The sequence below is a fragment of the Sturnira hondurensis genome, unplaced genomic scaffold (assembly GCF_014824575.4).
Source record: "Sturnira hondurensis isolate 20B ecotype Veracruz unplaced genomic scaffold, ASM1482457v3 Scaffold0004271, whole genome shotgun sequence".
NCBI lineage: Eukaryota > Metazoa > Chordata > Mammalia > Chiroptera > Phyllostomidae > Sturnira > Sturnira hondurensis.
In genome coordinates this window covers 7,503,115-7,619,645 of record NW_028076902.1, presented here as the reverse complement: position 1 = coordinate 7,619,645, position 116,531 = coordinate 7,503,115, and the positions used below count along the sequence as shown (strand labels likewise).

Here is a 116,531-nt window from a genome sequence, read left to right as displayed (position 1 = left end):
AAAAATGAAACTAGACCACTTTTCACACCACACACAAGAATAAATTTAAAATGAATCAAAGACTTAAGTGTTAGATCTGAAACCATAAAAATGCCAAAGGAAAACATAGACAGCAAAATCTGGGGCATAGTTCATAGCACTATTTTGTCATATATATCTCCCAGACAAGGGAAACAAAAGACAAAATAAACAAATGGAACTCTGTTAAACTAGAAAGTTCAGATTTTCCTTTGCACAGCAAAGGAAATCATCAACAAAATAATAGGACAACTCACAGAATGGGAGAACATTTGCCAATAGATCTGATAAGGGGTTAATATCCAAAATCATTAAAAAACTTAACACAACTCAACACACTCTCTCACACACACACACACACACACAACCAACCCAAATAAATAATGGGCAAAGGATCTGAATAGATATTTCTCCAGGAGTACTGATGGCTGATAGACATATTAAAAGATGCTTAAGACTTCCGCCAAGATGGAGGCATAGGTGGAAACACTGTGCCTTCTCCCACAACCAAGTTTGAATACAACAAAGGTTTGGAGAAACAAAGACACAACCAAAGGACAGAAAATTGAATTATACGGAAGTCCGACTACATCTAACAGTTCAACGGGGATGGGAAGAGGGGTGGAGCCAGCAGCGAGCAGGGTCGGGCAGGACAGGGCCCCCGACCCAGGCGCGCAGGCAGACGGGAACCAGTTGGGGTGCGGGGCAGACCGCGGGCGCATATTCGCGCACAGTGAGACAGACCATGCAGGCCCCAGGGGGCGAGGGCTGACGGCGGTGGCACACTCGCGTGCAGTGGGACAAAACGCGTGGGCCCGGTGACGGCAGCAACTGCGGCACCGGTGAGGGCCGTGGCGGCAGGCGGCAGACAGGACGCCAGAGTCCCTCTTTGACCCCGCCCCCACATACAACGTCACAACCCAGCGACTGAGTTGCCCTGTTCTAGTGAACACTTTAGGGCTCTGATCCTGCTATGGAACAGGCACAAACAACCAGAAAGATGGCACAAGAAAAACTCAAAGTCCCAGAGCCAATAACTCTAAGCGACCGAGAAATTGCCAGCCTCTCAGAAGCACAATTCAGGACACTATTTATCAGGATGCTCACAGAACTGGTTGATTATAGTCACAAATTAGAGGAACAAAGTCACAAATTAGAGGAACATATGAAGGCTAAACTAATTGAAATGAAGGGAGATGCACAGGAAACCAATAGTGATGGAAAGGAAACGGGGACACAAATCAATGGAATGGACCAGAAGGAAGAACAAAACATCCCACCAGAAAGGAATGAAGAAATGAGAATTCAAAAAAATGAGGAGAGGCTTAGGAACCTCCAGGACATCTTTAAACGTTCCAACATCCGAATTATAGGGGTACCAGAAGGGGGAAAGAAACAGCCACGAGTGGAAAACGTATTTGAACAAATAATAAAGGAGAACTTCCCCAGTCTGGCAAAGGAAATAGACTTCCAGGAAATCCAGGAAGCTCAGAGAGTGCCAAAGAAGTTGGACCCAAGAAGGAACACACCAAGGCACATCATAATTACATTAGCCAAGACCAAAATGAAGGAGAGAATCCTAGAAGCATCAAGGGATAAGGGGACAGTCACCTACAAAGGAGTACCCATCAGACTGTCAGCGGATTTCTCAAAAGAGACCTTACAGGCAAGAAGGGGCTGGAAAGAAGTATTCCAAGTCATGAAATCCAAAGACCTACAGCCAAGATTGCTTTATCCAGCAAAGCTTTCATTTAGAATGGAAGGGCAGATAAAGTGCTTCTCAGATAAGGGCAAGTTCAAGGAGTTCATCATCACCAAGCCCTTATTATATGAAATGCTAAAGGGACTTATATAAGAAAAAGAAGATGAAAAAGATGAACAGTGAAAGGCTAGCAAACACACAGTTATTAACAACCACACCTAAAACAAAAGCAAACCAAGAAGACAGCTAGATCAGGAGTGGAACCATGGAAATGAAGAACACATGGAGGGTTAGAAACAGGGGGGTGGGAGGGGGAGAAGAGGGGAGAAGGCACAGAAAATAGCATAGATGGTAGGCAGAAAATAGATAGGGGGGAGGGCGAGAATAGTGGGGGAAATATAGAATCCAAAGAACTTGGGACACGTGGTTGTAAACTAAGGGGGGGAGAATGGTGGGGGAGGGAGGGTGTGGGTGGAGGGGATTGAAGGGGGGGAATAGAACAACTGTAATGATATAGTCAATAAAATATATTAAAAAATAAAAAATAAAAAAAATAAAAGATGCTTAATATCACTAATCATCGGAGAAATGCAAATTAAAACCACAATGAGATAACAACTCACACCTGTCAGAATATTTCAATAAATCAACAAACAATAAGTTCTCGTGAGGATGTGGAGAAAGGGGGACACTTTTGCACTATTGCTAAGAATGCAGATTGGTGCAGCCACTGTGGAAAGCAGTATGAAGATGCCTCAAAAAATTTTTAAATGGATCTGCCCTTTGACATAGCAATCCCACTTCTGGGAATATATCTGTAGGAATCGGAAACATTAATTCAAAAGAACATAGGCACCCCTATGTTTATTTCAGCATTATTTACAATTGCCGAAAGATATGGAAGCAACCCAAGTGCCCAACAGTAGATGAGTGGATAAAAAAAATATGGGACATTTACACAATGGAGTACTGCTTGAATATAAAAAAGACAATATGGGTGGACCTGGAGAACATTATGCTAAGTGAAATAAGCCAGTCAGAGAAAGACAAATACCATATTATCTCACTTATGTGTGGAATCTAATGAACAAAGTGAACTAACATGCAAAATAGAGAAAGACTTGTAGACAGAGAGCAGGATGACAGATAAAATTGGTGTGTAGGGGGCGAGGGGTGGAAGAATTGAGCAAAAGGGAAAAAGGACTCATGGACATGGACAACAGTGCAGTGATTGTGGGAGCAAAAGGGTGTAAGGAGCCTGAATGGTAATGTAAAACCATACAATAAAAATAAAATAAAATGAAAATAAAAATATAATAAAATAGTATTGCAAATTTATGTCAATATAAGAATATTACAGAACAGACCCAGGGTGGTGGTGAACGATATCTTTTGTGCTCCAGGGGTCCCCCATCCCGTACTAGATTTTCCTTGCCTGCTGCCAGGGAAAGATGTCTCTCAATGCCAGAGAATGGTAAAAAGGAAAAGGATTATTTATTTAAAGATTTACATAAATTTAAGAGTAATAACTTAACGTCTTCATTGAGATCCCAAAGTCCTTTAGAATACCCGCAAACACACAGTCCTTCCTTCCCCCTTTGCCCATTCAGAGGTGCCCTATCTCAGAAAAAGAAATAGAAATCTGTGGTTCTCTCTGCCCAAGCCACGTGGTCCCCAAAAGAACCCATGTGGCTGCCACGCCTGGGTTTAAATCCCAGCACCAACCTTCCTCAGCCACACCATTTCTGACTCTTTCCACAATTCGCCACAGCTGCCAGCATTCCCGTATTTTTCTAGCTTTACCCAGCTGCCATAGTAAGTCCGGGCTGGTGCCACACTGGTGGTGTCCAGCCAATCATCTGCAAGCTCTTACACAGGCTCTGTAACCAGGGGGAATTGCCTCCCAGTTACACCCTGGGTTGAAGTCACTCCCATCCCTCTGGCTCAAAGCATGGCCACAGCTGTTTAACATATCTATGAAACCAGTTAAAGGTTATAGATGTGTTTAATGACTGTTCTAGAGGTTAGCTGCAAAACTGTTGCTGTTCAAAAACAACTTCCAATGGCCCTGCCCCATGCATCCCATCCCCCACTCAGCTCAGACTTGTGGGGGTGAGGACATCCTATATATATATATTTTCTAATATTTTCTGGACACTGAGTCCTGGACTCCATTACAAATCCTTATTTGGGGCCCTCCCCCTGGTTGCACCCTGTTACAAGAAGACAAAAAAAAATAAGTTAACACTGAGAACAAAAAGTCAGAGAACTGTTCTTTACAGGTAAGTCCCAGAAATGGTGAGATATAACACACTGAGGAACATTTAGAAATTGTGAGAAAGTTTAATGAAGTCCACATACAGGATTAAAATAAATTTTTTTCATTATACTACCAATAGCAAAACAGAAAAAGTCTTTAAAAAACCCATTCCCAATAAGTACAAAGAACTCTGCAAAATAGATGACAGTAAACATAACATGACATGTGCAAGACTTACATAGGAAAAACTCTATTAATGAAGGACATAAAAGAGGACCTGAATATATATATTGACAGCTCACTGTTGCTAAGGCTTAATCAATCAGTATGAATTCTGTGCAAATTCCATCAACATTCCAGCATGAGTTTTTAAAGAATTTAATAAGCTATTTCTAGTATTTGTCTAAAATTAAATGAGCAAAACATAGCCAAGAAAATATTGGGGGAAAAACCCAGTAAGAGATTCTTCATCTTGTCATGTGTCAGAAATCTATAGTAATTTTTGAAGTATGGTTTTGGCAAATGAACAGATCAAAAGATCAATTGAATACTCCAGAAAAGACTTGTAAGTTTATGCGAATTTATAACATGATTGTGTTGGCATTTAAAATCAGTAAGACAAAGATGGTATTGGGTTAATTGTCTTTCCTTAACAGAGTTAAACATTTAGATCTCTACCTGAAATCACATGATAAGTTCTAGACAGTGTGAATGCTAAAAATTATGAAAACCAAAGAAGAAAATGCAAGGGGAAACCCTAAAACCAGAATTTATTTATCAAAAATTGTGTACTTGTTCTTACATGTTTAAACTTAAGTCATCTACAAAGTACTCTTCATTTGATGCAATACACATATTGAGATGTGTTTTCCATGGCTCAAAATAGTTTTTGAACTTGTTGATTTTGATGCCTTTTAGTTCTTCTGCAGTTTTTTGTTTCACTTCTTCCACATCAGCAAAACATTTCTCTTTGAGATTTTTTTCATCCAAGTTTCCCTTGGATGAAATAGAAAAATAACCCTTGGAGTGATATTGCATGAATAGGGAGAGTAGTACACAGGGGTCATGTTGTTTTTGGTAAAAAACTGCTGAATACTCATTGTAGTGTGGGCAGGTGCACTCATAAATCACCCATCATGAAACGGACAAACACGTTGAGTCTTCAAAAAAAGTCACTGAAGTTGAACGCAGCCTTTCACAACAATGTCAGTCAGCTGGTGCACTGATACAGATGGGCTCCTAGAATACTCACCTAGCTGGGGAAGCCCGTACTACCAGGACCCACCCCTCCAGGAACCCATTCAGGACACCGCACTACATTTAGTCATTATATCTCCAGAGCTTTAGTGGAGTGTTTCTCGGGCTTTCCTTGTTTTTGATGACCTGGACAATATTGAGAATACTAGTTGGGTATTCTGTAAAATGCCCCCTAAATGGTTTTGTATAATGTTTTCCTCACGATTACTTTGGATTTTGGGTTTGGAGAGGGAAAACCATAGAGGTAAAGTGTCCTTTTCATCACATCATATCAAGAGAACATACCATACTGTCAATATGATTTACCACAATTGATGATGACCTTGATCACCTGTCAAGTACAATTGACATACAATATTATATTTGTTTCAGGAATACAACCCTCTTATTAGACATTATATAACTTACTAAGAGATCACATTGATAAATCTAGTACCCACCTGGTACCATATATGGTTATATAATATTATTGACTACAATCTCTATGCTTTACATCCTTATGACCATTCTGTAACTACCAATTTTTATTTCTTAATTTCTTCCTTTTTCACCCATTCCCCAAACCACCCCCATTTATAGACTGTCAAAATGTTCTCTGTATTTATGAGTCTGTTTCTGTTCTGCTTGTTCATTTATTTTGTTTTTTAGATTTCACATATAAATGAAATCATATGGCAGGCACACTGAGACAAAGAAATATAGCCCAAATGAAAGAACAGATCAAAACTCCAGAAAAAGAGCTAAGCGACAAGGAGATAGCCAACCTATGAGATGCAGAGTTCAAAACACTGGTGACCAGGATGCTCACAGAAGTGATTGAATTTGGTCACAAAATGAAGGAAAAATTGAAGGCCACCCAAAACAAAATAAAGCAAATTATACAGGAAACTAACAGTGAAGGCAAGGAAACCGGGACTCAAATCAATGATCTGGAACACAAGGAAGAAATAAACATCCAACTGGAACAGAATGAAGAAACAAGAATTCAAGAAAACGAGGAGAGGGTTAGGAACCTATAGGACAACTCTAGATACTCTAACATCAGAATTATAGAGGTACCAGAAGAAGAAGAAGAAGAAGAAGAAGAGCTAGAAGTTGAAAACTTATTTGAACAAATAATGAAGGAGAACTTCCCCAATCTGGCAAAGGAAATAGACTTCCAGGAAGTCCAGGAAGCTCAGACAGTCCCAAAGAAATTGGACCCAAAGAGGAACACACAAAGGCACATCATCATTAAATTACCCAAGATTAATGATAGTGAGAGAATCTTAAAAGCAGCAAGAGGAAAGGAGAGAGTTGCCTACAAAGTAGTGGCCATAAGACTCAGCTGATTTCTCTAAAGAGACCTTGTGGGTAAGAAGGAGCTGAAAAGAAGTTCAGTCATGAAAAGCAAGGACCTACATCCAAGATTACTCTATCCAGCAAAGCTGTCATTTACAATGGAAAGGCAGACAAAGTGCTTCCCAAATAAGGTCAAGTTAAAAGAGTTCATCATTACCAAGTCCTTATTATATGGAAGGTTAAAGAAACTTATCTAAAAAGTAAAAGAAGATCAAAAACTATAAACAGCAAAAGGACAACAAACTCACAACTATCAACAACTGAACCTAAAAAAAGGATAACAAAAACTAAGCAAACCCCTAGAATAGGAATAGAATCACAGAAACAGACATCATAAAGAGGGTTTTCAGTGCAGAGACAGAGAGGAAGAATGGGGGAGAAGATACAGGGAATAAGAAGCATAATTAGTAGGCGTAAAGTAGATGGGTAGAGGTAAAGAATGGCATAGGAAACAGAAGTTAAAGAGCTTATATGTACAACCCATGGACCTGGAGTAAGCAGGGGGGTGGAGGAGGATGCTGGAGGGTTGGGCATTGTAGGGTGGAGGGGTGATAAAAGGGAAAAATTGGGAAAACTGTAATAGCATAATCAATAAAATATACTTTTAACAAAGAGAGAGAGAGAGAAACACTAATGTGAGAAACATCCATTAGTGGCCTTTTGTATCTGCCCCTACTGAAGATAGACTGGGGATTGAACTTGAAACCTAGCTATGTGCCTTGACCAGGGATCAAACCTAAAACCTTTCAGTTTACAGGATAATGCTCCAATCGAGCCCTACTAGCCAAGGATGAGCATATATGTGTATATTTTAAATATTTTTGTAGTTTGAAATATTTTTTGTTTTAGTTTTTAAAATATTTGTTTTAAAAATTGATGCACAAAATTGCCTTTGAGTTATTTTCCTTAGTATTTCTATCATTTTCCATTTGTTTAGTAGATGTAATATTTGTTTAGCAATACATTTGTTTAGCAATATGTGGAAAGAGAAAGTGAGGAAGAAAAGCATTGATGTGAAAAAGAAACATTGATCAGTTGCCTCCTGTACACACTCAGAATGGGGACTGAGCCTGCAACCCAGGCATGTGCCCTGACCAGGAATTGAACCAGTGACCTTTTTACTTTACAGAACAACACCCAAGGAACTGAGCCACACCAGGAAGGTCTTTCCTATCTTTCTCAAAACTCTTCCAAACACTCCAAAAAGGGAAAATCTAATTATTTTTTTAGTGGATGGACATTTTTTAGACATGGGTTTGTGCATGTATAAGTATGCTTATTTATATATTTTTAAATGCTAGGAGAATTATCTTGTAAAACATGCTATACGGTGAATATTAACCAACCGTCAAATAAAAATACACAACAGCCCCAAAGGTGGAAAATAATATATTAATTTATTTCCAAGGAAACAATGTGAAACATTATTGAAATCAAACACAGATTCAGTAGTTTTGGGGCATCTCCACGGGGAGGAGAAACCCACTAGCCCAACACTACACTCTTCCAATGTTAAAGTATTAAAGACACAGGAGGGGTGACCAGCAACAAACATGTAAACATCTATTCCAAAAGATTTCCCATTCTACATGAGAAAGATCCAGTGTAAAACATTTCTTCTTTTCAGGTGGTGTCATTTGAATAAGTTGAAAAGTGACTCTGTCATTAGTTCTCACTGTGTTCCCTCCCCTCAGCCCTTCACCTCCCAATATAGTTCCATCTCTTTAAGCAGCAGGAGCAAAGAAAACTTTATTTCAAAGTCACTCCCTTTAAATATGATTAACTTTCAACAGGTACAATTACAGAATAAAGAGAAAAAAACTGCATTAATTAAATGTATCACTAGTTGTAGTAAATGTTTTTCATCAGAATAAATATTGAGGAACTCAATAGACCAGTGGAATACAAACACAGACTTCACAGTGTTCTGAGGTGATGGGACCTTTTCTCAATTTTAACACTGAGATCATTCTTAAAACCTACCTTCTCTGGTACAGTAAATATGGCTACATTTCACCTTCTCTAATATTCTACCTCAGGAAATGGACTAAATAGGAGAATCCCAACTGTCAGACAGGAACTTATTTCTTAGTTGGAGGCTTTCTTATTTCTTAGAGAGGCTGCTTAGCAACAGCCTCTCTAAGCCTCACTGACCTCATCTGCAACACGGGGATAAATAATGAGGACCTCACAGGAGAGTTGTGAGATTTGAATGGTGAGCTAGCAGAATGCCCTGAACACAATAGGCTCTTTAGCTTCTGTCTCCTCCTCCCGGTCTTTCAAGTAATCTCTGATTTAAACCTCAATTTGTAATTACTGATATCACAATCTACAATCCTATGTGTGAATGTATCAGAATACAACCATTGTTTAAGGTTCTCTATAGAAGTCTTTCCAATGTTAACATTATTACCAAGATTTTTAGAGTGAAAAAGCTTCCATCTTAATTTTCCTGCTTTGTCTCAGCACATGTCTGGTGTATAATAGACACTCAAGAAATATTTATTGACTGGATGCTGAACGAACTGGATGAGTGAATAGATAAGGGATAAATGAGACAGATGCTCAACCACAAATGAAAGCTCTTAAACATCTAGGCATTTTTATCAGTACCAGGCATTGTAAAGCCACTCAGAAAACACTACGGATAGAATTTGGTCTCCATTTTGCAAGCAAGAAAGCTTTGGTGGTGGTGGAGCGGGTGGTGACAAAGAGGAAAGTGATTCATTTTGAGGCATCAGGGCACATTCTGACAAAATCGAGAAATATCCTGTTCTCCTAAGTCCTTTTACTGAAGGACCTGGCAGGGACTGCTGTCTTAAAACACATCCTGTCTCCTAATGACCGTGTATTCTATACAGAACTTCAAACAAGTAAACGGAAAATGCTAGTTTTAAAAGTTAGGAACAGGATCTAGTCCTCAGTTCTAGTAGCTCAAGTTTTAGAGAAGATGAGTTACCCTGAAAGCTGCTTCTATGTCTGTGTGCAGTTGAGCAAAGAGCGGTGTTCATTAATAGGTGACTATAGACCTGTCTTAAAAGACTGCCTCTTTGAAGAAACCCAGTTCCTATTTTCCTAAGTTATATTACCTACAATCCTCCTTTTGATTAGAACCTTTATATATGATGACTATCCGATGCAACGATATGAGGGCACTGACATTGATCCTTGATCAGAACAACAAATGGACATAGAGGTGAGCATCTAGAAACAGCCAGAGCAGCCAAAGTGCCAGGATTGTTCCATGCAGCCTTCCTGTTAATGTATTTCACAGTGTGCAGTGGATATTGTAACATGTAATAGGGCACCCAGCTTCTGAAATCATAACCTTAGTCCTTAAAATGTTAACCAAGGCAAAGTCTTCTCACAAAGGCTCTTCCTCCCAATTGCGATTTCCTTCCACCATGAGTTGCAGTAGATCAAAAATACCAGCTGGATTGTATTGCAGTTTCACTCTGATTTAGGGTTCTTTCTCGAAGTCTCAATTCTAGGCATTCTACAGTAAGTGGGTATGTAGTGAGTTCAAACTTGTTAGCAAAAAGGCTTGGTGAATTAATCAGCCACTTTAAGTCTCCATTTCCATAGATACAAATGCCATGTACATAGTGGCCTGCAAAGGAAAGAACAAGACACAGTCAAAACAGGCTTGCTTTCAAAAGTCAGGGGTAGTAAACTTGCACGGTGGAAGAGTTAGTGCCTGACTACTGAGTACCTAAAACTGGCCAGGTGCTGTGAGATTCTAATGAAACATGATTGTGTCGGTCCAGCCTACAAAGAAGTTCAATTCTTTATAGGAAAACAAGAGGTACAAATACACATTTGAAGAAAATGAGAGTTACACAACACAAAGCAATAACATACTAGGCATCATGAGCCAATTCATGCATTAACAAATTAAGACGCAGGGATGAGAAGTTCCAGAAGTGCACAGATATCCTTATAGGCTTCACTGGTCAGGCTGCTTCCTGGAGCTCCGGCCTAGTCTCTCCAAGTGCCTAGATGAGTCATAAACCCAACCAATACAACACATCAGGACCGCACTCCTTAATCCTGTCCAGGTCTTCCCTGTCGAGATCCACAGCAATTCTATTGTTTGGTGCTTCAAGCACTTCTCCCCTCTTTCACACCCCACGTTCAATCTTACAGCAATTCTGTCAGCTCAACTTTCAAACTACTGAGAATTTGACTACTTTTCTACTACTCCCATCCTATTCTAAGCCATCTCCATCTTCCTGTGTTGAGTTGTTGCAATAATAATTGGTTTCCACTGCCTCCACCTCACCAGTTCATGTATTCTGAGCGTATCAGCCATGTCTCCTCTGCTTCAATGGCTTCTCATCTCAGTGGAATAAAAGCCAAAATCTTAGAATGGCATTTAAGACTTCTCAGAGTCTAGCCCCTCCATAACCTGGACTTACCTCTACCACTTGCTCAATCACTTATAACCCTTAATAACCACTGCTCACCTGTTATGGATGCAATGGCCTCCTTATTGGTCCCAAGCACACCAGGCATGCTCTACTTGAGAATCCCTGTTTGCTCTTCCTCCCCTGCACCGCCCCCTTTCCCCAGACATCCTCAAGGCTCCCTCTCAACACCCCAGACCTCTGCTTCCAGGCCATCTTCTCAGTGAGGGTGTCTGATCTCCTTTCCACCTTCCCTGATTAATTTTCATTTTCTCAGTTTATGTATAAGCAGTGCCATGAAGAAAAATACTACTTTTTTTATTGTCTTCTTTAACAGAGAACTGTTAAGATTGTTTTTCTCCAGATGAGAATATGAGCTCCAGAAGAGCTGGAATTTCAGATTGTTCACTTCTATGTCCCCTGTATCTGGAACAGAGCCAGGCAAATATTAGGTGTTAAATTTATAATTTTTGAATAAAAGGATGCAGAAGGACATCAGGTGGTTACAGGTGGAGAAAAATTCCTCTGAAAAAAATGTCAAGGCAGGAATTTTCTGCTAGAATAGCAAGTTTTATTGGGGAATGGGTTAGAAACAAGAATGGTAGGAAGTTGGAATTTTTTTTCAGAGGTTTTTTGGTAGGTAATAGAACTAATATGGATGACTGACATAAAACAGAATAAAGGCTTGGGCCTTTTTTATCCCATAATTGTTAAGAGTCAAACGATTTTTTAATAGAAGAACCAAATGATGAAACTCGTTTCAGTAAGATTAATTTTGCAGACCTTTGCAGGGTATATTAGAAATTGATCAAGAGACTACAAACTTAATGGAAACCAGAAAGGTCATTCAAAGTTGATGGTTGCCGTGAGTAGGAAAGAAAGGATATTAGAGACAGACACAGAAGGACTGACAGGTCTTGATGATTAATTCAGCACGGTAGGGAGGAAATTCAATAGAGAGTGAAGTCACTGGGGAAAGGAGCCAGAGTGATGAGAAGTTAAAGAATAACTGGGTAAGAAGTTTAAGAATAATTTGGTGGTGAGAGGAACTGAATGCATAGGCAGCATATCCATGCTTAAGAAAATGGAAGTGAACAGGAGAGAATACTTCAGTTTGTATCAGGCAGAGGGTATACAGACAACTTGGTCTTCAGGATAGAGGTGGGACTTGCAGAGCTCATACTACCAGAGAGAAGAAAAAGAATCAGCAGAGGGGAAACACTGAGAATGCAAGAGAGCAAGAATGTAATTTAAGGGGACCCACACCACATAACTGAGACCACAGATGGTGACCTCAGTTATGAGGGTGGGTAACTTTTCCTCTTGAACCAAGAGAGAACAGTAAGAGAATGTACCCAAAATACCCTAAGATGGAGTAAAAGAATGATTTTAAAAAGTAATTGATAAGGGCAATTTGATGAAATGTCTTAAAAGTTCTTCCTAGAGCTGAAATGTTCATTTTTTGATAGAGGAAAGGCTGGTTTAGTATGAGATTGAGAGCTTAAAGTTGAGGGGGGAAGCTAAAATGGTGTATGTGAGAAGGGCACCAGGAAAATAACGAGGTAAATACAAGAATAAGTAGGCAGCCAGGAGCACCTAGCTGGTTAGATGGCAGGTCCCTTATCCATTCTCCAGTGATGTTCTGTTTAGGGAAACACAAGTGGCGAAAAGTGGGTGATGGTAACGATTAAGGGCAGGAATCAGCCTTATAGGGTCAAATGGCAAGGGAACCTAAAAAGTTAGTGAAAACAGCATGGGATGGCTGACAGAGTACACAGACTAGACAAGGAGTCCTTGGAAGGAAACTAGTAAAAGAAGCAAGAAAAGTTGAACCTCTGGAAATCCTAATTTAAAAAAAGCAAATACATTTAAAACAACAACAAAAACAACATATTTTACATAGAGATAAAGCAATGAACACTTTGGTCAAAAATACTAGCCCTCTTGGAGCTTCTATTCTGCTCTTGGGAAAAAGTAAATGCATATGGTATGTAAATTGGTGAAGGAAATTAGTAGGGTAACAAAGAGATGGTAATCAGAGATGAAAGCTCTAAGTTCAAGACCATAGAGCTAAAATGGTGCTCTGTGATTCTAAGTGCTAAGAGGGCTTATAAAGTTTGTGTGCACTCGGGTTTGGAACAAACCCTATTATTTGTTGCCAAGGGGGAAAGGTCCAGACTATATTACTGACTTGCTGATTTGTCATGCAATATTCTACTTCCTTTGGGTTATGATCTTTTCTTTTCCCTCAGTGGAGGTTTGGGGGACAAATAATTTTTACACTCTGAACCTGATAAGACTTGCAGGTGTTCATTGGCATAACGTACCAAAAGAAGAAAAATGAGATATTTGTCTGAGGGGCACTTGGACTACCCAAGCTTTGTACCCAGTATAGGTTCCTGGCCAAGGGCTATGCTCATGGCCACACCTGCCACGTGATCAGTAAATGTTCCTACAAAAATGCAAACATGACTAGCCTATACCCTCTCTGCTGGGATAGGACCTGGATACAGGTGATGACAAGAAGATTAAGGTAAGGCTCAATTTGGGGGGTGGGCATGGCTGCTGTGCAGTGGGAATGGGAGCTTCTGTGGTAGGGGAGGGCTAGAGCTGCAAAGGAATGTGACTTGGGTACCCGTCATGGATGCAGAAGTCCTCAAGTGCTGCAACAGGAGAGAAGATGAAAAAGCAGATAAGAGGATGACTGCCGAGGTCCTAGAAGGAGGATAATGGGGGTTATAGAAGGATGTGGAGAAGACAACAGATCTCAAATATTCAGACTCTGACTGATGGTGATGGTCCATTTTCTAAGAGCAAAGCAATCTCTTCCCCATTCTCCTCCTTCCAATAGACAGGCAGGCCGTAATAAGAATGAAGGCGGGTGGCAAGAACTGAGCCCCAGAGAAAATGTAGGATAATTGAGGTAAAGGTATGAATGTGCTAAAGAATGGATTGAAATTTCTGTACAGTGATGTGAGGACACTGCCACCCACAGTGGGAGAGGACTCAGAAGAATGAGGCTGAGAGGTGTAGAGATGCAGCAGTCTACAGTTAAGTGTAGATGAGATGGACCAGTCAGTGAAGCCATGGATTGAATAGGAGGGTGGAGAAAGAAAAGCCTCATTTTCACAGGGGAAAATTGTCAAACTTCCATATTCTCTCATCCATTCATTCACTTAATCACTCACTCACTGAATACATATTAATTGTGTGCTATTATGGACTGAATTGTGTCCCCTCCCATAAATTCATATGTTGAAGTCCTAACCCCCAATACCTCAGACTATATCGAAAGTAGGTAATTAAGTTAAAATGAGGCTATATGAGTAGGACTGGTATCCTCACTAGAAGAGATTGGGACAAAGACACACACAGAGGGATGATCATGTGAAGACACAGGGAGAAGATGGCCATCTATCAGCCAAGGAGAAAGGCCTCTGAAGAAACCAAACCTGGGGACACCTTGCTCTTGGATTCTAGCTTCCAGGACAGTGAGGAAATAAATTTCCTTTGTGTAAGCCACCTGGTCTGTGGTTGTGTATAAAATGAATTTGTTGTTATCCCTAGCAGACAAATACACATGCCTACCATGTACCAGGCAATAGTTTGAGTGAAATGTATACAGGACTAATAATAACCCCTCTTCATAAGATACTACAGAAATGAAACTACTTAAAATTTCAAGTTCTCATCCATTGGAAGAGAAATCTCTCATTGGTGTCACCTGCCATCGTGCTGGAGCTGCAGCAAACACCTCCCAACCGGAAGCCTGCCTGTGGAGGGAGCAGAGGCTGACAGGATGCGTGGGGCTCCAGCCTGCTCCGTGGTGACGGCATGCCACCACTACGGACCCTGCCCACTTTCCTCTCCTGACTGCTGCACTCTCAAATAGAACAAAAAGAGAAATAAACAGTAATAAGAGAGCAGAAACTAGCAAGAAGAAAGTAGCATTATAATTTGAACCTACCTGGACAAGGTCTGTGAAATGCTTAAATCTACTTTTAAAAGACTGTGTCTTAAAGCCTCTAACTACTCTTCTAATAACCCACAGATAGGTCTAAAGACACCAGCAGTTTTCTCAGCGAGAACCCTGTATTCCACAACTGCCTTCATGCCAGCACCAACCAGCGATATGGCCTCAAAATGTGAAACAAATGCCTCACCATGGCAACCTCCGTGTTTATCTTCCATGTCAATCCACTTGACGGCTCTGAGGTTACCAGTCCATGATGCGTTTGGCATGGAGCCAGGGACACCTGCAATGTTAATAAAAAAGAAAAGCATAAACAAGAACCAAGAGAGAAGGGTGTCAGTTTCATCTGTTGACCCCACAAGTCATTTTCTTTCAGTGTTATCTTTCACATCAGATTTTTCATCATTGTTGCAAGACCCCAAAGGCTTATGACATGAATGGCTGGTAGTTACAAGCCTGGCCTTGCCACCAGTAAAAGCAGTCTACTGATTTTTCATAGTGTATGATCAAGCCTGAAAAGTGGAACTTAAGAAATATTGTAGTGTAAAACCAGAATGTAGAAGAGAAAGTTGGGGAGTTTTGGTGTCTCAATGGCCTTTAACTAAGCTTACTTTAAATGCTAATGTTAATTTTTTTTAGGACTTTCTAGATTGCTTCTAGTGTATAGTGAAGGCCCAGGAAGCAGGCTACTCTAGGTTCTTAGTGCAGATAAGAGAGCAATTCCCTGGTTGCTCTTATACAGAGTTGCAATATTAGGCATACAAAAGGAAGACATCTTGTTCACTATGTTTAGAACCCATAAATAAATCTTTTAACACACTATAGTTTCTTTTTACGTGCTTCTTGAGCATTTGGGATTGACAAACAATGTGCTGAGAACTGGGGACAGAGAGAAACTAGACATGATTCCTGCCTGCCCAATAAAGATGATGAATTTTCTATCCCAAACAATGGGTTTTGAGCTTTGAGTTTTCCCTACGAGATTGGTGTACACTGATCCACTCATCTCCTCTATTTCTTTCTGTTGGTCTTTGACCAAATGCTGTTGCTGGCCTGTTTTAAAACATAAACAATTACCTTTAAAAAGGGGAAGGGAGTTTTACGTTGTCACCTGGCTAAGTGAAGGTTTCTCTCACTTGGCATTATTAATGGACACTTTGGGCTGAATAATCCATTGTTGTAGGCCCCGTCCTGTGCATTGCATGATGTTTAGCAACACTCCTGACCTCTACCCACTAGAGTCTAGTAATACATAGCCTCTGATAGTGATAATAAAAAATGTTCAGACATTGCCCAATATCCCCTGGGGGAGCAAAATTGCCCTGTTTGAGAAACACTGTGCTAAGCTACCTCAAATAACCCTCTTCTTCTCATTAAATTTTGGATAGTTCCCGGAAATCAAAGGGTCAATTTAATCACATGGGGTAGTTGTGCCCCAAGATTTTTATTACTGGGAAAGGAGTATACAGGAATCAATGCAAATGCAACTAGAGAAGGCATATTTTACTTCAAAAGAGCCACAGCAATTTTCACCAGTGAGAAATTTGATCTGAACATAGTTTTGATCTAATGGCATTACACAAGTGATATCTGTATTAAAATTGCAACAGTCCTTTCTTTTTAGACATTAAATGTTGATAAGGCATACTGCAGTAGGCAGAATAATGGCTCCCCTCCCCAAACATACTCATATACTTAAAGAAGTCTGAACTTCCGCCAAGATGGAGGCTAGGTGGAAACACTGTGCCTTCTTGCACAACCAAGTTTAAAAACAACAAAGTTTTAGTAACAAAAACGCAGCCAAACACAGAAAATCAAACTATACAGAAGTCCGACAACAACAAACCATTCACCAGGACCGGTAAGAGGGGCGGAGCCAGCAGTGGAGTGGGGTCGGGCAGGAAAGATCCCCCAACCCAGGTGCACAGGCAGCCGTGGGCAGATCCCAGGTGTGGGGTAGCAACAGGTGGACCCAGTGAGGGTGCAAGGTGGTAGGTTGACCATGGTCACACATTCGCGCACAGATAAACCAGCAAAGGAGCAAGCGGTGAGACAGACCACGCAGGCTCCAGCAGTGGGAAGCAGCAGAGAAAACCGCCATTGCTCCCCTTTGACCCCGCCCCCACGTCACAACCCAGCCACTGAGTTGCCCTGCCCTGGTGAACACCTAGGGCTCCGCTCCTCATACACAACAGGTGCAGACAGACCAAAACATGGCTGAAGAAGAACTCCATGCCCCAGAGCCCATAATTCTAAGTGACCAAGAGATAGCCAACCTTTCAGATGCACAGTTCAAAATACTGGTGATCAGGATGCTCACAGAATTGGTTAATTTTAGTCACAAATTAGAGGAACAAATGAAGGCTAAACTGATTGAAATGAAGGGAAATGCACAGGAAACCAACAGTGATGGAAAGGAAACTGGGACTCAAATCAAAGGAGTGGACAAAAAAAAAAACAACGAAGAAATGACCAAACAGAAAAATATGAAAACAAGAATTCAAAAAAATGAGGAGAGGCTTAGGAACCTCCAGGACATCTTTAAATGCTCCGACATCCGAATTATAGGGGTACCAGGGGGGAAGAGAAAAAGCAAGTGGAAAACTTATTTGAACACCAATAAAGGAGAACTTCCCCAATCTGGCTAAGGCAATAGGCTTCCAGGAAGCCCAGGAAGCCCAGAGAGTCCCAAAGAAGTTGGACCCAAGAAGGAACACACCAAGGCACATCATAATTACATTAGCCGAGATTAAAATGAAGGAGAGAATCCTAGAAGCAGCAAGAGATAAGGGGACAGTCACCTACAAAAGAGTTCCCATCAGACTGTCAGTGGATTTCTCAAAAGAGACCTTACAGGCAAGAAGGGGCTGGAAAGAAGTATACCAAGTCATGAAATCCAAAGACCTACAACCAAGATTGCTCTATCCAGCAAAGCTTTCATTTAGAATGGAAGGACAGATAAAGTGCTTCTCAGATAAGATCAAATTCAAGAAGTTCATCATCACCCATCACCAAGCCCTTATTATATGAAATGTTAAAAGGACTTATATAAGAAAAAGAAGATGAAAAATATGAACAATGAAAGGACAGCAAACTCACAGTTATTAACAACCACACCTAAAACAAAAGCAAACTAAGAGGACAGCTAGATCAGGAGTGGAACCATAGAAATGAAGATCACATGGAGGGTTAGCAACAGGGGTGTGGGAGGAGGAAAAGGGGGGAGAAGGTACAGAGAATAAGTAGCATAGATGTTAGGTAGAAAATAGACAGGGGGAGGGCAAGAATAATATGGGAAATGTAGAATCTAAAGAATTTGTGACACATGGACATAAAGGAAAGGGGGGAATGGTGGGGAAGGGGTGTGCAGGGTGGAGGGGAATGAAGTGGGGGTAGAACAGCTGTAATGGCGTAATCAATAAAATATATATTTTTAAAAAGAAGTCTGTATCCTCACTCCTGAAACTTGAGAATATGTTGTTTTACGTGGTAAAGGGGAATTAAGGTTGCTACTCAGCTGACCTTAAACTGGGAAATAGGGAGAGTATCCTGATTTATCCGGGTGGGCCCAATGTAATCATAGGGACTTTAACAATAAAAGAAGTCAGCAAGAGAATTGATTGCACTGGTGTGTTATGAGGACTCAACTCGTCTTTGCCATTTAAAAACGAAGGAAGGGGCTAAGGAATGCAGGGGTCTCCAGAAGATGGAAAACACAGGAAACAGATCCTGTCCAGACCCCACAGAAAGAAACAGCCCCATCAACACCTGATCTTAGCTTGCTGAGACCAATCTTGGACCTGCAACCTGCCGAACTGCATACATTTATGTTCATTAAGGTGATAAATTTGTGAAAATTGTTATGGTGGCAAATAAAAAACTAAATACATGTTAATGAGAAAAAGTGACCCAAGATGATGCATATTTTTTAACAAGGAAAAAAATTAGACACAACTAACATTTTTTAAAGAAGTTTAATTGGATAGGCATATAAAAATATTTCCTCTTTAAGAATATAAACAAAAACGTGTATTTTCAGAAGAAAAAAAGGTTCTGTACTTTTGCCCTGATGCCACATGATAATCATATGATGATATAAATCCAGAATTGTACAGAAGTTTCCCAACTAAAATTAAATTCTGCACAGCACTTCTGTAAACTAGCACGAGTCTTTATCCCTAAGGACTTTGTACAAGTCAGTATTGTTTTCTGGCTGCCAAACTGGGAAACTTTGCTCATGCATGTCAAATATTTGGGAAAAATGCTATTTATTAAGCAATATTTCTCCCACTGTTTTGCTTTACATTCAATACTTTAAAAATTCATTTACGTGTTTGCCTATCTCCAAAGTAGCTTCTTTGTTTTGTTCTCAGCACACATTTTTAAAAAATTGGAATAAAGCTTGCCTTGGTTAAGATGGGGTGGGGAGAGGGCAGTCTGGAAAACAAAGAGGTAATTTAGTATATTTATTCATGCCAGCAAGATTGGATTAATATTTCAATTAAATAACTACAGCAGAAAAGTGTGAATTCAACAGTGTCATGGTGAAAAGTCCCCTACACTCTTTTCACTGATTACACATTTAAAAGAGCAAGATATTTTTCTTCCTCTGTCATTCTCACTGACATCTATCAACACAAACGGACTCTTCCTTAGAATCACATTCTATTATTCTGGAGAAAAAATAGTGACATTCATAATTAATGACTGGTGTCTTTAAAATAAACACATAACATCTATTAACCTCCTGCTAATAAAATTTCAAACCTCAACTTCTATACTTTTTTATGACAAATCTCAAGTTTGTCTGTTTAAATATTATTCATGTTTGTGCATAAAAAATGACATTTTTTGAAGCAGAAGCAGGAAGGTCAAACACAGATTAAATTGCATTCCAGTTTGTCTCTTTTTACAAATAATACTGAGACACACAAATGTCTCCAGAAATGGACATAAAGCCTTGCCTTTTCAGCGTGGTTCTTGGCTAGGACACATCATCTGGGAACCTGTTAGAAATGCAGAATCTCGGGCCCCATCCAGACCTCCTGCACCAGAATGAACATCTCCACAAGCTCCCCAGAGGATTCCTAGGCATTACCAAGTCTCAAAAGTTCTGGGCAATCATCAGTGCTGTGAAGGGGACACAGATCCTTTTCCTCCTCTCCTTGAAGTCCTCTCAGCCTTCATCAAGTTTCTGAGTTAGGCCCACTCTCTTATTCTCCATCAAATTCTACTGATATGAAGAAAGCTGGTGCTACATGCCTTTACATCCTTCAATTAATGTTACAAACTTGACCAACTTCAGGAATATATCAAATATGTGCATTTTAATCAGCTCTTTGAAGACCATCGGCCCAGCTGTTATAGGGAGAAGCCTTGTTGAGCAGGTCAGTCTTCACAGTGCCCTTCATGTCACAGCATCTGGCCCCCAGGAAACACTGGATCAATGTTAAAGGAATGAATAAATGAGTATGGCACAAAAGGTTGTCCCATCAACTCAGTCTTTAGTGCTGATGGTGAGGACCATTCAGCTTCTGTGTGGGTCAGACAGGCCTGGTTGCTACCTTGGTTTCCCTATAGGCCACCATAATTTATGGTGAAATAATGTTCTACTTCTCAGTACCTAAATGTATTTCTACCCTTTCAGCGAGGGCCAGACTGTGTCAGCTTGCCCTCTGGCAATAGCCTAGGTGAGGCTATTGGGTCATCAATAAGATGACCCATCAATCATCTTACTCCCCACATCTGTCTTGCCTGATACAATGAGCTCAGTGGGAAGAAAAACACTGAAGATTTCTGGTGACAGCTCAATTCAAATAATGTGTGGGCCTCATTTAGTTGTATTTTGAAGAGATAATGGCAAGCAAAAGATTGAATAGCCTAAATATATAGTGTATCCACTATACATTCAGTGAATAATTTAATTTGGCTTGAATGAAAAGATATGTGGAGACCCAAAGCTACTGATCCTGCCACCTGTGCCAACATCCAATTGTTTCCTCTAGTCTATACAAGCATCTACTAAGCCTAACTCTGTTTCCTGTTTTTCTTTGAGAGATTTGCCTCCAGCAAACCCCATGATGTCATAGACACTGGCTGTGGAACTGAGGGATTTGGTTCTCATCGCAGCTTTGTCATTAACCAGCTCTGTATCCTTGTACATCATTTAATGGCACTCAGGCTCACCTTTCGAATGGAGTAGGTAGATTATATCAGTGGTTTGTCAACCTTTCAGACTGCAAACCACCATCATACACTCAAAGCGCAAACAAAAGTTTTACAAAATAATTCTTAGGCTTATTACATGCAATGCACTTGCTTATTTTACATTATTTTCTGGTCTAGCTTCAAGTTAAAAACTCTAGACAAAGTGATTTCTGGATCCACTAATGGTATGCAAATACTATTTTAAAAATACTGGACTAGATGACTGTATTATTGTTGTAGCTGTTATGATTATAATTATTGACCATCAAGATTCTAGGAAGGTAGTTGTGAGGTGTATGGGTAACAGTCTATCCTCAATTCACAGGTATCCTAGGAAAGATCTATTTTTTATTCTTTCTGGGATGTGGCAAAACGGACACACCAACATTTTAAACTTTAAAGTCCAATTCTCCTATTTCCTCTTCATAGGCTTATTTAAACAAAAGATTTGAGATAAAGTTTACAGAGTAACCAGAAAGGTTTTTCTTGGGACTCAGCTTTCATTAGTCAAATAACTGCATTTGTTGAATAAATGAAGATGATTCTTTGAAACATAAGCTTTATTTATATTGACTTGACTTTCTTATCGTTCTTACACAGTGTGGCCCACATTTGCGGAGACCTATTATCTGGTAACAAATTCTAGCAACTGCTAATTATTTAGGCTCAGATATGTACTTTTTGACTTATTAAATAAACACAGAATTTTGCCTTTAAATGTCAAAAGTCAATGCTGATTTCAGTTTATTGAAAGAGATTTTCTCAGAATTAAATGGCAGTGTTGTGAATTGGTACAACTCTGGAGAGTTCTTTTGAAAACAAGGTAGGAAAACCCAACATAATTGTCAATTTCCTTTAACCCTTTAAACCAATAGTTTCATAAAAACGAAAGAAATTATTCCTTTTCTCCTTTTTATTGTATTTACTAGGATGATGCTGGTTTACAAAGTTATATAGGTTGCATGTGAACAATTCTATAACACATCATTTGCATATTGTTGGTGGCAATGCAGGTCAGTGCAGCCACTGCGGAAAGCAGCATGGAGTAACCTCAAAAAATTAAAAATAGAACTGCCTATGACCCAGTGATTCCACTTCTGGGAGTTTATCTGAAGAAACACAAAACACTAACTTGAAAGAATGTATGACACAGCCCAGCCCCAACAGCTGTCATCCTGAGCTCTATCTGTGAGTCTCTATTTTGATTGTTCAGTTTATTCATTAGATTCCACACATGAGTGATATCATATGGTACTTGTCTTGCTCTGACTGGCTTATTTCACTTACCACAATGCTCTCCGGGTGTATCCATTCTGTCACAAAACATAAGTGTCCTTCTGTTTAAGAGATGAGTAGTATTCCCTTGTGTAAATACAGCACAGCTTTTTTATCCACTCACCTACTGATTGGCACTCGGGCTGCTTCCAAATCTTGGTGATTGTGAATAACACTTTAATGAACAGAGGGGTGCATATATACCATCCTCATAAATTTTTTGGAATAGTTTGAGAAGAATTGGTGTTAGTTCTTCTTTGAATGTTTGATAAAGTTTACCTGTAAGCCATTGATGCAGGACTTTTGTTTGTTGGGAGTTTTTAAATCACTACTTCAATTTCAGTAGTTGTCATCTGTCAATTCAGATTCTCTGGGTCTCCCTGATTCAGTTTTGGAAGATTGTATGTTTCTAGATATTATCCATTTTGCCCAGGTCCAATTTGTTGGCATACAGTTGTTTGTAATATTTTCTTACAATTCTTTGTATTTCTTTGGCGTCAGTTATTTCTCTTTCATTCCTGATTTTATTTATTTAGGTCTTCTTTCTTATTTTTCTTGATGAATTTGGGTAAAGGTTTGTCAATTTTGTTTATCTTTTCAAAGAACGAGCTCTTGGTTTCATTCCTCTTTTGTATTTTTTTCAGACTCTGTATCATTTATTTCTGCTCTGATCACCATGATTTCCTTCCTTTTACTCCCTTTGAGCTTTTCTTGTTGTTCTCTTTCCAGTGTAAATTTTGATTATTTATATGAGTTGTTTGTTTGTTTCTTGAGAGAGGCCTGTAACGCTATGAGTTTCCCTATCAGGCTTGCTTTCACTCTGTCCTATAGATTTGGAGTTGTTGTGTTATAGTTTTCATTTGTTTCCAGGTATCTTTTTATTCCTTCCTTGGTCATATTGTTACCCATTCATTGTTTTGTAACATGTTGTTTAGCCTCCACATCTTTGGGTGTTTTTCAGGCCTTTTCTTTGATTGATAACTAGTTTCACACCATCTGGTCAGAGAAGATGCTTGATATGATTTCAATCATCTTAAATATATTGAGACTTGTTTTGTGTCCTAACATATGATCTACCCTAAAAAATATTCCATGTGCACTTGAAAAGAATGTATATTCTGATGATTTGGGGTAAAATGCTCCAAAGATATCAATTAAATCCATTTGATCAAGAGTGTCATTTAAGGCCACTGTCTCTGTTGGTTGTCTGTCTGGAAGATCTATCCATTGAAATCAGTGGTTGTTAAAATCCCTAACTACAACTATATTTCTGTTGATCTCTCCCTTTAGTCCATTAAGATTTGCTTTACATATTTAGTTGCTCATATAGTGGATGAGTAAATGTTTACTAGGGTTATGTTCTCTTGTTGGATTGTTCCCTTCATCATTGTGCAGTGTCCTTCTTTGTCTCTTAGCATAGCCTTCTGGAAATCCTTGGTTATAAGACTTCTTTTCAGCTAGTCTTCAGTTGGCTATTCAAGATGATTTCTGGCCCTGGCTGGTATGGCTCAGTGGTTGGAGCATCAGCCTGTAAACCAGAGGGTCCCCAGTTCAATTCCCAGTTAGTGCACATGCCTGAGTTGCAGGCCAGGTCCCCAGTGGGGAGCATGCAAGAGGCAACCACAAATGGATGTTTCTCTCCCTCTTTCCCCCTTCCTTCCCCTCTCTCTAAAAATAAATTTGTTTAAAAAGATGATTGTTCTATAATTCAGTAATTCCAATTTTGTCCTGGGAGGAGGAGAATGTAGTATCCACCCACTCTGCTGCTGTTGTGAGCGTTGGAAAGCCTGTTGGAAGTTCCAACTGTAATCCCACAGAGAGGTCCGCAGTGAAGATTTAGTATACCTCAACAACTGCTCCATAGAGAGCCCTACCAAGGTCCCAGCACCGCTGCTGGACTCACAGCGTGTCTCTACCCACCAGCAAAAAACAGCTTTTAAATTAAACTGTTTTCAACTTATTAAAAAGAAAACACCTCAGCTTCTAAATATAAGTGGTCTTGCACCCCAATGTTCATAGCAGCACAATTTACAATAGCCAAGAGTTGGAAGCAACCTAGGTGCCCATCAGTAAATGACTGGATCCAAAAACTATGGTACATTTACACAATGGAATTCTATGCAGCAGAAAGAAAGAAGGAGCTCCTACCCTTTGCAACAGCATGGATGGAACTGGAAAGCATTATGCTGAGTGAAATAAGCCAGGCAGCGAAAGACAAATACCATATAATCTCACCTTTAACAGGAAGCTAAACAACAAAACAAACAAGCAAGCAAAATATGACCAAAGACACTGAAATACAGAATAGGGGGACAGTGACCAGAGGGGGGGAGTGAAGGGAATTTCAGGGGAAATAGGGGAAGGATTTAGAGGAACAAATATAAAGGATACATGGACAACAACTAAGAAGGGTGGAAATGGGAGGGAGGGGGGAGCATGGGGGGAGTGGGATGGGTTGGGAGTAATAGACAGAAAACTGTACTTGAAAAATAATTAAATAAATTTAAAAAAAAATAAAAAAAAATAAGTGGTCCACACCACTCAATGTAAGATAAGCTTTTATCTTACATTATTTAAAATATTTACTTAAAATAGGCAGGAAGCAACCCTGCGTCACATTAAATGAAGGAATCAGGAAATAATTCTTAAAGTGTTAAAATCTGTATATGAAAATGTTTATTATGATATTATTTATACATGTTAACAGCACAGGCTTTCAAGTCAAACAGAAGGCATTTCAAATCACTATCTGCTATTACTGCCTGTGTGACCTTCAACAGTTGTGTAATATTCTTGAAACATCATATATTAACCTTCAAAACCACACAAGATTTTGTTTGTGTGCATGTGAGATAATGTGCACGTTGTGCTTAGCATACAGCCTAGCACACATAGCTACTCAATAAATGGTTGATAACATAAACCCTCTATTAAAATCATGGAGACATACAGCTATAAAAGACATTGCTTTTTTTACTGTAAAGCAAGTTTCTCACCCTTGACATTACTGACAGTTGGGCTGTGTAATTTTTTGCACATAATTCTTTGCTGTGGGGGTTGCTCTGGGTACTGTGGATGTTTGGCAGCAGCATCCCTGGCTTTACCTACTAGATGTCAATATCACTGCCTCCCATCCCCCTAGTCCATCCCCAGGTGTGATCATCAAAAATGTTTCCAGATATTGCCAAATGCCCCCAGGAAGGTAAAAGCACCCCAGGTAAAAACATGGAATCTTACATTATTAATAAAACTGGGTATAAATATTTGTATGTGAAATGAAAAATGTTTTAAATTCATAGAACTTTCTTTAATGTTATTATTGTATTGCTCTTATATTTTTACTTGAAAAAAATTTTAATCCTCACCTGAAGATATGTTTTTTATTGCTTTTAGAGAGAGGGGAAGAAGGGAAGAGAGAGAGAGAGAGAGAGAGAGAGACATCAACATGAGAGGGAAACATTGGTTGCTTCCTGTACACGCCTTGCCTGGGTATGAACCCATAACCTAGGTATGTGCTCTAACCAGGGATCAAGACTGCAACCTTTGGTATATGGAATAATGCTTCAATCAACTGAGCCACCTGGCCAGGGCACTTTTATATATTTTTAAAATATTTTATTTATTTATTTTAGAGAGGGGAAAGGAGGGAGAGAGGTGAGAAACACCAATGTGTGTCTGTCTCTCCTGTGCCCCTTTTTGGGGACCTGACCTGCAACCCAGACATGTACCCTGACTGGGAATCGAACTGGTGACCCTTTGATTTGCCTTTGGTTTGCAGGCCAGAGCTCAATCCACTGAACCACACCAGCCAGGGCCACTTTTATATCTGTAAAAGTTTTTACATACATCTGAATATTACTTGCTTTACTGATTTGGTAATTGTGCTTGCAATAGTGTAAGAATAACTCAACACAATATAAAAACACACAATGTTCATTGTTATTAGCTTTCACAATAAAAATGGGAATTAGCTAATAACTGAGAAATACAGTGTTAAATAACATATAGCCTCTTTCTCATTGTTAATATTTAGGAATGAAAAGATACAGTGTTGTTTTCACCTACCAAAGCTTCATTAATTGCTTGGGATTGTTAAAATGTGAAACACGAAGCCCTGGCTGGTGTAGCTCAGTGGATTGAGCGCGGGCCTGAGAACCAGAGGATCACGGTTCAATTCCCAGTCAGGGCACATGCCTGTGTTGTAGTCCAGTTCCCTGCAGGCCAACTCCCAGCAGGGGATGCACAAAAGGCAACCATACATTGATGTTTCTCTCCCTCTCTCCTTCCCCTCTAAAGATAAATAAATTTTTTAAAAAAAGTGAAACACGAGATTGTACTTTGTTTCGTGTGGGTATGTTCTGGAGTTCTCCAGTCCCCGAGATAATAAATGGCCTAACATCCTTAAAATGACAGCGCTTCATTCACCTCTGATAATTACCCACAAACTGACTCTTCTTTAGTTGTAAAAGGAAAAGATGGAATGGAGAAAGGAAGAAAAATCCATAGTTTTGAAAGGAATTTTAGAAGTTTCAGTGTTTTAGTATTTTAATCTTTTCCTCCTCATTTCTAAGCTGTGTAAATTAGAGCCTAGGAAACTTAAGTGAATTGCTCAGGAGTGTGGACATGCTAAAGAACTTCTTGGTTTCATTTCAAGATAATTTGTTCACTTATTCAATGGTTTCTTTTTTGCACTAAATATTTTTTATTTTTGAATCTAGTGATGTGGCATTGGTTAATAAAATTATATAGGTATCAGGTATACAATTCTGTATCATCTGCATATTGTATTGTGCGTTCATTGCCCCAAGTCTTCATCACCGTTATCCCCCCTTGCCCTCTCCTACTTCCCCCACCTCCTTAATGGTTTTTGTGTGCTCCCCATGTTCTAAAATAGATGGTGGGGTAAAGCCATGAATGAGATGTTCTTAGAACTTTCGGCCTACTGTATCCAGAGGGTTTATATTCACTAATATTTTTACTAGCAGCCCAGACACCTCTACTCAAGAGTCTTTCCTGGACAGTCTTCCGGTGGAGAACAGGAAAGGTCAGTGGGGCACTTGGAAAGCTGGGCAATGCTTGTCTCAGGGCAGCTCACATTTCATTACAATCCTGACCTCTAACCACTGGCCCTCTGCCTACATTGCTTTGTGGCTTTTTATCATCTTTAGCTCTCAAACACCCCTTAAATTATGGCAAATTTTTGTGAGGTAGTGAAGGTCTTCAGTTTCATTGCTTCCAGACTTGTAGCCTGACAACCTTCCCCTGTTTTTTCCAGTACATCATGACATTCTTCAAAATCCTTCTCCTTCATAATTAATCCAAATCTAGTTAATCCCTTCCAGCTATGACCATTGAAACTTTGTGCTGTACAGAAGTCCCCAGCTGATTTCCAATCTACTGGCAGCTTTTCAAATCTTCCCTGGCTTATTAAAAAACAAACAAACAATTGTTCTAGAACGTGAGAGGAGAACCCCAAATTTGACGGATTCAGGGCCACATCAAAATTATGCCAATGAGGAAAGAAAAGAACACAAACAGTCAACCTTTAAGAACTATTTCCCTCCCCGAAAGTGTGGCACAGTGCAAGTTTTTGAACTCTAACACTCTGAGGATAAACTCAGATAAATCATTTGTCTTTCAGCATTCTCCCCTGTACATTCTTTAGAAGACTGACCTGTGTGAGTATATGTTGTACTTTTTGCTTTTAATATGTCAAAGCAAAATAAGTTTTCTTTCATCTGGTTTGCTTGTCTTTAGAGCAAAATTATGCTAATTCAATGCAGAAACAATATTAAAATTGAGAACAACTGGTTTGTAATTATATGCACTATTCTGTTATTATTTCTCACTCTTTCCTTCCACTAGTTCTGTTTAAGGGGTCCTCTCGTTGGCATCACACATCTCTAGCAGCCAAAATGGTCATTAGTTTCCCTTTGTAACTTTCCTTAAGTTACCCTGCTTACGTGAGAGTGAAGTTTTGTGAGCAAAGCATGAAGCAATTAGCAAATTCATTATGATCATGTTGTTTCATGAAAGTTTGAGATCCAGTAGCCTTTCAAATGACAGGAGTGAGCCTTTTATTTTAAGGTTAATAAAAAACACTTAGCAGCAAAAGTGCACATTATTGTGTCTGCCCAAACCATTCACTGAAAGTGGCAGGGGACCCTCTGAGAAAGCTCTGTCAGGCAAGGCTGATTCCTGGGACAAATGGGAGGGAAGTGCTCTCACATCAGACTGTTATCAGGTGTTTCAGGAATGCTACAATGTCTAAACAAATATCAGAACACTGTCCATGATATATAAACAGAGTCATCCTCAGACATGTGGCCAAATAACTAGCAAATACACTGCAAATTGTTGAACAAAAAGGAGAGAAGGAAGGAAGGAAGGAAGGAAGGAAGGAAGGAAGGAAGGAAGGAAGGAAGGAAGGAAGGGAGGGGGGAAGGAATTTGAAGCACTGTTTTCAAACTTAGGAATATATCAAAACGTCTTAGAGAACTTGTTAACGTAAAAATTACTGCATCCTATACCTGGAGGTTTTTTTTTCTTTTCTTTTTTAAATTGAGATAAAATTGACATTTAACATTAGTTTTAGGTGCAGAACATAATGATTTGATGTCTGTATATATTGTGAAATTATTACCACAGTGAATCCAGTAAACATCCAACTGATTTTCTTTTGTGCTTCAACTGACTTCCAGTTGACTGACAGCTCAGTTCTTCAGGCCTTCCCTGACTGCCAGCAGTGCTGTGTTCCTTTGCGGGCACTGCTCTAGCTCAGGTGCTCCACATATTTCACCAAGGCTGTTTTAATTGGCTACAAAGCAGTTTCTGCTCCAGACTGCCCACTTCATCGGCAGTACCACCAGATGGTTCTGTCTATAATCAGTGTTAACCCTGTTGCTCTTCTATATGGGGGATGTGGGATTACTTCAAATCATCCATCTAATGTCTGTTCCTTCAAGCCATCTAAGATGTCCACCAGCCACTCACCCTATGCCATATGAAAGCAAATGCAGACTTGCATCATCCCCTTTCCTGCTGGTATCACTTCACCTCTTACTCGAATTCGGACTCCTCACTCCCATTTTCATTTTACATTGCTGCCTTTGCACCCCTAGACCCCACTTCACATTTATGTCCTTCCAAAAAAACTCAACTAGCATTTTTTTTTTTTTTGCTTAAAATTGTCACTAATCACCCTGGCTGGTGTGGCTCAGTGAATTGAGTGCCAGCCTGTGAACTGAAAAGTCATTGGTTCGATTCCCAGTCAGGGCACATACCTAGGTTGCGGGCCAGGTCTGCAGTTGGGTGCACGCAAGAAGCAACTGATAGATGTATCTCTTATACATTGAGGATTTGCTCCCTCTTTTTCTCCCTCCCTCCCTCTCTCTGTAAAAATAAATAAGAAAAAATTAAAAAACAAAAGGATTGTCACTAATCAAGCCCCAGCCATCTTCTCAGAACTGCAAGCCTGGCTGGGTCCATTGGTTTACTGCTATAGATCACATTCCAACCAGGACGATACCAAAATACTCACTAAGCACATAAGGACATTTTGCAATTCTGTCCCCAGACTACAAACAGCCCATAAACCACACCTGATGGGTGTGTTTGGTCTGACCACCAAAGAAGGGTGAGTGGAACACAGTAGTAAACAGATTTCCCATGCAAGTCTGGGTTGCTAGTGTCTGTCAACAATCCACTGGGGCTTGAGGAAGCCAGAGGCTCTGCCACCGCCCTGTTGACTTACAGTTTGCAACACTGTTTCCAGGCCTCATCTTTTGTCAGTGTCCACAAGCACCCAGGGGCCACCCTCTTGGGAACTTCTTGCACAGGTCTTCTTTTTTTCACCTAGTTCCCCATACCTTGGCTTATACAAACTTCTAATATAAGAAAACAAGCTCAAAATAAATCCTGGGGATATAATGTACAGCATGGTGACTACAGTTAATAACAGTTAATTGTACATTTGGAAGTTGCTAAGAGTAAATCTTAAAAAGTTCTCATCACAAGGAAAAGATATTGGTAACCATAGTGGTGATGGATGTTAACTAGACTCACTGTGGTGATCATTTTGCAATATACACAAATATCCAATCATTATGTTGTATACTTGAAACTAGTATTATATATGTCAACTATACTTCAATAAAGAAAAAGAAAAAAACGGCTTCTCAGTCCGCGCTGCCCTCCTTTTTCCCTTCACTTCCCCAGGACCCCACCCCCATGCTGGCGGGTGGGGGGGGGGCGGGGGTTGCCTGAACACCAACCAGAGGTAGGAGGTGGCGGCGGTCTCTAAGGCACGCTCGCCAGGGTGCCTTAGGAGGGGCAGGGAGCCACTGGCGCCAGAGCCCCACAGAGGGGCGAGCCTGTGCCTGCCGCCGACCCACTCACCACCCCAACCTCCTCCGGTTTGAGGATTAAGGAAAAAGTTTCCCGGGCCTGGTGCAGCTTGACAGTTGACCGCCCAGGGGGTGGGGCGACAGGTGCCAGTAGTGGTGAGGCTGCCAGGAAGGGGTTGGGGCTTCCCCAGGGGCGGAGTATCCTTCTCCTCTCCCCTTCCGGCCCCTAGCCCTCACCTTCCACCCCGCCCCGCGCCCCCCCACCCCCGCACCACAGGGACCCCAGCGCCTCAGGAGCCCTCTGCAGTCAGATACTATCATCTTGCCACACTGTGGAACCATGTTCATCAGGTGAAATTTTCCGGGCCCTAATCATGCTGAGCAAATACTTAAAAATAACAAGAGAAGGAAAACTACTGAGACATAAACAGTTATGTGGCGCAATTCTAGTTGCTGATGATGGCAGAATTTCAGCTCATAGATCGGTGCTTTCCTCTGTCTCAGATTATCTTGCTGCCATGTTTACCAATGATGTTGTGGAAGCAAGAGAAGAAGAAAACCAGAAGGTGTAGAACCGAATTCGCCATGGTCCCTGATTCAGTATGCATATACGGGCTGCTCTGAATTTAGAAAATGGTAATATTGAGTCCCTATTATAGGCAGTTTGCCTTCTTCAGCTTTCACAGGTTGCGGAAGCTTGCTGGAAGTTTTTAATGAAACAGCTTCACCCACCAACCTGTCTTGGAATCTGTCCTTTTGCTGATGCCCAAGGTTGTACAGGTTTGCATAAAGTGGCTCACAATTATACTATGGAACATTTCATGGAGTGATTCAAAACCAGAAATTTGTGTTATTACCAGCGAGTGAAATTGCAGGACTTGGTCAGTGATGACCTGAACATTCCTAATGAGAAGTGAATGCACTGCTGACTTGAGCCCCTCATGATTTGGAACAGAGATGGAAAGATCTCAGCAAACGTTTGCCTTATAGGCTACCTCTTCTTATACCACAGTTCCTGGTAGACATGGAAAATAATGCACTTTTCGAGGGCAGTGTAGAATGACAGAAACTCCTTCTGGAAGTAACGAAGTGTCATTTATTACCACAGACGACCCATGTTACAAAGTCCTTGGACAAAACCTAGGAAGTCAACTGTTGTTACACTATTTGCCATTAGAGGAATGTATTCAACAGAAGGAGCAACAAACATTGAAAAGTATGATCTCTACCAACACATGGACTCCTGTGGCAAATAGCAATGGGAGGAGGCTGCAGTGCAATATTGCAGCATTAGGTGACACACTGTGTGTGTTCGGAAAAAGAGGTGGACTGAAGGTTTTGACTACTGTAGAATGCCACAAACCCAATAAAAACCTGGAGTGTGAAGCCTCCCTATGTCCACACATAGGCACGGCCTGGGTGTGGCAGCATTGGAAGATCCTGTGTATGCAGTTGGAAGGCATGATGGCTGGAGCTATCTGAATACAGCACAAAGACGCAACCCTCGGGCTTGCCAGTGGAATTTTGTTGCCACTATGTCCACCCCCAGGAGCACAGAGGTGGGGCAGTACTAAGAGGGAAGCTTTGTGTAATTGGTGGTCGTGACAGAAGTGCTAGTCTCAAATGAGTAGAATGTTTTGATCCTCATACTAATAAGTGGACACTCTGTGCACAATGTCAGAAAGAACATGTGGAGTAGGAGTAACTGCCTGGAATGGATTGCTGTGTGCTATGGAAGGACACCGTGCTTCCCCACCTACCTTCACTTCCACACTTTCAGACTGTAAGGGGAGTTATCATCCCACAACAGGAATGTGGACAGCAGTGGCACCTGTGAGCATCAGCAGAGAGGCAGTGGGGATCCATTTACTTGGAGATACACTGTATGCCATTGGAGGGTATGTCTAGTAACCACTGGAGTGACTAAAGTTTAAATCTTAAAATAGCCTCCCCTCCTTTAAAAAAAGTTTTAAAATACACTTCATAATATTTTTGTTTAGAGCTGTTATAGGTTTACAGAAAAGATTGAGGAGGTACAGAGATTTCCCTATAGTCCCTGCCCCACTCCCCTTTTTATACCTATCAGCAGGCAAAGGCTTAGAAATGCTAGTACCCAGTGGTGGAGAAGGGAGAGGAAAGTGCGGGTCTCAGACCTGACAGTTCAAGTATAAACAGGTGCAATTTTTAGAAGAACAGTATGACACTCTGCATCAAAATCTTTACGTATGTGTATATTATTTGACTCAACAGTTCCAGGTATTAGAATTTGTCCCAAAGAAGCGATTTGTAAATTACTATTTAAAATAGTAGGAGAGCAGTGTAGGAGAGCAGGTAGGAGGAGAGACTCTGACACTCAGTCGCCTGGTTCAAGTGCCTACAGTTACTGGCATCCAGACGTCTGACAGGTAATCTGATCTCTCTGTCCTGCGGTTTCCCTGTCGGTCAATGAGGGTAATGACAGTACCTCATGGAGTCGTGGAGTGCACAAGGTACTTAAAACACTCTGACTGGTGCTTGGGTACATAGCAAATGCTTTAAAAGTATCAGTTATCATTGAGTACCAGTTTTACTCATAAAACAATTAACTGTTATCACTGGCAAAATGTTGTAAATACCCATAATTTGAGGCTTTGCTAAATAAATCACAGCACATTCAAATAATGGCATGCTACAGAGCTATTATAAATTATGGTGAAGAATTCTTCATGACATGGAAAAACCATGGCACACTATTACATAAAGAGAACCAGTCATAAATGCAGTAGAAACACAAAAATTATATGCTTTTAGAAGAAAACAGAGAGGGAAAGAAATATACTAAAATATCTGAGTGTTGAGCTTACTAATGATTTTTTATTTTAGCCTTTGTCATTTTCTGTATTTTCCTCATTTTTTAAATGTTGCTTCTGCGACCATTGTGGGTAGGTAACTATTTTAGAAATGGCTTAACTACTGTTAAATTTCTTTTCTAATGAAAGTTAAATGTGCATTCCCAAAATTAACTAGAAAAAAATTTTTGACGTCCCAGTAACTATCTGGCTTTATCAAATGTTTTTGCTAAAAAAATAATGAGTTTTATATATTGCAAAAAATGCTCATGAACTCATCCCATTGCCATATGCACACCTTCATTCAGTATGACTGCAGCTTTCCCATCAAGAGGTAAAGAAAGTTTCTCTACTCCTTGAATCTGGCTTTGGCTATGTGACTTCCTTTGGCCTATGGGACATAACAGGGCCTGTCCTTCACAGAGTCTGCCAAGAGAAGCAGCCCTGAAGAGTTCACTAGGAAATGTGTGTGTGTGTGTGTGATGGGGGGGGGGCATCTGGGGAGAAGCTTGAGTCTGGCAACTGAGGCCATCAAGCCCACCCAGCCCTGGTGGAGCTGGTGGTCTTGGTTAGAAGAACTCACAGAATCAGAAGTCACTACGTTTTGCAAGTTCTTTTCCAACCAGCAAAACCTTAATTGATTTTTTTTCTGATGCAAATGGTTGGGAATATATGAAGGCCAAGTCAATGAGATCATCAATCCCATTCTTCAGTTTTTATCTTCAGCTCAAGACTTCATCTGTATCAGTGTTCCCCACTGTGGCTACATCTCAGAAACAGCTCTGGATGCGGCTCATCATCTTCCAGATATTCTGAATTTAGTGTCTCAGGAGTGAGGCCCAGGCACCGATATTTATTTAAATGCCCTACATGAGTAGCTCAGTTGGTTCCAGCATCGTCCAGAAGCACCAAGGTTGCGGGTTCCATCCCCCATCAGGACACATACAAGATTATCACAATAAGCGTACAAATATGTGGCAAAACCAAAATTAGTGTCTCTCTCCATTTCTCTCTCTCTCTCAAGTCACTTTTTAAAAAAGCCCTGGATAATGGTAATGTGTAGCCATTACCATTACCATTAATGGTTCTCAACCCCCAGGGTTGAGAACGCCTGTTCTTCACACAAACATCCCTTCATAGGGATAATACTCTTAAGCTTCTAAGAGAAGTACTGTGCCTCAGTAAGGGCAGATTTTATTTATCACTGAATAAAGCAACATTATCTCTAAGCTTTGGAGATTTTATTTTATTTTTTAAAGATTTAATTTATTTATTTTTAGAGAGAGGGGAAGGGAGGGAGAAAGAGAGGGAGAGAAACATTAATATGTGGTTGCCTCTCACATGCCAACGGGGGGGCCAGGCCCTCAACCTAAGCATATACCCTGACTGGTAATCAAACTGGTGACCCTTTGGTTCACAGGCCAGCACTCAATCCACTGAGCCATACCAGCCAGGGCATAAGCTTTGGAGATTTTAAAAGTACAAAAAATTAAAGAAGAAACTAGTTATTTTTCAATTCCCCCACATTACCTAGTGTTAAGCATCTTAGTACATTTCCTTGTGAATCATTAGTCTTTTCCTCTTAAAAATATTATTCTATAATTTGTGAAAAATTGAACAATATTATTAGAATGGATCAGAATAACACATAACAGTACAAAGAACAAAATGGAAGTTTAAAAAAAGCCAAAACACTACAAAACCTCCTAAGTAACAATCATTAAGAAAACATTATTTCACAAAGCATCTTTTTGTATAAATAAATACTTCTGTGTTACCATTAGACTACAACATAGCTATTAACTAGTTGAACTAACCTGTATTAGTTTTAATTTAATCTTTATCATATTTTTTCCATTAATATGTAGTCTCCTTATATCTCTCTCCCCCCAGCCATTACCACCCTGTTATCCATGTTCATGAGTCCTCTTCCTTTTTGTTCAATGCCTCCACCCCCTGGACTCCCCACCCCCACCCCCCACTAGCTGTCATCTGTTCTCCATCTATGAGTCTGTCTCTGTTTTGCTTGGTAGGGCAGTCTGTTCATTAGATTCCATGTATGAGGGAAATCATATAGTATTTGTTCTTCTCTGACTGGCTTACTGCACGTAGCACAGTGTTCTCCACGTCCATCCATACTGACTAACCCATCTCAAACACAGACTGCAGTAACCTTTCACAAGTGGCCTTTACCATTTACATACAACTGATGTACATGGGTCGGGTTTTTCTTAAATTAAGAGGCTAGACAATGCTTATGAACATGTTTACCACTTTGATGGGTTTATCAATTCAAAAATCTATGTCCTTACGATTTAGGTTTTATTAGATTACAGAAACTGGGGAGATTCTGCTCCTTGCAGCACATGAACAGCAAGTAGTAAGTTTTCTCTGTGATTTACTTGTTCAACTGCGTTTTTTCACAGTCAGAATCATGTATTTACATTTCAAGTCGCATTTCCTAGATTTGATATGACTGTTTCAAATAAAAATACTTTCAGTATTGACTTGCCTTCTCACTCAAGTACATGTGAAGGTCATGCTGGGTCATTCCTTATTGGCACCCATAGAACATAGCATGTCCTGTACTGCTTCGTCTGTTGTCTGGAGAAAGGTCCTTAATGGGTCCATTATACAAGTTTTCATCCTGCTCTGCACACAGTGCCTTCTTCATCTTCAAAACAAGGTGCCAGGCTACACCCAGTTGAATATGAATCAAGAATTCACTTGCAAGTTGTAAAACATTCTGTCCAATTCCATATAAAAACAACCAAATAAAAATCATGTTTTCTTAGGACTCATCTAATTTTAACCCCTATTTACAACCCAAAACAGACCCAAAGGAGTTGAAAGTCAGTGGTAAATTCCATTTGTTGCTACATGTACTGGGGTATATATAGATTGCTAATTCTAGGAACTAAGTGATTATTTATAGCAAGCCCAATCTTTTCTACAGAACAGCAGACACAGTTCTTCTGCAAATATGATAAACTCTAAATAAACCTTAAAAACAGAAGAGACATGGGAAAAAGCCCTGTGCTGTGCATGAAACATGTGCATATACCCTCGCCATCCTTCCACCCCTGACCTCCTGTCATTTACAGTGTTTTTTAGAAATATAAGAAGCCACAGGGTACGCCTAGCATTTCTTTCTGAAATGTCTATTGAACCTGAACATTTAGAGGAAAAGCACTGAGCTATAATTAGAAGTTATCTCATGAAAGCCATCAACAAACCAAAAAGACAACCTACTGAATAGAAGAAGATAATTGCCAATAATATATCTAATAAGGGATTAATATCCAAAATATATAAGGAAGTCAGACAACTTAACACACACACACAATCTGACTTGAAAAATGGGCAGAGGACCTGAATTGACACTTCTCCAAAGAGGTCATACAGATGGCCATAGACATATCAAAAGATGCTCAATATTCTTAATCATCAGGGAAATGCAAATAAAAGCCACAAAGAGATATCACCTCACACCTGTCAGAATGGCCATCATTAGTAAATCAACAAGTGTTGGTTAGGATGTGGAGAAAAGGGAATGCTTATGTACTACTGGTGGGAATGCAGACTGGTACAGCCACTGTGGAAAACAGTATGGAGGTCCCTTAAAAAATTAAAAATACAACTACTATATGACTCAGCAATTCTACTTCTGGGTATTTTTCAAAATACAAAAACACCAATTTGGAAAGATATATGCACCCTTGTGTTCAATGCAGCATTGTGGAAACAACTTAAGTGTCCATGAACAGACAATCAGATAAAGAAGGGGTGGTATATGTATGCTCAATGGAATATTACTTGGCCATTAAAAATGAAATACTGCCATTTGTGACAATATAGATGCACCTAGAGAGTATCATGCTAAGTGATATAAATCAGAGAAAAACAAGTACCATATGACTTCATTTACATGTGGAATCTAAAAAAACAAAACAAAGTAGAAACAAACTCTTAGACACAACGAAGAAATTGATGATTGCCAGATAGGAGGCGGGTTGCGGGGCTGGGTGAAAAAAGTGGAAAGATTAGGAAGTACAAACAGCAGAATAGTCATGGGGATGTAATCAATAGGTAATACAGTCACAGATATTGTAATAACTATGTGCGGTGTCACGTGGGTGCTAGACTTATCCTGGCGATCACTTCAAAACTTACATAAATGTCTAATCACTATGCTGTGCACCTGACTAATATGGTATTGTATGCCAACTATAATTGAAAAATACAATTTTTTTAAGTTACAGAACTACATGAAAAGAGGCAAAACTAATTTATGGGTCTGGATGGCTGTCATTTTGGGAGTAACTGAACCGGGGCAGGAGGGGGTGGGGGGGGCAGGAGGGGGTGGGGGGCGCAGGGTTCCTGCAGTACCAGTGGTAACATTGTTTCCTGTGCTGGTTACTCAGGTAAGGGTCAGTCTGAAAATTCAGTGATCCCTTCAGTTCTGACACATGCAGTTTTCTGGACATATGTTATATTTCAACAAAAAGTTTAAGAAAGTTATAGAGAGCACAGGACTGTGATATTTACATAAATTTATAAAGTAACAGATAAGACTTCAAAAAATATTGGCCTCTCCAGTTCCTTGCTCCGGCCCCCTTTCCCTTTGCTCAGGCTCATGTGAGGGATCACAGTGTCACTTCTGAGTAACCAGTTTTCTGGCTTTGTGGGCTTGACTTTTAAGCACTTGAATACTGGTGTTTTCATTTGTGCAATAGTTATTTCAATATTTCATAAACTCTGCATTATGGGCATCTTTTGACCCAGAACCAATGAGTAACATATTGAGTTTATGGAAAAGAAAAAGCCTTGAGCCATCTACAAATGTAGATAGATCCTCTTCGGATAAGAAATCCTACTGGGGTGTTGTAGCCTGCTCATCATGATGCTCTCACGCGATGTGATTGGTTGAAAGGACTCACTCATTATGGGAAGTTTTGTGAGTCTGTCATGTGTGTTCTAGGATAAAAGTGGAACACAGTTTTGGTTATTCTTGTTCTTCCAGCTAAGTTCACGGTGTTCCTACTATTTATTCTGAATCATGGATATTGTCAAATTCAAGGTAACAAAAACATAGCATATCAGGGTTAATTGTGGTATGATTATATGCTTTATTGACTTTTAGTTTATTACCCCAAGTGAATATTGCTAAAGCTGACCCTACTTTTTAAATAATAATAAGGGGTCCAGCTGATTTATTATTTATAGAGAATAATAAATAAATAACATGGGAAAAGAAAAGTGAGCTGCCCTGGTCTGGTAGCTCAGTTGGTTAGAGCATTGTCCTGATACAACAAGATTGTGGGTTTGATCCCTGGTCAAAGCACATGAAAGAATGAACCAATGAATGCATAAATATGTGGAACAAGAAATTGATGTTTCTCTCTCTCTCTCTTTCTCTCTATCTCCTTTCCTCTCTCTCTCTAAAAAAAATCATTAAAATAAAGAAAAGTGAGCCAAATGTAACCAATACTCTATAGATATGAAAGCTACCAGAGGATATATATGAAACTATTATAGACACCTTGGGAAACACAAATGCATTCATTAAAAGAAAATCAGAATAGGAGGCTCCTTTTTCAAGCCCCAAAGGCTACATATTCTATGAATTCATGTTATGATATTCTCGAAAAGGCAAAATCAGAGGATGGGAACAGGTCAGGGTTTCCAAGGGTTTGGACTGGGGTTAGCATGAGAGGATTTTTGGAGGAGCTGGAGTTCATCTTGATTGTGGTGGTGGATGCATGACTCTTTGCAATTGTCAAAACACATGGGACTGAATACCAAAGAGAATAAATTCTCCTCCAAATAAATTGAAAAATAAAGTAGAAAGCTGCTTCAAATTTAACAACAATGTGCAACAGAATGGATCACCTTCATGATAAATGGATACATTCTATTTTGTTGTGTACTTATAGAATTTTCATTTGAGAAATACTAATATTCACTATCTTTTAACATATGAATTCTGGACACTTTTTATTGAAGCCTGTCATTAAAACTCATTTTTCAGTGTTAGGCAACACACAGACCGAAATGCTGTTGTTGCCCTTTTGCTCCAATATCTAGGGCATTTCAAAGAGAAATTATGAGAAGCACTAAACATACAAAGATGGCTGTACTATGACCTAGAAGTCCTTCTTTGTGACCTAGTTCATCTACAAAATCATGCAATTTGATTTGTTTTGTTTAATCTTAAATGACAAGAATAGCCCTTCCAAGTCCAGTATGAAATTGCCCGTTCCACTTCACAAAATCAGTTTGTTATTCTTCAGGTAGCCATTCTAAATTTCTAATCCTTCCAGTAACTTCCATGTGAAAAAACCCCCCAAACACACCAAAAACTATTACCATATTCAGTGGGCATCTTCTGTATGTATGGAGTGGCACTACAGGCTTCAGAATTATGGTTCTCGAGTTTCTAGTCATAGCATCATTATAGAGTTGTTCCATCATTCACTTCTCACAACACGTGCTTCCTGTCACCACCACGAGAGATCATCAATCCTCAGCTGAGGAAACTAAGTTTGAGGAATTGAAGGAACTGCCCATGACCACAAGCCAGAAGCCGTGATCTGAGCCTCCTGCCCTTTGAGGGAGGGGGACCCACATTCTTTTTTTTTTAATTTTTGCTTTTTTTTAATTTTAAAGTTTATTTTTGTTTTTTTTTATTGTTGTTCTGTTAGAGTTGTCCCAATTTACCCCCATTTGCTCTCCCCTGACCTGCCTCCCACGACTCCTACAGTCAATCACCACCATGTTTTCCATGTCCGTAGGTCATTTATACTTACTCTTTAACTAATCCCTTCCCCTTCTTTCCTCCCTTGTCCCCCGCCTCCCCTCTGGGGACCCACAATCTTCATTCTATAACAACTCTACATTCCATGTGGACTCTGGGGAACTCTGAAGGTAAATGAGGCCATTTCTACTTCACTTGGCACACCCTTCACTGTGCATGTCCCTACTGGGCCACAATGAACGGAAACCGAGAGGGAGACGAGCAAGATGCCCCTTACTGAGACACCTTGTTTCAACATGGTTCAGGTGCCTCCTCATTCTAGTAGAAACAACGCTGAACTTTTTTAAACTGGGGCAGAAAAAGGAGATTCAGGTTATTTGAAAAACACAGGTATCCTCAAGAGTCAAGCTCTCAATACTGATGTAAGATTGTCGTGGGCCACCTGTGTTTCCTACTATTTAAGTACATGAGTTCATGCACATGCGACAGTCCATCCCACTAACCAGTGTCATATGCTCAGTTACTCCTCTCCTCTCATTTCCCCAAGCAGGGTGAACCCTAGTAGTATTGTAAGTTGGGGATAAAATCAAGCTGATTTTGTCTGAGTTCTAGGGAAATCTTTCAGAACCTTTGGAGTAATCTCAGAGGTCTCTGCATCTTGGGAGACTGCATTTTCCTGGCCCCTGTTGCCCCTTCATGAGGGCAAGTAGGATGGATAAAAACAATGAACAGTTATTGGTATATATTAGGCACTTGATATATATGAATATACACAATTGGCTTACAATTGTAGGAACTATTACCATCTCCATTTTATAAATGTAGAAACTGATACTCAGAGAGATTACATAGTTTTCTTCAAATCATATATATTAGGAATCTGCAAAGCTGGGTTTGAAGCCTAGTGGTCTGACTCCAGTAGGCCCTCTTCCCTCCCCCGCAGTTGATATGCTACATGAGCCCTGGTCCATCTAGCTCAGCACTTATGGGCACACCCAGAAAATACTCTACAGAAATGAGGGCAAATGTGCTATATTAAAACAAGCAGACAAATGGGGATAGTGTGTAAATTCTCAGTACCCAATTTACTCATTTGGCCAGAATTTCAGAGCCCAAAATTGCCTCCATATAGTGCCGAGGGTGATGGCCTGAGCTCTAAATCACAGCAGCAGAGGCAGCAGACATCCAGACTTGGACATAGTATTCATGACAGAGAAAGAAATTCATTGTCCAGAGGCTACAGTTCCATTAGGCTATTGGTCACAGTGAAATATAAATAGGAAAGTCATGATATTAATATACTATAGAAAGGAAGCAGGGATGGAGTGGTAATAGAATTGACAATGGCTCGGCTGGGAGGTATACATTCATTATCTTACAACATCAAAACAATCTCATGAAGTTAATATTCTCTCCACTTTATAGATGAGTAGACTGAAGCCCACGTAGGAGAACTGCTCAAGGTCACACAGCAAGTAGATGAAACCTAAATTTGTCTGTCTCTAAATTTTTTGCTTTTTCCATTGCATGCTCCAGAGTTAAAGCAAAATAAAGCAGGAACCTCTTGATCACCTCGCCCAATTTCCTCATTTTCAAGGGGAGGGAACTGAGGCCCAGAGAGAGTTAAGTGACATGCCCAAGGTGAAACAACTGTTTAAAAACAGGGACTAGAACCATGAAATAATTTTGCATTGAGCATATCTAGGTCAGTGACCCCTTTTCGAGGATTGAGTGACTGGAGTTTGAAGCACGTATAAAAAGGAAAATAAAACATTCACACATGCCTCATAATACTTACTGTCTGTTTCCCCAATATTCTACTGCTCTTAACTGTGTGCCATGAAGCATCCAAAAAATCCAAGTCCATAAACTACTGTTCCAATCCATGAGAGCCTTTTGGGATAATCTGAAACTCACATCCTTAGAACCACCCAGAAATCCTCCTGGCTCTTCCACAAATGTCTTTGAAAAGAAACATTAGCAAGTTATACTCACTGCTATAACACACATTATTCTCCAGATATATATTTCTGGTGGGGAGGGAGGTGAAGTTGAACGACAACCACCTAGAATACAATCCTTCCTTTTGAATAAATTCTTTAAAACCTTCCAAACTTTCTGTTGTGTTCTAAAACCAAAATTAACTGAGGGTCAGCTTGGTTAAGCGATTTGTCCAGAGTTAGATGAGCTGTTAAGTGACGAGGCTGGGATGCCCGCTTCCACATCCTTCCATGTGCCCTGAAAGATCAGGAACATCTCATGCAAAGCTACAGAGCTTGATGTCCAGGCAAGCTCAGATTAAATTACATATGTGAAAAATTAACAAGATAATTGAACCCAGCAAGGAAGGCTCTAGGAGAACATGTAGTAATGGAAAATACATTAAGATTTGGCTGAAGGGAAAATTTCTTCATCTCAATGACAAAGTCAAACTCAGAGGGGACTCACAAAATAGTAAGACTGCCAATGGGTCCGTTTTTTTAAATAGAGGAAGCAGAATATTCAGTAGCAAGAAGAGATGTTAATAAGCACCTCTAAACGCTGCACAGGAAACAGTGCATCCCACTAAACAGTTTACTGCTTAGTAGCACACGCCTCCCATTCTCCGTACAGGACAGAGGAAGGCAGAGAAAAGGGAATCCTGAGAAACAGAGTTCTGATTTTTGCTTATAATGCCTAAAGAGCAAGTGCTGATAGATTCAGCTTTGTCCATTAAAAAGAAAAAAAGGAACAGGAAATCTCACTCTGGTTGATGTAATATATCCTAAACTTGAAGCTGAGTGAAGGGACCTTCCCTTTTCAGGAAGTCATTATCATACGATATACGGAAACCTTAGTCTGGAATATTGTATTTTTTACTTCCTTTGAAAAGAGGAAGCTACTAATTTCTGAAAATTAGAGTCAGCTCAATGATTTGTTATAAATGTTAAGTTTTCTTGCTTTGAGTTTATTTAGTATGTTAATAGTCGTTGAAAGTGACTAATGGGCACAAGAGATTATTGTACTATTCTCAGTGCTGTTGTATATTTGTGAATTTCATAATACAGTTTAAAAATTGCCTCTGTGGGGACTTCTGGCAAAGATGTAGGCATAGTTAGATACACTTTGCCTCCTCCCTCAACCAAAAGAAGGACAACAACAAATTTAAAAATAAAAAACAATCAGAACTGCCAAAAAAATCAAACTGTACGAAAGTCTGACAACCAACAAGTTAAAGAAGAAACATCCATCCACACTGGTAGGATGGGCAGAGATGGGCAGCTGGGATAGAGACCGCAGCAAAGCAGCAGCTGGTGGACTGGGTTAGTCAGCAGCAGGTGGAGCCGGCAGTCCTACATTTGCATGTGGCTGAACCAGAAGGAACAACTGAGGAGTGAGACAGGCTGAGCAAACCCAGCGTTCCAGTGTGAGGAAATAAAGCCTCAAAACCTCTGACTGAAAACACCTATGGGGGTTAATTCAGCAGCAAGAGAAACTCCCAGCCTCACAGGAGAGTCCATTGGAGAGACCCACAGGGTCCTAGAATGTATGCAAACCCACCCACCTGGGAATCAGCACCAGTAGGGCCTAATTTGCATGTGGGGAGTGGGGGAAGTGACTAAAAGCTGGCAGAGAGCTGAGAAAGAGGCATTGTTCCCTCTTGGACCACTTCCCCACATACAGCACCACAAGACAACCAAGTGGGTTGCCAGCCTGGTGAATACCTAAGGCTCTGCCCCTTACTACATTAAAAAAAATGCAGCCCAAACGAAATAACAGATCAAAACTCCAGAAAAAATAGAACTAAGCAATAAAGAGATAGCCACCCTATCAGATGCAGAGTTCAAAACACTGGTAATCAGGATACTCACAGAAATGGTTGAGTGTGGTCACAAAATAAAGGAGAAAGTGAAGGCTATGCAAAGTGAAATAAAGAAAAATGTACAGAAAACCAACAGTGATGGAAAGAAAACCAGGACTCAAATCAATGGTATGGAGCAGAAGGAAGAAGTAAACATTAAATTGGAACAGAATGAGGAAACAAGAATTTGAAAATGAGGAGCAGCTTAGGAACCCCCCAGACAACTTTAAATGTTCCAACTTCCAAATCATAGGGGTGCCAGAAGGAAAAGAAGAAGAGCAAGAAATGGAAAACATATTTGAACAAATAATAAAAGAGAACTTCCCCAATCTGGCAAAGGAAGTAGACTTCCAGGAAGTGCAGGAAGCTCAGAGAGTCCCAAAGAAGGTGGACTCAAGGAAGTAAACACCAAGACACATCATAATTACTTTACCCAAGATTAAAGGTAAGGAGAAGATCTTAAAAGCAGCAAGAGAAAAGGAAACAGTTACCCACAAAGAAGTTCCCATAAGACTATTGGGTGATTTCTCAAAAGAAACCTTGCAGGCAAGAAAGGGCTGGAAAGAAGTATTCCAAGTCTTGCAAGGCAAGGACCTACATCCAAGATGACTCTATCCAGCAAACCTATCATTTAGAATGGAAGGGCAAGTAAAGTGCTTCCCAGACAAGGTCAAGTTAAAGGAGTTCATCAACAAGCCCCTATTACATAAAATGTTAAAGGGACTTATCTAAGAAAAAGAAGATCAAAAACTATAAACAGTATAATGACAACAAACTCACAACTATTAAAAATTGAACCTAAGAAAAAAACAAAAATAAAAATGGATTAAGCAAGCAATAGAACAGGAACAGATTCACAGAAATGGAAATCACATGGAGGATTATCAGCAGGGAGGAGGAGGGGTATAATGGGGGAAAGATACAGAGAATATGAAGCATAATTGGTAGGTACAAAATTGACAGGGGTGGGGGTTAAGAATAATATTGGAAATGGAGTAGCCAAAGAACTTATATGAATGACCCATGGACATGAGCTAAGGTGGAGGAATGATGGTGGGAGGAGGGATACAGGGCAGAGGGGCATAAAAGGGAGAAAAAGTGGGACAACTGTAAGAGCATAATCAATAAAATATATTTTTAAAAAGTACCTCTGTGTCGGTAGCTAGAAAGGACATTTGTTTTAATATGGAGGAAGTTGAACACTTGAAATGGGAAGAACGTGGTAGGACCAGCCAAAACCTCTCTGGAATGATGGTGCAAAACTTCCCACTTCTCTCTCCAGTCCTAACTATGTTGATTTCCTTTTCCAAGAAGTTATATTACGTTCTGAGCATCTTTAGTCCTTTCTATTACACTGCAGGGTTTAAGAAAGTGAAACAACCAATTAATCCCACCTCCTTTTCTTTTCACATGATGTGACGCCGAAGGAAACACTCTTCTAGTAGAATACGTACTTCACAGCCTTACTGTCAGGACTCAGTGAGGCTTTTTAGTAGTTTCAAAAATACACCAATAACATGAAGGGAAATCAAAATTATAAAGAATAAATACCTTTCCCAACATGTTAAACAGCTTGAACTTTCTTATATTTCCTCCTCTTCCTCTTTGGGTATATCTGCCTCTCATTTTACATGGTTGGAAAGCCATGGTGTAGACATCTTCCTTTTATAGTGAAAAGGTATTTAAAATAATTTGATTTAGCACCTTGAGGATCTTAGGACAAATTAGGACTACTATTCTACATTTAGGTTTTCTTAATATTTATTCATATTAATAATGAATTAATACTTAACTTATCACTCTATAACTTTTCCCCCCATTTAATTCTCAGAACAACCTTACTAAGTAGTCATCCTTATTGTGACTCTACAGATGAGGAGTCTGAGGTCCAGGGGTAGTGAAAGTTGCAAAGCTAAAATTCATTATCAGCTCTGTCTCACTCCAAAGCCCAGGATATTTCCTCAGTAGGAGTACTTCCGAAACATCAGTCATTTGTATACCACTTTTGTAATATCCACTTTATACAATCAACACCAAAAGCTTTTCCTTATACAAAGTCACCTTCATTTTCACTGGTGGCTGCCTATTTTCTTAGTCAGGACAGCCTCTGATGGAAATGAGCAGGACCAACGTTTGCTGCACATCTATAAATATGCCAGTCTCTGTAAAAGACAGCCTATGTCAGCAGTTCTCAAAGTGTATTTTTTAAGCAGAAGCGCCATGTCCCCTGGGAACTTGTTAGAAATACAGATGCCCCAGACCTGTTGCATCAGAAACTGTGGGGTTAGTGCCCAGCAATCTACGTTAATAGGCCCTACAGCAGATTCTGAGCCATGGTCTGTCTAAGAACTACCACACTAGATACATTATCTTATTTAATACTCATAAGTTCTCTGGGAACTAAGTGCTAGTTATTATTCCCATCATCACAGAGAGGTAAATAGAGGTGCAGCACAGACTAAGGCCAGTATCACATGGTTAGAGAATGAGGGGACCTGGGGGTCCCCTAAAAAGTGTGCTTGGTTGGTCTCTTTTCCTAGAAGCAAGTGGACTCAAACTGAGGTAGACAGAGAGGCTGTTGTAGTGGTCTAGAGAAACAGAGTGGAGATATTTACGTTAAAGAGATTACTTACACATCGATTATAGACTTGTTAAGGCTTTGATATACAACTAATATCTTATTTTCTTATTTTGAGAGTCATTGAAGTGGAATTTATGTTTTTGTTTAAAAAAATGCTGCTTCTAGAAAAGATATGTCTTGTGCAATTGGGAAAGAATGATGGGAGGCTGAAAGAAAACCCTAGAAATGGTCTTGCCAGGTCTGAAGTGGCAGCCACATTAGTCCTTTCTGCTAGACTTAAATTCACGTGAATGTAGCTTAGTGGATGTTTACCAGTCATAACTGTATGTATACTTAATTAAATATTCATATATACTTTATTGCATTTTTAAACCTTGTATAATGTTGTTCTAGAGATTAGAAATTAAAAGCTAGTGAAGAGCAGGGTCTCCTGATTATTTCCTTTAATAGAGCGGAAGGCAAAAAACCGACTGGGCAGATTCCCCAATAAAGATGGTGATCTAAATATTACAGCACAGCCAATAGCTAGAAGCATCATAAATGATCCCTCATCTGCCTACATCTTCACTATAGTTTAATTATGTCTAAGCTTTCTCTATCAAGAGCTCAGTATTTTATGATTGAGGCTCCTCCGTCTAGAACTCAAGAGCCAGGACGAATCGCACATTAGAAATCTTCCTCAAATTACTGGCCCTAAAAGATCCTAGAGCCCCCTCTACCAACAAGGAAAAACACACCACACAGGCCCATATCACTAAGACTATGCTTTGAAAATCATGTCCAAATTTTCTATGTGTATTTAATATTACTAAGCTACACAAAATGATATAATTTTTAAACTGTTAAATAGGTAGAACTCATGAATATATTTGTTTTGTATAATTTTTCTTCCAATTGTAATTTATTTCCATTTTGAGAAAAATAAGTGTCAGTGTGAACTGTCATATGGCCACAAAAAAATAGCATTATTGTAGACCTGAATGTTCTAATGACATTTATTAAGACCTGATTTTATAGCCCATCAATGTTTATCATTCTAGGTTGTTGGTATGATCAGTATGATTAAATGCATCCTTTGTGGTCTTACAAACTAAATTCTTAATTTGGGTCAATGTACAGAGAACACAATGCATGAGGTCATGTGCCCATAATAATGTTTTGGTTAATGACACCTAGTGACATAGTATGTCATAGTGCAAAGGTTGCAAAAAATTAAGAAGGCTGTGCCTGAGATGGCAAACCATTTTAATTTGGGTGTGGATGAGGATGTCACTAAGGAGCTCCTAGGTGTGGTTTCTAAAGAATTGACTAATGCAGTAGTTTTCAACCAGTGCACCACAAGAATATTTAAAACATGCGATACCTGGCTATTTAGTCAAAGGCATTGGCCTCTTTCCCCTTAGACTGTCAAATTAAAAAATGACAATAGTTAACACAACAATAGCCATCTGGTGTGAATGAATGAAAATTATACCTATTTTTTGTCAGATCGGCAAAATACTCATAATATATTTTTTGGTGTGCCGCAGAATTTCAATGATTAGTTTATGTGTGCTGAGATGAAAAAAGTTGAAAATTGCTGGGCTAATGAGTAGTTAGTGTTAGAACTGAGGCAAAAGGCAATAAGAAAGGAAAGTGCAGAACTAAAAAAGGACCTCCAAGAAAATTCACTGTGAGGGGTTTAGCCGAAGCTTTTGCAGGCCTCAGAAAGTCTAGGGGGAGGAGGGTATAAGGAGACTAAGTGGTAATGGGAAAAATATATAATAAAGATTAAAAAGTAAAAAATAATAAACATACACTTTTATTTACTTGTCCAAAAAAAAAAAAAAGGTCTGAAAACACAGACCCNATACACTTTTATTTACTTGTCCAAAAAAAAAAAAGGTCTGAAAACACAGACCCCCCCCCCCAACACTGAAAGGTTTTCATTAATAGAGAAGAAAGTTGATGGTATATTGTCTTCTTACAAGCAAATCTATGATGACAAAAAGGAACAAGTTAAGCAAACCACCATGGACATACTTCTGAAAAGAGTGATACCTCCACAAGAAGAGCCTCAGGCAGGTCCTCGAGAAGGTCTTCCAGAAGAAGGCATTGTCATCACAGGAGACAACAGCTCCACGTGTGTTACTGTCCCGGGAGACCTTCCAGTGGGACAGGATGTGGAGGTGGAAGACGGGGACAGTGCTGATCCTGACCCCGTGTGGGCCTAGGCTAATGTGTGTGTGTTTGTGTGTCTTAGTTTTTAACAAAAAGTTTTAAAAATATTAAAAAATAGAATGGAAAGCCCTGGCTGGTATAGCTCAGTGGATTGAACGCGGGCCTGCAAACCAGACGATTGCGGTTTGATTCCCAGTCAGGGAACATGCTTGGGTTGCAGGCCAGTTCCCTGCAGGGGATGCACGAGAAGCAACCATACATTGATGTTTCCTTCCTCTCTCCTTCCCTTCCCCGCTAAAGATAAATAAATAAAATATTTTTTTAAAATAGAATGGAGCTTATAGAGGATACAAAGACAAAAAATTGAACAGCTGTACAATATGTTTGTGTGTTTTAAATAAATGTTATTGCAAAAGAGTAAAAAGTTAAAAATAATTTTAAAGTTTATAAAGCAAAATAGTTACAATAGCTAAGGTTAATTATTATTGAAGAAAAATATTTTTGTAAATTTAGTGTAGCCTAAGACTACAATGTTTATAAAGTCTACCATAGTGCGCAGTAGTGGCTTAGACCTTCACACTCACTCATCACTCCCTCACTGAGTCACCCAGAGCAACTGCCAGTCCTGCCAGCTCCGTTCATGGTAAATGCCCTGTACAGGCCTATCATTTTCTATCTTTTGTACCATATTCTTACCACATCTTTTCTGTTCAGATATGTTTAAATACACAAATACCTACCATTGTGTCACAATTGCCCCTGGTATTCGGTACAGGCTGAATACCAGTAGTATAGTGACTACACATCACTATAACGTGTAGTACAGGCTTTTAGGCTCAGAGCAATAGCCTATACCACAGAGCCTAGGTATGTGGTGGGCTGTACCATCTAGGTTTGTGTTACACTCTGTGGTGTTCAGAACACTATGAAATCACCTAATGACATGTTTTTCTAGAATGTATTCCAGTGGTTAATGACTATCCCTTTAAAAAGACTGGGACTGGTTTTGGCCAGGTAGCCCAGTTTGTTAGCACGTCATCACAATACACCGAGGTTGTAGGTTCAGCCTCAAGTCAGGGCACATACAAGAACCAAGCAATGAATGCGTGGATAAGTGGAACAACAAACTGATGTTTTTCCCTCTCTTTCTCACTCTTTAAACTCAATAAAAAATTTTTTTAAAGACTGGGACTGATCCACCCATACCCAGATTTAAGTCCCTGGTAACCTTCCTGCAGAGAACACATACAATACCTTCTAAATAGCTCAATGTTTATGTTTGCTGACAGCTATACCTGGAGAATGTTTCAAGTTTCTTTCTATTGTTTATTATCTTAACCTTTCATTTCCTTATACTCATGTTTCTTTCTAAGCCAGTAGTAGTTGAGGAATAGTCTAGATCAAATTAAGACAGAAGAAGCCTACTGCACAAACTGGGAGTAGGCTCTGAATAGTACTGACAAGCGGGGCTGGGGGGTGCCAAGTTGTGCGAGAAACACAAACCAGGTGCAAGAAGGCAGCAATCGGAGGCGTCCACAGAGAACGCCAGCGCTTTCCCTTGGCATCAATGCGACTGCATGATGGGCCCAGGTTGGCTAACTGGGAACCAGGTTTTCTAAGGAAGGACTGCTCTATTAACATTTGAACTGGAACTCTAGAGCTTACTAAGTCTTCAAGAACTTTCTGGTATCTTTCTTTTTACTGATATTGTTTGTTGGCCTAGCTATTGTGGAATTATACCTTTGAGCAGTATCTTACTCATTGTTTCTCTAATTCTTTCTATAAAAAATCCCCCCCACTCCACACACCCAGGTACAGAATGCTTTTATCCATCCCTCCAATCTCCTCATAGCTATCCACTCACTCCCGCAGATCCAACCCACAACCATCTGGGACTCTGCACATCCTCAAATCAGGCACAATGATAGGTGGTAGTGTGGTGAGTGATGGGGAAGACCAAGATGGATGTCACATTTCTTACCCTTAAGAAACCCCAAAACTGAAAAGGTAGGGAGGAAGAGAGTGTTCACTTCGCAGTTATTATAATTCAATGCTGGCAGTGGTGGCATTGAGTGTAAGAGAACCCAGAGTTGGAGCACCAGCCATCTGAGAAGTGGGTTATCTGAGGTGCCTTCTGGAGGGGGTGACATCCTGGGTGGGTTATAGAGGATGGATGGGAATTAGATAGAGATGCTAGGAAGGGTATCCTAAAGAGGACATCATAAAAAGCCACCAATAAAAAATCAGGTAAAAACTGCAGAAGTGTGCAGAGCCAAGGGGTTGATGGAACATAAAATATGAGGCATCAAGTAAAAAGAAATAAGGGTAGAGAGGTGGATGGGGAAGTGAGAGGACGTCAGGTGGTGGAGGTCCTGCCACATTAAGAGCCTCACCCTGACCCTTGAGATAACGAGGAGCCACAGCACAGCTTTAAACGAGGGGACAACAGGGGACAACAGGGGACAACAGGCGCTCCGCCAGGCTCTCTGGGGGTTCACCACTGTTGGACTCTGGGGAGCACAGGTCCCCGTGCCTCCTTCCTAGGACCTAGATTGAAAAGCCCTTCAAAATAAGAAGAAAGTTGAGTTTTAAATTAGCTCCCTAAATGTCTACATATGATTTAGTTAAATAAAAAATACATCTTGTGGTATTTTGTTTCTCACTTAAAGACAACAGAGCATATAAAATAAGGACAATTTTTCTTTTTTCTGTGTATTTTTGTGGTGAACTTTAAAAAAGTGTATGTACTATTTTCCACAAATGTTTAATTAGTTTTATTATTTATAAATGTAATAAAATATCTCTGCAAGGTTATATAAGAAAGCAATAATAGTCATAGCTGATGGAGGGCAAAATTAAAAAATTTTAAACCTTGTAAATACATTTCTTTTTTAAAAAAGATTTTATTTATTATTTTTCAATAGAGTGGGAGAGAGGGAGAAATAGAGAGAAAGAAACATCCATTGGTTGCCCTTCGCACTACCTGGCCCTCAACCCAGGCATGTGCCCTGACCGGGAAACAAACCAAAGACCTTCCAGTTCACATGTTGGCACCCAGTCCACTGAGCTACACCAACAGAGCTATTTCCTCTTTTTTTTTCCCAAAAAACCCTAACTTTAAAAATTGTTTTAAAAATAGGGATAGATATTTGGGGGGGGCCAGGGAACATTTTATGAGAAATTGGAATGGGGAAAATTAGCCTAATATTCTAAAATCATACTGAAATTAACCCAATATACTAAACAGTCACTAAATTTAATGCTCAACCATTTGAATCCTGAAACTTAAATTCCACAAATCATGTCCGCCTGCTTACAAAGGTACCCTCAGTACACAGAACGGTGCTTGGTACAATGAAAGGTTAAATAAATGTATGTTGACTGCCAAAAATATGTCAAAATACTCTATTCTTTTTCTGAAGACTTCTTTTCTGTACTGTGTGAAGACAGACTTCTCACTACATTCCATGAGCCAGACCAAAGCCTGGCTCAGATGAGACTCAGGAGGCTAGCACAGACACCTGTGTGGGTGCGGTGACCAGTTCCAGTAAGGACAACCCTCCCATGACGCGAGCCAGCACAGCAGCCCACAAAGCCTCAGCATGCTGTCTCCCACACTCACATACACACACCCTGCTAACCTTATTTCCAGCTTAAAGTGGCAAAGTGGAGCTTCCTTCCACTGCCCTCATCATTCTTCCCCACCCTCATCTCTTCTGTCTATGATTCTGGGGGGGAATTTGCTTTAACATACAGGAAGGAAAAGTAATCATTCCTTCTTTTCCTGGTGCAAGAGAAACAGTTCAAACTTCAGGCCACATGAGTCCAGGATCAGATCTCACTTTGCCTTAAACAAGCTCTGTGGAGATGAGCACAGCATTTTAGTCTCTCTAACCTCTTTTTCTTCATCTATATAGGGGATAACAATGATTACTTCTTATAGTTAGAAGAAATAATGTAGACCATCACATATTTGGCAGAAACTGTATCGACAAAAACAATATTAAATTCCACATATATAATATTCACATGTGTTTTAAATAGTTACTTATAAATAATGATGAGCACTTACTACACTATGGTAAATGTTGGTTCACTCCCCCTCCTACAAGCCTTCATGATCTGACAATTTAATATATCTGAAAATAAATTGCTCAGAGGATAGCATATGTCTCTGTGCCCNGATCTCACTTTGCCTTAAACAAGCTCTGTGGAGATGAGCACAGCATTTTAGTCTCTCTAACCTCTTTTTCTTCATCTATATAGGGGATAACAATGATTACTTCTTATAGTTAGAAGAAATAATGTAGACCATCACATATTTGGCAGAAACTGTATCGACAAAAACAATATTAAATTCCACATATATAATATTCGCATGTGTTTTAAATAGTTACTTATAAATAATGATGAGCACTTACTACACTATGGTAAATGTTGGTTCACTCCCCCTCCTACAAGTCTTCATGATCTGACAATTTAATATATCTGAAAATAAATTGCTCAGAGGATAGCATATGTCTCTGTGCCCAGTTACCTTGCTGAACCTCTTTTTTTATTTTATTATTATTTTTAATTTATTTAATTATTGTACAAGTACAGTCTTCTGGGTTTTTTTTTTTTCATTTTAATAGAACCTCTTTATGCCTCTTTCTCTAGGTAGATTTCTGTGACCACTTCAGTTTAGCTCTTAGAAATGCTGGGTTTATTGGGCACTTAGTAACTCCTGTGAGTGTGCTTTCAGATATGGGGGTAGTTTCAAACAGCACTCAAATGCCTCAACAATAATACATGATACAACAATAATGATAGTACTTGTAAGAACAGGGAGTTATTTCAAGCACAGCAGGCACAGGGTCACCCTTGCACGGGGCTGACACCCACAGATAATCTCTGGTAATATACGGGAAACAGAATTTTGCAAAGAAACGCAGTCCTGAATCAAAGAGGGAGTGTGGTGCTGTTTTATGCCTTCAGTTGCCTGGCATACATCAGACCCCTTTCCACATTGTCAATAACAATGGAAAAGACTTCACAGCATATAAACATAAGAAGTTGCAAACTGGAATTTCTAATAAAAATCTGTGCCTTAGAAACTAGGCATTTACTTTGGCTCAACTCCAGCTAGAATGTCTCCCTATATGTTTCATCTCATTCTTCTAGGCAATAAACTAGATTTATTGAACCAAGTAAGTTGAGACCTGGGTATTTGTCCAGGTCTTAGACTAGAGACATTTAAGCCATAGTGATAATTTGTGAATTATCCAAAGACAATTCAAAGATTCTGAAAAGAGCCCCATGAACTTTGAGCAATGGCTTTGACAACCAGTGCTGTGCTCTAGAACATCTCCTGAAAGAAATACTACTTACTTCAGCTCCTAAACTCTAGAATGCTTATGAAATTATCAGTCTCATTATGCTACAGCTGTGCTTATGGAGGACTACAAAAAGCATTCATTCCAAAAACTGAGCTAAAATGGACAACTATGTGACATATGGTCAAAGGTGGCTTTGCCAGACCTCCTGTAGCTCAACAGATCTCCTAGATTACTATATTACACATACTTATAAGACAACAGAGCTGGCACTAATCTGTCACTAAAAAGCAACCAGACTAATAGTTTCCTAAGCATTTCAATTTTTTAAAAATAACTTCACATGAGTCAGATCCCTAGAGGAGCAGAATGGTAGTAACGAACTCAATCTATGAATAAGACAAAAAACGGTAATGGAAATTAGTACCTACTTGGAATTCTATTAAGTGTCACCCAGAAATGTTCATCAGGACTATAGGTATCTTTTGACCACTGCAGTAGATCAATGGCCCTTTTGTCATGGAAGACAAAGTTGACGAAGTCTCTGGTAAGGGCCACGTAGGCAGTGCCAAAGTAGATGGTCAGCTGATGTGGAGGAGAGGTTTTCAAAATGTTAGTATTTTTCACAAAAGAGCCATCTTTGCCTATGTGCTCTCGGTGGACATATTTAGTCCGGCCAATTGCGTGCGCTGGAGGGAGCACCCCAGGGGTAATGTTTTTCCCTTTAAATCCTTTCAGATACTGAACTATCTCCTTGTTGGTTTTCAGGGGGAAATCTTGTCCACAGGCGTTGATGACATACTTCCATGGGATCTCCGAGGCTACCAGGTCTTTAAGGCAGTTCAGGTCAGCTTGGAGCCTGGAAATGCCGGCATAGACCACAGGCTCAATCTTCGAAGCAATAAAAGCATTTGGGAAGCAGCTCAGTAACTGCCACACAGTTTTCTTAAACTCTGCTGTGGCTTTCTCATCCACGTGAACACAGTAAACATTTTGGGGCATGTAGATAGCCCTGAAGAGCCTCTCAAAAGTATCAAAGTCTTTATGGATGACCAGGACATACGCCAAAGGGAATGCCACTTCTTCTTCCGACAGGGGGCTCGTGATGTAGTGATTCTGGACCAGATAGTCCTTGCAAGGAACACTTCCCAAAGGTGATGTCAGTGTCTTCTCCCAGAAAAAAGTGGACTTATCTTCTAAGGCGTCCTTACAGGCATTTATTACAGAATACCTTTCACTGGAGCTATTCAGCCTCCTTTTTGGCAGGATTAATTGGCTATTGTAAAGTATCACAAAAATGACTACGGTGAGCACAGTGAAAGCAAAAAGGTAATACTTCCAAAAGTTCATTATTTTCGCTACTTTGAGGAAAGAATCTCTCTCCAGGGATTGGGAAATGATCAATCAGTCCCTGAAATCACAGGTGTGAAGACGCTGAATGGACTTCCTTTGCCAGTCTTGAATGTCGACAGCCTCTCAAACGGGCTTCCTTTCCGGAGTCCTTTAATCCTCATTTATTCAGCACTTTAGTATCGCGTCCATCGTCTTGGGAAGCGGTGGGAGAGGACATGCTTCTCCAACGCGCACTGGTCTCAGGCCCCAGGAGCTGGGACGAGAGCGAGCAGACGGTAAACAGCAGTGCGCGGAGAGCAGAGAGCGGAGTGGAGGCTCAGCCGGCCCAGCCTTCGGAAAGCCCTCCTCATTTGCATATGAAATGCAAGTGGTGGATCACAGCAAATTGCGTTCTGGAAAGGAATGACCAGTCCTTTTCACTGGGGTTGAGCTTCTCTTGCTTCACCCCACCCCTTTCCATCCAATCTATTCCGATTTTATCTCCCTTCTCTTTTCACACTTTCCTCTGGCGTTTTAGAATAAGTGGTTCTTCTTTTTCGGGTCAGCCCCGTGGCCTGTTAGCACGCCTTGGAAACCACTGCATTTCAGACTAATGCTCCTCTGCTTTATATCTCTTTCTGCTGAGCTTAATCTCTTCTGCCTGTCTTTTCATTTCAGTGTTATCTCTACCCCTGAGCACATACCGACACAGATAAGGAAAAATGCGCTTGCAACAGCAAGTTATCAGCAGCTGAAAAGTCTCATGGGGAGGTAGGTGTTTGCTGGATTAAATGAGGCAGTTTCTGATGGTGTTACACACACATATATACATGTATATGGGAAGAGGGAAATAAGGATTACACTGTTGTGGGCATAGGGTGAAGGGAGAAGGAACCTAGGACTGACTTGAAACATGAAAGTGTTGCTGTGGGTGACATGAATGAGATAAACACACCTTAGTGCCCGCCAGAGAGAAAGGTGATCGGCCTTGCTCCCAGAGAGCAAAAGCTGGTTTCCATTTCACAAAGAGCTTCAGATAACTTATGTCGTTGACAGGGTGTTATCTACAATATGTAGAATAACTAGCCACTGGGTCTCTTTATAAGCCTGACCTCTTGAGATTTGAGGGCATTTCAGAGAAATCCAAGTATTTTACCTCCCACCCAATGCCCTCTCCCACTTCCTTATTCTGAAGAAAGAACTAATACTTCCCAGACTGCAACAAAATTCCTGAAAGTATCAGCTGGTGAGATTCAGAGAAGCCAGGAAGAGAAGTCCAGCAGGTCTGGTCACATTACAGAGGGGTTCTCAAAACTCATGTGTGTGCCAGGTGCCTCCAGTGCTCAACATATGGAGTGAGCAGCTGCAGACTGATGCAGGTGGTCAGGATGCTTCTGGGGGAAAGGAAGGAGTCCTCCTAAAAGATTAGCTGCAGCAATCACAGTGGGTGTGCTCCAGTCTCGCTCCCACTGTCCCCCAGCTATCCTACCTGTCTGGGCGTGGTGTAACAATTGAAGCAGCTGCCCTTGTTAGGAAAACAGCTAGTGTACAATGCAACAATCTCTCTATCCTCTCCTATCCGACACCACCCCTTAACTTCCTGTATTACCCTACAAATGAGTGGATGTGACAGAGAATGATTTGCAGATAAACGCAACGTGTTGGCAGGATCTTAAAAATCACCTGACCCAACCTTTATTTTACAGATGAGGAAACTAAGGCCAATACAAGTATTTTTTTTTTAAGTTATTCAGCTGGATAGAAGCCAGCACCTTAATTCTGCAGATCCCCAGGCCAGATGCTAGACCCCATCTAATTGGCTTCAGATCCCAGCTGGTCAGTGACCAGCTAGCGATGTGACCAGGGTCAAGTTACTTAGCCTCTCTAAGCACCATGCTCTTCATCTGTGAGATGGAAAATAACAGCGGTTGCTATTTCACATGGTTAGAATATGACATGAGATAACTCTTGTTCAGGGTTTATGAATATATCCACATATGTTTAGTCAGCATTAGCAATTTTTGTTGTTGTCATTTTTATTTTGAAAAATATATAGTATTTTTGGCCCTGTTAATGAAAGAACTTTTTTTCAATGCAACTCAGTAATTTTTATTGCAGCCAGAAGACAATACAGCACAGAAGCTTTATGGTAAGTCTGGGGAAAATTGTTATTTACAATAAATGATGAAAATTGGTCTTTGGCAATATGAGTACATATGAAGAATGCAAAATGAAAGAATGGATCAGTTATGAGCTTTGATGGCCTCAACGTACACACTAAGGAAAAGCTGGATGTTTAAGAACTGAAATGGTGCTAAATTTCATCTAAAAGGGTCAGGTGGGGGGAGGACTCAGGCCACAGTAATGATAGGATGAAATATACCTTCTAGGCTTGACAGATTCAAGATATCAAAGTCTTCAAGAATCCAATATGGAATATCAATTATTTGCAAAAGCAGGGAAGATTTTTCTCCATTTTTGCAAATGAAACAGGGTGGAAATCACTATTGTATGTATCCCAGATAAATAGTCTTGGTTCCAACACTAACAAACAAACAGAAAGGGTACTTGTGAGCACATCACAGTTAAGCCAGAAAGGATCTTTCACCTGGGTAGATTTCGGAAGTACAACAGACGCAGGATACAGCACCATAGGCACAGCGTTTTCGGCTGGTAAAAGATGGATTCTTTTTAAAAATCGCATTTTCCTTCCTTAATTTTTGGTCAGTGAAGCTGGCAGTTCTTTGTGGAACTGTAAACAATGGCAAGGTCACACTCATTTTTCGTGATAAAGCCACCGAGCTCACGAGTCTTTGCTTAACTCAAGAATGACCAGTGGGAGAGAGAAAACAGTGTGTTCCCTGCCAGCAGGAATGCTCTCTCAGAAGAAGAGGGCCTAACAGATGCATTCACACAGGTAGGCAAGTCTCCGCAGAACCCCAAATGCCAGGCCTAAATCCTCCTGAAACTCCAGCAACAGGAACACCACGCCGTGCACATTCTTTGATTTACACACTCCATTACAAAGAGAGGCAGGGACAGCAATACAACTTTGTAACTGTGTTAACTGCACTGTAAACTGAAGTCCCAAGTTTGGCAGATAACTGAGAGAGGCTTCTCCATTTCAGTTACATAACAAAAGTGTTGGTGTATATTATACATAGTAGTATAAATAATAAAAAGGCATTATTTAAATTAGATCACAGTGCTGCATTGTGTGCATAACAGTGTTTGAGATAGTACTAGAGGGCCGGGACCTATGACACTAAGGACTTAACAGTCCACACTGGTAAGTCACAATCAAGAGGGGACACAGAGTTTAAATGTATTCTTTTTGTGCCAAGAATCCTGAAGATGAAAGAAAAAATACTTCTCTACAGACATAAAAGCAAACTGCCACATCTGTGCAACTGGGATCCACCAGAAAGAAGACTCCCAACCCGAATCAAGTGAGTGATTGCAAAATGAGGTTGTCTGTGTCCTCACCAAGCCAAGGGGCAGGAGGAACCCTGTCCCACTCCATACTCCAAGAGCAGGAGAGCATTTAAGCACAAGCCTATTTGTGAGAGAATATTTTGCTCAAATGTAATTCACTTAGGCTGGGAATTCTTTCCCAAATGTCAGGTGTTCTTTCCACTTCCAAGGTAGCAAATGTATTCATTGGTGTGACAGGTTGCCTGAGCACCTTTCGGGGGAATCAGCGGTTTTGCTTTCATTTCTCTTGCAGGAGAGGTGGTGTCTGGTGTGTCGTTGCAGTACCTCACATACTCACATAGGAAGCGGGTAGGGGGACCAGGGAACTATAACAATATTTAAAGATGCATTGGAAAACAGCCGCGAGCACCTCAGCACCATGACATCTACAGTTACTTGCTGTTGGCTCTTGGACACATTTAAGAGAAAGATACTGTAGGTCTTTAAATGCCATACACATAGACAATTATTTTTATAATACTACAATTGTCTTTAATCTTTATCTAGTGCTATGTGGAAAGGGTTTGTTTGCACGATAGATTTTTTCCCAGCCTTATAATATTCCATAACTTCCTACTTTTCCTCTTCCTCTCTAATCATCCTTTCAAGAAAAGGTGTTTTGGTAAAGCTATCTAGACCAAAAATGAAGCAAACCCACATTTGGAGGGTGGTTGGAGACAGCCATGGCCAAGACAGTCGTGGCAGGTTTCAGTCTTGGGAGGGCTGAGTTTTTAAGAAGGGATGTATTTAAGGCATGTTCCAGGAACTGATTTTTCTTGTAGTCACACTCTGCATGGGTCCAGCAGTCACCACCATGGGGCATTCTGGAAGGGGCCATTTCCTTAAAAGGTGTTCCTGCCTAAGGGACAGCGTCAGACTGTGTGCTCTGTAGAGTGAATACCACCTGGATGGCTTTCTTGTCCAGCTCCTCCCTGGGACACACCAGGACTGCTGGGCACCAAGTGCTACCTCCCATACCACAAGTGTGGGCCCTTAGCCTCTCGTTGAAGGGCTCTCGGGGAAGGAATCAGTGATGTACAAGTGACCTACATGGGAGGGGTTCCCATATGAGACTGGATTCAATTCAATGTGACTTCTGAAACCTTTAAACTTGAAAGGATATTTTGATTTCTGTTCTTACTAATGGAAAACACTTATTCTCTTAAGGCTCTTTCTCTTTAAACTTGAAAGAATATTTTGATTCTGTTCTTACTAATGGAAAAGAAAACACTTATTTTCTTAAGGCTCTTTCCCTTTAAACTTGAAAAGATATTTTGATTTCTGTTCTTACTAATGGAAAATAAAACACTTATTCTCTAAGGCTTTCAAATGGGTTGAAATAGGTTCAAATGGGTTGAGTGGGCTTCCTTCCCACTCAAAAATAATGAAGGTTAAATTTCATTCTTCCTCACCACTAGCCCCCTTCACACCCCCACCCCAGGGAAGGGAGCAAGGGAGATAATAGGACTGTGGCTAGATAAAGGGAAAAACTGAATAGTCCATTTTGATGTCTTCACTTTGCTTCATTCTTACTAGAGCCACACACTTTTCTGCAAAATACGTCTGGACTTGTGGAGAGCATGAGGCGGTGGGGAAAGGGAGTAATGTGTGGGGGGCGGGGGGGGGGCAGTGAGGCAAAGGGCTTGCAATGCAAGCTAGCTGTTTTCCCCCTCTTTGCCTTGAGCCTTGGTCCTACAAGAGGGAGCTCTGATGAAATGCCAATGCAAAGCAAACTCAGGAGATCTTTAATCGTGATTAGTCAAAGCAGATTGCTAGTGGGAATGTAACACAACTCATAGTTCAAAATAGTGGTATCACCCCCCAAAAAGTATAGTTTGTCCTGCCTTATTTACAATAGTTTAGGTGAACAGCCTGAGGTTAGAATGTGATGCCTTTCTAGCAGCTGGCCTGGCAGGAGGTTTGTTTTGCTGGTGTCTGTGGTGACTGAACAGGCATTGTCTCTCAGCAAATAATTGGGTGCCCTCAGCCATTAACTTCCAGCCAGGTCATTATTTCTGTCTCTTTCACTTTAGCTGCTTAACATATTAAAACTGTCATCAAGTGCACATTTTGTATCATTCTTCGCCTTACTCTGACCCAGGATAACCTTTATCATCACAAATGAGGACAAGGACAGCAATAACACATAGTCAGCTCAGCTCAACATTAAAACAGAAGGCTAGGCTGTCCAGGGGTGTTCTGGGACCCCAGTGAGATCTTTTCCTCCCTCACAGTCACTTAGTTCTCATTAACCTTACATGACCTGTGCATCTACCCTTGCTGGGCTATCCTAGGCAAACGCCAATGCTGGTATAGTGGGGGCAGGGTTGGTATTCAGGCTTGACCTGTTCCCAAGTCCTCATAGTTCTCTACCTCAGGTTGCTTCTCTTGGCATAATTATTGGCTACTGAATAAAGGCAATGCTTTTGATTGGTCCACTCATTTCCTTAGACTTGACGCCACCATTCTGCTCCCCATCTAAGGCTCTGGTTGCATCAGTCTGGCAATCTCATACATTTTGGCCATAAGCGAGACACAAAAAGTAAGTAAGAAAAGACCTCCCAGCAACCAAAACAATGATCTCATATTGTAGGCTGGATTCACACATTCAAATGTGTACAGGCAGGTAAGATTCTTTAAAAAGTGGAGCTGGTTGGAGGGAAGGAAAAAGAGCTAGTGGGTTCACAAGTGGCTGCTAACACTTGGCCCTGGTGTGATAGACATGAAGGAAGGTGGGGATACTGATGATGAGATGTGCCCCACGTGAAGCAAGCAGTTCCTCTCAGTGCTAGCAATTAATCCAAGCTGGATCATGGGGCCAGAACTGCCAGCTCTTTAGATATTTTAAGTGAAGTGAAAAATCTGAATTTTATTTTTTAAAAATAAAAAATTCTTTAAATGTTATCAAGTAATTAATAAAATTTTAAAATACAAGCGCATGCATACATATGCACCATTTCATTCTCAGGATGCCAGTTTGTCATCTTTGGTTTAAGCACCAAAGGCCTAAATCCTTTTTGAGGTTTAGCCTATTAATTCTTAGTTTAGACACAACCTTAAAATTTTGCAGACCTAAGCAGGTAAGAAGTAACAGATTAGAAGAGGGATGTAGACCTGGCAGATTTGGGTACCCTAATGTCAACAATAGGTGATGAAGTAAGGATGAAGTAGGCTCAAGAAAAACTCCACAAGCAGATCAGTGCGAGATCATCCAAAGACAGGATGACTGGACATTATTTTTACAGCTAATTGACCATTTTATTATTGTTGATCAATACCTCTAGGATTTATAAGTCTCAAATAAGTTAACACCTGGGCAAGGGCTTAAGGACTCTGACAATCATTGTTAGTATTGGGCCATTCTCTTCTATGAAAAGAAACAGAGTCCTAACATTTACTGAAATAGAAATATAAATGTATTAATCAATATCTTCTTCTTTTGGCCAAGATGGAGGCATAGGCAGATACACTTCACTTCCTTGCACAACCAAAGAAAGATAACAACCAGTTTAAAAACAAAAAGCAACCAGAACTGCCAGAAAATCAAACTGTATGAGTTAAAGAAGAAACATTCCTCCAGACTGGTAGGAAAGGTGAAGATGGGCAGCTGGGGCAAAGAGGATGTGTGGCAAGGTGGAGGCTGGCATACAGAGTGGTCCCACATTCACTAGCAGATAAACCAGGAGGAACAACTGGGGAGCAAGATAAAATGTGCAACCCAGGCTTCCAGCTCTGGAAAAAAGAAAGTCTCAAAACCTCTGGCTATAAAAACCTAGGGGGTTGAAGCTGCAAGAGAAACTGCCAGTGTCACACGAGAGTCCATTTGAGGGGTCCACAGGGCCTAGAACGTACACAAGCCCACCCACCCCGGAATCAGCACCAAAAGGGCACAATTCACTCGTGGGTAGCAGGGGAAGTATCTGAAAAGTGGGGCCAGAGCTGAGAAAATGGTATTTTTCCTTCACTGACCCCTCCCCCACATATGTTACCACAACCCAGGCAAGTAGGTTGCCCCATCCTGGAGAATACCTAAGTCTCTACCCCTTACAACATAACAGGTGCCCTGAGACAAAGAAAAATGGCCCAAATGAAAGAACAGATCAAAACTCCAGAGAAAGAACTAAGTGAAGAGGAGATAGACAACCTATCAGATGCAGAGTTCAAAACACTAATAATCAGGATGCTCACAGAAATGACTGAGTATGGCCGAAAAATAAAAGAAGTGAAGGCTATACAAAGAGAAATAAAGGAAAATGTACAGGAAACCAACAGTCAAGGGAAGGACACCAGTACTCAAATCAATGATTTGAAATGAAAGGAAGAAATAAACATTCAACAGGAACAGAACGAAGAAACAATTTTAAAAAATGAGGACAGGCTTAGGAACACCCAGGACCACTTTAAACATTCCAGTATTTGAATCAGGGGTGCCAGAAGGAGAAAAGAAAAAACAAGAAATTGTTTCACTTATTTGAAAAAAATAGTGAAAGAAAACTTTCCCAATCTGGTGAAGGAAATAGACATATAAGACCAGGAAGCTCAGAGAGTTCCAAACAAGTTGGATCCAAGGAGGAACACACACAGGCACATCATAATTTCATTACCCAAGATTAAAGATAAGGAGAGAATATTAAAAGCAGCAAGAGAAAAGGAGGCAGTTACCTACAAAGGAGTTCCCATAAGACTCTCAGCTGATTTCTCAAAAGAAAAAACCTTGCAGGCAAGAAGAGGTTGGAAAGAAGTATTCAAAGTCATGAAAGGCAAAGACCTACATTCAAGATTGCTCTATCCAGCAAAGCTTTCATTTAGAATAGAAGGGCAGATAAAGTGCTTCTCAGATAAGGTCAAGTTAAAGGAGTTCATCATTACCCAGCCCTTGTTATGTGAAATACTAATGGGACTTATCTAAAAAAAAGGAGATGAAAACTCTGATCGGTAAAATGACAGCAAACCCACAACTATCAACTGAACCTAAAACAAAAAAAAACCCCACAAACAAACAAACTAAGCAAACAACTAGAACAGGAACAGAATCAATGGAGATCACATGGAGGGTTATCAGCAGGGAGGCAGTGTGGGAAGAATAGGGGAAAAAGAACAGGGAATAAGAAGCATAATTTGTAGGCACAAAATAGGAGAAAGTTAAGAGTATATAAGAAATGGAGAAGCCAAAGAACTTATATGTATGACCCATGGACATGAACTAAGGTGGGGGAATGCTGGTGGGAGGGGCGATACAAGGTAGAGAGGAATAAAAAATGGGACAACTGTAAAAGCATAATCAATAAAATATACTTAAAAATGTGAATGCCAAGAAAATAAACAAAGTGGAGGTGTGAATTATGTTTATAATTAAATTATATATTCATATACAAATTTGAACATTACAATAAAAATTAAAACCTTGGACGAATTTCTAAGGTTTTAATTTTGCAACAGCAACAAAATAGGTCCCTTCTACATATATTCTGCATATTTTATTTTAAAAGGCACTTCTGAAATATTTATTCAAAATAGTTTTTCTTTAATTAACCATTTTGCATACAAAATAGTTGGCTTTCATTTACATAGAAAATTCACAATTACGACAAAAATTTTTCCTAAAAAATGTTAGACAAATATGTGTGCCACATGATTTCCTCGGGCATCAGCACTTCTGCTGTAAAGGGCTAGGCAGTGAAAGCTTCAGGCTGGCGGACCATTTTTTTTCTGAGGAAAGCACTTGTCTGCTCCCATAGCATGAAAGGAGCCATGACAATATATGAAACTGTTTATGGACACTGGTGTCTCGATGTCTTGTCATTTTCATGCCATGAAATAGTCTTCTTTTTATCTTTCCCAACCATTTAAAAGTGTAAAATTATTCTTAGCTGTGGGCAGTATAAAAACAGGCCAGACTGAGCCCATGAGCTATATGGTTTTTGCTGATCTCTGTTTTAAATTATAATCACGTCCTTCCAGGCCTAAATTTTGCCGTACTAAAGACTTTGCAATCACTTATCATTTCCCTGTCTTTTCTGATGAAGAAATGAGAGGGAATAATAAATATCCCTATATAACTGCCTGTTTTGTAGTGCAGAAAACTGGACTGTAAGCCTGGATTTCTTTTTGTTTTATTTCTTTAACGATTTTATTTATTTATTTTTAGAGAGAGGGGAAGGGAGGGAGAAAGAGAAGGAGAGAAATCAATGTGCAAGACATATATCAGTTTGTTGCCTCTCATACGCCCCAAGCTGGGAACCTGACCTACAACCCAGGCATGTGCCCTGACTGGGAAGTGGACCAGAGATCCTTTTGGTTTGCAGACCAGTGCTCAAACCACTGAGTCACACCAGCCAGGGCTGTGTTTCTTTTCTTCTTTCTGTAGAGTGCAGATGTTCAGAACAGTGACCTCACAGTTTTCTTATAGGTTACTGCATAAAAAGAGCTTAGAACAATGTCTTGCACATAAAAACATACTCAACAAATCTTCAGGCATCTCTCTCTGTTGCCCAACTCGGCTTATTCTGTAACACCTGGTCCACCCTCCTCAAGACATTTAGTGAAGAAAAGCTGTGCTTGAGGTCTACTTCTGCCGCCAGTGCACCCTGACCCCCCACCCCCAGGCAGAAGGGAATTGCCCTTCATTCCCATCTGCAGACTCTGGAGGGTACTCAAACTGCGCTGTTTGGTTCCCTGTTCAGAAACCCAGCCTGCCAGTGCACCCTGCAGAGAGCTGACAGACAGTGCACACAAGTTTGCAACATGGCGGTGAAAACCAAGGCTTTGATGCAAGATACAAATTTTGGCTCTGCTGTTCACTATCTGACCCTGAGAACATTTCTTGGGATCACTATGCTTGAATTCCCCACTTTTAAAAAGGAGTAGTTTCATCAATATGATTTATAAATTTAAAAATACACACACACACACACACAAGCAATTGCTTTTAGTCTACCCAAATGGAGGAAAGTAAATCCAGCAGAGAAGCCTTCTGAGTCTTCTCCGCCTCCTATCCCACATGCTACCAGTTTATCTTAGTCTTCCAGGGCCACACTGCTTTTTCTACTTCCCTGGCAGCCTCCTTGGGGTAGCACGTTTCTTTCCCTCCTGGGATTCATCGCCCAGATTTAACTAATTGTCCAATTCAATACAAGAAAACCCCACAAACAGAAATTGTACTTTTGCCCGTACCCTGCTAAATTTTCAGGAAAAGAACAGGTGACTCTGTCTTTCTGTGCAACTTTCTGTTTCCAAATGTCTCCACAGAGAAAAAAAGACCACCAAGTCATGAGAACACCTCGTACGCCCCAGGTCTCTCCATATTCTTCTGGTGTACTTCTCATACCAAATACCTCCAAACTCCTCCATGTCCCTATCTTTGAATGTCGAATTAAAGTTGCAAGGGGATAGTGTAGTATTTCTACTAGGAGACAGTATTTTATAATTCAACTGGTGCCAGAGATGTACATCTTGAAGATACTCTTTATCTCTTGAACATCTTTAAATAAATGAAAACAAAACCGTCTTAAAATAGAGATAGGCAATGGTTTCCTCAAACTTCTAATTTTTAATAGCTCTATTTCATTGATTCATTTTCAGTTTATTCGATCCACTGTCTTACTAGCTGCTTTCCCGTAGAACTTGTCATTTACTGGAGTTCACACAGTTTGTTAGGGCAGAATGCCTGGATAAATCTCTCAGAACAAATATTTCTTCTGCTTTCATAGAAATTACAGCTAGAACAAGCTTTACACGCCCTATGTTTATACTTAGTAGAAGAAAATCTTTACATTTGATTTTCCCAGTGCTTAGAGTGGCTTTAAACTCAAATTTAATGTTTACCAATCCATCCTCTTAGATGACATCCTTAAACTCTTTCCTTTCTCTGCAAAAATAATGGAAACATTGTTATAAATAGAGTAGGCTCAGTCTTGATCTGCTTTGGTTAGGGCCCTCATGGCTGATTGTGTAATTTGGTTCCCTGCCCTTCTTTGTGTCCTCAGTGTGTTTTGACCTATGTAGCTAAGTGGCTTTGATTATAATTATTCCAGTTTATTGATTGGTGCTATTCTGTGGAACATAAATCTAGGGCACTAATTCTCAACCCTGAGGTGCCCAGGGCATTGGAAAGGTGAGCAGCAGCAGGACCAGCTATTCCAGCTTACCCAGGACTGAGGGATTTCCCCAGGCCACGGGATTTTCAGTGCTAAGCATGGGAAAGTCCTGGGCAAATCAGGGTGAATCGGCACCCTAGATACCATCAGTCCTACTGAAAGATGTACCCACTACAGGGGATTCAATAACTGGTCAGTGTGGAAGGAAAAGAAATGTTTAAATTGTTCATCTGTGTGGGAGGAGCATACAGATCATCAAAACTCTGCAAATTGTAGTGCATGGAAACTCTTCATGATGCTTCCCCTGAGCAAACCTCTGAGGCCCGGGGACAAACTGATTACTTGTAGGGTAGCTCTCCAGTAAATGAACTGAAGCCATTTTCACTACACACAGAAGTTCTGCGGTGGATATGAGAATGCCTTAGTAACAACCTATCGAACGATAGAAAAACCTAAAAGAAAAATAACTGTTTTTACAATGTTAACTGTATCTGAAATCCACCCCCTTCACATTACATGTGACCTGAGAGATCTTCTTTCTGTAAACTGGAGGCTAATTGAAAAATACAGGGTCCTGTGAACGAAAGTGTTTGCTTTAACATCCATAATAAACGGGCAATGAAGCCAGAAAAATGTTAACTTATTTTACCGAACAGCATAATCAACCAGCTGTTTGATCTTTGTGACTCTCCATTTTCCAAATTTATAAAACTTTAGGATTGGAACTAGCTGTTTCCCAGGGCTCCTTTCAGCTCTAAATACTATGATCGCTAGGCAGAGACTGATTTTTACAGGAAAACTGTCCTGGGGAGTTATGTTTAGATGGAGGAAGTGCAGGGGAAAGTCCAACATGTGGCAGGATAATTGACCCAGAGATCAATCAAGAAGGCCCAGGGGTGAAGTGGAGGGCACTTAGCTTGGACAGACGGAAGCCCTAGGGGAGCAGAAACTGGACAGGAGGTGTTCTGCCTCTCCAGCAGCCAGCCGGCACCTAGCCAGGACCTCAGGGGCTGGGGCGGGCAGTTTTCCCATGGGACGTGGGAGGGCATTTGGTGCCCTAGGTAGGACAGCCTTCATTCTGTGGAACTGTAAGAAGCTCAGAGAAGGAGCTCTGGCTTGAACTGAGGAAATAGTTATGGAATTTCAATAAATGAGAAATTATTTGAGGATTGGGGCTAAGAAAGGGGTGGCTAAAGAAGAAATAACTAGATGAGGGGACTGATCACGGCAGGGAGCTAGCTGCGTTAGGGTGATCTGAGTATCTTCAGCTTGCTGTACAGGTGACAGATATATCCTTGGGTATGTCCACAGTTAAGTTTTGATGTTTTAAATTTGGCTGAAGAAAAAAATTATGGGAAATGGCTATTGTTTATCCATTTTTGGAAAATGTGGTCCTAAAATGGATACAGGGTAAATATATTTGGGGAAAACTGTCTACCATCATGGCTTTGTTCAAAAGCATCTCCGAGAAAGAATACCAAATACTGTGTGGGTCAGAAGATGAGAAAAAGATTGGCTTGTAAGTGTCTCTAGCATTGGGAACCCATATTAAGACATGGTTAGTGAGGAGAGTAATTAGTATTAGTTGCTTCTTTAGATTTAGCTTTCTAAGATTGCAAGTGGCCCACTCTGAGACTTAGCAAAAAAATATTACCAAAAATCAGGAAACAGGGTCATTTGCTTCACCAAATGATAAGTTAATTCCTTCAAAGAAGCAGCCTTTAAAAGCCCAGATTGGCCTTTGAAAACAAGGGCCTATGCTGTGGCACTGTTATTTTTAGTCTTTGGTGCAGAGTAAAACACCGATTTGAGAAATGCACAGAGGGTGGGCCTCAAAGTGAAGTGCAGTCCAACTTGAGCCAGTGTTGCCCCCAGAATAAGTGTGGCTTTGAGCAGTATTCCCGAGATGAGCCAGATGCTCTGGAAAAACAGAGGGAGAGAGAACAGAAGCAGAAAGGACTTCAGGAAATGTCCCAGAAAAAATTGGACACGACTAGCAGACACTATCTGATGCTGGCACCTCAGGATTTGACAGGGTGATCTAGTCTCTCTGTCTCTGTCTCTCTCTCTCTCTCTCTCTGGTGATGGGGGTGGTATGGAGTAGATGGTGATTTGCAGCTGACTGGGCAGCAATGCTGAAGGACATATTAAAAATTATTTTCACTTCTGGTCAAGATGGAGGCATAAGTAAACATGGCTCATATCCTCACACAACTACATCAAAAGTACAACTAAATTATAGAATAGCCATCACTCAGAACCATCAGAAATTAAGTTGAATGGAAGTCTGACAACTATGGAATTAAAGAAACCACATCCATCCAGACTGGTAGAAGGGGTGAAAATGTGGAACAGGCTGGTTCTATGTTCATAAGTGGTGGATAAAAATTTGGGAAGGATATCTTGGGAGTGAGGAGTCCCAGCCCCATACCAGGTTCCTCAGCCCAGGGTTCCAGTGCCAGGAAGGTAATTCCTCACAACTTCTGACTGCAGAAACCTGAGGTGATTTAGTGGATGGAAGAAAATTCTAGAGTCCCAAGTGTTTCCTCTTAAAGAACCCCCACACAGACTTAATCAGATCCACTCCCTCTGATCCCCAGTAATGGAGAGCAGCTTGACAGGTACCAGTGGCATACAGGGAGGAACTGAAGTGTCTGGCATCAAGGCAAGAGCCAGAGGACAGCTTTCTCCTAGACAGAAAGGCAGGCAGAGGCCATTGTGTTTTTTTTTCTGACCCATCCCCAAAAAGAGCCATAGAACTAGTCGGTGGATTCCATACCTGAGAATCAATCAACCCGGCTAACACTGTTTACCCTGCCCTGGAGATACCTTGAACTTTGTTCCACCCAGCTTATGGACTCACCCAAACTGTTAATCATGACTTTTCTATGTGAATGGCTTGTCTTGGATCATGCTTTACAACTTCTTAAATCCTATCAAACAAGCAACAGCCAGTCTCAGTGACTCCCCAGACCCTGTTGTCTGTGGCTAAGTGGTCCTAAGCCTGGCACTAGCATCAGCCAGACTAGATCCACAGCTTGGCTTTGCCTAAGAATCTCCAAGCCCAGCACAAGTAGCAGCCATCTCGGACTGCTTTATAGCCCAGGCAGAGTGGCCCCAGGCAAAACACAGACGGGGGCTGACCTTGGTCTGCATCACACAGGAAACCCCTGGGCCTGCATACCCAGTGGACAGCTACAGACCACGCTGGTGCACCACAACCCTGCCCCTGCACAGCTGGTCCTCCATGGAGGGAAGATATTGATCGTCGGTGGTCACAGCAAATACTTGCAGTAGACTGGCCTGGGTAAATCCCTCTCACTGACCTGCCAGCAGCAACCAAGGCTCAACTACAAGAGGAGGGTGTACTCAGCCCACACAAAGGGCATACCTCGAGTACTCCAGCTTGGGTGATAGGGGAGCTTGTGCCACTGGATCCTAGAGGACACCTATTATATTCAGCCATGCTACCAAGAAAGGGAGTCACAGCAGCTCTACCTAAAACATAGAAACAAACACAAGGAGCCTGCCAAAATGAGGAGATAAAGAAACCTGGCCTAAATGAAGGAACACAAACTCCAGAAAAAGAGCTACCCAAAAGGGAGATAAACAATCTATCCGATGTAGAATTCAAAGCACTGTTTATAAGGATGCCCAAGGAACTCAGTGAGGACCTCAACAGCATAAAGAAAGATATAGACAGAAGGATACACTAGCTGAAATAAAGAACAATTTACAGGGAAACAACAGTAGAGTGGATGAAGCTAAGAATCAAATCAATGATATGGTATGTAAGGAAGTAAAAAACAAGCAATCAGAACAACAAGAAGAGAAAAGAATCCAAAAAGATGAGGATAGCATAAGCAGCCTCTGGGACAACTTTGAGCATCTAGGGGTGTCAGACGAAGAGAAAGAGCAAGGAATTGCAAATCTATTTTAAAAAATAATGAAAAAACTTCCTTAATATGTCGAAGGAAACAGACATGCAAGTTCAGGAAGCACAGAGTCCCAAATAAGATGGATGCAAAGAGGTCCACTCTAAGACACATCATAATTAAAAAGTCAAAGGTTAGCCCTGGCTGGTGTGACTTAGTGGATTGAGTGCTAGCCTGCAAACCAAAGGGTCACCAGTTTGATTGCCAGTCAAGGCACATGCCTTGGTTGCAGGTCAGGTCCCCAGTAGGGAGCAGGTGAGAGGCAATCACACATCGATGTTTCTCTCTCTCTCCTTTCCTTTCCCTCTCTCTAAAAACAAATAAATAAAATCATTAAAAAATGCCAAAGGATAAAGGTAAAGAGAGAATCTTAAAAGCATCAAGAGAAAAGTAGATAATTACCTACAAAGGAGTTATTCTAAGACTGTTAACTGACTTCTCAAAAGAAACCTTGCAGGCAAGAAAGGCCTGGAAAGAAGTATTCCAAGTCATGAACGGCAAGAGCCTACACCCAAGATGACTCTATCCAGCAAAGCTTTCGTTTAGAATGGAAGGGCAGATAAAGTGCTTCCCAGACAAGGTAAAACTAAAGGGATTCATCATCAGCAAGCCATTATTATATGAAGTGTTAAAGGGATTTATCTAAGAAAAAAAAGATAAAAACTATGAACATTAAAAGAAAGGACAACAAATGCACAACTATCAACAAGTGAATCTAAAAAACAAACTAAGCAAACAGGCAGAGCAGAAACAGGATCATAGACATGGAGAACATTGGAAGTGTGGCTAGTTGGAAGGGGAGGGGGTCGGGGAGGGGGGAAAAGGTGAAGGGATTAAGAAGTACATATTGGTAGTTACAGAATAGGCAGGTGGATAGGCAGGTTAAGGGTGAGCATAGGAAGTGGAGTAGCCAAAGAATTTATATGCATGACCCACGGGAACGAACTAAGGCGGAGGGGCCGTGGGACAGCCTGAGGGAGTGGGTGGTGTTGCGGAAAGGGAGGCAAAGGGGGACACACTGGGACAGCTGTGATAGCATAATCAATAAAATCTTTTAAAATTATTTCCACGTGACTTAATTCAATTCAGTAAATATTTGTTTCTTATCTCACTGGCGGCTTGCTAGTTGGACTGCTAGCAAGAAAAGACTGCTAAAAATAAAAGACTCCAAAGAGATTATAGCCCAGTCAAGGACATATATTTACATTCATAATTATAATAGCAAGATTATAAAATGACATAAAAGAGTTACTACAAAGGTTTATAAGGGTGTACAACTAAGAATAAAAAATCTGGGAGAGCTTCTGAAATGACAAGCCACTGATGCAGGCCTATTAAGGTCATTATTTAAGTGGGAGGGCAGAGGAGATTGGCCCCAGTAAAAGAATAACATGCAGAAAAGCACCAAGGCATGGTGGTTTTCCTGGAGTGTCCCTGTTGGGGGAAAACAGCAGTAGGAATTGATGGTGGAGTGATATTTGGAATATTGAAGTGAAATTCAATACAGATATACTGATACTCAACATACCATGTTGAGACGTTTATACTGAATAATTCAAGAAGCTGTTGAAACTCACTGAAGCTTTTGGGATTAAGAACTTATTCTTAGAGCTATGCCTTAAGAAGAAAAATATGTCAAGAGTGCTAGAATGGTCTGAAAAGGGAGACCTGGGCCAGAGAGAACACTTGGAGGGACGAACAACCTACTTGAGAAGCCCTATGGGCGGGGTTAGGGTGGTAGTGATGGGAATAGGGAGGGTGATGCTGGACACCTATCACAGACAGAATGTGCAGAATGTGCTGATTAGATATGGGAGCCTGCAAGAGGAGGGCTGCTGACTTGGAGAATGCTGGTGCCAGTCACGGGCATTCAGGAGAAGAGTGTTAGCGGGGAGTCGGGAGGAGGAGCCAAGGACCCATTGGCAGGATCCAAAGGGAGCCGTGGGGGGGAGAGATCCAAATACAGGGAGAAATGGGGGGTGGGCTGGGAGCATACGAACAAAATTATCCACTTAAATACAAGTTTCTCAAAGAGGGATTATAAAAGCTATGCCCTTTAGCACATTTGGCAACATATTAACCTTCTAAAAATGCTCTAAGGCTAGCCAGAAGTTCCATGAGAAAATCAAAATTCTGACAAATTGTTCAAAGGCTTCAGTCTTCTATAATTACCTCTTCAGAGCACTTGGGCCCCATCTGCCTGGCGAGTAAAAATGACTTTTAGAAAACAGCAATTCTATATATCGCCTTGTGGATCGGGGACAGAATACAGGAATGGAAGTAAAACTATCTGAACATGTGCACTGACTTTGCTAATTACTAACTGTTCTAGAAATTCAACACATATTTAGAGATTAGGTTGCAAAGTCAATGTATGAAGGAGAACAACATACAGTCAAAATTCCTCTGGAGGAAACCCTTGGGGATGCGTCACATTAAAATGACACAGAGTCCCCAATTTCTAACACGGCCAGTTTCCTCTTTAATCTTGGTCCAAAGTGGTTTCTTACAATGAGCACCAGATGAAGCAGTTGGCTCAAGCTGAGCAGCTATGGGATGTGTACTGAATCTTCACATTGGTCAGCGTGGGAGCCAAGACTCGGCGTGCAAATGAGCAGAAACTGCTTCACGCTCACTCTGGACCCCAGACTCATTGGATGGAATGGAGGGCAGGGTGAGATGGTTGAAACCATTTAAATTTATATACAGTGTGTGCACATGTGCACACATGCATGTGTGTGTGAGAGAATACAATTGAATTGGTTCAAGGTAAATAAATACAAGCTGAGACTCCATTGGACTGAGCATTGCTCATGTGTCAGGAACTGTGCATGTGCCGCCCTTGAAGTCCAGTCTGGAAGGCCACAGGAATACAAACAGCACTGTGAGACTAAGAATAATATAGTGTGATACAGGAGGAGCAAGTCCACAGAAGCAAGAATCAGGAAAGGCTTTTTAGAGAATGTGAGTCTAAGCTGAACTGCGAAAGAAAAGCACATCAGTCAGATGAGGGAGGAGGGTGGCAGAGCATTCCAGAGCATACTGGCAGAAGGACTAGTATGGGCGAAGGCAGAAGGTAGAGGTGGCACATTTGGGACCCACAAGCCATCTAGCAGAGCTAGAGTGCAGTATGGCGTGGGCACATAGTGAGAGAAGGCACTGGAAGGCCAAGGGCCAGATTGCAGTGAGCACCATGTGCCCAGTGAAGGGGCTACGATGCCACACAGGAGGTGACAAGGATCCACAGAAAGCTGCTAAGAAGGAGAAAGATGTGTTCGTGTGGTCAAAGTGCATTTTTACGAAGGTTGGCAGCACCAAAAACGGAGAGGAGGCCAAGAGCAGATCCAGTTTGTTGACTGTTGACTCTGTGGCAGGCACCACGCCAAGCACTTGCACACATTGTCTGGCTGCTTCTGCCAATAATCCTATGAATGGGGTACTGCCGGGCCATGTCACTTCCGTGGTCTTGCCAACCTCATGCCTGGTGCAGCCCTCACCTTTGCGCACTCAGCCTCAGTCACAGCCACAGGGCTCCTTTTCCACTGCCGAACATGGGGAGCTCTTGCTCCCCTCAGGATCTTTGCAACCCCTCCACCCGCTGCCTGGAGCCTCTTTCCCAAGTGCATGGCTGGCTCATCCTTGTATAGAAGTGCAGTGCATATGCTACTCTCACCAAGAAGCCTTTCCTGACCTGCCCCATTGAAAGTAGGTCCCTTCCTGTGTCAGCCTCCATTTTCTTTACAGTACTTACCATAATTTCTAATTATCTTATCTACTTTTGATTATCCGATTCCCACTTCTAAATATATACTCCATGAGAGTAGGGACCTTATTTGTCTTATTCACGACCATGTCCCAGTACCTAGTGCAGCCTAGTGCGCAATAATAACAACAGCAGTTATAAAAATGAACATTTAAAACACATGCCAGGCACTGGTCCAACTCATTTAAGCCTCACATGTTTGATATAAATATTAATTCTTCTATTTTATAGACAGGAAACTGAGGCCCCCAAATTTAGGTAACTTATCCAAGGTCCACAGCTTGTAAATGGCTAAGCAGGATTCAGATTCAGGCAGACTGGCTCCAGGGTAAGTGCTTCCAACATCTCCGCTACACTGTTACTCCCAGAAAGATTTCCAAATGTCAGGTCACATGGTGGTGACGGAGCTAGGAAATCAACTCAGTTCTCTCTGTCTCTGACACCCAAGCTCCAGGGAAAGGCGAATCAACAGGGATCGAGGTAACGAGAACTAGAGAGATAGAAGCCAGCTAGTAGGTCTGGGCTAACAGATGCTGGTGCTGAATTCAGGGGCACACAAGGGTGAGTGTAAGAGCTGAGGTCTGTGCCTGGTGAATTTGAGGTGTGCTTCCTGTTTTTGCAGCAGGGCACGTACTCAAGCTCCCTGACCCCATCCTCGCATTTGTAAAATACAGCTTTAGTTACTGACCAGACAAAATTCTTAGGAAGATTAAACTGAGGTAATTTGGATCCACAGGCAGATGTTCAGTAAACATTAGTTCCTTCATCTTTCCATACCTTCTGCTCATGAAAAAAGCTGAAGTTCTGGAGAAGTGGGCTAAACATGAAGAAGACATGAGAATAAAGAGGGTATTCTTGGGTGAGTCCAATTATAGTAATCATTCCATGAACTTAATAAGACTTACAATTAGCTAAATTTCATCTTCTGAATGCTTTTACTGAAATAATTAAATGAAGAATTTGTAAAATTAGGTTCAATTTAATGTAAATGTATATCATTAGTGTTACTTCTCCTCCTCCTAGATGTTTCCTTTTGTTCTCATTTCTTGTTAGGTATATGTAATATTTGTCTTTGACCAAGTCACGTATTTTAATCTTAAATTTTTTCATCTGCAAAATGGAAACAGTAGTTCTCTTACAAAGTTCTTATAAGAATTAAAGGAGCTAATGTACAAGAAATACTTTTGCAAACTATTCGAATATAATAAAGGAACATTATTAAAAATGTGTTTATACCCCAGCTGGTGTGTCTCAGTGGATTGAGCACCAGCCCGCAAACCAAAGGGTTGCTGGTTCAATTCCCAGTCTGGGCATATGCCTGGGTTGCCAGCCAGGCCCCCAGTAGAGGGCGTGCAACAAGCAACTGCACATTGATGTTTCTCTCCCTTTCTTTCTCCCTCCTCCTCCCTCTCTCTAAAAATAAATAAATAAATGATTTTTAAAAATGTGTTTATGAGGGGAAAGTAGTATGCTTAATGAGCTCATGGCACTTCCACAGAAGCAATTAAAATTAGTATTCTCCAGGTTAAATAGCTCAACTGCTTACAGCCTTGATTAAATCAGTGATTTTCAACCAATGTACCACAAGAATTCTTAAAACATGCCATATCTGACTATTTAGTCAGAGGCACTGGCCTCTTTTCCCTTAGATTGTCAAATAAAAAAATGACAACAGCCAACACAACAATCACTGCCAGAGTGAATGAATCAAAATTACACCTATTGTTTGTCAGCTCAGCAACAAATATAGTAACAGATTTTGGGTGAGCTGCAGAATGTGAGCGATTACTCTATGTGTGCCACGAGATGAAAAAGGTTGAAAATTGCTGCACTAAATCTTGCCCCTCTGACATGTGCAGATGGTCAAAGCAACAGTGCCTCTAGGACCAGGAACTGTCCTGCAGTGGCCTGTGCTTCCCCTGCCCAGCATCACGCTAAGTAACTGTCCTCCACCAGAGCCTGCCCCTAACCTCCAGGTCTGGTGTGAGAGAACAACCGGAGAAAGGCTGGCCAGCATTCCTCATGCCGCTGATTTATTTAGGAATAGGGATTTGGAACAAACAGAACCAGTCTGTGGACTCCCCTGACTGTTGCTAGTACTATCAGGCAAACACCTTTCTTTTCCCCTAGAAGTGCCAGCTGTCAGAACCAAATACCTGGAGTTATGTCTGGCCATCTGACACCATGGGGGGAGGACCTGCCTCAGTGAGACCTAAAGGGACAGAGGCAGAGAGGTAGGGTGACCAACCCATCCCAGTTTGTCTGGGACGGTCCTGGTTTCAGCACTGAAAGACCCATTCCCAGGACCCTCCCTCAGACCTGGGGAAACAGAGAGGCGACCTGGCAAGCAAGAGTCCTAAATACATTGTTTGAACTTCAGATCCAGTTTTATTTGGAGCCCTTACCCTTGAACATCTTAACTCTGTGACTCAGTAAGTTCTGATGTCTGTTGAAGCAACATTGAGTTGCGTTTCTGTCACTTATAACTCAAAAAGTCATACCACATTCCCAAAGAATGTGCACATATAAACAAAACTCAAAGTTTAAAAAGCAAAGTGAATCAAAGTAGGAAATATACTATTTTTAGAATTGAAAAACGAGGAAACGTGATTCATGTGGCCACTTCTGAGGTTGAGATAATTTATTTGACAATGGAGCTCTGAGAAAAAATATACACAAAGTAGAAAAAGGAAGAGAAGCAAATGAAAACATTCTTATGGAAGAAAAACATCATGGCATGAGAAAGGTCAGAGTAATGCATGAGCAAAAATTCACAAGAACAAACTTTTGCAGTGAGAGTAAAAAGTGGCTGAAGCCAAATCCTCTAGCAGCTTTGCCTTTTCAGTGGAAATGGACCCTCTCTGAAATGGACAGGAGGACAATTTAACCACAGGAATGCAATAAAAACTGGACTACTACAAGCTTCCGCCGATACCGAACAATTTGACTTGAGTCAAAAATCTAGGCAGGAGTGGGTGGTGCAGGGGAGGGGGTGAAAATGGAGACAATTGTACTTGAACAATAATTTTTTTTAAATGACACACACCAAAAATCTAAATGGCTTTGACACTGTGCCCTGGGGCAGGTAGGCAAAAAAACATGTTAGAGCAGAGATGGCAAACACAGGCCCACAGGCCGAATCCGGCCCTCCAGCTTGTTTTATCCAGCCGAGCACCTAGTTTCTACCCGGCGGCAGCTCCGAGCTCCTTGCCCCTCGTTAAGGAGTAGTTACATTTATACAGTCCTAAAATTACATTCGGCCTTTTCAAGGCAACCACAAGGCTGATGTGGCTCCCGGTGAAAATGAATTTAACATCCCTATGTCTAATCTCCGGTTAGAGGAATGACCAGAAAAAGTAGAGAAAAGAGGCTTGTCTTAAGGTGACATAGCAGCAATGATTACAAAGATCTCAGAAGTTAGAAAATATACGTGTGCACCAGAATTGGGGGTTAGGTACTGCTAGCACATCTGGATGTTTCGTAGTGTGAGTCAAAGAAATGTGTGCCCCTGGGAGGTTTCCTACGAGAATATGGCCTGGGGGGGTGGGGGGTGGGGGGGAGCAGGCCACCTGTCTGACCACCTGACCACGAGCCAGAGGATGGCAGGACAGCCATTCTGTCTGGCCTCTCCTGAAAAAGGATGTGAGACTTTGCCTTTCAAGGACTCTCTCTGGCCTCACCATTTCTTTTTCTAATGCACTATAGGAAATGCCTAAAGGGTTAAAAACTAAGAGGTGAGTCATTTTGTCAATAGAGAGGCAACATAAAAAAAGAGCAGTGTGAAGATATGCAATTTAGTGCTACCTCTATAAATCACCTTTTCATTGAGGCCCACCAATTTTAAACTATTTTCACTTTGTTTTCTGATATCTCACTGTGGAGTACTAACCATTTTCTTAAGAATAGTACTCTAGTGGGTGTTTGGGGGAACCTGATGTGCCTGTACTGGGTCTTTCTAACACAAACCCTTGACCTTAGGGTATTTAGGAAAAAGATAAGGAGACGTTGAGGGAGGGAGGAACAGCATCTCTGACTTGCACATTTGCAGGAGGGATGCTTATGCTGTATTTACTGAAGAACTTTCCCTTTAAAACATGACATTGAAAATAGAAAGAAGAGCTGATACGGTTAAAGCTTGTCTGATAATAAGGAAGCAGATTCACACAGGAAATCTTAAATCACAAGGAATGCTCAAGCATGAAAATGGACAGGAATACTGGAGCATGAGACCAAATTGTACGTTGCTTTTGAAGATGAGATAGTAGCACAGGGGCTAGAGTGTCTGAGAATTTTTTTCTTTAATCACTTGTAATTTGTGAAGGCTCCACCTACAAGCAGGACATTCTTTTGCTGTGTCCCCGAACCAGGGTGCCATCCAGACTCTAAGAAAGGAAGGAGGCAATGCCCCAGGAAATGTCACCCTATCCTGAACGCTTGCCTTGCAGGATCAGACCTGGCTGCCACTGACCCGCCTGTGCTCACCTGCCTCCTGGAAGAGATGCTCTCTTGGCAGAGCTCTCACCCCCAATTTCCTGCAAGGGAAATGGAAGGCATTTGCCAGAGCTAATGGGCAATTTGTCCAGACTCCCCAGCATTTTCACTTTCTTAAACATTCCCGATAGTCATATGCTGGGTGTTTAGGTGGTTCTGGACATTGTGTCTTTTGGGGAAAAAAAAAAGGTAGGTGCAGGAACAAAAAAGGGTCTCCCTACCTGTGCCCTAATTTTGTAGTGGGGAGATTTGAAGTTCTAAGATGTTATGTGATTTACACGGACTCATATTGTCACTGTGACAGGCAGAAGCCAGTGTGCCACACCAAAGACCTATAACAAACACGGTTTTCTCTCCTGCATCTTTCTAGGTATCATTCTTGGTTTCCCACCTTGTTTATTTGATTAGGGCTGGGAAAGGAAAAATCTGGGACTAGGAGGGAAGTTTCTTTTTTCCTTGATTTTGGTACACTGATTTGACATTGATAAGACTGACCATCCTTCTGCAAACTAACCGCAGAAAACGCTAATCAAAGCCCATGTTTTTCTTTTCTTAAAAGGCAACAGTTTAGGCTTTTGCTAAGTTACGAAATGCCTTCATCTCAGTGTGATATCTAAGGAACCACGTGGTTAGAACCAAACCGCTGTAACTCTTAATGGGAAAGTGAAAATAGAAAGGGAATAAATATTTAACCATGAAAATCAGCTTCTAAGTACTTAACAGTCTCAAATTATATGTCAGCAAAGGAAATAACAGATAAAAGGTGAAGGGATGGTGGCTACAGGAAGAGAGAGGTCAGGAAAGGGGGAATGCACAGGATAAGAGCCAGCCCTGCTCCCCAGGCCAGTCACCCTGGATTCAGAGCCCAAACACAGTGTTTTCCAGAGAATGCTGGTGTGTTTATCGCCCAGCAGGCCCTGCCCTGCAGCCTGAGAGCACCTACCAGAGTTTCCAACTTGGCAGCCCCCCAAGAACAAGAACAATGATTGCTTTTCTCCTGCTATAATAATGCTGTCGAGTTCATCAGAGATCCATTTTGTATTTTTCATTGAGTCCAAAGCATGCTGTTTCCTTCAGAAGAAATTCTATCATGTTTTCGTATAGTTTTTAAAATAGTTGATCTGCTCCATTAGTAAAGGTAGAAATATTTTGATGAAAAGAGCTTCTCCTAGAATCTCATTATTTATCTCAATAAAAAATTATATACATATATATAATTTCTAAGCCTACACCTATAATATGGTACATGCATGGGTGCATATATTTCACAGTTTACTGAGTCAGGGGGGCAGTTGTGGTGTCAGAGTACAGCCACATACTTTGCAATTCGTTCATTCTCTCATCTAATACACACTTACTGAGCATTTACTACATGTTCTAAGCATTGAGGATACAGCAGTTAACAAGATAGAAAATGGCCCGACTTCAAGGAGTTAATGCAGAAGAGGCCAAGAACAAACTCATGCAAATAAGTTAATGTGGTAATTCCAGATGGTGATAAACTCTTTGAGGAAAACAGGGTGAGGTGATCAGCTCAGATGACATCTGGATGATAAGAAAGAGCCTGTACCACTAGAGGGGTAGGCAGGAGAATGGCCCAGGCAAAGGCCCTGGGTTGAGAACGAGTTTGACAAATTCAAGAGAAAGAACTCCAGGGAGGACTGAGAACAATAATATCTATTGTGGTAAAGATCCAGTAAGATGACAAATGCAAAAAACATAATGAACTGAAAAGTATTATTTGGCCACACTAGAATATTGTGTTATCCCGTTAAAACCATCCTGCCCTGACTGGTGTGGCTCAGTTGAGCATCAACCCGCAAAGCAGAAGGTCACTAGTTCAATTTCAGATCAGGGCACAAGCCTGGGTTGCAGATTTGGTCCCAGGTCAGGACATGCGTACAAGAAGCAACTGATTGATGTTTCTCACACCACTGTTTCTCTCCCTTTCTCTCTCCCCCCCCTTCTCCGTAAAAATAAATAAATATTTTAAAACAAACACACAAAAAATACCACCCTGCCTTTAGAAAGGATTAGGATGAGAACTGCGTGTTTCAGTTTTCATCTTCCACTCAAGTGAAAAGAAGCAGGTCTTTGAAAACCCTTTCAAGTGTGGCACACTGCTGTCATGTGAAATAGGGACTCTCACCTACCTGGGATCCTGTTGAGCGTCACCCAGAAATGTTCATCAGGACTGAAAGTGTCTTTGGACCACTGGAGCAAATCAACAGCCCGTGGGTCATGGAGAACAAAGTTGGAAAAGTCTCTTGATAGAGCAACATAGGCAGAGCCAAAGTAAATGGTGAGATTATGGGGAGGAGGCGGTTTCAGAGCTGTGGTTCTGATCACATAGGACAGCTCTTTGCCCAGGTGCTCTCGGTGGACATATTTAGTCCGGCCAATTGCGTGAGCTGGAGGCAGCACCCCGGGGGTAATGTTTTTCCCTTTAAATCCTTTCAGATACTGAACTATTTCCTTGTTGGTTTTCAGGGGGAAATCTTGCCCACAGGTGTTGATGGCATACTTCCATGGGATCTCTGAGGCCACAAGATCCTTGATGCAGTTCAGGTCAGCCTGGAGCCTGGAAATCCCACCATAGACAACTGGCTCCATCTTGGAAGCCAGAAAAGCATTTGGGAAGCAGCTCAGCAATTGCTCCACTGCATCTTTAAATTCAACTGTCGCCTTTTCATCCACGTGAACGCAGTAGACATTCTGAGGCATGTAAATAGCTCTGAAGAGCCTGGCAAAGGTATTGAAGTTGTGATGGATGACCATGATATATGCCAAAGGAAACTCGGCCTCCTCTTTGGATAAAGGGGCTGTGATATAGTGGCTCTGGGTCAGGTATTCTTTGCAAGAAGACTTCTCATATATCATTAGTTTGTTTCTCCACAGGAAAGGGGTTTTGCCTTTGAAAAAAGATGTGCAAACTTGAGTCAGCAGTAGAGTGTCTGAATTATTCAGCCTCTGGAAGCTCTGCTCTCCCCCAAAACTGAACACATAGAGCACGATAAAGATGATCACACAAGACACAGAGACTATGAAGAGGCAACGCATCGAAGAAGACATGCCTCAGAGATGAGAGAGATTTCAAAGATGGTGAAAATTTGTAAGTCCTTTCCCAAACTTACTTTTTTCTCTGAGTTCTTGTTTTGGTACATACTCCAGCAATTTCTACCCTGAAAGAGACGCTGTGAATTTATTCCACTTCATGCCGGGAGTCCAGCTGCTGGCTCTGTCCCCATGCTGATATTAGCAACTGATCCCTCCTCATTCTCTCTGGCTCTCTCAAACCGCCTTTGTCTAAATCCCAGTAGCAGGTTGTTAAGCCCAGCCTCGTTCCCTCCCTCTGCCTCCCGGCTTGCATCTGCGAGCTGTTTCACAAAACTGTGGTTAGCGACGGCTCTCTCCTGCAGATTCAGTTCCTTAGATCTCTTTTATTTCCCATTCCTCCTGCCCCACCCCCACCCCTTGTTATTGCCATTCAGGGAATTAGCACAGTGAAAGCCAAAATTGAAATGATGTGTTCTGGCAGGCACGCATTTCCTGCCAGTCATCCGACAGGCTGGGGCACTCAACTCCTCTCGCTCAATGGCAATGATCCACACTCCCAGTATGGTCCATGGGATAGAATGTAGTCCCCACTCTTAAAAATGCTGCTTTACTGAAAAAAAAAAAAGTGACTGAGGTGACAAGTTAAATAAACCTCATCTGTCCTGGCTCTTTCACAAAGCTTTCCTGCCCTCCCTACTGTGTTCTAAAACAAGAGACTGCAGGAGGTCCAGTCCTAGGGGGTCTGATGGCAGGGATCCCGGTCCTATGGCTTTGAGATTGGGGGACAGCCCCTCTCCTCCCACTTCCAGCATCCACTGTGGGGCTTGTCATAGAAAGATGGGGTCAGAGGAACCAGTTTCAAGCTACACCCCCTGATTTAGATGAGTCCGTAAAGCTTCACTGCAAAAACTTGAATCTGGCCATAGAGATGTTCAGATTACAGGAACTAGGGAATATGTAGGTTTGAACCACCCAAAGGACATCATGTAATGCTGGGGAAGTGCTTTATACCTGCCCAGTCAAGTTTTTTGCCCACCTTGGAAATGGAGGTTGTTTTCCCTATTTGTAAATGATAGTGTTTGGGTTAAGGAGTATCAAGCTCCTCCACTCAAAGGTTTCTCCAACCTTTCACTGTTCCACCAGTTATTTTTAAATACAGATTAGTCTGTTTTATTTAAAATGACTCTGAAACACCAGTTCAATGGCTGAATGCCTTCCTAATTTCTCCTCACTATTTATCTGAACTTTTATCTGAACTAAAAAAAAGACAACAGCCAACACAACAATCACTGCCAGAGTGAATGAATCAAAATTACACCTATTTTTTGTCAGCTCAGCAACAAATATAGTAACAGATTTTGGGTGAGCTGCAGAATGTTAGTGATTACTCTATGTGTGCCACGAGATGAAAAAGGTTGAAAATTTACCTCCCTCTACCCTACAGTCTCACCGTGGAGACTGAGCCCCACCCCACCCCACGAAGAAATAATGTCCTTTAATGCACTTTCTCTCTTTCCTTTTGAGAAGTCTCTACCCTGCTATTAAAGGAATAGAATGACACAGGTCTGCTGATTCCTTGCTTTCAGTGTGGGCAGGAAGAGCAATGCTGTCCCCCAGGATGCAAGGCACTCCACTCCCCCTGGGTGACACATGACTTCCTGAGCACACTGTAGTTTTTCATTCTTCTCATTTTTGTTGTTCACTTTGCCCATTCTTCCAGCCTAGACATTATTTTCATCTCTGCCTTACTAAATTCTCCTCATGGTTTAAGGCCCATCAGAAATAAACTCGACATAGAATCGCCCTTTGGATCTGTAGGCAAAGTAGAAAAACAAAACGCAGCCATCACGTGAGTGAAGCAGATCCATCGCATTCTCAGTGTTTCTCTGGAGTAAAGCAAATTAGCAAAAGCTTGTGATAATGAAAAATCCGACCCCAAGCTTCTCTGTTTCTAAATAATACCTTTAAATATTAAGTTATTGCATATTCCATTTCAAAACAACAGAGAGTAATTTCAGTATCTAGTTTGGCAAAGCCTGTTGACTTAGAATGGATGTTAAAATATTTGGAGATTGGCCAACTGGTCGGTATACAGATATTATTTACATTATTATTTCCTACTGGCCAATAACACAGGGATTCAACATACAAGGCTTAGGGGACAGGCATTAATAATGTTTCTGTATTAAGAAATATAGACAACTAGCCAAATTAAGAACTTTCATGATACTTCTGTATTCAATCCATTGTTTCAAGTGGCATTGCTTGTATGCTGAAAATATAGCTGTTTCTTCTCTCTCCCCCTCTGGTCATCCTTGGGCAAACTTTCCCACCCTCAGGTTTTGTCTTTAAGAAATCCCTGTGGGAGGACTTACAAAAAAAACAGCCCTCTTATTGTAATAGTGTAAGGCTGTTTACCATTCCATTCTCATAGGCATCTGGCCTGCTTATCCAGAGCAGACACCATGACTTTTTTTTCTTTTTCTTTTTTTTGTTACTGAGACTGAACAGCTCAGCCTTCGCAACCTGCCTTTGACTGCAGGCAAGGACAAGGTTGACTCTTGCAGCCCTAGCAACCGTGCCTGTCTTTCTCTTTGTAAGCAATTATTCCCGAACAAGGCAATTATTCTGGCTAGACATATTTATTCTCCCCTAGGGCCACCTTAAAAGCTTATTCTTCATTTCATTTAGAAGTCTTTACTTTTTCTACATTTTAAGAATTTTTTCCAGTTGTGATACTGCCTAGAACACAGCTCCAAAATGAAGAGGGTATCCTTTCTTTGAAATGAGGGGAGACTCGAAGTTTCAATGAAATAAGGAGATAATCAAAGGGGAGAAAGAATGTCCTCTGAAACCTTTGCACTTCCAGACTTTGCGTGTGAAGGGGTACGGGGAGCACTTGCTGAGGCTGCAAGACCCAGAGAAGGAGGCGCGGAGGGAAGCTGCACCACGAGGGCTGGCTGCTTGCCAGGCTACGTTGGACCTCTGAGGGACATGGCAGGCGGTTGTAAAAGACCTTGCCTGTTGCTCTGGAGAACTAGAACTTCATCCTGCTGCCAGAGGAGCAGCACCAAAGACTTTAGGTGGAGGGGTGCTGCCAGGCAGCCTGTGGAGGAAGAGCAGGAACAAAATAAATCACGGCGCAAAAGTACACGTCAGCCCACATGTGCATACTGCACGCATTAAAGATAGTGAAAATATTAGATGTGAATAAAGCCTCCTAAACTATGAGGTAAAGGTGCGAACTACTACTTAATGAATAATGTGTCCTAGAAACAGTTCCAAGGCTCTAAGGAGGCTTTAAGCTTGTAGATTTCCACAGAACATCAGATCCTACATATTATTTGAGGCTTTTCTTAAATAAAGAAATGAAGATGGGGAAGGATTTAGTGTCCTGGGTCACTAAGGAATTCACATCACAATTGGGAATTAGAGGAAAGTCTTGAGTTATTTTTCCATCCCCTCCATCTTGGAATGTAGAAGTATGTGCGTTACCTTATTTAGACTAATTTTTTTTACTCATATATATGTGTTGAATGAGTAAATGTAGTCCACATCTCCCACGGTTTCAGGTGCCCTTGGGTAAATAAGCTCTTAATTAGAATTGTCAACAGAGCAACTGGTATCTTTTATTTTGACAAACAAAAACTCTGACCAGACTAACCAGATAGATCAAATGATTAAAAAACAACTTCTAATCACATTTCAGGGGGAAACATGTACAATGTGTTTCTTCTCGTGTGTCAAGCAAGGGCTGTCCACTCAGTCCCACAACATCACTCATAGGGCCTAGTGCACATCACTCTCCGACCTTTCACCGAGCACATGATCTTAGATCCCCGCTTGCTTCTTCTTTAAATGGGATGTTCCCTGTGGTCCCTTCCAGCTTAAAGGAGCTATAATACAGTATGTGTGAGGCGAATCTGCCAAGCAGTGACAGAATTCAAGTGTGACCATGACCCCTGTATTGTAGGAGAGTATATCTTCTCACATACAACTGAAAATACAACCAACAAAACAAGAAAGATTACGGTAAAGTTCCATACAAGGTTTTCTGCTAAATGTGATGGAAGTTCAGAAGATGAAAATTCCCTTGGAGCCTGAATGGTTAGAAAGGGCTTCCAGTGGTTAGATTGGACACTCAGAGCGTGGAGGAGGCCCTCTGGTTGGAGAGATCCTAAGAGAGAGCAAGCACACAAAGCCAGGAAAACCAGTGTAGAGGACTTTCCCAGGAAGAATTCTGAATCTAGAGCTTCTCTGGCGTGGCAGCAGAGACTCAACTCAGTAGACCATTATCTCCAAGTACCCATCAGGGACCAGGCAAAGTCCAGGGGTGTCGGGACTTCGGCCCCCTGCTCCTATAATAGCCCAGCAACTGGATGAGGGCCTAACGCACACACTGCGTTCGGTTCTGCTGAATGGGTCCAGAATCATCTGGGCATCTAAAAAGTACAATTTTCAACTATAAGTCAAAGGAGTGTTGAAGTCCATGTTTACACGATGTTTTAATTTGTGTATTAGAATAGCATGGACCAGGACAGCTCTCCATGATATTTTTCTGCAAACTGGTGTCTGGTTACCTGGAGGTGTGGTTTGACTGACAAGTGCTCTTTCCTCTCTTTTTTCAGCCTAGGGCTGCAGAGACCTAACTATAAACACACATCAGCAGTGAACTCTATTCTCAACATCTTATGCATCTTACCTTTGTTTAATTGCATGTACCGATTCAAACTTCATTATACCTTCATAATTGTTCTGGGACTTGTTTTTCCATTCTCAATTAACTACTATTCTTCAGTTGGGAATGAAATTGAGGGGACAGAGGCTTGAGCAGAAACACTGGCTTTATAATGTTAAATAATAGCAAAAAGGGCTCTTAAAGGACTGGCACTGATAAAGTTTGTTGAAGTAGCATTGACAGGGTAGGTTATATTTGCAGAAAGTTAGGTAAATGAGGCAAGATTTTACCATTCCTTGGGCTCACGGATAGCTATTCCTTGAAAGGCCATTTCTGTGTGTTTGCTTTGTTATTATAGCATGTCAAATGACTCAGGGAATCATTCTTAATTGTAAAACATGAAGATTAATTTCTTTTCTCCCTTGAACTAAGAATAATTCAGCAGAAGAAAGAGACAGTTCAATTCACTTTGGATAGCCAAGTGAGTAATTCTGTTCTGGAGGACCAGACAGCTTGTAAATGGAGCCTTTTTTTATGATAATGATAATGATGCTAAAGAGAAGAAGAAAGGAGACACTTTCAAGCACATCTTTAACTAAAACGACAGCTCTCTCATAACTGAGGGCCCTCCAGTGCGGTTCAATCCACCTAGGGAAAATCCACCTTCTCCTGGGATCCAACCATTCTACTTTCTACACCATTCATCCAATTAGCAACTGAAGAAGCTGTTGTCTAAATCATGAGGCCAAAAGCATTATTTCAAACTCCCATCTTGGAAAAGGAGAAGAAATTTAATGTACAGAATTTTAAAGGCTAAGGTGGCAGGACCAGAAGGAGGTCATGCTCCCTCTTATCGTGGTAGTGTAAGTTGAAGCAATCTGCATCCAATTTTGATGCAGCAAAGGTATCATGGAAATGCTTCCTGAAAGCTGAAAGATGCTAAGCAAATACTTGCAAAAGACAATATACACAGATTCAAATAGGCAAATTCAAAGCATGCACTGATAGGCAGCAATTGTCTCATAGCATAAATGTAGCAATTAGAAATATGACAAGTCTGAAATTTAGGGGCTTAGAAAATGAAAAGTAAATTACCCAAAATAAGTCACAGCCAATTAACACTTCAAGATGAAATTTACCACTATATTTACACGGGGAACTTAATTACTTAACCCTAGCAGAATAACTGACTCAATTGTTTTACTGACATATTTGTTTTCAAAAGTATTCAGTCAAACTAGCGGTGTCTATGGCTTGGAGATAAAGATAGTTTAGATCCACAGTTTGCAAACTTTTTTTAAACATCTCATCACCAGAAGGGGTTATTAAAAATACAGGTTACAGGGCCCCGACCCCAAGAGGTCAGTAAGTTTCAGATGGAACTTAATAATTTGCTTTCCTAACAAGATATCAGGGCCAACGATTGAGAACTAATGGATCAGAGACCAAAATTCTTTATTTTTTTTCTCAGTGACCACATCTGATCTGTTTGACAAAGACTAGGCAATTTGCTCTGAAATATAACAAAACACATGGAGGGCTACCAGTGGGGAGGGGGAGGGAGAGAACGTGGGGATAGGTACAGGGAATAAGAAGCATAAATGGTAGGTACAAATAGACAGTGGGAGGTTAAGAATCGTGTAGGAAATGTAGAAGCCAAAGAACTGATATGTATGACCCATGGACATGAACTAAGTGGGGAATGCTAGTGGGGGGCATGCAGGGTGTAGGAGAATAAAGGGGAGAGAAAAATGGGACAACTGTAACAGTGTAATCAATAAAATATACTTAAAAACAAAACAACCTATGTTTAGGATAAACAATACTGTACGATTTGGAAATGCTTAATAAACATGAACTCAGATGGTGGGCAATCTGATCCCTTGTAAAATTTACTATGGAAAGCAATCGGAACTCCTATAAAAAATGAAAGGACAGCAATACACAGAAAGGGGCTAGTGCTTTTATTTAAATGAGAGAAACCCTAGGTGCAAGTGGTCCTGATCCAAATGCAGTCTCTAATTTACTGTACACAGCAAACACACCTGTGCATAATCCCAGTCTTTCACAAAATGTGGATAGGATTATTTACTGACAAACACTGATGTGCTGAATATATAGTGTATCATACGCTAAATGAGGGGTAGATGTGGATGAATAAAAATAAATAAATAAATGAGAAAAAGACAGAAAATACCAAATGTTGGTACAGATGGGGACCGACCTAAATGTTCATGCACTGCTGATGGAAGTGTGAACTGATCCAACTGTAAAAAACTGGCAGTCTCTATGAAGGCTGAGCATAGGCATATCCTGTGACCCAGAAAGTCCATTCCTAGGTGTCTATTCAACAGAAACATGTACGTGTTTATAAAAGGACATATAGCTCAACGTTCACTTCAGCCATACTCACAACAGACCCAAACACTCATAAACAGTTATACCTCAGGGTGTCTCAACCTTGGTACCACTGGCATTTGAGGTGAAGTAAGCTTGTTGTGGGTGCTTTTTTGGTGCATTTTAGGAGGTTTAGTAGAAGCCCTGGCTAAATGCCAGTAGCATCCCTTGCCAGCCTAGCCCAAGTTGTGACAAGCAAAAATGTCTGCAGATATTGCCAATGTTCCCTGGGGGGCAAACTCATCCCTCCCCACCTCAGCCACCTCCTTCTAACTGCAATGATCATGAGTAAATATCAATGCTTACAATAACAACAAAAAGTAACTCTCACAGACATAACACGGAGCAAAAAGTGCCAGACAGAAAAAGAGTACAGGCTGTGTATTTCTATGCATATAAAGGACAATAGCAGGTCAAAGCAACCTAAGCCAGGGGTGTCAAATTCATTTTCACCAGGGGCCACATCAGCCTCGTAGTTGTCTTCAAAGGGCGGAATGTAATTTCAGGACTGTATAAATGTAACTACTCCTTAACAGTTAAGTGAGAGCTCAGCACTGCCACCAGGTAGAAACAAGGTGCGGGGTTGAATAAAACAAGGTGAAAGGCTGGATTCAGCCTGTGGGCCTTGTGTTTGCCACCTGTGACCTATGCTGTTTGACATCAGTGTTGTGCATGGGTTGCTGATTGTGTTCTATGTCTTGATGTGAGTTACATGGGTCTGTTTGTTTATGTCAATGTGTCAAGCTGAATAGTAATGATAGATATTTTCACTTTTCTATGTTATACAGTGTTTCACCAAAAATGAGTGAATGACTGAGTCACGGGCCTCCTAGGGAAACTCTTGCAGGGGTCTCTTCAAGGTGAGTGGGAATCGGGAATCATTCTTAAATAACTGATATTTATGGGTATTACTTATGACCAGATACTCTGCTGTACCATACACTAAAATTCACATCACCTCTTTTTTTAAAAGATTTTATTTATTTATTTTTAGAGAGAGGGGAAGGGTGGCAGAAAGAGAAGAAGAGAAACAGCAATGTTTGAGGGACAAACATCTACCAGTTGTCTCTCATATGCACCCTGATCGGGAACCGAACCGAAACCCAGGCTTGTGCCCTGACTAGGAATTGAACCAGCAACCTTCTGCTTTGCAGGATGATACCCAACCAACTGAGCCACACTGACCTGGACAGCCCACATCATGTCTTCTTTAAGCAGACTGACTGGTAAGGGTGTTTCTACTCTGGTTTCTGACACTTGCCACTCTTAGCCATGACCAAACAATCACTGCTTCCTACCAGTAAGTAATGTTCACAAGAAAAGGAGCCAAAAGAAAGCAGAACAGAGACACTTCTGCCAAGATGGAGCCGTAGGTGGAAACACTGTGCCTCCTCGCACAACCAAGTTTAAAGTCAACAAAGTTTCAGTAACAAAAATGCAGCCAAAACACAGAAAATTGAACTATACGGAAGTCCGACAACAATGAACCATTCAGCCAGACTGGTAAGAAAGGCAGAGCCAGCAGCAGAGCAGGGTCCGGCAGGAAAGATCTCCCGACCCAGGCGCGCAGACAGCCATTGGCAGATCCCAGGTGTGGGGTTGCGACGGGTGGACCCAGTGAGGGCACATGGCGGCAGGCTGACCACGGTCACACATTCGAGTGCAGATAAACCAGTGAAGGAGCAAGCAGTGAGACAGACCATGCAGGCCCCAGCGACGGGAAGCAGCAGAGGAAACCGCCATTTCCCCTCTTGGACCCCGCCCCCACATACAGCATCACAACCCAGTGACCTGGGTGGCCCTGCCCTGGAGAACACCTAGGGCTCTGCCCCTCATACGTAACAGGTGCGAACAGACCAAAATATGGCTCAAGAAGAACTCAAAGCCCCAGAGCTGACAACTCTAAGCGACCAAGAAATAGCCAACCTCTCAGATGCACAGTTCAAAATATTAGTGATCAGGATGCTCACAGAACTGGTTGATTTTAGTCACAAATTAGAAAAACAAATAAAGGCTAAATTAATTGAAATGAAGGGAAATGCACAGGAAACCAACAGTGATGGAAAGGAAACTGGGTCTCAAATCAAGGGAGTGGACCAGAAGGAAGAAAAAAATGACCAAACAGAAAAGAATGAAGAAACAAGAATTCAAAAAAAAATGAGAAGAGGCTTAGGAACCTCCAGGACATCTTTAAATGCTCCAACATCCATGTTATATCTGATCCGTATTATAGGGGTACCAGAAGGGGAAGAGAAAGAGCAAATGGAAAGTTTATTTGAACAAATAATAAAGGAGAACTTCCACAATCCGGCAAAGGAAATAGACTTCCAGGAAGTCCAGGAAGCTCAGAGAGTCCCAAAGAAGTTGGACCCAAGAAGGAACACACCAAGGCACATCATCATTACTTAGCCAAGATTAAAATGAAGGAGAAAATCCTAGAAGCAGCAAGAGATAAGGGGACAGTCACCTACAAAGGAGTGCCCATCAGACTGTCAGCTGATTTCTCAAAAGAAACCTTACAGGCAATCAGGGGCTGGAAAGAAGTATTCCAAGTCATGAAATCCAAAGACCTACAACCAAGATTGCTCTATCCAGCAAAGCTTTCATTTAGAATGGAAGGGCAGATAAAGTACTTCTCAGATAAGATCAGATTCAAGGAGTTCATCATCACTAAGCCCTTGGTGATGAAATGTTAAATGTTAAATGAAACATTAAAGGGTCTTATCTAAGAAAAAGAAGATAAAAAATATGAACAGTGAAAAGACAGCAAACTCACAGTTATTAACAACCACACCTAAAACAAAAGCAAACTAAGGGGACAGCTAGATCAGGAGCAGAACCATAAAAATGAAGATCACATGGAAGGTTAGCAACAGGGGAGTGGGAGGAGGAGAAGGGGGGAGAAGGTACAGAGAATAAGTAGCATAGACGGTAGGTAGAAAATTGACAGGGGGTAGGGCAGGAATACTATGGGAAATACAGAATCTAAAGAACTTGAGACACGTGGACATAAACTAAAGGGGGGATGGTGGGGGAGGGGTGTGCAGGGTGGAGGGGAATGAAGGGGAGGAATTAGAACAACTGTAATGGCATAATCAATAAAATATATTTTAAAAAAGAAAGCAGAACAGAGCATTAAAATTTAATTCAAAAAACCCTTGTGTTCAACAACACTGAACTGAGTGCCAGCCCTTAAGGGACTTCTCATCTAGATCAAATAAGGATGGAGGGAGGCACCTGCACTGAAAATGGAATGCCTAGTATAACGAGGTACCAAGAAATATGAATGACAAAGCTGATAGGTGGCATTAGGGATTATCACCCCCACTTGTCCAGTGAGGAAACTGAGATTTGGAAGCTCACTGTTCTCCCAGGGAACCAGTCTGGGGTCACTCAGCTGGGAGGGACTGGCATGGGACTTGAATGTGAGCAGCTTTATTCCAGAGCTGTTGCCACCTACCCCCTTTCAGGCATGCCCAGGAAGGTCTTGGCCTCCCCACCCAGATCTGCTTCATGGAGAAAACATGAGGAATAAGGAGAGCTGTGTTCACTTCCAGTAAGACCCACACATTCTTTATTCCAACACTCCTCTTCTTTCTCTCACATTCAATCAATCAGCATGTATTGAGAAGACACCTAAGCCTGAAACACTGGGACATTTCTTTTCTTTTTCTCCCAGCATCTTTTTTTTATTGTTCAGAAAACCATCTGCACACATCTTTTCCTCTTGGCTCATATTATGATTGACTTCCAAATCTCTCTCCAGCCAACTCTTCAGGTGATCACATTTCTGCATGGTTTGACCAGTGTTGAGCAGAAGGCGTGACCCAGGGAATATCTGGCCCATGCAGAACTGGGTTTCAGACGGCCTGGCCTTGGAACTAATTAACCAGATGTGGTAATAATCTCTGGAATAGAGCTCCCATGAATCATGCTTATCTCTTTCTGCCTGTGGAGAACAATTCACTGACTCCAAAGTGCCTCTCTGTCCTGACCTGGACTCCAGGTGCTCAGATCCTGCTCTCCTGCTTCCTAGACTTTCAGCCTTCTATAATTCTCAGAACACCCACTCTCCAGACCAGTTCGTTTTTACGCTTTCCTTTCTGAGAGGACTAGGTCTGAAACTGCCCAGATGACTGTATTGACAGGGGTCCGATACACTAGGACAAGAATTCCATCAGAATCAGTTACCAGTTTTACAAAAACATACCACCAAAAACGTTGACTAATTAAGCTCATTGTTTCCACTTGGCCCTCGATGTCCCTCCCCCACACCTCCCCCTGCAGGAGAGCTGACCAGTGTAGAATGTGTCAATGGGCTCTGGCTCTGGTGGGTTTTTCAGTGACAGGGAGACAATCAAGATGTTTAAACCCCAGCCCCTATCTTGCCACTTACAGCAGAATAGCTGTCTTCTTTGACTGCAGTTATTTGCGAAGGGCCCCTATCCACAGTCCTTTTTCTAAGCCTTTCTTGACTAGCCTAATTTGAGCATGCTATCTGTTTTCTTGCTAGGGCCCTGACTGATACAATAATAAAAGATAATATTGAGCTAACCAGGTGTCAGGTATTTGGTCAACATTTCTTGTAGACTACCATCTAATGCTAACAATAACCCTGTAAAAGTAATAAGCACATTATTATCCCCATTTTATAGATATGCAAGTAAAACTTCATTACCAAAGGTTATGGATTCAGATAGCATTAAAGCAGGACTTTGAGTTTATTATTTATATGCTTATCTGCCTCCTAATACAAATAGACTCATAAAGGTATAAAAATCCATTCAGAGTTCCTTGTTTCTTCCCAGGGACCAAGGCTATAGCTGATAAGAAGTAGATCTGTATGTCCTGGGTCCAGAAGTTCAGCTAAGCACCATGAGAAGACTGGTTGGTCAGAGAATGGGACTGAGAAAAAAGTGAATGTACTGAGGTTAATGGGAGCCAGGTTTCTAACTGCTGCAGAAAGAAGTGGAAAGAATAAACCCTGTGCTGTTGGGTTAGAATTAGGGGTACTGTGAAATTGTGTTTTTAATATATATTTTAAAATTAAAACATAGATACATTTGCATGAGTGAGATGATACCACATACAAATTGGAGAATATACCTGTGGAAGTTTCGTCCAAGGTGGCAGTGTAGGTAGGAATGCTTCATTTCCTCACACAACCAAAAGAAAGATAACAACCAATCTAAAAGCAATAAACAACCAGAAGTGCCAGAAAATCAAACTGCATGGAATTTTTACAACCAAGGAGCTAAAAACAACATTCACCAAGACTGGTAGGTGGGCAGCTGAGTGGAAAGGATGTGGGAGGCAATTTGGACCAAGGGAGACTGGCTGAACAGGAGACTAAAGACTCAAAGATAGCTGTAAACTACTGTGAGGGTTGCCACGGTGGGAGAAACTCCCAGTCTCAAATGAGAGAGAGAGAGAGCTCGATAGAAAGTGGGGCTTGAGTGGAGCAAGTGAACATAATTGTTCCATCTCTGACCCCTCCCCCACAGACAGCATCACAATGCAGCAAAGAGGGTTGTTCCACTGTGGTGAATACCTATGGCCCCGCCCACTTACAACATATCAGGTGCACCGAGACAAATACATATGGCCCAAGTGAAAGAACAAATCAAAACACCAGAAAAAGAGCTAAGTGACAAGAAGATAGCCAACTATCTGACACACAGTTCAAAACACTGATTATCAGGATGCTCTTAGAACTGACTAGCTCAGCTGCAAAATGAAGGAACAAACGAAAGCTACTCAAAGTGAAATAAAGGAAAATGTACAGGGAACCAACAGTGAAGGGAAGAAAACCAGGACTCAAATCAACAATTTGGAACAAAAGGAAGGAATAAGCATCCAACTGGAAGAGAATGAAGAAACAAGAATTCACAAAAATGAGGAGAGGCTTAGGAAACTCTGGGACAACTTTAAATGCGCTAGCATCAGAATTATAGGGGTGCCAGAAGGAGAAGAACAAGAGCAAGATATCAAAAACTTATTTGAACAAATAATGAAGGAAAACTTCCCCAATTTGGCAAAAGAAATAGACTTCCAGGAAGTCCAGGAAGCCCAGAGAGCCCCAAAAAAGTTGGACTCAAAGAGGAATGTACCAAGACAAATCATAATTACATTACCCAAGATTAAAGGTAAGGAGAGAATCTTAAAAGCAGCAAGAGAAAAGGAGGCAGTTACCTACAAAGAAGTTTCCATACGACTATCAGCTTATTTCTCAAAAGAAACCTTACAGGCAAGAAGGGCCTGGAAAGAAGTATCCCAAGTCATGAAAGGCAAGGAGCTACATCCAAGATTACTCTATCCAGCAAAGCTATCATTTAGAATGGAAGGGCAGATATAGTGCTTCCCAGATGAGGTCAAGTTAAGGGAGTTCACCATCACCAAGCCCTTATTATATGAAGTGTTAAAGGGACTTATCTAGCAAATAGAAGAAGATAAAAAACTATGAACAGTAAAATGACAACAAACTCAAAACTATCAACAACTGAACCTAAAAAAATGAAAACAAAGACTAAGCAAAACCACTAGAAAAGTAACAGAATCACAGATATGGAGATCACCTGGAGGGTTTTCAGTGGAGAAGGGGAGAGAAGAATCGGGTCGAAGGTGCAAGGAATAAGAAGCATAATTGATAGGCATAAAATAAATGGGGAGGGGTTAAGAATGCTATAACAAACAGAGAAATCAAAGAACTTATATGTACAACCCACAGACATGAACTAAGGTGGGGCGGGGCAGAATGCTGGAGGGTTGGGGTATACAGGGCAGAGGGGAGATAAAGGGGGAAAAAGCAGGAAATCTGCAATAACATAATTAATAAAATATACTTTAAAAATAAAATAAAATAAACATTAAAGAAGAGAGAGTATACATGTGTGTGTCTTATGTGTATCTTATATGTAAGATACACATTTTTTCTAGCTCTGATCCCTGAAAGGTCATAGTTGTAATAATGCCTTTGAATGCACAGATCTTGGTTTATAAATATTATTCTTTACTGAATGCAATGAGGATTCCTTAAAGAAAATGGCTGACTCCAAGACCTGGGCAGGTTAAGTATAATGCAAAATTAATGGAATGTCTCATGCCAGAAAGTAAGGAAGTACTCAAAAAATATGGGGCCATATTGAAAAGACATAGGAATCAGCTTGAAAGGGCACCCACTGGCTAAGTCTGGAATATTTGAGCAGCAATATAAGTATAAATAGTAATGGGTTATAATCCATTGAGTAAAATGGGAACCCACATCCGTAAACAAACAAACAAAAAACCAAGTGAGCACATGGGGAGAAGGTTCTACCTTACAGGTGAATGTCAACTAAATGAACACAGAAGGATGGAATCAGAAAAAAATCACAGTTTGGCAACCACACAGTAATCACTGGGTCAGGCAAGAACCATTAGTGGACTGCCGAACTGGAGAGTGAACATTTGATGAAGAACAGGACATCTAAATAGTCTCAAACTGTCTCCTCATAAAATACTTAGTAATTAGTAGTAAATATGAAATACAAATCTGTCAGGTAGATCTTAACCAGGTAACAAAAGTTAACATTGCCACTATCAAAACAAGTCAACTTGGCATGCTCCCATACCATTACTTCTCTAGTATCTTTGCCCCAAAGGCATAACTCGAATCTGATCATGAAGGAACATCAGACTTCCATTCTTCAAAAACGATGAGACCTTGAAAAGCACAAATAGACTAATTGTTCCAAATTAGAGGAGACTAAAAAGATATGACATCTAAATGTAGTTTGAAATTTTTAAAAAGATCCTAATTTTATGAAAGACATTATTAGTCAGTACAACCAGTGATACTGAAATAGGGTGTGTGGATTGAAGAGAAATGCTGTACCACTTGATGGTTGTTCTATGGGTGTGTAAGACAGTATCTCTGTCGCTAGTGTTAGAAACCTACCGTGAAAGTGCAAGGAGCAACTGGCAAATGGTTTAGGAAAAATGCACAAGAGAGAGAGAGTGAAAGAGAGAGAGGAATAAGATAAAGCAAAAGTGATAAATTGTTAAAGTGTTATGGGTTGGAAAATGTGGGTGAAGGGTATAGGAGAGCTCATTATACTCTTATAAGCATAGTAAATTTGAAATTAGTTTAAAATAAAAGGTTGAAAACACATTAAGATCTTTAAACATTTTCTAGATATTCAAAGAGTAGTATTCTTATTAAATACATTGCTTCAGTCATGGGAACTTCTGAAAGTCATAATGCCTGATCATAATCCAGGGGTCAAGCAAACACAGATTAAGTCATTCTACTTTCTGGAGCACCAGTTTACTTCTCTGCAAAATGCTTCTCAGGGATTTCTGTGAAGATCAAATAACTTAAATAAAGCATGATGTTAAGTTTTTCTGCTCTCTCCTTGAGAAAACACTTGTGCTGTAAGATTTCTTTAACAGTGCCAGATTGGAGTCTTCTAGGATGTGGAAACAGCCCCATTCTATAGACTTAACATAGGTCATTCATTAAAATACGATTCTGCCTAAAGATAGATGCTTCATTAATTACTAGATTCATCTCTTTACCTTTTATGGCCAAATGGAAACTCTGCCCCTCTGAGATTTTGAAATCTAGTTTCAATTTGGAAAGGTATATTAAAGAAGTACTTTTTGCCCCTGGCTGGTGTAGCTCAGTGGATTAAGCTCGGACCTGCAGACCGCATGATCACGGTTCGATTCCCAGTCAGGGCACATACCTGGGTTGCAGGCCAGTTTCCAGCAGGGGACCCACGAGAGGCAACCATACACTGACATTTCTCTCCTTCTCTCCTTCCCTTCCCCTCTAAAGATAAATAAATAAAATCTTTAAAAAAATAAAATAAAGAAGTACTTTTCAAGTTTTTTCACCAAGGCGCATATTGAAAACAATCATTTGTCTGGCACCTATATAAAAATGGACAGTGCTGGCTGGTGCAGCTAAGTGGACTGAGCGCTGGCCTGCAAGCTGAAAGGTTGCCAGTTCGATATCCAGTCAGGGCAGGTGCCAGGGCTGTAGGCCAGGTCCCCAGTTGGGGACACTCAAGAGGCAACCAGTTGATGCATCTCTTGCATATTGATGTTCCTCTCCCTTTCCCTCTCTTTAAAAATAAATACATAAAATATTTGAAACAATATAAGAAAATACCTATTTTTTAAAAAATGGACAAAGTTCTTTCAACCAGAGGTGTTTGTACAAGGGGTTCCAACTGCCCTGGGCCTTCTGTGCCACACATACTTCTGGGTGGACAGGCAGCCATTCTACAAACACAGCCAGCACAGCACATACCGTGCACAGCCAGAAGGACAGCAATGAGCACACAGTGTGACAAAGAAAGAGGCTGCCATTACAGGACACAGATGGGTAATAAGCTAAAGCACATCACACACACACTTTAGCAAAAGATAGAGCTATTTCTGGTTTCACTATGAATGAGAATGTGCTGAGACGTACGACCTTCCAAGAAAGCTCAGGTTTGTATTCTCAGGCTCCACATCTTATCAGTAGTGACTTACCATTGCAACTAACTTCACTCTCAATCTTGCTTTGTTCTTTTTTTTTAAAGAAGATTTTATTTATTTACTATTAGAGAGAGGGAAAGGAAGAGAGAAGGTGAGAAACACTGATGTTAGAAAGAAACATCCATTGGTTGTCTCTTGCATGTGCCGAACCAGGGACTGGCCCACAACCCGGGCATATGCCCTGAGCAGAATTGAACCAGTAACTTTTCAGTTTGCAGGACAATGCTCAACTAACGGAGCCAGACCAGTCAGGGTCTGACTTGTCCTTGATTTCATTTCCCCTCCTATCTTAACCTTCCCTTTTATGGCTTCAAATCTGGAAAGCAAGAAGAGCCTTAAATCCTGTCCTTTGCCTAGCTTTTGGAGGCGCTGGAGGCTCAGACCAGAACTGAGGTCTGCAAAGTCTCAAAAGCAGCTAAAAACAGCTGTACATGCCTCAGAATTTGAATGGAAAATTCTACAAGGGTGGCTGATTTAACTTCCATAAAAATGTTATGCTTTTCACTAAAGCTAGACAGAGGTTAATTAGAATTGCAAAAATTAAAGAAATTTGTCCACCTCATTTCTAACAAGGAGAAAAATAGACACATTTATGAATCTTCTGAGGGAAAACAAATGATTGTGAAAACCTGTCAGACACTGCCTAAATCTGTCAAGCTCAGTAACACAGGAAGTAGTATTTGAAACAACAAATTGATGTGGATTTAAGCAAGCTCCTCCCAAGTTTCTAGGTGGTCACATGTATGTAGCACAGACCAATCAATGCACACACCCAAATGGTGACCATTTCAAATCTTGTGAAATTAAAAAAAAAAACAAAAAATAAAAAGCACAGCCTTGGCTGGTGCAGCTCAGTGGATTGAGCACGGGCCTGTGAAACAAAGGGTCACCAGTTTGATTCCCAGTCAGGGCACATGCCTGGGTTGCAGGCCAGGTCCCCAATAGGGGACACATGAGAGGCAACCACACATTGATTCTTCTCTCGCACTCTTTCTCCTTGCCTTCCCCTCTCTCTAAAATTAAAAAAAAAGTAAAAGCCACAAAAATACTGACTAGGACTCCAGCACAAACCCCTCATCTCACTGCTAAAGAACTGGGAGAATAAGACCTGTGGACAAAAAAAGCGAGGGGAGGGCAGGGCTCTGTAATAAATTTCACCAAAAGTAATCTCTCAGGGTGACCTGATCACAAATTCCTAACTGGGCAGGTCCTGGTGGGTAGTCACGCCCCAGGCACGTAACTCCTTCTTCTTTTTTTTTTTTTTTTACTTACCAGGTAATCATGTATTTTACTTACAAAATGTAACCATGTATTGTTAAATACACACTAACCTTATGTAATCAAAAAACAAAAGAACTACAAATTGGTAGTTACAGAATAGGCAGGGGGATGTTAAGAGTTGTTGAAGAACTTACATGCATGACCCATGGTCACAAACAAAGGAGAGGGGATTGCCAGAGGGAGTGGGAGGTCTTGGGTGGAGGGGGGCAAAAGCAGAAAAATTGGGACAATTGTAATAGCATAACCAAAACATAAATTAATTTTAAAATATATTTTATTGATTATGCCCAGGCATGTAACTTCTTTAGTAGAAGTTTATTTTTGCCTTAAGCAAGTCCTGTTCATTGTTTCTCTGCCTCTAGGTTAACACACCTTTAAAATGCCTCTTTACTAGACACCTTGACCACCCTGAGAGATCATATAATCTTATTAATTATCCTGTGATCCAGTCCCTGCCTTGATTTCTCCCACCTTCGTGTAATCTTGTTTCCGTTCCTACCTTAATTCCAGATGCATAAAAGAAATTGCTCACCCACTATCTGTTTGTTCTCTGTTCCGTTTAATCAAGAAATGTGATTCTCATTGCTGCTCAGATTTCAAAATCTACTATACGTGTCAGTTTAAAGAAAAAATTGCAAATCATCATTCTCCAAAGCATTTGAGATCTTGTTTCCTAGCAATTATCATCAATTTGCTCAAATAAACTCATAAAAATCCTCTACAGGTTTAGATGTTTCTTATGTTGATGGGATATAAGCTAAAGATAGTCAATGTGGTTTTATTGAAAAAGAGGGAATTGCAGCCATTTGAGTCTTAAAAGGAGGATGACTTACAGTGTGCATAAAACAACAGAAAAGGGATCAAAATACAGTAAACATTTTAGGACAGTATCTCAGTTGAATGAGTTGCTTTATTTTTATAAAGATTTTATATATTCATTTCTAGAGAGAGGGGAAGGGAGGGAGAGAAACATCAGTGTGCAAGAGAAACATCCATTGGTTGCCTCTCCCATGCTAGCTGTCACAGAGATGCAAATTAAAACCACAGTGAGATGCCACTTCACACTGATCAGAATGGCCATCATAACCAAATCAGCAAAGAATGAGTGCTGACAAGGCTGTGGAGAAAAGGGAACCCTAGTGCACTGTTGGTTGGAACACAGACTGGTGCAGCCACTGTGGAAAACAGTATGGAATTTCCTCAGAAAACTAAAAACGAAACGGATCTGCCTTTTGACACAACAATTCCACTCCTGCGGTTATACTCTAAGAACACTGAAATAGCAATTCAAAAGAACATATGTACACTCAATGTTCAGCAACACAATTTACAATAGCCATGTGCTGGAAGCAACATAGGTGCCCATCAGTAAATGAATGGATCAAAAAACTGGTACATTCACACAATGGAATACTACTCAGAGGAAAGAAAGAAGGAGCTTCTATCCTCCTCAACAGCATGGATGAAACTGTAGAGCATTATGCTGAGTGAAATAAGCCAGAAGGTGAAAGGAAAATACCACATGGTCCCACCTATAAGTGGAACCTAATCAACAAAACAAACAAGCAAACAATATGTAACCAGAGACATTGAAATAAAGAACTCACAGTAACCAGAAGGGAGGGGGGAGGGCAATAATGGAAAGAAGGGAAAGAGTCATCAAGGAACATGTACAAAGGACACATGGACAAAGTCAAAGGGAGAAAGGTTGAAGGTAGGAGGCGGGGGAAGGTGGGAGGTGGGGGTGGGTGGGGTGGCGCAAAGTGGTGGCAGGAAGATGGAGACAAGTGTACTTGAACAATTTTTAAAAAAAGATGCAGTGGAGGAGATGTTGTTACCCAAGTACAAGTAAAGTATGAATGAGAGTGGCTGCTTCTCTGGGAAGGAAAAGGGGCAGGAAAGGCTTCTCTGAGGAACTGACATTTCCAGTGGATCTTGAGAAATGACTAGAATGAGCAGCAAGAGTAAAGAGCATTTCACAAGGGGACAACACGAGCAAGGATGGGAGACTGTTTGTTTTCAGACCAGTCTACAAGATACTTGTTTTTAATAAGAGGAAAGAGAAATCAAATACTTAAAACTCTACATGTGTCACATTGCTAAGTAAAGCTACAGCTCAGGAATATCTTGTGTGGGCCACGTACCCTATTCTAGCAAACAAATTATCTTTGCAATTTCAAAGCCGCATGTTCAAGGTTTTATGGATTTTGTTTCGGGTTTTTTTTTTGGATTTTGTTTTAACACACAAGTTTCAAAATAGTAACATTAAAACCTCAAAACTCATCTAAGAAGTTAGTCAGTTCCTCCTCTGAACATGTAAGGAGCTCCTGCAATGCACCAGGTATGATTTGTATACTCTAATCCTTCTAACAGTCTGACAAGGAGATAGTTTATCCTCAAGATACAGACGAAGAATCTGGCTCTGAGATATTTGGCAGCTTGCCCAAAGTTACGCAGACTATATGTAGCAGAGCCAAGACTGTTTGGTTTTAAATCCCATCAGCAACGGGGAGCAGACATCTACTCTACAGTGTAATCACATCTTTAGACCACTTGTTCGACATACTCTACAGTCTGCAAAAGTCTGAAATGCACTCTGCTTGATGCCCACTGACTTCAGTGCAGTTAGGCCCAACCCTTGTTTTTCTATCCCATGGCAACTCTGCAACTGCCAGACTGTACCTCCTGACCCCTCCACCTCTCCCGCTCAGCCCCCACTCTCCCACATCCAGCAACCACCAATCTGCTGTCTGTATCTATGACTCTGTTTCTCTTTTGTTGGTTATTTATTTTGCATTTTAGATTCCACACATAAATGGAATCACATGGTATTTGTCTTTCTCTGCCTGACTTTTTCACTCAGCACAATACCATCTAGGTCTAGTCATGTTGTCACAAGTGATAATATTTAATTCTTTTTATGGGCAAGTAATATTATATATATATATATATATCACCTCTTCTTTGGCCAATAAACTGTTGGTGGGTTCTTGGGTTGCTTCCATATCTGGGCTATTGTAAATAATACTGCAATGAACATAGGGATGCATACATCTTTTCAAATCCAAGCTTCAAAATTTTTCAGGTAAATACCCAGAAAAGGGTATTTAGAAGTCAAATTACTGGGTCTCAAGTTAGTTCTATCTTTAATTTTTTGAGGAACTTCCTTTCCACAGTGGTTGCACCATTTTGCAATCTCACCAACAGTGCATGAGGGTTCCATCTCCTTGCCAACAAGAAATATTGTTCTTGAATAGCATTAATAATATGTTTATTAAATTAATTAAATTATTAATTAATTGCATATTAATTTATTTAGCTTCATATTAATATTAAAACAGGGTCACTGCTCTGATTATTTCTCAGAAATCCCAGGAGATGGTATAATTAACAAAGCAAACATGTCCATGTTTGTCATCACTATTATGCAAACCATTTTTGATGATAATATATGTAGATATTTAAGAAGCATATAAATCAACTAAACTACATTTTAGGGAAATTTCTGATTTGCAGAAATTTTAATCTTATTTAAAACTCAAAAAAAATATTGAAATCTCCAATGGTCTTCTTTTCTGCTGAGTCATCTTATTACTAAGAAATTAAGCTCATTACTTCATAGAAGATACTTGAATGTCTAGGTGCCCTGCGTCCTATCGGGGTTTAACTTCCAAGACAACACAGGTAGGAATTATCCTCTTGAGAGAAAAGAAATCAGGAAAAAAATAGTGTAACTTAGCTGAGGAAGGAAAAAAGAGGAGAGTAAGGATATAGTATGAGCTTTAGAATGCTCAAAGAACAAAGCCAGTGACCAGTGAAGGAGGGCTGTCAAAAGTATAGCAAAAATGAGATCATCCATGATCTCATTTCTTCTGAACGAGCTATAAAACTAATGCCCCTGTTGCTTTGATAATGTACCGGTATCAAAGATGTTTGTCATGCCATTTATCACCTTCTCAAGAGACTATATTTCCTTGGTAAGAACTCATAGGTGTCCCAACTTACCAATTACTTTTCCTATGAGTTGACAACAATCAGTATTTCTAGCAGATATAAAAATGGAAATTGCTCAAGCTAATAGTAAATCTTGTCCTTAAATTTTTTCTCCCCTGCAAGTCTATGCACATACCTAGTGATCTTGGAAGCATTGTGAGCAGGTGTTTGAGGAGCATAAACTCCCTCTGCATATTAGGAACCCAGGCAAATCACTGGGGCCCTGATACAAGTTCTCAGGACCATACTGATTCAGATCTGGCTTTCCTGCCTCCTGCATTCACATCTCTCAAGATTTCAGCATTCAGCACCTCAGTTTGTATTTTTACAGATATAGGGTCTACAGCCTGTCTCAAATAATGACAAAAGGTCAGGCCAGTATGGACTCTATAGCAGATGGAAATTCAACAAGGTTCTCCTACCAGGGACACGAGAATGCCAGCAGAGCTTGTCCAGAGGCTGGCTCCTAGGGGAGAAAATGCGAAGCAGGCAGAGTCTGGTTCCAGACCCATGACCTCCACTACTCTTCTTTTCTTTAATCCTTCCCCTTCAGGCACCTCAAAATTCCTCTCTCCTCCTATCTGCAACCAAACCTGCTCTCAGGAAAGAAGGCTGTTTTCACAACTATTCACATTTTAATAAGAATTGGAAAGAAGCTCCTAAAGAATCATATTAAAAATATTACTTTAAAGCAAGTGGGGCAGAAATCATTGGTCATTTTTTTTAATTATGTATTTTTTAAATTTATTTATTTATCTTTAGAGGGGAAGGAGAGAGGGAGAGAAACATCAATGTATGGTTGCCTTTCGTGCATCCCCTGCTGGGAGTTGGCCTGCAGGGAACCGGCCTGCAACCCGGGTATGTGCCCTGACTGGGAATCAAACCTCGATCTTCTGGTTCGAAGGCCCGTGCTCAATTCACTGAGCTATACCAGCCAGGGCTCATTGGTCATTTTTTATTTATTTTATTTTATTTTTGGAGAGAAAAGAAGGAGAGGGGTGGGAGAGAGAAACACTGATTTGCTGTTCCATTTATTTATGCATTCATCGGTTGATCTTGCACGTGCCCTGACCAGGGATTGAACCAGCAATCTTGGTGTATTAGGACAATGCTCCGACCGACTGAGCTACCTAGCCAGGGCCATTGGTCAGTTTTTATTATTTATTTATTTACTTTTAACGTATTTTAAGAGATAGAGAGAGAAAAACATTAATTTGGTGCTCCACTTGATTTACATACTCATTGGTTGCTTCTTATCTGTGCCCTGACTGAAGATCAAACCTAATACCTTGGCGTATTGGGACAACTCTCTAACCAGTCAATCTACCTGGCCAGGGCCATAAGTCAGTTTTTAAATCTTTAAATCCGAGAAATACAGATAAATGAAACAAAGCCACTGAAAGTCCCTGTCACAGGCAGAACCCAGAAAAGCATATGATCAGTAACTCAGGAGGAAAGTAGCAGTAGCACCTCAGGCCTGCAGGTCAAGCTTCTCTCTAACTGGACATCACCCAGGGCTGAGTCAGAGGATAAACTAAAGGGTTGCCACCTTGCTTCAGACTGGATTAGGGAAAAGAAGTGGGAGGAGTTGAGAGGACAATGGAGAAAAGATGGGTGGGGGGAAGAAAGGGGGACAGCTAGTGAAGGTCACTGGCTGTCCTCTTTAAAGCCATATGTGAAGTCCCTTTCTATAACATACTTGTCCTCATGGGAAACTTTGCAGGAGTAGACCACACAGGGGTTCTGATCTTCCGAAAGCCTTCCTGAGGACCTGCCACTTCTTAAGAGACTTACTGTGCGTAGGTGGCCATATTTTGTTTTGCACTTTATTTATTTGTTTTTTTACGATTTTACTTATTCACTCTTAGAGACAGAGGAAGGGAAGGAGAAAGAGAAGGAGAGAACATCAATGTCTGAGAAAAATATCAATTGGTTGCCTCTCATACACACCCCTACAGGAAACCCGAACTGCAACCCAGGCATGTGCCCTGACCGAAATCCAACCAGCGACCTTTCCCTTTGCAGGATGATGCCCAACCAACTGAGCTACACCAGCTGTTTTGCACTTTAAAGCACATGATTCTGCCACCCTGGCCACAGCTGACAGGAACAACATGGGGCCTAAATGAAAGACAGATATCTACAGAGAGGTCAGCAGCAGCCTATGAAATGTGTGAAATGACGGGGATACTCATTGCACAGTGACTACATGACCCAAAGTAAGACTGTCTGAAGTGGGTACAGAGAGGAATGGCTGTGAGCAGAGTAGCACAAAACCTGGCAATGCAAGGGGAAAATGTAGAAAGTAGAAGCCACAGAACTGTGGGCCTATAAGTACGTGGAAGCCCTGAAGCAGGAGTAAAAATTTCAAAGAAAGAAAAATCAGCAGAGATGAAGATGCTGAACCATGAGCTGGCTGCTGGGGCAGTACATCTGCATCCTGAACTTTGTGACCAGAGCGGGAAGGATGCATGGCCCACCTGCCCTGTCTGTTACAGCAGTCATCAGCCACGAGTACAAAGGTGCTTTTATATTGAGTTAAATAAAATACGTTATTTAAATTAATTTTGCCTACTTACCTTTGTTTCTTTTAATGTGGCTACTAGAAAATCTAAAATTACATTATGTGGCTCACATTATATTTCTACTGTGTTGTACTGTTCTATGTCCCCATGAGTCCATTTCATTTATGAGGTGCTTTTCCCTCTCGATTTGTTGCTGCTTTGAGAATCCTAATTAGCCCCCAATCATTGCAGTTGATTAGATCAACCTTTAAAATGACCAGAAGCGAACAACTCAAACATCAACTAGAAGGGCCCTCAAAACAGATGACCCAGATTTCCACACAGCAGGATAACAGTTAAGTAAGATGGCCACCTACACTCTGGCCACCCCAGGTCCCGCAAGAGTTGGTTGCACCAGTGATGGGCCACAGCCTCTAGCAAGTACCCTTCATACAAGTGTTGAAATAGAGCAGTGCATTTATTTTCCATTGCTCTGCTGAACTGTAACTGCTAAGCAGAGGTATAAAAATCTAGTTCCAATAGATAAATAATGTTAAAAAGTCGGGTGTTACTCTTAAGTTTCTGTTCAGTAAACCTAGTTTACTGAAATGAATGAATGAAACACCCAGGTTTCATTCAGGGTCATGGACGCTCAGAGTCAAAGAGACTCACAATCCATTTTGTCCAACACTAGAGAAACAAGTTTCTTTCACAGCCTTTCTCCAGTTTCTTCTTCCACATATTCCTTGGGCTTGTTCAGCACTGAGCAAGCTGTCCCTTCTAATTCCAGGTGGATGGGCTCTTTCCTCTCCTATCACTGACTGTAGACTATTCTTTCAAAACTACAGAGTTGGTTTAATTTCTTGTTCACCAGCAAATCTTTATGTGAAAGCAGCGATACCACTTCAGACCTTTTTCAGATTAAATATCCTTTTTGTTTGTCATTGGTAATTTTAAAAAATATCATTTGGTCTTTTATCCTTCTTGGCTGTTCTCTTTGGAACCTGCTTTGTCAGTGTCTCCCCTTAAAGTGTGGTACCCAGACCTGTATCTATCAGACATGGTCCAAGCAACACAGGAGAGAGAACAGAGGCTTTTACTTCCCTTATTCTGTATGCTACTAATCCACATAAACCGCTGTGTGGTTAAACCTCCCCCACCTCACTTTCCTGAGCTCTGATTTCTTTTATCACTGTGGCTTTACCCCTTCCAGATTTAAAAGAAAATGAAAACATTAACTCAAAAAGATATCTGCACTCCATATTCACCGCAGCATTAATTAAAACAGCCAATATAGGGAGACTACCTATATGTCCAGTGCTGGATAAATAGATTAAAAAATGTGGTGTCTATATATACTGGAATATTATTCATTCATAAAAAAGAAATCTTGCCATTTACAATATCATGGATTGACACTGAGGGTATTATGTTACATTGCGTAAGTCAGAGAAAGACAAACACCATATGATCATACTTATATGTGAAATCTGGGGGGGAATAAAAAGAAGCAAAACTGAACTCATAGAGAACATATTAGTGGTTGCCAGAGTGGGGGTGAAGAGGTGGGGTGTTATACAGCAAGGGTGGGTAGGAGAAATGGGTGAAGATGGTCAAAAGATACAAACTTACAGTTTTAAATAAATAAATCCTGGGGATGTAAGGAACAGACATGGTGACTAGTTAATAATACTATCTTGTACACCTAAAAGTTGCTAAGAGAATAGTTCTTAAAAGTTCTAGTTTTAAATTTACTGATTTTAAAGAGAGAGGAGTGGAGAGAAAAACATCAATTTGTCATCCACTTATTCACATAATGGTTGGTTGATTCTTGTATGTGACTTGACCAGGGATCAAATGCATAACTTTGGCATGTGGGAGCTGACACTCCAACCAACTGAGCTACCTAGCCAGAGCAGTTTTTTTTTAAAGATTTTTATTTATTTTAGGTAAATGGAGGGAGAAAGAGAGGGAAAGAAACATGAATGTGAGAGACACATTGATCAGTGTGCTGTCCAGGGATGAAAACAGCAACCCAGGCATTTACCTTGACCAAGAATTGAACCAGCAACCTTTCACTGTGCAGGATGACACCCACTAACTGAGCCACACTGGTCAGGGCAGCCAAGGCAGTTCTTAAAAGTTCTTATCACAAGACAAAAATATTCTAAACCTGTGTGGTGATGCATGTTAACTAGATTTACTGTGGTGATCATTCCGTAATGTGCACAAATATCAAATCATTATGTTGTACACTTAAAATATAACATTATGAAGAAAGAAAGAAAGAGAGAGAGAGAGGAAGGAAGGGAGGGAGGGAGGGAGGGAGGAAGGAAGGAAAGAAAGAAAGGGAAGGAAGAGAAAGTCTTGTTTTCCAATGTTTGGGGGAAAAAGTATTGTGAGGCTAAAGCTTTGTATACTGATATCTAAAACTAACAGCTATAAGGAATGGCTCATAGCCCTGGCTGTTCCTGAGTTTCCTAGAGACTGATCAAATACAGAAGGCTAATTCACCTAAGAAGTGAGGCCCCCTGGGAAATGGGGCCTGGACTCATGTATTTTTAAAAGCTCCAGTTGATTGTAGCATGCATCCAGGGTTAAACCATTAATCTCAAGAAACCATAAACTTGATCCTCATCTTAATTCAAGTTACTTTTCCCTTGAATTGTGACTGAATTTTTATTTTGAATGGAACTAGCCAAACTGAACTGATTCACTGTAAACAACTTGAGATCATTCAAATCTCAAGTTGTTTGGAACTTGGGCCAAAGGGAAAAAAAGAGTTAATTTGGTAACAACCAAGACCTAACTGAAAATCAAGTTACAAAGAAGATGAGGCTTAGGAAACCTGGTTTATAATTGGCATGTTCACTAACTAGCTGGGCGATTTGAGCACATCATGTAACCACACTGAAGTTCTTTTTCTATAAAATGAGGGTACTAGTCTAGAAGTCTTTAAGATGCTCTGAATTCTGTTTTAATTTCAGGAAAGAACTTGCATGTGAACAATTTAAAGTTGTACCCTGTTCTATTTTGAAAGGACCTGAATTTACCCATAGGAGCATCAATGGGGCAAAAATATAATTAAAATGTTCAAATTGCCATTCAAACTTAAGTCATAATATTTATGCCTGATTATGAATGCCATCACACTTAAAGGAGAACTAGGTTTAATCTCATTTGCATAGCCAGTGTTCCCTCACTCCCCTGCCATGTCTCATGGCCACAGCACACATTTGAAGTGGGTGTCTGGGTATAGAAAGGCAGCCTGGGATATCGGCAAAATGAAGCCAGGCAGTAGAGCTCTCCCATTGCCCTGCTGATCACTATGCCTTGTTTCCTCATCTGTAAAATGGGCATGAGTTATCTCAACATGCTCTGTGAGCAGAGCTGCTATCAATTTTTTAACTTTAAAGATCTTTGAAATATTAAATTTTTCTATATTTTAAGCATTTTATTCAATATTGAACATGCACTGTGTGTTCATAAAAACAAAAGTTAAGAGACATACTTACCAGGAATCCTATTGAGTGTCACCCAGAAATGTTCATCAGGACTGTACGTGTCCTTGGACCAGGACAGTAAGTCAAGGGCTTGCTGGTCTTGGAGGACAAAGTTAGCAAATTCCCTTGTGAGGGCCACATAGGCAGTGCCAAAGTAGATGGTCATGTTGTGAGGAGGCGAAGTTTTCAATTTTGTTGTTTTCACCACATAGGAATTTTTTGTGTGTAATATTTCTTGGTGGACATATTTAGTCCGTCCAATAGCATGATCGGGAGGCAGCACCCCGGGGGTAATGTTTTTCCCTTTAAATCCTTTCAGATACTGAACTATTTCCTTGTTGGTTTTCAGGGGGAAATCTTGCCCACAGGTGTTGATGGCATACTTCCATGGGATCTCCGAGGCCACAAGATCCTTGATGCAGTTCAGGTCAGCCTGGAGCCTGGAAATCCCACCATAGACAACTGGCTCCATCTTGGAAGCCAGAAAAGCATTTGGGAAGCAGCTCAGCAATTGCTTCACTGCATCTTTAAATTCAGCTGTCGCCTTTTCATCCACGTGAACGCAGTAGACATTCTGAGGCATGTAAATAGCTCTGAAGAGTCTCTCAAACGTGCCAAAGTCTTTGTGGATGGTCACTGTGTAAGCCAAAGGAAAGCCAGCCTCTTCTTCTGAGAGTGTTTCAGTTATATAGTGACTTCGATTCACATATTCAAAACAGGCAGATTCACCAAGGGTAGTTTTCAATGCATTCTCTGTTAAGTAAAAAACCTTCCCCTTAAAAACCTGATGACAGGTTTCTGTTAAGAGTGAAACATTGGAAAGAGATACCCTCAGTAAACGTTTCTTATCCCATAATTTGTTATTGTAAACAACTATGAAAATCAGAGTAGTGATAAGGGACACACTAAAAAGACAGTGCTTCCAGGAACCCATTATCCAGAACCAGGAAAAGAGGAAAATATCTCTTGAGATCTGATCAGAGTAGAGAGATATTTAACTTACATTTTCTCCAGAATCCATAATCCGTAATCCTTTTGGTACATGCAAAAGGCTGTTTTCATGCTCTTCCAGTTGACCATTTTTGTCTTTTTCCTTTCTTCCTTCCCTCCTCATTTACTGCTGTGTTGCATGTCCAACTTTTCTTTGACACATTTCTGAAGTAATTCCTTTGGAATTGCTTTGCTCAGACTCCACTAATCTGCAACCTGTTACTACACAAAAATAAGTTGCGTGAGGGAGGTTGTGATTCTAATGTGTCCACCTATCCCCACAATAAAATCATTAAGGGGTGAGGTGACTATTCTGTAAATCATGACTGTGAGACTTCAAACCTTGCCTCTTCTCTTGACCAAAGGTTGTCAACTCTATCAGCTCCCCAACTTCCTGTTAATCATTGTGCTCAGCTGACTGAGTTTGTTTGCTTAAACAGCACTGCCAAGTTAAAAGCGTCAGTTCTAAGCATGTGAACACCGCCTGAAGAGATATTCTGTCAATAAATATTTAGTACTTAAAAATAAAACGTTTAACCCTGTATTTTTCCACACAACCCCCTGCCCCCGCCCTGCTCCCATCTCCATATTGGCTGGGTATGCTATAAGGCGAGGCATATGAATGGCTGTTGAGCCAAATTCTTTCCAGGACTTAATTTTCTCTGCTGTTAGATGAGGTCTTTTACAACACACACCTAATACACTCCACAAAGTGACTGGGGCACTCTGATGAATAAAGACTATTTTTTAAAAAAGCCCCCCCCAAAATTAACAGCCTGTTATCATCCAAAAGTTATGTAGAGGTTAAAGCTGAATGTCGAGTTTATTTCAGCCTACCCCAAAGAGGATATGGGGGAAGCAGCCTCATGCCTGGAGAGGTAGGAGAGAGCATCCATCTTAGTTTGGCACCATCCAGAATTTAAGGAGAGAAGGTCCTTAGATTCAGCTTTATAAACCCTTTCAAAGGAGTTTCCTTAACTAAAAAAAAATGAGAATATACAATTTTACCACCTTCATAGGTCAGTCATGACAATACAAATGTGATCACATGTTGTAAAAAGTTCATAGCCAGGCCCAGCAATCAATGGGGAAGACAGAGAAGAGTAAACAAAAGCCTTTTCCCCACACCTGCATGTCAAGAAAATGACACAACTGCTACCTCTTTGAAATCTTATCATCCCTTACTTCTTCCTCTGTGAGCCCCTGCCAATGAGATCACACACCTACAACAGCACGGATCAGTTTGTTTATTTGGTGGTTACCTGCAAAGTGGTAAGAAAGTGCGCTGTGTGTACCTGAAGAATGGGTGTGTTAGATTTGCACTCACTATTCTTTATCTATATCTTGCTCCCACAATTGACTGTACATACTAGACAATTAAATATTTATTGGTCGAGTGTTCAAGTTTTCATTTCTGTTTCCCTGCTCACATTTAGTGTGAGTTTCCAAGTATTAACAATTTGTAATCTATATTTATATCTGTGGGTATGGGTGCATTCGACTACCTATTTTCCCCAATACATCTTAATTATATTTTAAAGACCACACAATATTACAGAGAGTCTTAAATACAATGTTTTCATGTCCTGTACTCTCATTTACCTCCTGCCCAGATACACACACATTTTGTTTTACTGAGAAGACAGGAGACATGCAAGTTTCCATCATTCATTTTGCAAGCCATATCCCAGCATAACTTTTTTGTAGTGTTACTCAGTCTTCACTGGGCATTGTCTTCACAATCATTACTTTAGAATGTATTACTTTAGAACAAAATGTTTAGAACATTATTTGCTGTTTTTCCCCACCCCAGCTGTAAGCTAATGCATTGATGAAATGGTCGCCAACTCTGTTTCATAATTATCAGTGTTAGACAAGACAAGGGCCTCAAATTCCGGACCATTCTAAGTGATCTTTCTTGCTAAAGGTTAACATACAGCAGAGTGTTTTTGCTGATGCAGCAGTAAACAGGATGAGCTGACAGGAATTCAACCTGATGAGTACAGAGAACTGCAAACAAGAAATCATCGTGCATTTGACCAAAGAGTGTGTATTAGCAATGATAAGCCTCCCTTCAGGAAGACAGAGATCTGGAGATGTCTCCTCCATTTGCAGCATGTCAGTAAAATTACCTTGCCATTATCACCTCGTGTTTTTGAATAGAGCCCTCCAAGCCATGAACCCCGTGTGTTCAATAACATCTGAGGCAGAGGAAATGATGATAAGAAAGGGCCCAGGGAAATCATTCCAGAGTAGGTGAATTAGTCTTTAGTTGTTTTAGGAAATAGATCCACATCATGATTTAGGTGCATAGTCTATGTGACCCAAATGTAATTCAGTCAACCCCAATACTTATTTACTTAGCTATCTTTCATGTATCTATCTAGAATTCTTTTGAACAAATCATTTCTCCAATACTGTAGTCATATAAGAATAATCTTTTCAGAAATGATGACCATTAAAACATTAATTTGAAAAGATCTATGCATCCCTGTGCTCATTGCAGCATTATTTACCATAGCCAAAACAGAGTGTCCATCCACAGACAACTAGATAAAGAATATGTGGAGCATATATATAATGCAATGTTACTCGGCCATAAGCAAAGAATAACATAGTACAATCTTACCAATTTCAACAACATGGATGGACCTAGAGGGTATGATAGTATGTGAAATAAATCAGAGAAAGACAAATACCATATGATTTCAATTACCATATGATTTCAAATACCATATGATATCTGTAGAGATATCTATGTAGAGATATCTCTGTAGAGATATCTATGTAGAGTCTAAAAATATAAATAAATAAATAAATGAAAAATGAAACAGACTCATAGATACAGAGAACGAACTGATGCTTGCCAGATGGGAGGGGGCCTGGGAGGTGGTTGGAAGGTTGAAGTGATTGAGAAATACAAATTGGCAGTAACAAAATAGTCACGAGGATATAAAGAACATCATTGGGAATATAGTTCATAATATTGTAATAAATATGTATAGTGCCTAGTAGATACTAGACTTACCAGGATGATCACTTCATAAGTTTTATAAATGTCTAATCACTATGCTATACGCCTAAAACTAATATAATATGGAATGTCAAATGGTAATTGACTTTTTTAATTAAAAAAAGAAATGACTACAGTTTAATTTTTATTTGTAATATCTCTGTAGGTGATCACTGTCCTGGTCAAATGAAATTTACTTGAGATGATTAAATAAAGGTGTCAATACTTAATTATGTTGTCTAAACTAGTCAAATGGTTTGTATCACTTTTTCAGGTCTCTGAATTCACTTACAGGGTAAAGAACATTTGTAATATAGGACTTTGGTACAGTGGAATTAACTACCTCACCTGAAATGCTATGATGGTCCCCTGCTTTTGAACTCTAGAAACATTCACAAGTATTTAAAATGGTGTTTTTCACATTGCTAGACAGTTATAAAAGAATTAGAATCGATCTTTTCTTCTCCATCAACCCGCGCTATCTGATGCTTGCCCTTGCGGTTGTTATGTGGGAAACTAGTATTCCTGACCTTCCTGGCTTTCCTGAGACCCTTTTGCAATATAACAATAATCATTCTTCTAAGTTTTGGGCTGTATGCTCTTGCATTTTTCCAAAATAACAGAAGGGGATGGTAATGAGCGACCAGAAAGAACAGCCTAATTCTTCATCCCAACTTGAATATTAAACCAAAATGAATAACTTAAATACTAAGTTTGTTACTGAACAGCAAGTTGGGGTCCAGCTGCCTGCCACCACCCTCAAGGCAAAATTCCAGAGGCAAAGGTTTGGTGATAAAGGAAAGGAGTCTTTTTTCAAAAGCTTCACAATTTTGAAATAACAACTTTCCACAGGAACTAGTTACTTGGGCCTATCAATTCAGGTTGAATTCTTAACACTGGGGTTCTCCTATTATTCCTCTTGTTAGTTTTTAGTTATTCCTATGGGGTTAGTTTACAAACTAAAAATAACATAAGATACAAAAGTTACAAAATTTTGGAAGAATGGCAGGTTTCTGCTTCAAAGGTTGTCTCCTCTAGAACACCCAAAGAATAAATCTGCTACCCTCTGCCAACCCAACCCAAACCTAGGCTGCGCCCAGAGTTCCTTCCCATACGAAATACCATCCACTGGGAAACGCAGGCCACTGCAGCAGGATCATCCAAGCATCCTAGTGGAAGAAGAGAGCCTGTGAGCCAGAGAGCCAGGCCTCTTTTTATTTCCATGCGTTCTGGAGGCATTCAGCTTCTCAGCCAATCCCATCCTAGACTGCTCACCGTTGCCTTGGCAAACTCCTCCTGTAGCCCTTCCGTACTTCTCCCCAGTGATCTGATCAGCTCTCTCTGTATCATTCCCCCCGTTAACACTTTTGGACCTTGAGAAGAGTGAAAAGTGAGACTCCACAATCAGAACCATAACCACTAAATGACAAATACAGGGACCAATTCTAAAATCTTTCTGATTAAGAAAAAGTGGCTTTCTTGGTGGAAGGTGTGTAGTCTGTCACACCTGTCTGAAGCCTTTTGCCAACCGTACTTAGCTTAGGATGAGGAGAAATATTCTAGGATTCTCCCCCTTTAACACCTCTGGGCCCTTTCTGTCCAAGGTATTAGGGCAGATAAGGAAACCAGTTTTAATTCATACAACAAATCACAAACCAGTCTCTGAGTCTGAGAGCCTGTCTTGAGAATACATTCAGATGCAAGGCTTTTGCTGGAATGATATAAAACAATGACAATTTTGACAAACCCTTCTTGCCCACAAATTGAACATCTCTGGTGACGTCACAAATCCAGTTTAACTTCCAAGTGCCAATAAAACTTTGAAGACAGGGAGTTCTGGTTGAGATGGAGGCAAAGGCAGAAACACTTTGCTTCCTCATATAACCAAAAGAAAGATAACAGCCAATTTAAAAACAAAGAACAACCAGAACTGAGAGAAAACCATTTGCATGGAAGTCCAACAACCAAGGAGTGAAAGGAACATTCATCCAGACTGGTAGCAGGGGCAGAGATGGGCAGCTGGGCCAGAGAGGATGAGTGACAAGGGGGTGGACCACACAGGTGGTCCCACATTCACAGGCAGACAAGCCAGCAGGGGCAATGGGGGAGTGAAACAGGTCATGAAACCCAGGGTTTCAGCGCAGAGAAACTAAAGATTCAAAACCCCTGGCTATGAAAAATCTGTGGGGGTTGTGGCAGAGAGAGAAACTCCCAGGCTCACATGAGAGTT

The 116,531-nt window shown here is 40.8% G+C and overlaps 1 protein-coding gene, 1 long non-coding RNA gene and 1 pseudogene across 4 annotated transcripts; 2 read left to right on the top strand and 1 right to left on the bottom strand.

Annotated features, from left to right (window-relative positions):
- Nucleotides 1-7,956: 7,956 nt before the first annotated feature.
- GCNT2 (glucosaminyl (N-acetyl) transferase 2 (I blood group)) lies at nucleotides 7,957-111,676 on the bottom strand. 3 transcript variants are annotated; one of them, XM_037045395.1, is made up of 3 exons: nucleotides 110,311-111,676; nucleotides 15,148-15,240; nucleotides 7,957-10,188 (listed from the first exon to the last, which is right to left on the bottom strand). In XM_037045395.1, exons 1-3 carry the CDS (start codon nucleotides 111,230-111,232, stop codon nucleotides 9,998-10,000), a joined length of 1,206 nt encoding a protein of 401 aa, XP_036901290.1. In that variant the 5' UTR covers nucleotides 111,233-111,676; the 3' UTR covers nucleotides 7,957-9,997. The 3 variants fall into 3 exon arrangements, with proteins under 3 accessions (XP_036901290.1, XP_036901292.1, XP_036901291.1); XM_037045397.1 differs by lacking the exon at nucleotides 110,311-111,676 and adding an exon at nucleotides 81,511-82,947; XM_037045396.1 differs by lacking the exon at nucleotides 110,311-111,676 and adding an exon at nucleotides 54,698-56,308.
- Nucleotides 31,159-32,730, top strand: LOC118986455 (kelch-like protein 5; annotated as a pseudogene).
- LOC118986440 (uncharacterized) lies at nucleotides 82,042-90,349 on the top strand. Its single transcript, XR_005066379.1, has 3 exons — nucleotides 82,042-82,109; nucleotides 82,256-82,469; nucleotides 90,278-90,349. It is a non-coding gene; the product is annotated as an uncharacterized LOC118986440 (long non-coding RNA).
- Nucleotides 111,677-116,531: the final 4,855 nt, after the last annotated feature.

What these genes read in the sequence shown, in the direction of transcription:
- GCNT2 (XM_037045395.1), bottom strand. Translation starts at nt 111,232, where the DNA reads ATGGGTTCCTGGAAGCACTGTCTTTTTAGTGTGTCCCTTATCACTACT. An exon ending in GACACTCAATAGGATTCCTG is followed by an intron (nt 15,241 to 110,310) that starts GTAAGTATGTCT and finishes TTAACATTGCAG; the next exon opens with GTGTCCCTGGCTCCATGCCA. An exon ending in TAAACACGGAGGTTGCCATG is followed by an intron (nt 10,189 to 15,147) that starts GTGAGGCATTTG and finishes TTTCCTTTGCAG; the next exon opens with GCCACTATGTACATGGCATT.